At 45.9% G+C, this 118,447-nt stretch overlaps 3 protein-coding genes across 19 annotated transcripts; all 3 read left to right on the plus strand.

The window, feature by feature from the left end:
- The first annotated feature begins 273 nt into the window (after nucleotides 1-273).
- On the plus strand, nucleotides 274-73,943 carry MICAL2 (microtubule associated monooxygenase, calponin and LIM domain containing 2). Of its 17 annotated transcripts, none has more exons than XR_009277991.1 (28): nucleotides 276-663; nucleotides 23,898-24,258; nucleotides 40,849-41,056; nucleotides 41,678-41,794; nucleotides 42,782-42,883; nucleotides 44,705-44,860; nucleotides 45,819-45,919; nucleotides 47,513-47,770; nucleotides 48,578-48,693; nucleotides 49,736-49,862; nucleotides 50,053-50,143; nucleotides 50,231-50,378; nucleotides 52,674-52,873; nucleotides 53,307-53,419; nucleotides 56,280-56,351; nucleotides 56,933-57,082; nucleotides 58,209-58,313; nucleotides 59,536-59,754; nucleotides 59,960-60,061; nucleotides 60,654-60,782; nucleotides 65,935-66,033; nucleotides 66,416-66,496; nucleotides 67,817-68,003; nucleotides 69,094-69,182; nucleotides 69,504-69,603; nucleotides 70,865-71,022; nucleotides 72,422-72,479; nucleotides 73,721-73,943. XR_009277991.1 is itself a non-coding variant. In XM_058842751.1 (27 exons), the coding sequence occupies exons 2-26, from the start codon at nucleotides 23,995-23,997 to the stop codon at nucleotides 71,008-71,010; spliced, it is 3,480 nt and encodes a 1,159-aa protein (XP_058698734.1). In that variant the 5' UTR covers nucleotides 276-663; nucleotides 23,898-23,994; the 3' UTR covers nucleotides 71,011-71,022; nucleotides 72,422-73,943. The 17 variants fall into 17 exon arrangements, 13 of the variants coding, with proteins under 13 accessions (XP_058698702.1, XP_058698794.1, XP_058698746.1 ...); XR_009277995.1 differs by having other exon boundaries at nucleotides 279-663; nucleotides 70,941-71,022; XR_009277999.1 differs by having other exon boundaries at nucleotides 279-663; nucleotides 70,968-71,022.
- On the plus strand, nucleotides 5,558-10,007 carry LOC131580989 (uncharacterized). Its single transcript, XM_058842822.1, has 2 exons — nucleotides 5,558-8,125; nucleotides 8,207-10,007. Exons 1-2 carry the CDS (start codon nucleotides 7,217-7,219, stop codon nucleotides 8,684-8,686), a joined length of 1,389 nt encoding a protein of 462 aa, XP_058698805.1. The 5' UTR covers nucleotides 5,558-7,216; the 3' UTR covers nucleotides 8,687-10,007.
- A 9,131-nt stretch (nucleotides 73,944-83,074) lies between the features above and the next one.
- Nucleotides 83,075-112,762, plus strand: LOC131581264 (F-actin-monooxygenase MICAL2-like). Its single transcript, XM_058843380.1, has 13 exons — nucleotides 83,075-83,087; nucleotides 83,957-84,137; nucleotides 86,683-86,867; nucleotides 87,856-87,930; nucleotides 90,870-90,967; nucleotides 92,639-93,095; nucleotides 93,213-93,956; nucleotides 97,634-97,728; nucleotides 99,651-99,743; nucleotides 101,158-101,251; nucleotides 106,602-106,701; nucleotides 107,856-107,929; nucleotides 109,586-112,762. The coding sequence occupies exons 1-13, from the start codon at nucleotides 83,075-83,077 to the stop codon at nucleotides 109,768-109,770; spliced, it is 2,394 nt and encodes a 797-aa protein (XP_058699363.1). The 3' UTR covers nucleotides 109,771-112,762.
- The last annotated feature ends 5,685 nt before the right edge of the window (nucleotides 112,763-118,447 follow it).

Raw genomic sequence — 118,447 nt, forward strand, 5'->3', positions numbered from 1 at the left:
GAGGTATTTTCTACAACCAAATACTTGTCTTAAGATCAATATATTATTTTAGAGAGTTGGCTAAACCGCTTGTGTCACCAGAGATTATGTTACATTCAGCTGTGCATGGATGACAAGGGCCACACTTGTTTTCTCTCCACGTTATCCAAAAGCCGCTTCAAATTTGGCTCGAGTGTGCCAAGGGTCAGAGCTCATGTCACAGGGGCCAGGGTCCCGCTGCCTTGTCCTGTCCCAGCCTCCTGCAGCGTCATCTCGGTGTGGTGACTGTGTGGGACACCCCAAAGCATCCCCAGCTGCCTGAGGGTACCTACAAAGAAGGCCTGCTGGGGCTTTTGTCAAGCCTTTAGGTTAGCACACAGGGCTTTAGCTTTGCCCTTTCTGTTGCAGCGCTTCAAGCGACTCCTGATTGTTTTTGTTCCTTTTTCATACAACTTCCCATCAGCGAGATGTCACTGTCGATGGGAGCCGGGGAGTCACAGTGTTCGCTGTCAGCTGAACTTTCCCCCCAGTGCTTTTCTGCTGGCCTGCTGACCGAAACCTTCCTGAAGCTGCCGAAGATGTGACGACATTGACGCTTCCTCCAGACCAGAGCCCGGGCAGCGGAGAGGAAGCGCCCCGAGCTCCCCGCGCCGCGCTGTTCCCCGCGGGGCTCCCGCACGGCAGGTGGGGCCCGAACACACCCGGCGGCCGTGGGAAAACCCTGCAGCAGCTCCGAGCGGGGAACCAGCACCTTGCGAGGGGCTCAGTGAGCCTGGAGGGGCTGGGGCAGTGCCGGGGCTGTTCTGTACCAGGGCCGGGCTGTGCCGGGGCTGGGGCTGTTCTGTGCCGTGCTGGGGCCGGGCTGTGCCGGGGCTTTTCTGTGCCGTGCCGGGGCTTTTCTGTGCCGTGCCGGGGCCGGGCTGTGCTGGGGCCGGGCTGTGCCGGGGCCGGGCTGTGCCGGGGCTGTTCTGTGCCGTGCCGGGACTGGGGCTGTTCTGTGCCGGGGCTGTTCTGTGCCGTGCCGGGGCCGGGCTGTGCTGGGGCGGGCGGGCCGCGGGCCCCGCCCCGAGCCCGGCGAGCCGCGCCGAGGCAGCGCCGGCAGCATGAGGAGCGGAGCCGCCGCCACAGCCGCTGGGGCCGCGGGACGGGCGGAGCAGGTGCGGCGGGGCCGGGAGCGGGAGCCGCGGGCTGGCACCGGGCACAGGGTCCCTCCCTGGGCCGGCACCGGGCACGGGGTCCCTCCGCGGGCGGGAGGGAGCGAGGGAGGGAGCGCCCCGAGCCGGGCTCTGCTCCGCGGCCGGCGGCGCTCGGGACGGCTGGGTTGTGCCGAGCCGGGCAGTGAAGAACCGAGCCGGGCTGTGCCGAACCGAGCCGGGCAGTGCCGAGCCGGGCTGTGCCTAACCGAGCTGGGCTGTACCGGGCAGTGCCGAGCCCCACTGGCGGCTCCAGGCGCGGGACTCCCGGAGCTCTCCCGGGTCCCTCCCGGGTCCCTCCCGGATCTCTCCCGGGTCCCTCCCGGAGCTCTCCCGGAGCTCTCCCAGAGCTCTCCCGGGGCGCTCCCGGGCGGGGACGCCGCTCTGGCTCGGACGGCCACGCAGGAAAAGGCAAAATAATCTTTTCGCTCCGTGAGTACCCTGCCATTAAGGCAGCCGAGCGCTTTCCAAATGTGTTACGACATGGAGCGGGCTATTAGTTTGGACGCGTCCTAATGAGTGTGTTAACATCCTTCTCTGCTCACCTTTTGGGCTAATTGAGGATGGCATCTGCTGAGTTTCTCTTTGCGCTTTGAAGTGTTTGTTAACCTGTGATTGTGATTGTCTTGTCGTGTTCGCTCCGTTTTTCATGTGTAAATTCAGCATGTGACTTGAATTGAGATGGCTGGCTCGTGGACTGGTGATTGTGGAGTTATTTACTCCTACGCCTCTAAGGTTGAGCCAGTATCACAAAGGTCTCTCTCAAGCTTATTGAAAGAGATCTGGAGGTCTCTGTCGACTTTAAAAACTGTTTACAATTGGCATCCTTGTTGGTGCCTTCAGTCAAAATGAGCTCTGAGCGTGGAAATGGGACTACATTCTTGTATCTAAAGGTGGTCCCTTGCAGGTCAAAACGGAGGCATGTTGGCATGGCCAGGAAACTCTCTGGGAGCGTGGATTTGTTCTTTTTCCCTTTATTTTTTTTTTCTTTTTTTGTCTTTAGAGATTCTAAGGCTCGCAGTAAGGTGGAGCAGCGCAGTCCTCTGCTGCCAGTCCCGGCTGGGGTGTAGCTGCCCCTTCTCTGACTCTGCTTTTGGTTTTGAGGAAGTTCTTAATCTCTCTGTGACTCAGTGTCCTAATCTTTAAAATGACTTAATAAGACTTGTCACGCTTGCCTCCCAGGGACATTAACATCTAATTGATGCTCACGAAGTGCCTTGATCTGGGAGAAAAGAGGGCATCCTGCTTCCCTCATTTCGCCACTTTGTTTTGGGTGCTAATTATATTACTGGGGTGGAAAACAGATTATCTGACAGCCGAACTGGAATTCCTGTTCGTTCCCACTGATGCGGGCACTCTAAGTGAGTGTATGCTCACACTTAGGTCGAGGTGTCTGGGTGTTTCTCTAAAATCAGCGGGGTTTATCCTTCCTGGAGGATGCATCTGAGAAGTTGCACTGAAGCAGCAACAGACATTTGCTCCTAACTCTAGAGATACTACACACTTCGTGTATTATGAGGTCAGTAAAAGTTTTAAGAATTAAAACTGTGTTGACTCAACTGTCAGCATGTCCCTGATCTTCAGTCTTACTCTGCCTGAATCTTACGTCAGTCTCGGTAAAGCATACAAATTTATAGTTCCCTGCTTGAACACACAAGCTTTAGAATATAAAATTTGTCTTTTTAACCGTGTTACTTGCTGCTCAGAGGAGGAATTAGCCACTTGACTCCCCGAATCTTGCCCCAGCCCCTCCTGTTGGCTGCTGCCTCCCCCTGTGCAGACAGCAGAGCCTGCAGTGGCAGGGGCTGCGATGCTGGGGCCAACACACACCAGGAGACACCAGCATTCGTAAATCAGCTGTTGAGAGTGGACCCTGCCTCACAGCACCGGCAGCGTGGTGTTTTTCACCTAAACCTTGGGCTTGCTAAGTTCCCGGTCCTTTCCCTGCGCCTTGGCTCCGCTGTGGCTCTGTGTGCTGAGGCTGCTTTGGCACACGGCATCCGACTCACGCCTTCGCTTCTCCTTCCCAGCTGCACTGTCCTTCCTGTGCTGAGCACACGTGCAGCGTTGAGACCTGACAAACGCACCTTTTAAAACGCTGTTTGATGATTGGCAGTGCCGTTCTCTTCATGGTATAGGAAATAATGCTGCAGGTGCATCTTAGAGTGTGTGGTGGAGAAATGAAGTTCTGAAGGGAAAGCGAAGCATGTTTCATTCCACTTCCTCTTGCCGTGTGGTCTGCAGCAAGTGATGTGGCTATTCCTGCCCTGGCTGTAAAATCAGGTGAATTCTTAACAAATTAGTGTAAAGAAAAGCACGCAGAAAGGGGAAATTGTCTCTGTTTCGCTCTGAATTTCCTTTTTTGCTTGTTTCTAGTTAATTGCCTCAGTGTTGCTCTGAAGTTGTACAGCATTACCAGAACCCTGACATCAGGGTGCTGCTGTTTGTGGGGAGATCACATTTCCTTCAGTCTTTCCTAGAATCGAGATGTATGATCTGAAAACGTTTGGTTTTTACTCAGATCTGCTGAAGCAGGGTTTTCTAGTCTCCTGTCCCTATCCTGCTCCTCGTGGAGGTGAGAGAGCCGATGTTTTGGCTGGAGATGTTCTTTAAGTGTAAGAAACCAAGAAAGAGGAGAGGTGATTGCTCTCCAGTTTCTCCATGAGCGTGTGTTAATTCTCCCACCTCTTTCAGCACATACCTGGTGTCTGCTCGCTGGTATTTTATAACCAGTATCTTGGAAACTCAAGGGAAAACTTTGGAATGCTGTGTTTCCCACTGGAAATTCCCATCTTCCACGTGGCTGTGACATTTGCTGTGGGTGCTTGGTAACCTGTGTCTGTTCCTTCGGCTCACTCCGATTCCCCTGGCATCACCAGAAATCACTCTTTCCTAGTGGGAGAGGCTTTGCTCCTTAAGGGCATGGTGTGTTTTGATTCCTTTAAAATGAAGACACTTTCAGGTGTCTGAAACATCTGTCCCAAAGGTCCTTCTGATTCCTCAGCTTGCTCATATGCGGGATCCAGAGTCAAGGAGCTGCACGGAGGCTGAGGGGCTGCTTTCCATGGCTGTGCTGTGCTGGCCTGCATGCATCTGTGAATAGATGTGTACCTGTCCAGTAGGAATTCTGTGTGTGTGTGTGTGTTTGGGGTGTGAGCAAGCCCCTGGCTGCACCTTTCCTGTCCAAGCTCTTTCTGTGAACTCGGAGCCCGTGAACTCGGAGGTGCAGCTCCGCGCTGTGTCTGGCGGCTCAGCGCTGCAGGGAGGGCACACTGCTTGTTTCTCATCGCTGGGACAGGTTTGAGAGGTGTTTATACAGCAAACTCACTCTTTCACAAGTGCTGTTAGTAGTTCAGGGTACGTTAGACTGATTCTGGAAAATATAGATATTCTAAATTAAGGCCATTAAGTGTCCTCTGATTCAGTGACTGTGAAGATACGCAGTTAATATTGTATTGTGACACATTCTGGAAATTGCTGTGTTTATTTTTGACCTGGAGAGGATGACTAACTCTTTCATGTATGCATAGTTACATTTACAAGCAAGTAAAAACTTTCCCAAAATTATCTTTAGACTCCTAGTTCCATGAAAGGAGAAAAGTTCAGCTTGTTCCTAAATCTATGCTATCAAGCCCTCTTTCTGCTCTGGGTTGATAACCCCGTGTTCAGTGGGGATTATGTTTTTGGGGTTTTCTTATTTCCTCCAAATCTTTGTGGGCAATTTGCTGTGTGGGGAGAGGAACAAGAGCAAACCCATTCTGTGTTGGGAAAGGTAGGTGGTATCACAACACAAATTAGAAGATACTACTGCCATAGCTTATATTTAGTTAAATTCTGATTGTTCTTATTTCAGTGTCCCAGTAACACTGATGGCATTAGGAGGAAACTTGGGTTTGCTTCTTCTAGCTTTTGGCCCCCTAGAGCTGTGATGGCAAAACCTGGTGAGGCAGGTGGTTTATGGAATTGTGTGATGGAAATATGTGGACTAGATTTAAACTTTTGTTCTTGGCTCTGCTGAAATGATGGCAGCAGTTTATCCAGCTGCTGCATTCAGCCAGGGGAACATTACCAATTCAGTTTTTCAAAGGACTGTGCCTGGCATTGTGTGTTGTGGAGTTTTGGCTTCCTCAAAAGCAGTTTCTTTGGATCTGAGAGTCCACAATAAATCCTTCTCAGACCTTTTAAGCTCACAGCTTATTGCCTGTTTAGACTGCAGTAATGGCTGCAGTTCATCGTTCTCTACTGCTGCCATCAACGAGCATCAAAGTAGAATTTCCGAAACCGTGTGAAATTTTTGTTGGGAGTAGGCAGGGATGCTTTGTAATCACATTTAAGTAGTCTTATGGTAATTCAAGAGACTTTAAACCACCCTTCCAGTACCAAAAAAGGCTACAAGAGAGCTGGAGAGGGACCTTTTACAAGGGCAGGTAGTGATAGGACAAGGGGTAATGGCTTCAAACTGAAAGAGGGCAGGATTAGATTAGCTATCAGGAGGAAATTCTTTGCTGTGGGGGTGGTGAGACACTGGAGCCATGATATTTTTATTATACAGTTTTACTTTTAGAGACTAGGGACATTAAAATACCCGATTCTGATAACGTATTTGGTCATTTTCTTACCTGAATGTGATGCCTGTAGCTGACTGGAAGGCTTTTAAATCTTCCAGTTTTTTCCTAGCCTATGCTGTGCAAATCATCCATGATGGAATTCAGCAAAAAAAGTATGAACAATTTAGTAAGCAGCAAAGCAGAAGATGGAGCAGAAGAGATTTTCCCCTGTCTTTGAGAAGACTGGTGTGTGGCAGATAGTGGAATTCTTCTCTGTGTGTGATCGGATAAGAGTGTATTGCAAGACCATAATCTGTGTTGCTGGCTGAGGTGAGCCCCATCTGTTAGTGGTGTCAGGGATGTGCAATACCCTCACCCTCTGAGCTCATGCACGCAGGGAGCAGCACAGAAGGATTTACAGGAACAAATGCAGGCTCTGAAAGCAGTTGCTAAAAGCAAAGGGAGGAATTCAGAACGGAATGCAATGTTCTCTGCTGACACCCCTTCTAGCTGAGGAAACCCTCTGGTTAAACAGGAACTTTACAAGATACTGGGTACTTTTCAGTTTCTGCTTATTCATAGTTTGACCCCCTTTAATACAGGTTCACCTATTGTACGTGCTTGTTATCAGGCTGGTTTTTATTCATTGTCTTTATGGCACCTTGTGCTGACCTGGGGAATAATTTAAAGTAGCAATCTGAGCTGATTAGAGTTAAAAATGGGGCTTGTGTTGGGCTTGGCTTTGTGGTGGTAAATATGCAGTGGGTGCTAATCACCCCCATGTCATCCTTCACCCCAGCTGTGGGTCAGACACGGAATCTGCTTGTGCACTTGAACTGCCATTGCTTTTCTCCTCTCAGAGGCAGGGAAGGAGTGAGAGTCCTGACACAAGAGCTTACTGCTCCAGGTCTCATTTCCATCCTAGGTGAACTCAAAGAACTTCTGATGGAATGTGATATTTGGGCTTGGATAATTTATGTGAACGAGTTCTCGTTCAGATCTGATCTCCTGGCCTTCTGCTTGGTATTTGATTTTCCCCTTTCACTGAGTGCTACGAATTCCTATGGCTGCCACCTATGCAGCCAGCTGTTTCTGTCAGTTCAGAAGATTGTTTCAGTAATTACATGGCTGTAGGGACAGAAGAATATTGATGGCTGGAGCCATTTTTAAGATTTCAAAGTATGAATGCAGAGTGTAGGTTCCTCCCATTTCTATCTATGGATTTTTAAAAGTAACAGCTGACACCCCTGTGTACAATATTTGTGTTCAGAACATTAACGTGGCTGACTGAACGTCAGAAACATGCACACAAGGTTAAGGCTTGGACACAAGCTCCATAAAGATGAACTATTGGTGCATTCAAAAACGGAGTTTGTGGATGTAATCAAATACCTCTGGCTATACTTACTCTCTGAAACTCTGCCCTAGCACCAAGCCAACATTAGGTGTCCCAAAAATGCACTAGGGTTAGTGAAGCTTGTGTAAAGAGCTGAATACATGGCAGTGAACCTGTTCAGACAGAAGAAACCATCTTTCTGTAGTTCTGCTGGGGTGTGTGTGGGGGAAGAAGGGCTAGGGTGGTTACTTTATTTCCTGGCAGCGAATAGCACACATATTTCAGCACACAAAGCAGATATTAGTCTGTTTGTGACCTGCTTCCTGGTGCAAGTGTGCAGGAGCAGGGGCTGGTTTGTGTGTGCTGCACTGCTGCCACTCAGCCCCGTGTGCTGCTGCCCTCGGCACAGGCACGCCGTGTGCCTCAGTGGGCCAATAACCCTGTGTGCCAGAGGCAACCGGGGCCAGTGTGCACACACCACTGCTGTGCTGGGCCTTCTCCTGGCTACCTGGGACACCTCTGGGAGGAGGTGTGAGCTGCAGGGATCCCCAGATCCCCTGGGTCATGTAATGCTCCCCAGCACCTACTGCAGAACGGCATGGCACAGCCACCGAGGGCCACATCTCACCTGGCATGCTTGGGTAAGCACACAGGAGAACAGCTTCATGTGCACCAGGCCAGCTCTGTGCACATCATGGGGAAAAACTGCCTTTGGAATCCCCTGTGCAGTAATCCTGGTGACTACTTCACAGATCAGTTTTCAGGTTAAAGATGGAACAGAACAGAGGGGAGCAGTGTTATTCCTCCAGAACATTGGCTCTCCCCTGGATGGGGGACTCAGGGGGATGCTGACCTTGGGCAGAGCGGAGTTAGGGTGTCCTGGGGGCAGCCAGGAGGGAGAGGTGGCTCTGGGAGATGATGTGACTCTGGGAGATGATGTGACTCTGGGAGATGTGGCTCTGGGAGATGATGTGACTCTGGGAGATGTGGCTCTGGGAGATGATGTGACTCTGGGAGAGGTGGCTCTGGTAGATGATGTGACTCTGGGAGATGTGGCTCTGGGAGATGATGTGACTCTGGGAGATGTGGCTCTGGGAGATGATGTGACTCTGGGAGATGTGGCTCTGGGAGATGATGTGACTCTGGGAGAGGTGGCTCTGGGAGAGGTGGCTCTGGGAGATGAGATGTGGCTCTGGGAGAGGTGGCTCTGGAAGATGAGATGTAGCTCTGGGAGAGGTGGCTCTGGGAGAGGTGGCTCTGGCAGATGTGATGTGGCTCTGGCAGATGATGTGGCTCTGGGAGATGATGTGGCTCTGGGAGAGGTGGCTCTGGCAGATGATGTGGCTCTGGGAGATGTGGCTCTGGGAGATGTGGTGCAGCAGGTGCTGGCACAGGCTCCAGGAGCAGTGCCAGGCACCAGGAGCTTGGCAGAGCTGGGTGCTGGCCCCTCACCCAGACAGAAGGGTTTCCTCTGGGTTTCCTTCCCAGCTGGGAGTGAAAAGTCACAGTGGAGCGTTCAGCTCTGTGTGTTCATGTGGGAAAGGAGAGCCACGAGCTTTGTCTCACACTTACCTATGCAAAAATGCAAAGGGTGGTGCTGTTTTCTCTCTCTTTGTTTTCTTTGTGACTGAGGAAAGAGTTGTGATTGTTGGCTGAACACATTCACACAGAGGGCTTCAGCACTGCTGAATAAATGCACTTAGAGGGCTCCAGCAGAATTTCTGATGCTATTTCATGACAACTGCAGGAGTTTGACATCGTAAGGCCCTATTTATGTGTTTAGATCTAGACCACCACACCTGGCTGTAGCTATTTCCTCAGCTCCTGCCTGACTTACTGACTGATGGTATTAGTATCTCGTGTGTAGAAGCATCTTCAAACTCAGGTATGGAATCAGAGCATGTCTCCCAATTAGTTTAGCCATTAATAGAGAGCAAAAAGAGCTATATGGCTGTTCCAGAGTGAGAATATGGCTGTTTCAGAGCCAGGCAAGATGTTTTTGTGTGTTGCTCACAATACTCTTCCCTTACAGAGGTTAGTCTGAGGTTCCATCTGACACTCAGTAAAATACATGAATAACTTAATGCTGTGTTTGACAGAGTTCCTTGTCTCAGTTTTTTCAAAGGCAGCACCTGTATGCATCCTTCAGGTGGTTTCAATATGAAACTTCTGCTTTTTGTCACGAAGTTTTGTGGATTCTGACCCAGAACTTGATAGGATACATGTGAGGCAGTTTGGCTCGTTGGAAATCTCAAGCCAGTAGAACTACAAACACTGGCTTCTGAAAACCAGCTGTGAAATTATCTAAATATCTAAGATTTAATTTAGAGGTAAATATTAATGCAGATACATCACAGGGTTTTTTTTGCTTTAATGGTTCTAGTGAACAAAGAATGTGAAACACTAGTTTTCAGTTTTATTTGCTCTACTGAAGTAGCAAAGGAGGGCAGGGTTTTCCTTGCCTCATCAGCTGTTATCCAGCCAGTAGCCCAACCCACATGCAGAATTTATTGAAAGTGTGGGCAAGAGAGAGTTACTGGGACTCCTGCAAAGCCAGTTTGGCTCATGACTTTGTCCAACTTTCCTGCTAGGTTTCAAGAGGCATTGTAAGGTTGTGATCAGTGCTTCTGATGAGTTCATGAAGCCATCACTACATTTAGTTTTAATAACTGTTTCTCTAATGAAAAAGAAAATACACCTTTGTCATACTAAGAAGCATCTCATGTTTTGAATCCAAATTTTCTACATTTCTTTTGGGTTTTGTCTGTTGTATAATATTTAGCTGGGATATTTTGCCAGTCACATGGCTGAAATAAGTGTTTCTTTTAATTTTGGGGGAGGAGGTGAGGTCAAAACAGTGCTTTCTTCTTTTTGGCTGGTGATTCTATTATGATTATAATGATGATTCTGATTTCTTCAGGAAGAATATCCAGAGGAGTGAGAGTTTTTCTCTTTTCTGCCAGGTCTGGGGAATTTAAAATGAAAACTAATAGATTATTTTGAACTTCATCACTAGAAGCTAGTATTGGCAACGTAAATACCACCTCTCACAATTCGAATGACGTAAAAAAAGGTAACATTTACGTTAATTATTTAATTACCAAACAGATCTGTATTCACATGGAGAGTCTCCATTAAGTGTATCTGCATTCCCTTTCTATTTTTGGCAGTGGGATCCCCATTTCTGATATTTCTTACCTGATAAAGTTTAATCTTACAGAGAGTGTTTGCAGCCCCTGTCCTGTGGGAAGAGCTGCTTTGCATCTCTTCACATGTTGGGGTTTTTTTTAATTGGTGAGGCTTCTCCAACTTCATTTGCAGCGCTCTGCCCTTCCTGTATTCCCTGGCAGGTGGGAGGGGGAGGTAAGGAGAGGTGTTTTTATTTCCAGAATTTTGGCTGGGTACTGACATAGCCAATTTGTGTTTAGTCATGTGCTGTGCTGGGGTGAGTTTCACCTGGCACACCCCGGCAGGTGAGTCCTGCCCTGCTGTGCCCGTGCCATCCCACACGGCTGCGTTTGTTTGGTGGCACTGACGCTCTCATGGTAACCTTGCCAGTCTCAGGGCAGTTGGAGGCAGCCTGGCCTTGTGCTTGTGTAGCATGTTTCAAAATTGCACTCAAGGTGCTGTGATTGAAGCTTTTGCTCGGTGTCACTTACAAAGCTGTGGTCAGCTTCTGTCAGAAAGTGTTGGAGTGGCGGCAAGACTTGGGCCAAAGGTTCTTCTTCCTGCCACCAAAATTGTATTTTGCCTTTATCTGTTCCTTTTCTCCTCTAAGCCTGTATTCTAGATTATGTTCTTACTGCTTTTGGTTAAACTTCCAGCAGTGAAATTGTCAGCTTGGGGCTGAGAGGTTCCCCGGGGTGTGCAGCCTTACAGGGATCAGAAATACAGGGCGTAGGGTAGAAAGGGGAGAAAACCACCTGTAATTGTGTAGGTAGCTGTTGCTAAAGCCTGGGGTTTCTGTCTGGGAGTGCAGGGACATTGTGTGTGTTGTGTTTAACCCCAGAAGTGTCTGTGCCTGTGCAGGTACGCTGTTTGTCAGAGCTGGCTGCACTCTTCCCTCTGTTCCCAGCGTGTTTCCTCTCCAGCTCCAGCGCTTTGCAGATCTGGAGTGGAGAAGCCACACTGGCAGTGGCTGTGCTGGATGTCCTTGTTGTGATCCTTGCCCCTGCCTGCCGGGCTCTGCCTAAAGCAGATTTACTCAGCTGACCTCTTAACCCTCTGGGGATGATCGGAGCTGTGCCAAAGAGCTGCCAGACGAGATGAGGTGACTCTGGATGGCCCTGCCAGGAAAGGTGAAAGGAGCCAGCACCCAAGAGCAGCTGCTCCAGCAGCAAGATGGGCTGGAAGGGGCTTGTGCAAAGCTGTCAGCTTCTGTTTTTGGAAAGGAAAGGTGCTCTCTGCCTGGTGCTGCACTCACCTGAAAATACTGGGGTGAGCTGTTCGTGTGCTGCTGTACGCTGCCTGCCAAGGTGCCTCGGGGAAATGGGCTCTGCACAAGTTGATTCATAATTAGTTGATATGCTGGATATTAGGAATCCAATGAAGTGCTGCCTTCTGCACTTTTTTCCTAGCAATCTCCCTTAGACTGTTTATCTATTCATGGACAGCGTAAGGAGGGTTGTGGTGGCCAACTCAACATCTGTAACTTGTACCTCTCCACAACTTTTTTAGTCTTCTTTTATGCAAACCTATGGCATCTTTTGTCCAGTGAAGAAAACAGGATTCTAGCACTTTTAGCTTGTCCTGCCAATCACAGAGAGCTAGGAATAAACTATCCTGGATGTCTCTGACTTAGGCATTAGGGCACCTGGTAAGCAAGCCCTGGTTGCCAAGGCTTTTGAGGCTTTTCTCAGTTCTCTTGTGCTGCTCCCCCAGGCAGGGCCCTGGCTGTGTTCCCTGCCAGGACTGGTGGTCAGCAAAGCACAGGGGTGGAAGAGCCCCCAGCGTGTGTGCTGCAGGGAGGTGGAATTCTGACCGTGGAGCACAGATGAAGCATCCAATGAAACACAGCAGAAGTTTCTCCTCAAGGCTCCACATCAGTAGTGGCAGCAGGAGCTGGGATATGTGCTCACAAGGCAGATGCTGTACTGGTCCCTGGCTCTGTGTGTGTGTGGTTTTGAGCAGGGCAGTTGGAGGTGGCAGGTCCATCTGGCTGGAGAGGAGCCCATGTTCCCCAGACACAGACTGGTCTGTCCCGTGGAGAGCTGGAATGGAGGGAATTGCCTGAAATCCACAGCCTCAGTGGAGAATCGTGCTCAGTGTGGCTTTGGCAGGAACAGGAGGTGTGAGAGCCCCAAGGGGACAGTGATGTTCCCTCTGTGAGAGCCCCAAGGGGACAGGGATGTTCCCTCTGTGAGAGCCCCAAGGGGACAGGGATGTTCCCTCTGTGAGAGCCCCAAGGGGACAGGGATGTTCCCTCTGTGAGAGCCCCAAGGGGACAGGGATGTTCCCTCTGTGAGAGCCCCAAGGGGACAGGGATGTTCCCCCTGTGAGAGCCCCAAGGGGACAGGGATGTTCCCTCTGTGCTGCTCACAGGAGGGTTTGAGCCTGATCAATGCTCTGTGCTGGCAGGAACGAGGGCAGGGGTAAAACCTCTCGTGCTGTACGGTAAGGAAATGGACTGACTCAGTGACTGCTGCACTCACTTCCAGACTTCCCTTCACAAGGTTTCCTGATTTACAAATGCATTCTGGAAGTACCTGGCCTGACATATGAGGGGTTATTTTATGATGCTCTGCTGCCTTGTTTTCTTGTTTTTTGGTGGGGTTTTTGTAGTTTCTTTTTTAATTTTTTTTTCCTTTTGCTACTGGTGTGAGTTTTCTTTTAGGTATTATCTGGCTCTGCTATGACTTGCACACAAAAGAAAGCACTGTTTCTTGAAATTTTTGCTTCCAGAGTTGATATAAATACCCTCTAATCTTCACCTGAGATTTAGATTTTATGTTGACTCAATTCTTTTTTTCCCCTTGATGGGGGTGAGCTCATAACATGCAAATTGTATCCATTTGGACCTGGTGTGCTGACTGTCACAAACTTTTTTTATGCAGTGTATCGCTGGCTTGATCTCTTTGGTAATCCAAGTAGCAGTTCCAGACAATTGTTTGGGGGGGGGGGGGTTTGATAAAATATATTAAAAAAATTCCTGTCTGGGTAGAAAAGCTGAGTTTCTGTGCTGTTTCCATGGGTTTCTGACCTCTCAGAGCCTGTGTAGTGAGCTCCAAGGATGTCCTACTTTTGAAAGATGCTGCAACAAAGCCTGTTCTGTGCATATGACTTTTGGGCACCGGTTGTGTTGGTATTTAATCACAGTGCTAATACAGTATGAGGGCATTAGCCAACTCCTTATTCCTAGTAAAGTAAATCTTGATAACTGGAGCATAGATAAAGATCTGGTTACACATTTCAGTGAAATAAAAGCAATACTGTTTACCTGAGTGCAGAAAAGAGGGAGAAATATGTGCTAATATAGAAACAGAATGAAGTCCAAGCCAACATAAGGTCTCGGGCTCAGTAACAAAATGTTATAAAAAAAAATAAAATCACATTTGTAAAGTGAGGAATTAAACAGTATTTCTTTAGTGAACAGTTTAGATTCACACATTTTTGTCTTCATCCTTTTTCTGAAGGTCAGTTCTCTTTTTTTCCTTCTTGGTCTCTAAATTTTTTCCTCCTTGGTCTCTATAAATTGGGAAATACTAAAGCTGTTTGAAATATGTATTAAGGAACTGTAATAATGAAACCCATCTTCAGTGTCTTCAGTTGGTTTGCTTTGTGTAGGCACATGCGATGAAGGGATTCTGGGTTTCCTGAGCAGCAGCTGGATAAAAACTTCCAGTGTTCTGACAGTTCCCATTCCCCAGTCCCTGCTCTTGGAAGTGAGGGAGGAACGTGGTGCTCAGGGGATCAGCGCTGAGGGCTCAGCTAAAGCAAAACCAACTTGACCCAAGAGGTTTTCTGCAAACCACTTGCCTTCCTAAATTGTTGTTTTCTGTAACAAAGCCAGTTCTAATCAGCACCTTGGGGACCAGTCCCCTGTGAAGCCAGAAGCAGTTAATCCCTTCCCTTTCTGAAAATGACAGGCTGGCTGAGAGATGGGCACCAAAGCAGCTTTAGTTCCTGTAGCTGGAGGAAGAAACGTGATCTCTTATCTCCTGTGCCCTGGAAACACCACACACAAGTGAGCACGGTGCAGTCACACATGGCAGCGTTTCAGGATCCCCAGCAGCTGTGGCTGCTGCACCTAACCTCATGTCAATATATGGGAATGGAGAGGCAGCACTACCTTCAAACTTCTGGGTCTGGGTAGCATACCTGTGATGGTTTTACACTTACACAGGCTCAGCTCTCCAAATGCACCTCTCACGTTGCCTTTCAGGTATGTGTGTTGATGCTGCCCACAGGTGCATGCTTTCACCAAGAGATTTTGGCTCTTCTGTACAGTAAAGTGGATGTTAGGACTAGATGACAGTGAGAAAAGAAACCCTTTAGAAAAAATCCACGTTGTCCTTTGCCCTGGCACTTTAAAAGAGCTTGCATTCCTACTGCCTGCCCGCTTACATGCAGTGAAATACAGGTACGTGATAAAATAAGTTTTCCAAATGAATGGATGACTAATGAAGAGCATGATGATAACATCTACATATTACAGCACAGACCATTCAGTCTGGGACATGACTGGAAGCAAATGACCATTGTTGCATAAAAACTTAAATAGAGAAGGTGCAACCACCTCTGACCTTCAATACTGTTGACAGGACTTGTATAGAGAATTTAAACCTTAGGCTTCTGGAGCCAGGCTGTGTGATGAACAGTTACTATCAACAAGGGATTTTTTGGTATTTCACAGTTTCTAGTAAACTTTTCTGTGCTGGAGAAGATGAATCATAATTCAATCCTGACTATATCTCAGCTTGCCTTGTGAAAACAGTGATGCATTTGTCATCCCTCCTGTTGTTGGTTAATGATGTTCTGCCTTCAGAGTTGTTTTTTTTTAAGTTTCTTGATGGGACTGCTTCCTAGCATATTACTCCCATGGGGATTTTTTGTTGTTCTTTTTTTTCGGATGGATGTCCCAAAACTAATATTTCAGGATGTATTCCATAGCCTGAGGATTTTTCTGCAGCAGAAATGGATCATGTTTTTGTAACTCTCTTGGCATCTTTATTTGGGTTTTTCTTATACTTTGTTTTTCTTCATTTTTTTGGGAAGTCTGGGCAGAGGAAGGGTAGAAATTGTCCTGCACATTTTCTTCCAAAAATACTGTTTCTACTTTCAGAAACTATGTCTTTTCCAATCTCTTCTGGTAACTGTGGGTCCAGTTTACAAGGACAAAAAACATAAAACAGATACAAAGCTAACACTAGCTTTCTTTCTGTTTTTGTCTTTTTATGTAAATGCTCCTTGGAGCAGAGTTTGGTGTTTAATCTTCTGCTTTCCCATCACCCTCTGGCTGACTCGTCTGGGTGCGGCTTCTCAGCTCTCCCCTGCCGTTCCATGGCTGTTTTTTGGTGGTGAATTGGCATTGCTGCACCCAAGGAACCTATCATTTCCAACTCAAAACTGCTTTTGGCCTTCTTTGATTCTTTAACTTTGTGGTTCCCATGGATTTCAGTGTGACTGATAACACTGGTGCCCCAGTAGAACACAGGAAGAACTGAGTGCTACCTTGTGTTAAAAAAAAAATTAAAAAAATTACAGCGATGGAATGTGTTGATTCCTAAGAACGTGTGTGTATGCATCTGAAATACTGCCCAGAATGTTTCACTTCTTTGATCATTGGCAAAGCAATCCTGTCTGTGTTTTCAATGGATTAATCCTCGCTACTGATCTGGAAGTCTGATGTCTATGGATGAGGGCAGCTCTGCCAAAGGAATTATTGTGGGCTGGAGCCCTGAGGCTCTTGCAGCCCCAGTGCTGGCTGTTTGTTCCTCTCGGGTAATTGCCACAGCCCCAGGAACCAGAGGGACATGCTGGAGAGCAGGGATCTGCAGAGCCACGCTGGGAAAGATGATCTGAAACACACTCCTCACAGCTCTTGGTGCATCTCTACGAAAACTAACACTGGTGCTGTTCTTCTTCTCCCCCAAGACATCACCTGCAGTGTTTGCTTCAGCACAGCCATAATTTCACAGTTTAGCTTCAAAAAACCCTGAACAAATATTGATTTCCTTCCTCACAGGAATCCAGTGGAGAAACAAAAGGCAGCCTTGCTTTGGCATCCAGAGTGTTCTCTGAGGGCACTTGCTGGTGTCTCCAGCTGATGTTTTTGGGCAGCTCTCAGAGCAGCAGCATTGCTGCTCTTTGTTGCTTTCTGGCTTGGGAGAGATGGTAGTGAGGGGACAGACAGGCTGTGTCTGGGTGTCAGGTGGCTTCAGGGATTCAAGGATTCAAGACTGGTGGCATTCTTTGTCCCTTGCTCCTTGCTGGGGTCCACCAGAAATGAGAGGGCCCCTCCTGGGCACTGCTGAGGCACTGGCAGTGCCACGTTGGCCGTTCATGGCCTGTCTTGCTGCCCCATCCTTCTGCATTATTCCTATTCTCAAAGCGCCATAAACCAACATCATTTCTGTGACTGCTGACTCAGAGAGTCTGCTTTTTTACTGTTTCATGTGTTTGTTTTCTTTTATGGTGTATTTACATCCGTAATTATGTCCCCATGCATACAAAGGGCAAGCTGTACGAGAGGAGCCGCTGCCAAACGTGGCTCAGTTTTGTTGGTATGGCTGTATATGCACCAGGATTTTGCTGGCAGGGCTCTGTCAGCTACAGTTGTGCAATCTAAGTTCTGCCCACGACCTGAGGGTGAGGGATAGGGAGGAGGACACAGGGCTGTGAGAGAAGTGGGATGTTGAAGTTCCCAGTGGTGGCTGGGCAGGAGCGGTGCCAGAGTTCCTTCTCCATCATCCTCTCATGCCGCCCATCCCTGCTCAGTGTGTCTGGCCCTGCCATCTCCCTGCTGCTGTGATTTTGGGAATGGAAAATACAGTATTACTTGCTCTCCAAGCTAGTATGGCTCAGTGTTCCAAACACCCTATTGAAAGTAGAAAATCTTGGGCTGATCAAAAGACAGCCAGCATTGCCTGTTCTGTGATTAATATCAACACTGTTCCAGCTTGTGAGCTTGAAATTATAAGTGTCACTATAGGAAAAGAAAGGTAGGAGTTTCAAAGAGCTTAAAGATTGTCCTCTAAATTGTTTTCACTGAGACTACATCTGTGACATCTCTCTAGCTTAAATAACAGGTGCCTTTTCTTAAGAGGTGTGCTTTCTTGTAGGCTATGTTACCCTTCTGCTATACTGTCTTCTTTTGTGCTTGTGATCCTAACCTAGGGAAACATCAGCATAAACTTTCTACTGTTGTTTATATTGTGTTTCTGATCTACTACAACAGAGCTGAAAAATGTTCTTCCTCAAAACCAGTCTAAACAAGAGTCAGGTTTTAATATCTTGTTTATGCATAGCATTAACCCCAAATGACTGTGGTATAATCACCTACAGTTACCTTTGAAGATGCAGGCTATATGAAAACTTGGGACTTTGCAGCAGAGCTTTTAGCAGCCCTGTAAAAAATAATTTTGAACTACTTACTGTGACCTGCACAGAATAAAAATTGAACTAGAGATATTTCTTCTTAAAACCATTGGACTTGAAGGTTTAGTTATAATTTCCACTGGTGTAGCTACAACAACATTGCTTTAAAATAAAAAACAGAAAGTTTCTTTATCTGCAGGGCAGATAAAATCCCACAGACAGGTCATTTTATTTTACACTTCCCATGAACATATCTAAAATATCCAGTGCCAAGGCTTAGTGTAGTGGTGCTCGTGTTTGCAGCTGTATTTTCTCGTGGCAGTTTGCAGCTGCAGCAGGTTGAGCTGCACAGCAGCACTTGTTGGAAGGGCTGTGTTTGAAATGTCTCATGTAACCGCTGCAAAACAAGCTGCTAGCGTGTACAGTAACCTTGGGAGGGAGTTTATGGGCACACACTGATCAGTAGGAGCTGCTTTGAATTCCATACTTGGCCCGGAAAGTTATTTTGCAGGAGTTCTGGGGAAGTTGGCTTTTTATAAAAATGCAGCAGAGTAATCTGGCTGTTTACAGAGACAGTTTGTGAGGCTTTGTTCAGAGGCAGCTCCCCTGCATTGATGTTTCTGGTAGAAATGTGCACCTTAAGGAATGGGCTGCCTTTCTGTCACCAGCACAAAACTGGTGTGTCAGACCACCGTGCTTTTAATTAGGTTTACAAGCAAAGCAAATGAGAACTTCACTTGTTACCAGAATCCCATATTCTTATTTCCTTTTATGTCATTTTTAGGACAACATGCAAAGAAACCAAACCACCAAAAAGCTGTGTTTCCTCCAGATAGAAATGTTTACATTTAAAATGGTCTCCAACAAAAACAAAGTGCATCACGGTGGAAACTGATCAGAAAAACTCAGGAGGTCCTGTAACATGGCCAGTTTCACTTGCAAATTTCACTTTTTGTGATGGTATTGATCTGTTAGACAGTTCAGTCAGGGGGAGAGGCAGCAGAAATGTTGTACTTTGAACAGATGATGAGGAAGGGCTGGAGTCGATGACTGCTGTGATTACCAGACATTGCAGATCACAGTCTTGTTTCTGTTGTTGTTTGTAACCTTAAGCCAACAATAAATGTATTGTATCCTGCATGCCAAACATGGGGTCTTAATAAAAGAATTTTTTCTTGGTAAACATGGCAGAATTAGGGCTGTATTGAAAATGGAATCAGGATTAGTGCTATTGAAATGCTAGGAATTTAATCCTTTTCCAATCTGCCTGAGGAACATGTTCTCAAGTATTAGAAGCAGCGCATTAAGGGACTAAGGAAGAACTTAAGTGCTTCAAGTTTGAATTAAATTAGGGTTGTTCTCATTCCAGTGGGACAAATAAGCCAAAAGAGGCTTTTAATTTTTGCAGCTAGTACCTTGAGACCTTGCTGACAAGCAATTTGTATGGTGCTGCTGTCAAAAAGTTATTTCCCTGTAATGACTCCTGTGTGCCAGCTTCACTGCTTGCTCAGCTTGCTGCTCACAGGTGCCACGTGCAGATGTGAGCCAGCTCCCTACATCCATCCCACTAGAGATCCTTAGTGGAATTGCCCTGTCATTGGAGCTGCTTTTTTCAGTATTCTCAAGATTGTCTGGAGTAGCAGAGCTTGTTTTGCTGACAGGAAATATCAGCCAAGACTGGAGACATTAGCTTTGCTATGGATAAATAAATGTGTGCACGTGCCTTAACTTCTGCTTTCTCTCTGCCCCTTTTGCACTGCTTTTAGCTTTTACCTTTTAGCTGTAACCAGATCTTCACTTTCTTCTCGGGCAGCTAGCAGGCATGAGCAGCACTTCTCAGCTTTCCTTATCTGACATTCCTGCTGGGCTGGCTGGAGGCAAAAGGGAGGCAGGGATAACTTCTGAAGTGGAGGGGCCAGTGAAGCTTCTTCCCCACTTTGTGCCCTCCAGAGGCTCCTGCAGTGCCATGGGGAGCTGTGTGGAAGGCCAAGCTCTTGTGTGTGCTCAATACACCATGCAGGGGACCTAAAGTGGCAGTTCTTGTGTCTAACCCATGGACATTTCAGTTCTAACTTAAAAGAACTGTGTGTCCAGCCTATTTCTGGCTCCCTCCTTCTGTTCCTGTCACTGACCCAAAGTTTTACTGGGCTCTGTACCACATCAGTGAAGTTTCATATACAATGCATTTTATTTTTGGATTGTACTACTAGAAGGAAGTTCAAGAGTCATTGCAAAAAACATAGTTTGCAGTTTCAGCATCAATACTCACCTTGGCGAGATTTTTGGCTCTGTATTTCATCCCTAGAGTGATCTGTATGATGAAGGAAATAAAAGGATAAATGATAATATTCTAAGAACTCAAGTACTTTGCCAGACACTGTTAATTTTTCTGCTACAGGTAAGCTGTTAATGCATTGCCTCATAGCTCTTTGAGACAGTTACAGAACAGGAAACTTTAATTATAGGCAGGAATGACCTTGTTGAACTTCCTATCTGTATTGCATTGCTTCTAGTGAGTTATATACAGTACTGCAGTGAAATATCAGTGACTTCTCAGGAAGAAATGCATACTTTTCCATCAGCTGCATATACTTAGAGCACCATCTTCAGCTCTGTCATCTGTCAACACAGTGTTCATGCCAAAAAAAAAAAAAAAAAGAGAAAATAAGTGGTGTTTCCAGCAATCCAGAAACCGTAGTAACCAGAGTCTCCTGTCTCATCCTGCTTTTTTGACCACAAAATGTTACTTTTTTGGAGACTGTGACCTCTGACACAGCAAGGAGAAATGCTTCGCTGGTGAGCAAATGTCTCTGCTGAGCTGCCACTCCTCAGTTTTTCAGTGTGGGCAAGATGTGGGAGTGTGTTGGAAGCTCCTGAGGAGATTTCGTGTCCAGAAAAAAGAGTCTCCATCTCGGCTTGGTGGTGCTGGAGAAGGGAGGTTTTAAGGCTGGAGAAGGTGTCCTGCCTGCCCTCCCCAGTGGAGAGGCAGAGGAAGGCCAGGCCAGGCCTGTGTGTGTGCAGCACCTTCTTCCACTCCATGCTGGAGATGTTTCTGTCCCTTCCCTTGGCCTGCAGTGGGTCCTGCCTTGTCCTCACTGTTGTCAGCACTGCCACACGCTGCATTTCTTCTTTGGTCAGTTCAGACTCTGCTCTCCTCTCTGAGCTGTGCTCTAGCCCCACTTCCCTGCTGGACAGCAGCAGCTGGGGCCATGAACTCCTGTCTGTGTGAACAGAGAAGGGCCCTGAGTTCAGAGCTTGTGACCACGCTCGCTGTGCCAGGAGTTTCCTCTCGAGACAGCTGTGTTGTGTGGCACAGCAGCCTGGGGGGAGCTGAGGGGACAGCGGGGATGGAGCACTGCTGGACAGCCCTGCTGGGTCCCAGTGAGGGTGGGAGGTGATGGAGCTGGGTCCCTGTGAGGGTGGGAGGTGATGGTGCTGGGTCCCAGCAGGGATGGGGTGATGGTGCTGGGTCCCTGTGAGGGTGTGAGGTGATGGAGCTGGGTCCCAGCGAGGGTGGGAGGTGATGGAGCTGGGTCCCAGCGAGGGTGGGAGGTGATGGAGCTGGGTCCCAGCGAGGGTGGGAGGTGATGGAGCTGGGTCCCTGTGAGGGTGGGAGGTGATGGAGCTGGGTCCCTGTGAGGGTGGGAGGTGATGGAGCTGGGTCCCAGCGAGGGTGGGAGGTGATGGAGCTGGGTCCCGGAGAGGGTGGGAGGTGATGGAGCTGGGTCCCAGAGAGGCAGCAGGGGTGAGGTGATGGTGCTGGGTCCCAGCAGGGGTGAGGTGATGGTGCTGGGTCCCAGTGAAGCAGCAGGGGTGAGGTGATGGTGCTGGGTCCCAGCAGGGATGAGGTGATGGTGCTGGGTCCCGGAGAGGGTGGGAGGTGATGGAGCTGGGTCCCAGAGAGGCAGCAGGGGTGAGGTGATGGTGCTGGGTCCCAGCAGGGGTGAGGTGATGGTGCTGGGTCCCAGTGAAGCAGCAGGGGTGAGGTGATGGTGCTGGGTCCCAGCAGGGATGAGGTGATGGTGCTGGGTCCCAGAGAGGCAGCAGGGATGAGGTGATGATGCTCACTCCTGCCTGCCGCTCCCTCCCTCGGCCGACACAAGAGACCTGCGGGGAGACGCTTTGCTGACCCTGCCCTCCTCCCCCAGAAGCTGCTCCCCGTTATTTTGGGGCAAAAGGAAAACAAACACTTCCACTTCTCTGCTCCAGAAATATCTTGGGCAAGGATAAAAATTGAGTAAAGTGTTTACCCTTGATTTTTAAGTGCTTGTTTTTAAGTGGCCTCAAATCCCGAGGCGCACGCGTATCAAGCTGTTCGAGCCTCATCGGAGCATCTTGTGTTGTGTTGCAAGGCTGTCCCCTGCCTTTCCCGTGGAACTTCTGGATCTGTTAGTCCTTTTGGGACTGCCCTAAGCCCGTTGTGTCACTGTGCATGCCCAGAGCCAGCAGTGGCGAGGGTGGCAGAGTCACCCTCCTGTTGACACGTGGCTCTTGGGCTTTGCTCATTAATCACCCAGGGCTCCAGCCTGGGAAGGTGCACGATGTCCTGAACTCCCTCGGAGTCAACAGGAGTTCATGGCACTCAGCTGCTTGAAAAGTTAGATCTTCTGAAAGGCGGGGCATGAAAAACGTTTGTGCTTTTACCTCGCAAAGCTCTGCAGAAGAGGGCGTGAAACGTACTATAAATGAAATATTCAGAGGGGAAAACAAAAATTTCCTGACTTATTCTTGGCACCAGATATTTAATCATGACATTTGGTCTAAGAAAACGTACAAACTCTCAACGTTGCCAATTTATTTTACCCACAAACCCACAACAGACTGATGATGTGCATACAAAGGTTATTTATTTTGAGCACAGACAGGGAATGTGAGTATTCCAAATGCTTCCTTATATCTCCCAGTGGGATCTCTTTAATAAGTTGTGTAATATTTTTCTGTATTAGAGGATGGTAAGATAGACACGGTGGGTCTCTTCTTTATTTAAATACACTGGTTATGTTTTCTTTTTTCTTCTTTGAAGGAAATGCAAGCAGAGAATGAACAGTTTGTGAACAGTGTTAAACTGAGAAGCATGACTTCAAAGACATTTCTAACAATTTATTCTGAAACTATCAGGCAACAGATGATGTTCCAAGTAAAATAATTAATTATGTGGGAAGTTAGGCAAGCACTGATTGAGTTTTTGGTTTCTTGGACTGGAAGATAATTCTTTAATAGCAAGAAAAAGAATACATGACTTAAATTTCTGAAGTTGAGTCCAGGTAAACCTTCTTCTGAGGACAAGTTTATACATAACCTGTAACAATTTTCTTGGAAGATGTGAAAGCCACTTGGATACTTTCTGTGGACCTTGGCTGACTCTAAGATGCTAAGAGGTGGAGAACAAGGTTAAAGAAGGATAAGGGAGTGCCACAATGAAAGTATTTTAGTTCTTTGAAACTTGTGTTAATTTAGAATAGCATTGCTCTTGCAGAATGTAAGGGTATTTATCTGGAGTAGCAGGCACAGTTTGACAGTGATCATGTTACTGGGAAAAGCCAGTGGGGCTTAGCAGGCCAAACATCATTACTCTATATCATCAGCGCATGACAACGTAAGACTCCAAACACATAACTTCAGCATTGAACATGTGGAGACGTGGAGATAAAATTCCTTTCTATGCACCAAACCCTTTCTTGTTTTGGCAAGAGTGTTAGGAAAAAGGGGGGCTCTCTGTGACTGCTTGTTTTCTGGTTTCTTCAGTTCTAGTGTAACTTGTGAAGATGGTTCTGCTTAGCCTGTTTTCTGCATTTGCTTGTGGCAAGTGATTGTGCCAGTTCTAAATTGCTCTGGGTAAGCTGCACCCTTGGCCCTAACTTGTGCAACAGCATGAAAAAATCCATCAAACCGTGTTGACTTTTGGCTGCAGGTTTCCGTGGATTCTTAAGACCAAAATGTCACTTGCTGTTACATAAATTCTGTTTGGGGAAAGAATCTGGACATTTGGAGTTTGTTCATCAGTCATCTAGGACTGAACAAAAAAAATAAAAAATAAAGAAATCCTCAAGCTCTCAGTGAAGCTGGTTTTGTCGCAGTAGGCTTGAGTTAGCAGGGGTTTTATAGCAGTCTTTGTGAGTACAAGTCATGACAGCACGAGTCACCTGGACTCAGCTTGTAATTCTTGGGTATCTCTACTAGCTTTTTGTGCTTGCTTGTCTAGTCACTGTATGCTGGGGTTTTCTGTTCATGTTGTACGTGCAGTTTGTGGGTTTAATTTTTTCACGCAGAACCTGCTTTAATATGACTTGTGTTTGTCTTTTCCAGGAATAACATGTGTGGAAGTACTTGCTTTTGTTGATCACCTGTACCCTGACACAAGAGCTCCAGCTTAATCATTCTCTTCAAATTCTGCTCTCAGAACATGGGGGAAAACGACGATGAAAAATACAACCAAGCTGGCCAGGTATTTGAAAACTTTGTACAAGCATCAACATGCAAAGGAACCATTCAGGCCTTCAATATTCTCACTCGACAACTTGAATTAGATCCTTTGGACAATAGAAACTTTTACACCAAACTGAAATCGAGAGTGACCACGTGGAAGGCCAAAGCTTTGTGGAACAAGCTTGATAAAAGAGCAAGTCACAAAGAGTATAAACGTGGAAAGTCTTGTATGAACACTAAGGTAAGCGGAGTTCAGTTTTGGATTTCACAGCTCGGGAATTTTGAAACTTGTTTTTCTGCAGAAGGAAGGTTTCTACCATCACATTCAGTGTGTCTGTTCAATAACCCTTCCTTTAATATGCTGAAACTGATTTTCGACTGATTTGGACAAATTTTATGGTGTTTTTCTTCTGAAAGTTCTGTGGAAACTCACAATATGTAAGAGTGAGCCTTAAAGCATCATGTTTTCCAGTCTGTCTCAGACTTTCTGTCCTTTTTATACCTCATCACCAAAGAGGTGTATGATACAAACTCCTGAAGAAGCAGGCTGAATTCATTACAGGCTCTCAAGAAGTGCTTGCTTTGTTGAGCAGGGCTTTGCCAGGTACAGCTGTAACACATTCAGCAGGCTCCTCAGCTCTGTGCATGCTGTAAGAGACCAGGGCTGGCCACATGTGTGGCAGCAGTTCCTAAGCTGCTCTGAAAGCGCTGCTCGGAGGTCTGGGGATCTGTCTCTGTCACCTGGCATTGGCCCCAGTTGCTAAACAACAGCAAAAGATAATCCTGCTCTATTTATGGATGGAGAAGTCCTTTGCTGGGAGTGCTTTATCGCAAGCAGAGTGTGGATAATTGCTCTGTGGTAGTGACTGAGGGAATGCTCTGCTTGGTTGTGGAGAGGACATGAAATGATCTTTTCACAGGGCATGCAGTTTGTATTTTGACAGAGTGCACCACCGAGCACTGGTGTAAATCTTGCTGACAAGACTGTACAAAATACTCTAGTTCCTGCCAGTTGTTTCAGCTGGCTGTCACAGAATATTTCTACTAGCTTTGTCCCAAGAGCAATTCATTCATTTACTGCCAAGTGATGGCTAAATGTTACCCCAAGAAGGGTAACTTTTAAGAACCTGCTCAACTGTATAGAGGCAAAACAGAGAGGAGGGGCATACTGGAGGACAGCTAGACACCAAAATGTGGAGGGCTTTTTAATTAAAACTATCACTGAAATGTTCTTTCATGGACTCGGTAGATTGGCAGTGTTGAAAGTCCCTTCTGGTTTGTATCATTGACTGAAGCTCCTCAAAAGCATGAGGGAGAGGAGCACCAAGTTACCTTCAGAACACAGAGATTCCTCTGGTTTTATTCATTTTTCATAAGCTCCAAATGATTATGAATGTTTTTTAAGGTCATAAGGGTCCATAATATAGTTCTATTTATTAAAGGAGTGTCATTGCAGCTATTTGCACTGTGTTCCTGGCAGGCTCTGTTTTTCTCCTCTCCTTTTTCCCTTCATTTCCCTTTTTGACCTGTGCTTCCTTCCTCTCTTTTTGTTCTTTGGAAAAGTCCTTGAACATATGTCATGGAGCATCTTTGTGATGAAAACAGACAGGAAAGGGAAGGAATGAGAAAGTGTCTGATGATTAACAAATTATAGGAAATATTCCACGTGCACCTCATGATAGACAGCGCCAGGTCCAAATTTCCATGGTGGTGAGTTTGAGGAAGTATTTGCAGCACAAAAAAGCAGTTTTAAGACCCATGTGAAATGTAAAAATTAAGGCTTCTCTCAAACAGTGAAACGCCAAGGCTTTGTTCTGTAAACTTCCTAAGCAAAGTGATTAATTTTTATTTTGTGAGGAGACTTGTGGAAATGGGTTGGTACATAAAATATATAGGCTGTGTAATGCTTTCCAAGGTTGCCGAGGAGAAGGCTAATCAACACCTTCCACAGTGTTGAAAGGATGGTATTACTGCCCCTCCAGATTAAAGATTTATTTTTAGTGGCATGGTGTAAGTATTTGCAGAAATCACTGGACATTTCTGTGATGCACATACGACCAAGTTGCAAATGGCTACAGAACGTCTGTATGTGAGGAGTGTGGGTATAGATATTCTGTGAAATACTTGGAGATGTTCATCATGAGCCTGGCCCAGGCCCAGACCTGCACTTCAGCGTGTCATCAGCCCACAGGAAAAACCCTACTTGTCCCAGCAGATCGCGGCTCCAGCGAGGAGCTAAAGTGCATTTTTGCAGTTGCAGCTCTGTGCAAGGAGCCAAGGTTGCTAGTAGGCATAATTTAAAAAAAGAATATATGACTTCAAGGCTTTAAATGAGGTTGTGGCCTTGAATGCTGTAGCTGAGCCTGCAGCTCGTGGTTCTTAGATACGTCTTTGCAATCTTCCCAATCTTTGGGGGAGATAAAGAAGATGCAGTTGGGTTCTAAATGCCTCATGGAAGGTGTTTGTTTGGTTGGTTGTTATTTTTTGTTTCTTTAAACATAATGAAAATCTGCTGCCTCATCCCAAAACTCTTTGGGTGGTGGGTTGGTTTTTTGTTTTGTTTTGTTGTTTTGTGTGGTATTTACGAGCTGAATGCCGTACTTGTTGATTTTTGTGCTTGTAAACTCTTCAGCCACACTTAAGTCACTCATTGCAATATACACAAGTTTTATACATACAGAACGTTCCACTCCTGCTAAATAACAATAATCCTGTGTCTCAACTGCTCTTGAAGAGCATTGCCAAATACGGATTTCTAAGTTTCTACAATGATACAGTTTTAAGCTGGATGAATAAAACCAGTTGAGCAAATTTCAAGAAGCTCAAACCCACTGCTATTTGAGGGTTGCCTTACTAGGGGCATTATTTTTCCCTTGAATTCTTTGTAGAAGAAAAAGACCACAAATTTCCCAAAATAAAACCAGAGTGCTGTAGAAAGACATGCACAGAATTGGGGCAGAAATGAACTGTATATGTGTTAAATTTTTACAAAACATAAACTTCCTTCAATCTTGAACTTACAAGTTGGGAATAAGTCCTCTTCAAAATTTGTTTCTGGAGCTGGCCCCTGCCCACTTCCGCAGCATTAGACAGAAACACGAGTTTGTACTAACCAGGCAAAACTGTAGATATCACACTGTGGTTTTCGCAAATATGTTCAAAAAAACACACATTTTTTATGCTGACAAAATTTCTCTCTGGTTTTCACCTTGCACTAGTGAATGCAGAGGAGCATGGCTGGATTCTGAAGTGATTATTTGTTTCTTCAGGGAATGAAGCCGGACAGTTGAAGAACATTAAAGGTTTAATGCATGTTGTTCCCTATGCTAGCAGTTTGAATGTCAGTCTGAATTTTTGAATATGCAAAACATAATGTGATGACAAAGAATTCAGCCAGCTAGTGTTAGTATATTCATTAGCCTTTTTAAGACATCTGTGGGTGTTGCTTCTCTGGAGCAGATTCATTGCTCTCACTTGATTTACATTTACTTTCGGTTTACTTGTGGAAATGATATGAATATGTGCATGCACAGATAAATGAGGCTCCCACTGCTGTTTCAGATGGGTATGAATATGTATCAGGGGTAGGGCCTGGCTCACGCTGTGCACCCCAAATTCAGGCTCTCCCATGCTTCAGGAGAGCAGAGATTTCTGCACTTGGAAACATCCCAGGCTTACTCTGAGGGGAGGTGTTGGAGCTGCCTTCCCCTTCAAAGGTGCATGCTGTTTTTGCAAAACACATGCTTACACCTGAGAGCTAAGGAAACTTGGCTTAAAGTGCTACCATGTAATTGTCAGCTGCCTTGGTAGACTGGCATTTCTCTCTGGATGTACAAGTTGAGGGACAAAATTCCCCAGTGGAAGAGGGACAAATTTCTGGGCACAGCTTTGGCCTTCTGAGCATTGTCTGTATTTTAGACCCCACCTTGGGCACAGTTCCTGCTGGGAGACTTGTACAGTCTGAGCTGCTGTTTTGAGCCTGAACAATATTAGCATAAAGCAAGGAAATAAAATTAAGCTAAGAAGTTTTGAACACTGTGCATCTAAAAACATACCTATGTGCATTTTACGTGGAATAACAGAAAATCCTGAAAAACAAATTCAGTGATCTTGAAGTCTATCATAGAATCATTTAGGCTGGAAAAGGCTTCTAAGATTGAGTCCAGCAGCGCTGTGTTCACCACTAAACCCATTCCCCAGAAACCTCTCTTTTACTCATTTCTGAATTCAGCCTTTCAAATCCTGCTTTGCAGTAGATGAGGTTTCCTTCCAAAAACTCCTGTTGGGAGACTGATTGCAAGAGAGTGACTCCAGAATTGTTTTTAACTGTGTTTCCAGATGTACCTAAAGTTGGAGTGGCTCTTTTTGGTACGATTGTGGACTGACTGGGACGTGGCCACATCGGTTTCCCTGCTGCAGGGAGGGCTCCGTGGTGATGCTTGGGCCAGTGCAGCAGTGCAGAGCTGTGCTCTCAGGGGAGCTGGGACAGGCTGTGAGTGACAGAGGAGCAGCCCCAGGTCACAATTGGGGTTCCAGGGTTTCTGAGTGCACTGAGTTCTGACCACACTGGTGTACCCGTGAGCGATAAAGTGGGGGATGCTCTGTATCTGCAAACCCCTTCCGCTCCTTTTCACATTGTCTCCGTTTCCAGAGACTGTCAAATGAATCCCTTGGGAGTTGACAAACCTGCTTGGCTGCTGCTGCCCTTCCCACAGAGCGGAGAAGGGGAAAGGAGCTCCTGGTGTCGCTGGGTGCTGCCGTGTCCCGTATCCACAGGGAGATGGGCAGGACGAGCAGAGGTTCTCTGCTTGTGCTTGGGTACAAACTGGCTTCCCACCAGTCCTCAGCTGTTTGCAAACATCCCATCCTGCAGCCCTGCCCCTCGTGGTAAATCAGACAGCTTGGGTTCCACGTGTCCACCTTTCCCACCTTCCTCTGTCTGCTGAACAAAGGCTTGTCCCTTATTCTAGCAAATCATCCCGTGGGGATGAAGCTGCCCCTAAGGGGCCACATTTCCTCCCCTGGTGCTGACACTTGCTGGTCCTTCAGAGGCAGCTTTCTCCAGTGCTCTGCAGAACAGCACAGAAACCAGGCTGAGAGTTCAACTGCCCTGATTGCATCCCTCAAGACAAACATTTGGATTTTAATTGAGTAATTGAATCGTAAGATGAAAGAAGGGGAAGCCGGTGTGCCAATGGAAACTTGTGTGCCAGTGGAAAAAATATCCATATCATAATGAAAACTTTAACCTCTTTACTCTCTAAAGAGTAAATACCCATCCCTTCTGCTGGATTTACTAATTTCTTCAAAATAATTATTTAGATTTCCAAACCTGATAATCAGGGTTTATAATGAACACACCAAACTTGTTGCAGATCTATTAGATAGTGTTGCTAGCTTGCTTATTTTAATAAAAAGGCATTCCTGTGAAGTCAGGAAAACTCGAACTAGTCAGCCAGAAGATGACTGCCAAGTTAGGAAGCTGAATGAATGAAAGGTTGTGGCTTTTTACAAAGAGGCATTCAGCTGCTTTGTGTGTGTGTGTGTGTTTTGTTGGTTTTTTTTGAAACAAACAAACAGTGCTTGGATAGTAGAATCCAGAAAGTGTGAGCTTTTTGGGAATATTAGAGGCAACATGTTCCACTGACTTTTTAAGTGGCACCTAGGTGTGTTTGGTGTACTTGAGAGACAAGCTGTTTATCTTGATATTGGTGCTGCTTTGCTTTTGCCTTTTAGGACAGGGCTTCTAAAGCCTTGCACCTGATTGCCATTGTAGATTTGTTTTTAAGGATTTTAATGAGCAACTTGAATTTCAAAGCTGTAGAAAATATGGGATTAATGAGGATGAGTGGCAAGGACGATTCACTTGAGAGGAGTGGAGAAGCAGTAAATCACCTCTGAACATTCAGTGGAACCTCAGTTGTTGAGCACTGCCTTCCTTCATTTCTCTAAGGATTTTTAGAGGGGGGATAGGGAGAAGCTGGGGTGATGACAGGACACACAGCAGACAGTTATTTGAAAACATAACAAAGTATTTGACTCTTTGTGATGTGTTTTAAACTGAGATTGAGCCAAATTACGTCAGGAAAAGCAAATGTTTGGCATGTGATTTGGTAATGAAATCACTTTATTTTCATTGTCCTGGAGACACTTCCATAAACACAGTTTTTTCACCTTTATCAGTCTTGCAAAGCAGTGAAGCCTGGCCAAAGCAGAGCAATCAGACAGGCTAGATAAGGCCTTTTAGGCATGTGGAATTTAAATTTTTTTTGGCTTGGAAGGTAACAGTAGCTTTACATCTGTATTTTGACAGAGCTGCGCTGTTTCCCTGTCCCTCACTTGATGGCTTTGCAAGTAATGGGGAGAAGGGAACTGTCCCACCCTGACCTGATTTCCTAGATGTTTTACAGACATTCCCAGAGGGAGCCACACGCCGTTACTGTCACACAAACCACCGCTATTGTCACCACAAGTGGCTTAATGAGGTCGGAGTGGAAGCGAGGGTTATGGCAGGGCGTCCAGCCCTGAGCCTGCCTCTGGAGCCTTTGGGGTTTGCATCCTTGGAGCAGCTGGGCTGTGTCCATCCTCCAGGCAGGATGGCGTGGGGGCAAGGGCAGCTCCAGGGCAGGATGCTGGAGCCTTTCTGCTGCCTCCAGGAGACCCGTGGGGCTGGTGGGGGTCGCTGCCAGATGTGGTTGTTGTTAGCTGCGCTTCCAGCTTCGCTCTGGCCGTGTTTGTGTACTGATAAGCCAGGAAATACATCACTTTTGCCACCAAGAAGTGATTAAACACTTGGCTGCTGAACCCCAGATTTCAGACAATAAGGCAATTTCCTGTCTCCTGCAGCTGAGGTCCTTCCTGAGGTTCCCATGTCTACCCTGAGAACAGGGGCTTTGGGGATGTGCTTGCTCTCCTGCTGCTGGCAAACAAAACTCTGCATTATCTGCTGTGTGGGCCTCAGTGCGGATAGCTGTGAATGTGCTTCTCATAGAATGCAAAATACCACAGTTCTAAGATGCTGTAGAAGAAGAGAAAATGTAAAATATATTAGTAGATTATTTTTGTAAGCAAACAAGAAAATTTCTATTTGTGTTTTCTCTCTAAAATGCCGTAACATCAATGGCATTCTTGGTGAAAAAACAAGTTGAGCTGGTATCTGTTGAAAGGAAAAAGTAGAGATTCCCTTTTAATGCCCTTGAAACTGGTTTAATTTGCTTTACTTTCTCTGCTACACTGTTTTAAGTGGGATAATTTTTGTCAGACAGTTCTTGACATTTCCACAAACCCTAACAAGTCTGCACTTCCATAATTTGTTTCTACAAACTGCCTGGCTTCTGCAAACTGCCATCTCAGGTCTCTGGAATATTTGTGTCTTAACCTGAGTTCTACAGGGCAAAATTGCTAGAAGCTACTAGGAGATTATAAACCTTCCAGTAGAAGGAGAAAACTGGGAAAATGCTGCAGAAAATGATCTGGTGCTTGTAAGGACCCACACATCCAGCCACCTCCTTGGTGCAGGTGAAAGTCCAGTAAAATGTTCTGGCAGATAAGCTGGAGCAAGGTGAGCAGCAGGAATGGTCAGAGGAATGGGGAAAGCAGGAGAGGCTTCAGTGCCTTCACCTCATCCGTGTTAGGGAAGGCCCTGAGGGGAGCACCAGGAGCACAAGCAGAGCTGGCATTTCCCTTCTGTCTCCTGTCGTCCTGCTGACGCTGACAGATCAAGTTCAGATCAGCTTCTCAAGGTTTGTGTTTTGCCCTGGATGTTTGCTGCTCCTGAGGAACAGCTCGTGTTTTCCCAAGGGCACGCTGTGTCTGACTGACAAACCAGCCAAGAGACGCTGCCTGACTTGTCCTGCACCACTCTGTGCCTTTGTTCATGTGGCTGAGATCCTGTGTGAGCAGAAGCCATGTGGTTCTGCCACTCTGTGAGTTAGCCTTGTGTTCCTTCTCCTGCCCCTTGGAAGGATTGACGAGAGCAGCTCTGAAGGAGCTGAGCAGCAGCAAGTGTTCCTTCCTCCTGCTGCTGTCCTGCCTGCACTCTGCCTGCCATCCCTGCAGGATTTCCAGTGCCGATAAAACACCTGCTCCAGGGTAAACTGCAGCTCAGGTTAGAAACATTGCAGGAGATGGCAGAGCTTCCTGCCAAGGATTACACACCCAGAGCAGTAATAACAAGCTATGCAGATCAGCAAGTGCTCAGTAGAAGGCAAAGGCATTTCTCTCAAGTTTCTTCTCCCCCCTTTTTGTGTGACTTGTGCTTTAGCAAGGTGGGAGACACTGGGCCAGGGTAGGAAGCTGTTCCTGGCTGCTGGTCCCTGCTCGGGCAGCCCTGCCCGGGTAGCAGATCCCTGCCTGCCATCCCAGACACAGCTCTGCTAGTGGCAGAACGAGCGTGGCTGGTGCTGTTGGGGCAGGTGCCTCCATCTGCATTTCAGCCTGCCTGGAATGCAAAAACAGACTCATTAATACGTGTAAATAAACACCGCTCTTCTGTGTGTGATTATCTCCCTTCTCCTGTGTCGGATGTTGGTGTGAAGGAGACTATTACACCTCTTGATGTGCAGTTTATGTCTCCAGCTCTCCGCCCCTCTTCTTGAAGCATGCTTCTTTTTAGATTTTTTTAACCATTTTATATCTATTTTTGAGGATTTTCCCCTCGGTAATAAGGGTTATTATGTACCACCTTTGTTTTCAGCCAGAAAAGGTTTTGGAAATAAGAACTAGAGGTGCTGAAATTTAACTGTGTTAAATTTTCACTGTGTGATGTGCTGCCAGCAGCCTGGTTTGTGGGTTTTGTGAGTGCTCTTAGCTTTCCCCACTATCAGAAGCCTTCTTAAAAAATGTTGTGGTAAAGGTAAATATTTTTAATTCTGGTTGTTTGAACAATTCAAGTCCATCTTGCTTGCTGGCACTTTTGGATGCTGTGTTACTAAGAAGTGCTTAGTGTTACTTAGAAGTGGTTGGTAATTCATAGTGTTCTCAAATTGTAAGGAAAAGCGTAAAAAGCAAAGGCCTTGTCTACCTATGGTAAACTGGTTTGTGCAAGTGACCAGTTAAACTAGGAACAAAATCAGATTATCACTCCTTTTAGAGTTTAATTTAGATTTACAAGTTAAATGTCTGTGAGTGCTAGCAGTGGAAATGCAGTGACTTCAAAGGCTGCATGATGAGCTGGAAGAGAAAAGAATACTCCAGGAGCCCAGAACTGTTGCCTTCTGGTACAGTATTGCACTTGGAGCTCATCTATAGCTGATATGCACTGCTGTACAGTCATTCTGCTTAGGAGAGTTAGCAATGATGGGATTAAATGATTAAGATCTGTAAAAATAAATAAATAAAACCTGGATTCTGACTCAGACCTGATGTCTAGTTCTATATGAGCTCATTTACTCAGGACCGGCTTCTAAAAGCCACGTCTTAAATGGGTGTTGGCTAACGATACACCTAATCGAAAAATCAATTTTAGAAGGTATTTTACAACCTTCTGTGAGATACCCTCAAAGTAAGCTGACTGCCCACTTAGTTGAAAAAGCCACTTTCCAGGTGGAAGCTCAGCTCGTTTATCAGATTGTTGTGATGGTTTCTCTGTACAGGTTTCTCTGTACAAGGGCCTGACTGGAGCAACAGGGGTGGATTTTTAAAGCGTGTTTGTTACCCAGCTCTTGCTGTAATAAAGCTGAGCAGCCTGCCTGCATGCTCGAGATGCCATACAGCATGAGAAATCCTTTCCTCTGGGGAGCCACACGAGTCCTCTGCTGGTGCCCAGCAAAGCCCCTGCCCCTGGAAAGCGTGTAGAGGATGAAGCATTTCTCTCCATCCCTGCTCACAAAGCTCCCAAGGCTCACAGCTTGGTCTCTGCTGTGCTCAGAGGTGAGGCTCTTGATGCCTTTATTTATCTGTGTCCCCCAGTTGTGTTTCTCTGGAGGCTTTGCTGGGTTCTGGAGCGCAGCCTGGGAGTGCTATCTCGGTGTGACAGGCTGCAAGCCTACAGAAAACAGGCCAGGTACTCACATGCTGCCAACCGTGCTCATGGCTGGGACAGTCAGGCAACATTCTTTCTGCAAGGTTTATCTTGTTTTCCTTCTGATTGTTTAAGCAGCCGGCCAAAAAAAAGAAAAGAAAGCAATCTCTTCTGGGTTTTGGGTGTGGGCTTGTTTTTGTATTTTTTTCTTCCCGTGTTTTGGTTACAATGAAAGGCAGGTAAGAAAACAGCAAACACACTTAATTCCAAAGGATGTTGGAGGGCTTACTTTGTGCTTTATCTGGGGAGATTTTTGGATTAAAGCGCTTGCCTGGCTGCTGGTGGATATGTTTACTGAAATCAGTGTACCATTTTTGTGTTAGTAATGGCTAGGTGTTTTGGATAACTGTACCTGCTGCAGGGCAACAGAAATTTCCAGGCAGACTTTGCTGTATTCTCACTCTCAGCTGCAGTTTTTTGAAGAAGTATTTTTGCAAATTGATCTAAAAGATCTGAGATCAAATCACCAGATTTAAATACAACAAATGCCACCTGAGAGAGCTTTTCAGAAAAGCTCTGAAGTCCTGACAGCTCTGATGCATCATGGAAGGCACTCTTGACTTTCCAACACCCTGAGTGTACACAGCCCCTCTTTAATGTGTGGCACAGCAGAATGTTTCAGACGTCTTTCATACCACTGTTTTAATTTCAAACTATGCAAAAGGTTTTTTTTTTCAATACACAGGTCTAATATTAGTACATATATCCATGTGACAGAGAGGATGGATGGACAAGTGTGTCCAAATACATCCAGGAAAAATGAGGGCACATGCTTTTTTTCCATGCAGAAGCTCATCTTCCAAAAAAGAGAAAAAAATCCCAGTAAAGACGAGCCAGATGAATGCAATAAATGTACTAATGTTTCACTTCTGGCATTTTGACTCAATAAAACAGAAGGGCAGTAAAGCTAGATCCTCTGATCCTGGGTTGTGCTGTGTCCAGCTGCGAGTGCAGCAGCTGCAGGGCTGCGGAGAGAGCTCCGGCCAAAGGCACCCTGTGGAAATTGGCCTCACATCCATGGCACCGTGTTAGAGGGGGGAAAAGATAATGCCAGACACTGGGCTGGGAGAGAACAAACCCACACATTTGTGAGGTGCTCAGCTGGGGGTACAGAGGGTAATGTACTGGAGGGATTCAGAGCAGAAGTGGACTTTCAATTCACACATTACACGGGGTTTTGTTGCAATTAGGGCTGTGTGAGCCTCGCTGTTCCCAGGTGCCTCTGACCTTCCCCATCAGTGGTATTGATGTGGTGTTCCTCTCCAAAAATGCCCGTTCAGCAAGATCCAGCTAGTCTTAATAATATTTTAAGGTAGATTTTTAGACCTCTCTGTGGTGTATTTAAACAGTGTCCATGTAACCCTTTGGAGAGTTAGGATCTCCCATTAAAACACATCTAAATGAATATTACTTTTGTCAAATGACACATTTTTTAACCTTACTAATTCCAGAAGGAGCTCAAAAAATGGTACAACAGAGAAAAATACCCTTTTAAAGATTACATGATCTTTGTCAAGTTTAATTAGCTCCTAGGTGTTCTCCCCCCCGTCTTGGGAGGAAAGATGGAAGAATTAATTTTTATTTAAAAAATAGTTTCATCCTGTGACATTTTTAATGTTGTCTGAAGTGGCATATAGATTTTCATTTTTCAGTGTCTTCCACGATGATGTTTCAGGCTTTAAATTGATTATTCAGTGTGCTCAGGGTGCATTTGGCCGCAGTGTTGTATCCGGTGGCTGTCAGTGAATTGATGTGATAAAATCTGGGGCTGCAAGTGGGAGATGAACTCTAAGTCAGTGAGTCAGGAATGTCCCGCTGAGCAGTCCTATTTTTGCCAGAAGCATTTTCTCATCCAGGAAAGGGGATGGACTGGAAAGCATGGTGGTGGAGGAAGCTGCTGGTGGCCGTCTGCCGGGGCTGCTTACGCAGCTGTTTTTCTCTGGAGCCTTTCCAGGGGAACGGTCGCTGCTGTTCCAGAAACGGTGTTGTTCTGTGCTGCAGCGTGTGGAGCCCTGTCACCAGTGAACACTCCTCCAAATCCCTGCTGGGATTGTTGTGACCCTCTGCAATCAGCCAAACTGGCCCTGTGGCTTTGGGCGCTGCACAAGGGCCTGGGCGGCGTGAAAATTGTCTGATGGTGCCAGGGCTGCTGGCTGTGGAAATGAGTGTTTGCTGTGGGAAAGCAGAGCGTGTGTCCCTGTGTCCTGCAGACACCTCCTGTCCCTCCTTGGGGGGACCCACAGCTGCTGAGGGTCGTGAGGATCAGGGGGCTTTGAGGCTTCTGGGGAAAGGCACCCCTTGCTGCTCCTTTCTGGGAGCATGATCCATGCCTGCAGGGTGTCCTGCATGGATGCTGTGGCTCAGGGCAGGTCAGTAACTTGGCAGATGGGTTTTGCTGTGTTTTCACCAGTGTGTGTGTGCATTTCCACTGAAGAGTAGCACAGGGCTTCTGGCTTGGCATGCCATAGGACAGCAAAAAAGGGTGTGCCTCTGTCTGTCCTGCTGTTGTTGAGCTGGAGGCTAAAAATGATCTCTTCTTTTTCACCTCCAAAACAGCTGAAAGCAGAAATGAGGAAATCTTGGATTCCTGGAGTGATTGAAGCTTCTGTCCTCATCCCAAGGATGTACAGGGAGTGGATCATCATTTAACACCCCTTTATTTTCCAGGATTAATTTAACATCTGGGTACCTCGGGCAGGAGAGCAGGGAGGGGTTTAGAGGGGGATGACAGCAGTGGGATAATGCACTGGCCACAGCAGGATTTGTCTGCTCTTACCTATGCCAAGAGATGCTGTTTGCTGTATCCCCCAGCCCCATGCTACCACTGACTGGGGGATTCCTTGAGCATGCAAATGCTCACAGCTAATGCTTTTTTTACTTTTCTCAAGGACAATGAGTAGATTCAGCCTTTCAGTTATAGTGGATGAGGTTTTTGTGACCAGGTTGTTGTGGAGTGTTATTTTGAGGTGGGGTATTTTTGGTAGTTGTTGTTGTGGGGATTTCTTGTTTGTTGGTTTGGGGTCTTTTTAGTTTGTTTTTTGTTTGTTTATGGAGGTTTTTTGTTAAACAGAGTGGTGGTGTTCAGCTGTTAAACTGCATATGATTTTTCCAGAATGGGATGCAGGTGCCTGGATTCACAGGCTGCTGATTTAATAGTGGAGGAAAGGAGGGATTGCAAGAGGCCTCTGCACTGTATCCCCCTCCCTTTCCTGCCCTCCTGTTTGGAGTCCTGTATTTGTACATTATACACAGGATAATGTAATGTAATCATCTCAAAATCCTGTGCCTGGCACAGAAGCCACTGTGCTATCAGGGAGGTGACTTGTGCTGCCATTTAGCACGGCACTAGGAGTATTTCCTTGAGATTTTCAAGGCACTGCCATTCCTAAACATACTGAGAGAGAGAAAACAGCATCTCTTACAGTCAGACTGGCCCTTGAGTGGAGCCAAGCTTTTGGGACTTACCAAATGCTGTGTGTGCTCGTTTTAGTAAATGTAAGTGAAAATTTCTGATTCATCATTTTAATCGTAGAAGGAAGAAATCCATGAAGTTCTGCTCTATTTCAGTCTGAAGAGAAATAATGCATTGTGTACTGTGCTTGGTTATAGTGTGGGACAAGATTTATACAGAAGCAATTGTCTTTTAGGGAATAGTACAATACTTTTTAACAGTATCATAGAAACAGAGTATTTACTTAGCAGCTTGAATAAACAACTTTTATAAAATATGCATGGGCTTGTTAGTGTTTTATTGTGAAGTGCAGAAATGTCCATGCTTTACTTATTAAGTATGAATTTAAACTGAAATAGTGCTAAGTTTGTCACTAGGCAACTATTACTGGCCTGGCAACTTGCATTAGTCTGGTTCAGTGGGAATTTTGTAACCCATATTCTTTCTGTAAATTTGCCTTACCACAGGTGCTGTTCTTGGGGAATGTGTTAAATTCAATGAAGCTTCTCTTTTGACAGAAAATACTCACATACATCTGCAGGCAGATCAGCCATTTGTACTGAGAGGTTTTCACCAAGAAAAATGTCTTCTCTCAGCATTATTATCTTGCACTGACATGGTGTACTCTCAGTAGTAAAACAAGATGTAGCATCCAACATGATACTGATTCTTCAGGCAGGTCACAGAAGTCTGGTCGTGATCCTGTCCTTTCATAAGCTGCCCTGTAAAACTGTACAAGACTTTCTTCTGTCATTTCCAGCTTAAACAAGAAATATGGAAAAGCTCTTTGTTCTTTTCAGCAGCTGTTACTTGGAATAATTTGTAGGAGATGCTCTGAAAAGTCAGGTTGCCCTTTAGTTTTGTAGGGGATGATCTGGCACTGTTAAAAGGCAGTTGATGTGTGAATGGTGATGTGGATGTCAAGAAGCCCTCAGCATTTGTTCATTCAGGATTGATTGTTTGAGACTCCCTTATGTGATGCCAGCTGTCACGATCTGTGTTAAATTGCAAGAAATGAATTCCAAAAGCAGGCCCTGATGAGCCAGGAGACTGGGATTACAGGAGGGGAAAATAGGAAGCCATTCAGAGCTTGTTCTAGGCTGGCTGCAGGAAGGTTTCTTCTGGGCCTCTGCTGGCAGGCACACTGCCGGGGAGTGGCATGGGCCCTTCCCTTTCTTAATAAAGATAGGAACACAAATACAGTCAGAATTACTTTTGCAAGGGTTTTGTGCCGGTTTTGACCCCAGAAGTTTCAAAATTAGATGAAGAAGTGCCAAGAATAAGTTTTACACTGGCAGGAAGCGTCCTCAATAAATCAAAGAACAAACAGCTCTGGGATGTAGATAAATGTGTTTCTGGAGGTAACCATGGGTGGTGGCAAACACACAACCATTTTTCATGGGGTCTCTAGGCAATTATGAAGATAATTTGTCAGTGTGATAGGAGGAGGGGAGAGGGCAGAATCCTCCTTAAAATGCTAACATAGTGTGTTGTGAAGCACCAGGAGGAACGAAGGGTTTTCTGTGTGGGTTTTGTTACTTGGCAGGGTCTGCTATGACTAAATCTCCAAAGACTGCTGTTTCTTTTTATTTTTTATTTTCTTTAAAGTTGCATTCATTTATATATAATACAGTTGGTAAGTGCAAAAACCAACCTCACCTTATCAGACCATGTATGGGCTTTATTTGTAAAATGTTTCTAGCTGCCTGCTCAACGTGGCTGGAAACGCCTGTAGCTGTGCAGGCTCAATGGAGTAACTCACTTGTCAGAGCTCAGAGTTCCCGTGTTAATCAGAAGATTAATCTGACCCACATCCACCAGGGATCCCCTTCAGTTGGGCTGCATATGCCCTTTGTTTCGTTCCTTTATGTTGTTACATCTGTTGATTTGTTTTTGTTTTGTTTTTATATTCATCATGCAGTGAGAAATGTTCTTCTGAAATTCTGAATTAAATAATGTTCTTTTAAGAGGAACAATGCCAAGTGGCTACGGCAGCAGCCTAACTTTAATATCTCTGGTTAACAAAACACTTGCCTAAAGCGAAGCCAAAGCACCTCACAGGAGTTCTTTCAATGGGAATTTATTAGAATTATTTATTAAATTGAAGAAAGACATTTTTGCACTTCTATGATTTGGGTTGGACACAAGTCAGCACCAGATACTTCTTGCTTAAGCTGTTGAATCTGAAAACAAATGAGGAGCAAACCAAAATAAATCAATGCCTGTATTTTCTGGGATTGCAATGCCATGGGCAGCAGGCTGGAAGGCAGTGAGCCTGCAGCAGATGTGTGCTCGCTGCACTCAGTGCCTGGCTCTGCGCAGGAGCGCGCCTGGCCTCTGCCACCGGCACCTGGCGTTTACAGCACGGCTGTGCCGCGGCTCTCCATCCTCCCAGAGCCACCTCAGCTCTCCCTGCTCCAGCCTCAGCACTGCTGCAGCTCGGGACGTGGATTTGGGGGTTCTGGGGGGGTTTGGAGGGGGCTCCTGGCAGGTATGGAACAGCAGCATTGTCCAGCTGCAAGATGGTTTCTAATCGCTTTTTAGTAATCAGTCAGGGAAATGTAAGCATTGGATATGCTTGGGGTTTAATTAGCTTGCTTTCTGGAAATCCTTTGCCTGTTAGTCTGTGAAAAATTACAGCTGACAACTAAAATTTGGGCAGGAATCCTCTGTAGACCTTTTGGAAATGATTCTTCCGAGGATGCCCAAATTTAGATTGAAGCTCCTGAAGTGTGATTGTCCTGAAAGTGAGGATGTTTAGCACTGGGTGGAATGGACAGGATGAGTTCCCTGAGAGCAGGACAAGTCTGCTGAGTTCCCTTGGCACGTCCTCCTTTACCTCAGTAGGTGAACCAGGCTGTCACATCCACCCTTGCATGAAAGAGAGTAGCTAATACCTTAAGGCTCCTGGCTTATCGTAGGTTTGTCCAACAGATCCAGTAAATGTACACCCATTTCCTCTTTAAAACAAAAAAAGCCTACACTAAAACCACTTATTTCCTTTCCCCTCCCTTTTACACAACTGTGATGCTGTTTACTGCAAGCCCTTGCGAAACGGTAAATGGGAGTCAGGAATTCTGTGCAAGCAGATGCTCAAAAATGTTTGGCTTTTTGCTGTTTTTTCTCTTCCTTCGCTTCATCAGACACTTTTGTGTCTGCATTAAGCACAGTTTATCCTCTTTTTTAAACAGGCTGAACGCCACATGCAAAAAAAAATTGCTTTTCATTGATTTAAGTAAATGACTGATTTGTGCTCTCACTAGTGCAAGTTGTATTTCAAATCATGCCAACAGAGTAAGTTGGCAGCTGTGTGGAAGTAGCACAAAACCCTGTGTCACACTCCTGCTTTTCTCTGCCAGTGTTTAATTATTGGAGGTGGCCCGTGTGGGCTGCGGACTGCCATAGAGCTCGCCTTCCTGGGAGCCAAGGTGGTCGTGGTGGAGAAGAGGGACACCTTCTCCAGGAACAACGTGCTGCACCTCTGGCCCTTCACCATCCACGACCTCCGGGGACTGGGAGCAAAGAAGTTCTATGGGAAGTTCTGTGCGGGATCCATTGATCACATCAGTGAGTACCTGAGGGCACGGGCGCTGCTGGGGTGAGAGGTTTGCAGGATCAGAAGATTGCTGGGGACATTTCTTGCTCCGGCAGAAAGTTCAGCTGCCTTAACCATGTGCAAGTGTGCACCCAGAGGGGAACAAAAATGGTCTCGTTTAAGCAAAGTGGCAGAAGAACAAGTTACAGTCTTACAGAGCAGATTTTTTTGTTAGTCTGGTATGGTTAAACAACAGGCTTTGATTATGGGGTGTGAAGAATATTGATATTTATTCCAGTATGTTGAAGGTGGACACAAATAGCAGAGTGGACTATTTTACAGGGAAATAGGCTGCAAAATTTTGTATTCTAAAACATGCTGGTTAGCAGATCCTTTACAAATGACTAAGAGGCAAACCTCTACAAAAGCATTCTAAGAAACTGGACTGAAATGAGTTTTGCTGAGGAGGTTGTGCTGCGAGAGGAAAAGGAGGCGGAAGAGAAGAACATCCTGTGGTGGTTGCTATGTTTGTGTTCATCATGGTATGGGAAGCAGAAATGCCTGTGTTAACAGTGAACCTCAGCTCTCAGCAGGCTGGTGGCACCTGGCCTTGCACACCTATCCAACACATCTCTGTCACTTGCTCTCCACAGGTATTCGACAGCTTCAACTCATCCTCTTCAAAGTTGCACTTATCCTGGGAGTCGAAATCCACGTGAACCTGGAATTTGTGAAAGTCCTGGAGCCTCCTGAAGATCAAGAAAACCAAAGTATTGTTTATCAGAATGCAGTGCTGTTCCCAGCAGCTTCTTTTTGTGCTGGCTGTTCTGTGAAGCCATACAAGGCAGTCAAACTCTTTCAAGAAATAAGAGATTTTCTCCCTTTTTATTGGGCCAGCCTTGCTCTGTGCACTCACAGGCATGAGTGACCCCAGTGTGACAGAGGGCTGGGACATCTGAGAGCACAAGCCAGGCTGACAAGCGGAGGTTTTGCTCTGTGCCTCCTGGCATGTGTTTGAGGCTTTCTAGGCAGTCTGGTGTGGCTGCTCAGGATCTTCTTGCAAAAACAGATTTTGATTGATAATGTAAATGTTGAGGATGGATTAAGTGCCCTGGGCCTCGTTTTGCATTCATGTCTGATGTAGCTCCCACTGGCACACAGAGTCTTATCAGCATTCTTATGCAAGATTTTTAAACAGTAGAAAAGGATTTCTCATTTTCTGATTTTTTTTTTTTTTTTAATATTAGTGTTTAGGATGTAGTTTCACTAAAATATTTTAAAATTTTGCTTTAATTAAAACACTGTAGTATCTCTTCAAAGGGTCATATGGTGACGGTAGAACAGGTATATTGGTTTAAGTAGTTAAAGTATCTATAATTTTAAAATATGGACAATAGTAACACTTTCACATGATCAGCTTTGTAAAAAGATTAAGTTTAGCTTTGTGAGTATGCTTCCATTTAATCTCTGTTTAGAGGACAATTAAAAGCATTGATGATGGAATGCTATTTTTATTTAGTAGCCATCTCTTCCTTGGTGCAACCACATGTATGTACTGCCTGGTAAGGTGGCTGTGGGGTTATTTCTGTGAGAAATAACTTGACATCTTCTTGTGGTGTGGCTGAGAGGAAGTTACTGCATTAGGGAATCCAGAGAATGAGAAATGCACCCTTTATCTCAGTGCCCTTTCCTCAGAGTCTGAAATCACCTCTCTGTCATGATACTGAAGAATTAACAAATGTAATTTGTGTTTTCAGAGACAGGTTGGAGGGCTGAATTTCTCCCCATGGATCACCCTTTGTCAGAGTATGAATTTGATGTTATCATTGGTGCAGATGGCCGCAGGAACACGTTGGAAGGTGGGTGAATGTTTGTTTTTAACCTTATTAGTGATCCTTAGGGTACATTGAAAGATCTGAAAGTCGGAGGAGAACACAAAGCAGCAGAGTAGCTTTGAATCCATGGAAGTCTGTGTGAAAGCTGTTACTTTATGTGGTACCCTTTGGTTTTGTTGTGAAGTTGTAGCTCAAAATAAAAGACATTTAATGTCATTTCTGCTTCTGAGCTGTATCTGCACTGCCTACAGAACACATCGTGGTGCCATGGGGCTAGCTGCAAGGTTAGGTAATTATACAGTGATTTAACTCGAAGGAGGCTGACTGGATACATGTCAGGAATTGCACAGCTTCTGCTGTTGTGCTGGGAATCTGCCCTGGATGCTTGAGCTCATGACCAAAAGGTGACGGCCAGGTATTTAATGAAGGCAGCAGAGGCATTGCTTCTTTGTAAATGAGACTGAACTTGAGAAGCAGTTCCTTTAGAACCAACAGCAAAAGAGAATAAATAGCTCCAAGGTGTGTGGGAGGAGAGGGGGTAAATGTTTCCTGATCTGAGTCACTGCTGAGAATTCAGACCACCTGAGCTGTGTTTCTTAGAGAGACACTGGATGAGCTGCTCCTGCATCACAGGAACACACCTGATACTTAATGATGTATTTCTCTTTTAACTCTAATTATATCCATGCTAGTTTCCGTTCTCTAAGTACGCTTCTTGTTTTTATTAGCTTCAGAGTTTGTCTGCTTATTCTTTTATCTGCCAGCCACAATGTGCTTACAGTTAATTCCTCATAATGCTGTGCTGGAAATTTCCCTCCATTGTTGTCCAGCTGTCCCCCATAAAAGACTGGTTAAATATTCAGGTACCAGCAAAACCTAATTTTTCTTGTCTCAGCTGCAGAGTCTGTTGAGAGGTTAATGTTTATCATCATGCCAGGATCTAGGGAAATGATTGGTGCACTGAAGATATGTACAGAAGCTGGTGGTGCCATATCAGATCTATCCCAGTGAAATAATGACAGCATATCAAGAAGCACAGAGACAAAAATTCATAACCAATTTATGTCTTCTTGTAAAATAACATATTTTCTGAAGTCATCTGCAGTGGGCTAAAGATACTGTAAGGATCCTCTGTCTTATTTCATGATTTAATTACAGATAAGGGGAACATACAGATGGGAAAGCTTCAACGTGTGATTACAAGACTGTGGCTTAGGGGGCTGTTTTCTGTGAAAAGTGGGAGCAAAGATGAAGCAAGGAGCTTCTCAGTTGGTCTCCCCTTGGAAATACAACAGTTAAGCCACTGAATATTTTTCAATCCCGAATATCTGTTAAAAATCTCGTTAGCTGGTAGTGTGTGCACCTAAGCACTGCTACAGAGGATTCTGATTTTCACATTATTCTCTGCTGCTTTTCACTGCTGATCTCTTGTATCTTTTTTCTTGAGCTGTTTACCACCTATGTAACAAATAGCTAGCTTGCCATTTAGCATGTTAAAAATGTCTCCCTCCACTGAATATGACCTGTTCTATTTCCAGACATGTCCAAAAAGTTGTCCATGTTTTTCTTTAGTCATAATTTTTCCTTAACTTCTTCCCTTAGTTGCCCACCCAACCATTTTTCAATGAGACTTTACCTTGAATGCAGTGCAGCTCCAGTTTTGCTGCTGAAAATGGGGAGAAAAGTCTCTTTACATTCAGGGGAGTTTTGGAGGCCTGGTGGAATCTACTGATGGCATGTTGTTTGATGAGGTGTAGGAAAGATACCGAGCTGCCTCGAGCTGACCCTCCCTGAAAGTCCAGTCTGAGGTTTCCAGGGGTTTTAATTCCTCTCTTTGCTCACCAGGCTTCAGGAGGAAGGAATTTCGTGGAAAGCTGGCTATTGCCATCACTGCCAATTTTATAAACAGAAATACAACTGCAGAAGCCAAGGTAGAAGAAATTAGTGGGGTTGCTTTCATCTTCAACCAGAAGTTCTTCCAGGACCTGAAAGAGGAAACGGGTGAGTGCATCCTCATTTGTTCCACTACCAAATACAAGAGGCAGCAGGGGAGCTCTATGTGCCAGGCCACCCTCTTGTTACTGGTAACATCAGTTTTGAATAATGTGGATAAAAAATTTCCAAGTGATAAAATGCTGTTGATGTCAGAAGCTTGCAGATGGAGATGTCCATTTATGGTACAGTGGGATATTTTTTTAGCCTGGGTGTTGCCACATCATGGCTTGTTTTAGTGTTTAAATTTTTCTCAACTGCAAAAATGTCTGCTATGTTGAACAAATTTGGAAGAGCATTTTCAGGGCCCAGAGATTTTCCCTTAAGACATGATTTGTTTTGTTTCTATCCGTTCACATGCTGAACAGCTTAAACCCTTTGAAAAAGTCTCTGCCCTTCTGGGAGGAGTTTACTCTTGCTTTTTGATGTGTGGTGCTGATAAGCTGAGAAGAACTAGAATCCGCCATAAATACCAAAAATATAAATTGTGAAACACATCTTAATGGAAAGGGGTTTCAGAGTAGTTGCAGTCACTGTCAGTGACTGCAATCAATCTATTCTGTTCTATTCAATATAATCTATTCTATACAATCAATTCTATTCTTGATCTACAGCTGATTTAAAAAAAAAATATTATTGGAATTGAACCCAAGCCCCCTGGTTAGACCCAATGCCAGAGCCCCAAAAACCACTTTATTCCCTTGGCATCCAGTTGTACCTCAGGAGCTGTTAATGCTGTAGCTAACTGGCTGTTCCCTGAAAGAATAACTGCAAACTGCACTGAGGAAAACTCTGTAGGGTGAGCCCAATCTCCTCTCTTGTTTTGTTTCATAGCATTTTGCCCAGTGATCCTGGGAGAGTGGAGGCATCCCAAGAAGGGAAGGCACCTGCTGGGATCAATCCCAGGGGTTGGTGAGTGACACAGGCAGGGCACTGCTCTTGCTGACAAATGTCTATCTCTTTGCAGGGATTGACCTGGAGAATATTGTCTACTATAAAGACAGCACACATTATTTTGTGATGACAGCAAAAAAGCAGAGTCTTCTGGACAAAGGAGTGATTATTAATGTATGTAAAAGTGCTGGTTAAACCCTACTCTATTCACTTGGCACACTGTAAGCGTGAACATCTGTATAAATGTTGCGTGTTAGAGAGGGTGTTTATAGACTTAATCACTTCATTCAAGCTCAGGTCACTTGGATCTTACTCTGACATTTTTAGAACTTGCTTTTCCCTTCGGTCAGCTCAAAGTTTCTATAGAGAACTGAAAACAATGCTTCCTAAATTAATCAGTTTTGAAGCTGGCTGAAATGGGATCTTGACTCACCTTGGAAATACATGGTGGGATCATCACAGCAGAAAATAAAAACCTCAGTTATTTAAGGGTGAACTTAGCACAGCTATGACCAGTTTTATCAGGCAAATAAGGAAGCATGAAAACCTACCCTAGCCTAAATTGCAAATTCTCTCAAGTGGGTGAAACATGCTAGAAGAAGGGTATAAACATGGTGGCCTGAGCTTTCAGGGCTACTTGGGATTTTGAGGTATTTTTTTCCTTTTCTTTTTTCTTCTTCTGTAAAATACAGGGTTTATTTTCTTTTGTTTCTAAAAAGTGTTATGGCACCACTTAAATTTCCCTCCCTGGAAACTCAAGAGAGGTCAATTTTTCTTGCAAAGTAAGAGTGCCAAAACAGCCAAGTGTAATTTCCTGAAGGAAGTACTTGTGGGGAACTGTCAGAAGGACTCTTGCCTTCTTGGCAACTTGGGAACCTTGTCATCAGGGCTTTCTGATGGGACCACTTAGCTCAGTGCCATGGTTCCCTGCCCTTTTGGGGGCCAGGGTTCCCAGGGCAGAGCTGCTGTCCATGACCAGCCAGAGAGGGAGAGAGGAAGGGCGGAATCCCTTGGGGGAGTGGCTGGTGGGGCTGGTGTTTGAAGGTGGGGGCATTCCCAGGGGATGTGTGGGGAGTTTGGAGCAGAAGAGCAGCAGCTGTGGCTCATCAGAGCTGTTTTCCTGACCTACTCAGCTCTGAGTGGAAGAATAAAACCAGCCCGGTGTGTCTGGAACAACTGGGCTAATAGCGGTTCTGCGGTATCATCTGTGATTAGGGGTCTCATCCACGATTAGGCTGGAAATAGAACCTGCCTGATTAATGATCACTGCCTTTAAGTAGGGTGACCTGTAAAGGCAGGGTCCTTCTCCACTCTGGCCAAAAAAAAACCCAGCCCAAAAGCTAACAGCAGAAAAGCTGCTGTGATCCGTGTTTGACCGTGGTGTTGTTGCTGATCAAACCTGGGAGCTGAGCCCCACACCTTACAGCAGCAGCAGTGCTTCTGCTCTCCTGGGGCTGCAGATGTGGGCTGCACGTGTGCAGAAAAGCGTTGCAGTGATGTGGATAACATCTTTTGATGGGAGGGAAGTAATGTTCTGAAAACATTGCACAACCAAGGAACTGGGAGGAGCTGAAATCTTCTCTTGCAGACAGAGCTGCTTGTTCAGTGTGGGCAAGGAGAGCTCTGTTTGGGGCAGTAGCTGTGCTTGGGCACGGGCTTTTTGGAGAAGATGACAAGTGCCACTTGTTTCTTGTTGCTGTGAGCAGCAGAGTTCCAATCCAGAGAGGATGCTGGAGTCTCTCATCCCACACCCTTCTCTCCTTGCAGGACTCCATTGATACCGAGCTGCTGCTCTGTGGGGAAAATGTGAACCAGAACAATTTGCTGTCCTACGCCAGAGAAGCTGCTGACTTTGCAACCAACTACCAGCTGCCTTCCTTGGATTTTGCAATTAATCACTATGGCCAACCAGATGTAGCAATGTTTGATTTTACCTCCATGTATGCCTCTGAAAACGCTGCTCTGGTGAGAGAGAGGCACAGACACCAGCTCCTGGTGGCGCTTGTTGGAGATAGTTTGCTTGAGGTAAATCTTGGAATGCTTTCCAAGCAGCTTTTTCAGGTTTTTCAAATTTTATTTCCTTAATCCAACCATTCAATTTATGCTCCAGTATAAAATGTCCTCTTTCACATGTCCTGAAACAGTGGTACCTCATTTGGAATAGACTTTTTCCCCCATTTTTTCTTTTCTCCTTTTTTATGCCATAGTTTGTCCTAGCTAATGCTTGGCTGGCAGCCTCTGGCTGAGATCCCATTTTGCTTTATGCAAGTGGTGTTGCTGTCTGAAAACTGTGAGCTCCGTGTCCTCAGCTTGGGTGCATGGCATCATTTAACTGAATTCCATCATAGACAAACACTTGATCCAAATTATTATTGCAGTCTCTTTGCCTTAGTATGTTCCTTTTTTTTTTTTTCTTTCTGAAGTGAAAAGATGCACCTTTTTTTTTTATTTTAAACTCATGCTGACAGCCTGAGGCATTTGAAAAGAACAGTCCAAAGCAAATTTAGGAGGTGAGAAGGGTGTCTTTTTTTTTTCTTGAATAATTCTTGAGTCTTCTTTTTTATCTCAGCCTTTACCTTTTGAGGCTGAGAAATTTGGTTTTAAATATAGAAGTTTAAAAAAAATGAAAAAGTGAGAAAACTAATCTTTTTTCCCTACCCAAGGAGAGGCACATTTAAAACCTGTAAATGTTGCCTCTGTTGCATTTTGACTCTTTCTGGGCTATTTTTCCAAGACAGTATGAAACCCTAGACTCCAGATTGACACTGGAAGCTGGTTCAGTAGTGAGAAGCTGAGAAATGTGCAGAGCTAAGGTGTGAATGCTTCTTGCAGCCCTTCTGGCCGATGGGCACTGGCTGTGCACGAGGTTTCCTGGCTGCCTTTGACACGGCGTGGATGGTGAGGAGCTGGGCACAGGGCAAGCCCCCGCTGGAGATCCTGGCTGAACGGTGAGTGCTGCTCTGCTCCCCAGCCCTCCAGAGCTTCCAGCACTGCCAGAAGGCACTGGCTGTCAGAGTGCTGTCAGGAGAAGTATTATTAGGGCTTAAATCACTGATTTATGTCACTTAAGTGTTATCCTCAAAGAAGTAAACCAAAGAGACCTCATATCAAAAACTCCAGCTATCTCAACACCTGGTTTTTTTATCATCAAATTTTTTTAAAAAAATCCTGAAGGGAGTCTAAATAAATTCTTCAACACTAACAGCTTTCAGAGTTGATCTCTGCGATTTTAACTCTGCAGTTTGGCTTAGTGGTGCTCTCTTGAGGCTGATAAATATGTGGCCAAGGAGAATTGTTAAAATGCTGCAGCAGAAGCTTGTTTTTGACTGGAGCAAGAAAATGTGTTGTTAAGTACAGCAGCAGTCCTGTTGTCACCGTGCTCTGATGGTTGAGGCTGCTGACTCAGGTGCTGCTGGCAGCCACCCTGCTCTGCTGCAGCTCCCAGGCTGTTTTGGGGCAGATGTGTAATAGGAAGAGCCCTGCTGGTGGGAAGGCAAACAGGAGCTTTACTGACTACTGCACTTTGGGATAGAAGCTTGTGGGATGACTCAAACACGGCCTAGTCCCAAATGGAAAATTGAACAGCATAGTAAAAAAAGCTGTGGTGGTTATAGGAATTGCAGGATGACAGGATTTAGTGCTCTTATGTGGTAAAGAAGTTACTTCTTGAGTAGCTGTTAAAGCAAAACCAGATGACTGGATGATGTAACCTCCTTTTTTTTTCCTTTCCTTCTTTTTCTTGCTCACTTCCTGCCTCAGGAAAATATGGGCATGAGCTCTAAGTGTCTGTCTTGTTTGTCCTTTTTCTGTCTGGCATCCTTCTGTTGAGTGGGGATAAGAAATGGGATGGATGCATTATGCATTTAGTCCATAACACTTGTCCTGGCAGAACCAAAATAAGGTTCAGGCAGTTGAAAAAAAAACCCCAATCTCTTTATATAATAAATATTTATTTTAATGCATAACTCATGCATCTTTTTCCTCTGCAAGAGAGAGCATTTATCGACTCTTGCCTCAGACGACCCCTGAAAACATTAATAAGAACTTTGAGCAGTACACCATTGACCCGGGAACAAGATACCCCAACTTGAACTCGAGCTGTGTTCGACCTCACCAGGTCAGTACTTAAAAGGCTTGCTTGTGAAATCAGTTCTTTTTTTGTCAAGGGTAAATAGAGCTGCAAGGACTGTGTGTAAACAAAATCTTCAGGAGAGTCCTTAATTTAGAACTAGCTGCTGATAAAGTTAACCTGGGAACAAAGCTGGTTTTTTGTCTGAGGTTATGCTGGTAATCACTTTTCCTCGCAGGTGAGACAATTGTATGTTACCAATGAGCTGCAGCAGTGTCCTCTGGAAAGAGTGAGCTCCATCAGAAGATCAGTGAACCTCACAAGACAAGGTAAGTGATCTCCATCTGTGGCTTTACGTTTGTGGTCTTCTGAGCGCGCAAAAGCTGCCTGAAATGTTTGCTCTCCTGTTTCTGCAGAGTCAGATATTCGGCCTAACAAGCTTTTGACGTGGTGCCAGAAGCAGACAGAGGGATACCGAAATGTTCATGTCACTGACCTGAGCACCTCCTGGAAAAGTGGCCTTGCTCTGTGTGCCATCATCCATCGCTTCAGGCCTGACCTCATGTAGGTGGCAGCTGTGGAGCTCCTTGGGAGAGGCATTTGCCAAAGGCTGGTGTAAGAGCAGCCAGAACAAGCCTGGCACTCTGCAGTGCCCTTGTGTGGCTGCAAGGAGGTGCAAACCTGGCTGGCTTTGGGGGGTGGACAGGGTGGGGTTGGGTTAGCTTTGCTTCTTCTGTGTGTCCTTTCCCTTTAAAATGAAATAGATGTGCTTTCAAAGAGCCAGGAAGGCTTTGAACCCTGTGATTTACCATCTTTGTGGGAGTCATGTGTGTGTTTAAAATGAAGTTTGCAGTTTGGGGAGATGTGCAGAGATGTTCCTGGATCCCTGGAGACAGGTTTTAGTGTCTGTTTGAAAGCACAGCCATGAAGCACCGTCCTGAGTGACAGAAATGCTGGCTGAGCCTGGAGTGGGCCACCCTCCACGTGTTGTACTGGCTGCTGTGACACTCAGCCAGGGAAATGCTGGACTCTGGAGGTTTTGCACAGCTCTCTCCAGGACAGCACAGAGCCCTTTCACATAGGCACAGCAAGGGCTGGGCCTTGACAATTACCTGTCCTGGGGGTTGAGGGTAAGGCAGCATTCCCCTTTTGGCACAGTTTCTGGGGTCCTGGTGCTGCATGACACAGCTTCACCCATGGGAATATTTTGTAATGTCCCTTAGGTAGGTACAAGAGGGTCAGTGGGTAACAGGTGTCAGGAAATAGCAATTGCTGGCACTGCTGGGTGCAGTCAGTGGGGTGACTCTTCTCTTCTCACCAGTCTCCAAATTGCAGGGGATGCAGTCTCCTGTCTTCCTGCAGAGCCTTAGGAGTCACATATGAATTACTGTCAGCCTCCCTTTATTGTGGATAAATGAAAGGAATGGTTGAGCTTTTTTATGAGGTGTGATAAATTGGAAAAAATGGGAATGGGACCTAGGATGCTTGTTTGTACAGTTTGTACAGAGGAAGAGCTGAGATTTTAAGAATAGTTAAAATATTTTTTTTTTTTTTTGCTTTGGGCTACTTTAAAACAATTAGAATGGTGGATATTTTTGGGGGAGAGGGTACAGAAAGCAAAGTAATCTTTGCTGCCTGTGGAAAATGTTGTCTACACTGCTCTCAACAGAGTCGATAAATTTATCTTCCTGAGCTAACAGACCTCCTGCTGCTTAATTAACATTGTGTTTGGATCTTGCTGGCTTTCTGTATTCAGTGAGCCTGCAGAAGGACTTGGCCAGATGAAAGCCAGGCGAGAAAGGTGGCAGCCAGTGACAGCCCCCAGCTCCAGAAACGGGCAGTGGGTGGGAGAGAGAAGAGGAGAAATTCTTCAGGGCTTCAAAAACTCACATTCCACTGTGAGGAGAAAGGAACTGCCCTGCCTGGAGCTTTGTAATTTATTCACATGTTTATTTTAATCATGAATTTTGGAAGCCGTTCAAAAGATTAGAGTCTTAGAATAGATCCCATAGAAAATGGATTAGAGAGTGGATAACAGAGTTCCAGATGTGTGATGTATTTATTTAGTGCACTGCTAAATTCACTTATGGCCTGGACAGGAGGTCCCTGCTCAAACTGTGTGTGTGTAAAACCTTAAAAAAGGAAAGGCAGTGCCTGTGCATGTGTGCACACACATATAACGTGCTACTTCCACAGAATGCTGTCCTTAATTTATTCCTCCTGGCTTTGATGATTTATAGCACTAATTGAACCTAAGTAATCTGTTGCTAACAGATGAAGTCTGTAGTGGTTCAGCTGTGTTTGGAGAAGGAAAAAGTTCCTTAGCACTTCTGAGGAAGAATTGCATCTCTCCATAAATAAGAGGATCTTTTCTTACGGGACTACATCAAGGTCCAGTTCAGTGAAAAAGCTTTTAAAGTGCATTTCTGGCCAAGCCAGTAATTGTAATAATGGGATTTGTGTGCAGCTCTTGCCTTTGGCACTGTGTGGACTCTGTAGCTCTGACCCAGTGAGGTGCCCATGCCCTCATTCCTGGTGCTGCTCTGATGCCCAGAGAGGCTCCATGGAACAGGGGCTGGACACAGTTAAAGGAATAAAGTGGGGATTTAATCAAAACCCTTCAAAGGATGCAGCTTGGGCAGGGCAAGAGCCTGGCTGAGGATCCACCCAAGATGGACCCAAGATGGACCCTGTGTCCCCAGAGGGAGCAGGGGGTGCTGTGTGTCCCCAGAGGGAGCAGGGGGTGCTGTGTGTCCCCAAACAGAGCAGGGGGTGCTGTGTGTCCCCAAACAGAGCAGGGGGTGCTGTGTGTCCCCAGAGGGAGCAGGGGGCAGTGATGCCGCTGTGCTGTCCCCACAGAGACTTTGACTCCCTGAACGAGGAGGACGTGGTGAGGAACAACCAGCTGGCGTTCGACGTGGCCGAGCAGGAGTTCGGCATCCCCCCGGTGACCACGGGCAAGGAGCTGGGCTGGGCTGGGGAGCCCGACAAGCTGAGCATGGTGCTGTACCTGTCCAAGTTCTATGAGCTGTTCCGGGGCGCCCCGCTGCGTGCTGTGGGTGAGGCTCCATCACTCTGCTCCTCCTGGGCCGGGAACAACCTCCCAGCCCAGGAAAGGGGAAAAAATGGGATGGGAGACCAAGGTTGGGTGGGTTCTTGGTGGATTCAGGGAGTAGGAGCAGCTGGGCAACCACTGCTTGACATCACCAAGGTCATGTATCAGGTTGGTGTGATTCCCTGGCAGGGATGACTGCACACAGCACATTCGTGCTTGTGGTTTTCTCTTTTAAAAAGCCACCCTACACTGTGTGTATTTACTTATATATATATATATATTCACTTTTATAGATATATAGATATATTTATATTTATATATATGTGTGTATTTACTTCTTATATATAATTGCTACCAGAACTCAGCTTTAGGCAGAATAATTTAAAAACAAATCTAAGTAAATATCCTGAGCAGTTTTTTGTTTTTTTTTTCAACAGATGCTGATGAGAAGCAAAATGGAGAAAATAATGATCTTGGATCACCGAAATCATCGAATTTCATCTTTAATAATTATATCAATTTAACTTTACCAAGAAAACGAGTACCAAAGGTGAGTTGTGAAGCAAGACTTGCCCTATGAATCTTTTCTTTCCTGAAAAGATGAAAATAAACTTTCAGGCTCAGAAATAAGAGATTTATATATACCCTGCTCTAGTTTTGAGCTATTTCTGCTTGTAAGAGAAAGAGTCCTGTAGCTGTGTATTCCTGGAGTTGGATATCCAGCCATTCTACTATATACCAGCTCAGATAATCAGTGCTGTGCCAGACTGTTTATTGACTGGGAGGGAGTGCTGCTTTCTGAAAAAAGCAGTGATTTGCACAGTTTATGGATGCTGGCAGGGTTCTGAAGGGAACCTTTCCAGCTCTTGCAGAAGAAGCCTGCAATGGTGGCAAACAGTGGGCAGGTTGATCAGCAGCTCTGGGATAACAATCTCTCAGTCATGCCCATGTACTTTTCTCACTTGGTCACTTATTAATGACAACTTGCTGACAGGCCCTGTTATGTCCCTGTATTATAAAAACATCCATGCCCATACATGCTGTGATTAAGGACATGCAGAGCCTTGAAGCTTTGCAGAGGCCTGAGTTAGCACATGTACACATCTACTGCATTTCTCAGTATTTTAATACACTGCTTTTTAAATTTGTTGCTCTCTTATCTTGTAGAAGTGTGATTTCTGTTTATTTTTCACCTGAAGAATTACTCCAGAATTTCCAGATGCTTCCTACACTGACTTTTGTCTTGAATATTTTCCATCCACAAATGCTTTTTCAAAACCTGTGGACAGTCAACTGTTCAGTAACTTCAAATATCCTTGTTTGGAAATAGTTTTTTCGTGCCACCCACGTATCCACAAAACAAAGTGACATGGTTCCCAGATGGCCAAGCAGTGAGAAACCAAAAGGAAGAATAAACTTTGCTTTTTCTTGTGGGTGACTTCTTCAGAAGGAAAACCTCTATCATGACCACAACATTGTTTTTCAATGAGTTGTTTGCAGAAGCAAATAGACTTTTAGCAGTGGGGAGAGCTTTCCATTACTGAGCCATAGAGCCTCTGATTAACCTCCTGTCCTGAAACAAGCCTTCTGTCATAGCAGGAGCTGGAGCTCTTGGCAGTGCATGAGAGCACGAGGTGATTTGCCTGCAGGGCCCCTCTGGTTTCACACTGTAGGGGCTCGTTGGAAATGAGAACTGGAAGTGTTATTTCCCAAATCAGCTTGGGAAACGAGGCATTTTGTGCCAGGTTTTGCAGCCCTGTCATGGATGGGCTGTGGGTTAGGACAGGCTTGGCAGTGCCAAAACCAGCTGGGAAATGAAGCTCCTTGGAAAGCAGCTGCTTGGGTTCAGGGTTTGGCTGTGGCTTCAGTTTCAGGGTAGAAGGTGGTGCTGAGCATTATCCAGGTGTACAAACAGCAGATGTTCCATGCAGGCTGTAGGAGAGCAGAGTGCTGCCAGCTGAGCTTTCCTTGGCAGGTGCTTTGTGCTGGGACTGGGCTGCAGGAGGGGTCCCTGTCTGGGCACAGGCTGGACAGACCAGGCAGTGGGGCTGGAGCTGGGCTGGCTGTGGCTGTTCTGGCAGCCTGTGCTCAGCTGCATCATGTTTTCCATTCTGGCTGCAGAGGAACTGAGATTTCCTGTGCTCCAGACTAATAAATGAATGGAGGTATTTACACAATGCAGGGCCCAGCCCTTTCCGAGTCATTGCTTTGTCTTTAACCAGAATCCTTCATGTCAGGTTTCTCAGAGCTGGCATCTTGCTTGCTCCTTCACTCTGGCAAAATCTGCTTTCCTGTGGCCCAGGTGATTATGCAGAGTACATTGAGCTGTTCTGTGTTCACCCTCTCTGGGTACTGCAGAGCTGGGTTATACTCAGCTGCTGCTCCACAGACAGGCAAGCAAAGCAAAGTAATTGAAATATTGTCATCTGATTCTTTCTTTGCCCACAAGTTGTTTGGGATTACTCGTCCTTACTCATCCTCACTGCATAATGATTTATTACAAACAGTCTGTGTGTGAAAAGGAAGCCTGCATTCTTTGATCTTTCTGTCTTTATTCCTTTTTGGGGCTTTTTAAGTTGACTGAGCAGGCACTAAGTTACAGCATGGGAAAATGCAAGTAAGTGGAATGTAGTTTATTGTTCATAATTTATCACTGTATCAAACATTCAGGAATGATTGTTATAAGAAATGATAAAAATTTCCAAGCATTGACTGCTTTTCAACTTTGTGCAGACTGAGTATGAAGTATTACTGATTTGTGTAATCTCTAGTTGAGTAAAATAATGAAATATATGTGTGGCTCTTGCACAAAAGAAGCAATTTGGTTGCTTAAGTATTGTAATGTTGAGCCAGAGTCAGGGAGGTGAACCTTGTGAGGGAGCCTGACCTTTCAGGCAGCCAGTAATTGCTCAAAAAATGAACTATAACTGTGCCATGAATTCATGATCTGAACTCATGATCTGAATTCATGCAGACAGATGGGTTAAGAGAGATTTGGGGGTTATAGTGAAAGAGAGAGGGGTTTCTGGATTTTGTTACTTCTCTGGAAAATGGTGCAGTCTAGCTGCAAACTCACAGAACAACTGATGCTGTGAAACCTTTTTCTTCAAGGGTGTGTTTACGAATGATGAACTCCTCAGCAGTGGAGGAGGGCAAGGTGAAGTGCCAAGTTTAGGGTCTGTGTTCAGCACAGGGTGCAAGCATCTCTCTCCCTGGGGCTGCCCTGATACCTGCACCAGGAGCAATCCTGCTGGGCTGGGGGTCAGCCAGGCTCCTGGCACTGCTCACCTGTGTGAGCCCAGAGCTCACCTGCCTGGGGCTGGAACTTCTTATCCTGGGAGCAGCTGCTGGGGTGAACCTGGGAACTGCTTCAGTAACCCATGGAGCTTGTTCTGGCTTTGCCCTTTCAGGCTGAAGGGAAGACAGAAGAAAACGAGACGAACAAAAGGCGTCGGAAAGGACTCTTCGGTGTCTTTGAGCAGGTTGGTGTTGGGTGGTGCCCACCCGTGTCCAGCTCCTTGATGGGCACCAGAGCTGAGGAAGCAGTGGGAGTTGGGGGGACAAGCTTTGGCCTTTGGAGCTTGGCAGGAAAAAACCCTCTCCCCTAAAACCTTGAATTTACTGTGGCGTGCACTAAAGAAGAGCTAAATTAATTTATATTAATTTGACAGGGAGTAGAGCATGAATTAAATTGCACTAGTTTTTGTTCTGACACAAGAACATTTAAGATATTTGGGTTCTTTTCCTTTCCCTAACTCAGCTATTTGGACAGTTTTTTATTTGAGGAGTTTGCATTGCAGCTTTGTTTCTAGCCCTTCTCTAATTGGTCACCTTTGTGACTGCTTTATGAATAGCAGCACTGATTAATGTTCCCTTTTACTGTACTCTGGGACCCATGAAAATACTTCTTGGTGACTTTTGCATGCTAAACATGTCATTTTATTACACTGCAGACTGTATTTCCTTTCACCCTTTGCTGATAAGGATGTTATCTCTCTCCTGCTCTCCCTTCATGAGTGTTGTAGGAAACCTAAGAAAAACACTGTTTGTTGTTTCCTTGCAGACTTCAGGCTGTCCAAGCCAGGAGACAAACAATGGGAAGGAACAGAGTGATGGCAGAGAAGGAATGAACCAGAACAAAGTCAAATCAATGGCAACTCAGCTGCTGGCAAAGTTTGAGGAGAACACTTCAAATACAATTCTGCGGAGACAGGTAGGTCCTACATGAACGTGAATCATCTCTGAAATGAAACCATGGTCCCTCCTTGTGGAACTGATGTGGATTTCCAAGGGATGACAGGGGTCTGTTAGGTGTTTGAAGTGGGTTGTCTTCTTTAATACTTGATGCAAATGAAAATTATTTCCCTCAGTACTTGGTAAACAAATAACAGCTCATACAGATCGACTGATGTGTATAAATGTAACGTGTTGGTGTGTGTTATGGTGTCTAGAAATCTCACAGAAGTCAGCCTGTGGAGTTTGTGTTATTTGGAAGTCTAAGCTGGCTGCACACAGTATTGCAGAAGGCCTGTTGTCACCTTTATTTTTCAAATAAAGGACACTGCATGTCCTGTGGAGTCTGTCTTTATGGGAAATCTAGGAAGTGTTAAAAGAAACCTGATCTTTTGCAAGATATGTCTGGCTGCATTTCCATTCCAAAAGTAGGCAGAGTGGAACACATTTGTGCATGGCACATCTTTTCCATGATTTGTTGTTAGTGTGGCTAGAGGTGGTGTAAAAACAGTCCCATGCTGCCAGGGGAGGGGGGAGAAGCTCACAATCACACTTCAGCCAGGAATTGATGGAATCAGCAGAGTTTGGATCTGTCACCTGAAAGATCTGAAGGAAGGATGAGCAAGGTGTGGATGTTTTGACAAAGGTGGTGGCTTCCTTAATTCTTCATCCTTGTATCCATTTGTTTGTTTAAATATTGAGGTCCTCGAGTAGAGTAGGCTTTGTAGATGTCCGCTGGCTTTCTCTGTCCTTGAACCAAAGTTGTTTGCATGCTACCTGGCTACTTGTTAATGCTTTCTGTGTGTGGTAAGTGGCCAGAGGTTTCCTTGGCCACGCTGAAGGAAGTTATTTTGATCATAAAGTCTCTTAAAAAGAGAATGTGTTTGGCTTTAAGTATATCTTTGATTGTAGAAGTTGATCATATAATGGGTGGGTGGCAAAAATCTGCAAAATGTGTTGGTAATCTTCATAGTAACGCATCTTTAAAAGCAGCTTTTATTTCTTTTATTTCTTTCTGCCTCAAAAATTCTTTGAAGCCTATTTACTGTCTTCCTTTTCTTTCTCTCCTTCACTCTATCTCTGCAATTTTCCAAATGCTTTACAAGGAGCTGACAGATAGAGCAGCCCTGCTCTCCTCTGAGCCTCCTGTTAATCCTCGCTTCGCTAAGCCTGTGGATGCCAGCCTTCTTCCACCTCAAGCCAAAAGGCAGGTAGGAATCTGCTGTGGGTGACACCTGGCAAGCACAGCATCTCTCTTTCTGCAGGGAGCTGTCACTGCAGAGCTCCACAGCTTACAGAGCAGCCTTGGGGTGCAATCTGCAGAGTGCACACACACACACCTTTAGCTGAGAATTGTGAAAGCCACCTTAGAAGTTTTGAGGTTATTTTACACCTGCTTTGCCAGATGAGAGAGCTCTCTGAGAATGGGGAAATACCCTGAAAACACAAATGCTGATTTCTCTGTTACCACATCTAGGCTCCAAATTGTGTGAGTGCAATTACACAGCTACATTTAATATGTGAGAAAACTACAGCAGTACCCAAAAATTGTGCATGTACTCGATGCTTTGGGCTATTGTAATCATGAAGCTAAGAGAGGAACCTGGCAAAAATGTCTAAGATAAAAGCTTGAGCATTGAAAAGCTGATATTGATGCCCAGGTGTTTTATTTCTACAAGTAGAACTTGTGATAAGAATTTCTGCTGAAAGCTCTTTCGTAGCATCACATATATGGGGAAAAAATTTTGACAATGTCTAAATTCTTCTCTTAGTACTTTCACTAAAGGCAGTCTCGTCTCAAACAGTATTGATACTCACTTTACATCAGAGTTTTAGATTGAAGCAAACATCCTGTAGTGGCACTTCAAGAGCAGTCTGCAGGGTAATGAGATCTGTATTGTGTGTTGAAATCTGCAGGTTAGAAATTATTTAATATGAAAATTCAAATTCAGAGATGTGTTCTGAACTCCTCAGAAAATGCCTTAAATCTGAAATACATTATATACACTGATTTAGGTCAGAGTAGATCTAGAGCTAGGGCAAGAACTACTGTTGAAATCCTCATTAATATAATTTGATTATAAGCTTAGTTTCAGGCTGATGTGATGCTAAAAAAGCCCAACCCAGAACCTTTGCTGTGAACCCTAGGAGAAGGAGTTCTGCACTGCTGTCTGAAGTTACTCACAAAAGCTCCCAAACTCAGAGAAGGGTGTCCAGGCCTGCACAGGTTGTGTGGGACTGACTCATTCCAGTGCATGGTTCATTTCAGAAGCAGCAGAAGGGCAGTAGAAAGTGTGCAAGGAGTGATGTGAGAAGATTTTATTCCTCTCTATATGTGCATGACTGTGCCGCGCTTTCGGACGCCTCCTTAAAGCTGCATGTGCTGCATGCTAGTGCAGAAAGCAGAGTTTTGTTCACTTCAGTGTTTCCCAGTTTCAGGTGGTAGCTAGGAGTGAACACGAGGTCAGGGAACCCAAACAGTCTTTAAATGGTTCTGATCAAATGGCCAGGAGAGCAAAGACTGTGCACAGAACAGATCCCCAGCCCAGTCTGGCAGAAACCTCTGAAAATCTCGCATCTGCCTGTTCTGCTGCATTTGTACTTTCTGGAGTGCTTGAGCGTCTTCAGCACCTGGAGGAAAAAATGAAACAGGTGACAAGCAACTTCTTTTCCTTTCTGTCTCTTTACTGTGATAATCTGTGTGCTGTGGTTTTGCTGGCTTTGCTGGCTTGTTCTCTGTTGACTGTAGGTTGTATTAAGTCTTTCTACAAACTTCTATGTTCTGTTGATGGATGTGGTTTTAACTGAAATCTCTCTCTTTCTTTTCTTGGCTGTCCTTCCCTGGCTGTCCCTGCAGAAAAGAGCTCAGACCATAGCAAATAGGGAATTCCATAAAAAGAACATTAAAGAGAAAGCAGCACATCTCGCCTCAATGTTTGGATACGTGGAGTTTCCAAAGGTGAATTTTAAGTTTTGCACCTGAAGAACTGATGCACTGGAAGGTGTATAAGAATTCATGAAGGGAAAAAAATTGCAGTGGTTTTGGTTTTAACTTCCTTTGATTCTGTGTGGATCTGAAAAGTAACGTGGATTCCACTGAAACTAGTAAAAGTGTTGTTTGAATATTATTGCATAGTTCAATTGAGATAAAACAATCTGAATCCCAAAGCTAATCAGAATGCCTTAGCAGGAGAGAAATGTGCTCAAATAAGCTATGTCTTGTGCTTCAGCACACGCTGCTGGCTCACAGGCTGTAATCAGCTGCTGAGCAGTGCTGCTTGGTGCACTCTGGATTTCCCTGGGTTTCACTGTGCTTTCTCCCAGCACTGTCTTACCTTGCTGTGTGCCCACTGGGAACATTTCTATTAAAAACCCAGTACAGTAATACCATTTACCATGATGATTTCTGTGGGCCCTTACTGTGCAGAGGTAGTGAGAAGAGTAGAACTGTCATTGTTGAAACCTTTCTGGTTTTTTTGATGCATGACTGAACTTAACCTGTGTTGATGTCACTGTCTCTTGGATAACTCTCCTGTTTCTGCTCTACACAGAATAAGCTACCTACTAAAGGCTTACCCCATTCTCAGCCCCCAACTCCCTCTTGCCCTCCACCTCATCATTCAGCTGCTGCTGCTTCATCATCTGTTGGTTCTGCTTCCTCTGCTGTTTCTTCTCAACAGGTACTCTATTCAGAGATTTTTCATGTAAAACCCAAACTTGTACAAATGGCTTGGATGGAAGGTGCTGCCAGCAGACCTGTTGTATAGGTTGTAACTCACATTTAAATCAAAGTCTCCTTTTTTACTGCTGTTAGTTCTGCATGTTTGTAAGAGAAATGTCACCATCAGAAATGGCTCAGGTAAAAGCTGAAGAACAAAGCAAGGGGTTAACATTTTTTTAGCTCAATTCTGAAAATTCTGCATTGCTGCTTATTTTAAATGATCTGCTGTTGGATGATACCACAGGCATGCTGAAGAAAGCTTCATATTGTAAAGCAAACTGGATGTTGTGGGGTTGGTTGGTTTTCTTGGGTGGCATTTATGTTTCTTTTCATAAGAATATCTGTCTGGTCTGCAGGGGAAAACCTGCACAATGCCAGTTATTTTAACCTTGGTATGGGCATTCACCAATACAGACATTTTATTATTGTTTGTTTAATTATTTGTGCTTTAAACTTGCTTCTGCATGTGAATGGCTAGAGTAGAGTCCTTTGCAGCAGCAGCAGGCCCTGTGGAGAGGGAACATCCATACTCTGACTCTTGGGGCAGAGTCTCTCAGCTCTGGCTGGGGCTGCTGGTGATGGGCTGTGCTGCTCTGAGTGCCTGGCTCCCAGTCCCCAGGGAAACACAGGGGACACGGCCCTTCAAGGACACTGCAAGCTCAGCAGTAATCCCCTAATTCCCTTCAGCTTCACAGGAATGCCTTTGCCTGGATTTACCTCTTACTTTTTCTGACCTAAGAGGTATAGCATGTGCTGGGCTTTAAGCTAAGTCATGGTTTCCAGAAGATTGGGGGCTGATGTTCATTTGATTTGGAGGACTATTGTGACTCTGCAAAGAGAATAAAGAAATAAAACCCAAACCCAAGCTATCTGAAAAGCCCTTTAGAGTATGAAAACTGGACTTTTAATCATATGGAAACTCTGTGAGCAATAATTTAATTGGGATTTTAACATCTCTTCTTAGAGAACCTTTGTATTGAGCACTCTTTTCTTTTTGGATGTTTCAAAAACTGCATTTTGTTTAAATTGCACTGACAGCCTTTATTAGTTTGCCATTGTGTTTGAATGGTGTGGCAATAGTTTGTTGTGACTTGGTTTCACTCAGGCTGAGTTTACTTCAGTTGCAAAGTTCTCTCTACAGAGCTCCAGGCAGGATGAGGCTCAGCTGAAGCAAGAAAATCTCGTTCTGTCAGCAGCACAGTAAATACGTGTTCCTCTCACTGGGTGAATATTTGGCTGGTTAAGCAGGACTGCATTTACACTGGGGCAGATCTCGATGCCTGCACACACAGCCCCACGTGCTGTACAGGCTCAGGGCCTCTTGTGCACTGTGCAGTTCACAGGTGTAGATGTGGTGCATTTTAGAGCATTTTAAACAGCATCCTGGTGTTTCAAATTCAGGTGAACTTTTACTGTTCCTGTCAGGGGAAGATGTCGTAACAGAATCTGTCCCTGCCCTTTCATGGGCAGATTGTTGTCCCTGTCTTTTATCCTTACAGATGGCACATGTTTCAGAAAATGAAAATGTTACCCTGCTCTAAAACTCACTGACTAAATGTGCATTGCTGTGGAAATAAAAATTCAACCACATTTCAGAGGCACAGTGTGCATTTTCAAGTGCTGCTCAACAATATGTTTGGAGCTCTCTGCTGTGAATGTGTACCAGGAGCTGCCCGTGTCTGTGCTATCCTGGGGGGAGTTATGGGTCTCAGAATTTCTATTTCTAGTCTCTGTTCTGAGAATTACCATGAGCCAAGCCTAGAGTTCAGTACCAGAAAGTGGTTTGGGATTGATAAACCAGCAGGAAGAGCTGCTGTGTGTTGCTGCCAGTGTTCCTGCTCTTTCCCTGGCAGAAAGCCAGAAGGTAATAGAAGTGTTTGGAGTTCTGTAAGGCTTCGTGACATATGACCTGTAAATATCAGCACCCTGCCATGGTTTTAAATAGCTGCTGATGTCATTTTAATTTCAGGTGAGTTCTGAGGTTCTTACCAGACGTGACAATCCATTGCACCTGCTGAGTTTTCCTTGGAGCAGTACTAGTTATGGGGACAGAGATATTGAAAAGGGTGCCTATGAAATCATACTGTCTAATTACAGAAAGTTGTTATTAAGTCTGAGTCCTGCAGGGAACACTTGAAAAGAAGGCTGTGGGACTGTATTGTTTCTTTCAAGACACACAGTCATTACAACTTAATAAGAATTACCTTGTGTGTGCAATATGCCAATAATAATCAAAAGTACCTTCTAGCTTCAGTCAGCTGTCAAAATTCCCATGGCTAGAATTAGGAGTTAGCATGTGTTACATTACAGGCTGGGCTTTGCTTATTCCTGTTGTGTGCTCAAGGCTGGATTGACCTTCAGAAAGCTCTGTTCATCATCTGAGCTTTGCATGAGTGAACCCACACAGTGTGTGGTAAGAACTGGGAAGTTTTTCAAATCCATTTGCTCCCTGCAGAGCTTGGACCAAGGACTTCCCTTCAGTGACGTGACTCTAATTACCTGCAGTAAGCAGGGCTGGGGTGTTTCCTACACACAGTAACTTATTACTCAAGTGTTGTTTATCTCAGAGGGAAAATATACGCAGCAGCTTGTCCCAAAAGTAAATAAATCACCCTCCAAGCAAAATAAGACCAGGAAAATCATTAAGGATATGAAAGAACAAAGGGAAAGCATTGTATGCTTTTGGAGGCAGAGAGCATATTTCCTTTGTTTTATGAGAACGCTTCAGAGGCTTGCTTGGCCTGAATAACAACACAGGGAAATTCAGAAGGCAGCTTTCTCTTCCCATGCTAATAACCACCCTGGTGAACCTGCTGAAAAGCAGCGTGCCACTGACAGCTCAACAGGCTGAGGAAATCACAGACTCTGACACTGCTGTCTCTGAGGGTGGCAGGTGCTCTTGGGGCTGCCCTGGTGGATCCTCATCCTGCCCTGATGTTTCTGCTTGGTGACTGTGTGGCACTTGAACAGACCAGAATAGTTCTGGTGGAAGGGATGTACAGCAAACATCTCTTGCCTGACCAAGTCAGGCCTGACCAAAAGTTCAGGCATGGTTTTTAAGGGCATTGTTGCTGAATTAAATTGAAATCCCATTTGCTTTTATCTGGAATGTGAATTTGCATTCATTGCAGGAACATTTCCTTTTAATAACATTTTTTAAGTGTCTGTAAACATACAATTTTCTTGCTTTGACTGCTTTAATATTGACATAGATTGTCCCAATGGGTGGAGAACAGAAATCAGCCAACCTGATGAATTTCAAGGTGTAGTTCAGGCTCAAGGATACTTTTCCTGAAATTCAACTACTTGCACTTTAAGCACAGCCTTGTTATTTAACTGATTGCTCCAGTGTTTCTCCAGTTCAAGGAAAACTTTCTGCCTCAACTGACTTTGAACACTTTCTTTTGCCTTCGATCTTGTGGACAAGAACTTGTACATAGCCTAGAAATTGCTCAGAATATTCAGAGGTGCAGAATTTGGAGAGGAAAATTTTTTTGTTCCATGTTCTTAAAGAAATCAAAGGAAGGTAGTTTGGCTGTAGGAGCAAGTAGCACTTCTTGTGGTTTTTAATTTGCTGTGCCACTTGGGACAGCATTGTGGTATCTAATTAGCAGTTTAGTTTGCAGTTGTTACCCACAAGTTGTCCAGATATTGAATAATATTTTAAAGTCTTTTTTTTTAAACAAAACCAAACAGGACAGAAATTTGTGCCTTAAATGGGACAAAGTCCCTTTGTAGTCTTAATGTGAACATTTTGTACCTGTCTGGACATCAAGTGAATTATGAGATAACTCTCAAAAGATAAGGGGAGCTGTAAAGGGTTGGACATGTTCCCTTGAATTTTTTTATCCATAATAATTTTTGAAAACACACCCACAGTGCATTCTAAGTATAAACTTATGAATATATACTTGATAGAAGGTGCTTTAAAATTGTTATAAAGTCTTCCAAATACCATTGCATTTTTATATATATTTTTTTCTCCTTACTTTATGGTAACTTTCTGGTACTTTAAAGCCTTCAATTAGCAGGAATTGAAAATCATTTCACTGAGAAGAGGGGAGTTCCTTGAGATTTGTGCTCTGTGAGGGGCAGTGGAGTGTTAGATAGGATATCATGGGTCTGTTCCCATGGAAGAAGTGATGCCTGGCTTTGCAGAGTACCAGAACCAGGACAGCCCTTGCTGTGTTTGCTGCCAGAGGGGCTGTGGGACCTTACCCTGACTGGAAATCCCAGATCCCAATCACTGCAGGAAATGTGATTTAGGGTAGGAAATATTTCTGTAAATGTGTGAAGTTGTGGCTGTATTTCTCCTGGGGCACAGTTCCTGCTGCCTGCACTGGGACCTTGGTGCCCACTCCCCCTTCCCCTCTGCTGGTGTCCTGTCTCTGCTCTGTGGAGCCACAGCCCCAGCAGCTGCTGGCTCCTGGCAGCCCTGATGGATGCCTGTGCTCAAAATCAGCGTGGCTTCCATGGCTCAGCAGCCTGCTGAAGCAGATTGAAGGTGTTGCCCTCTCACGAGCGTGGTTTCTGCAGCTTTCCCTGGCGTTCCCGTGAGTCACTGGAGAGAGGGCGAATGGTTGCCCTGTGAGCACCAACAAAGCGTTTCTGTGTGGGCCTTGGCTTGCGCATTTTCATGGAATGTTCCCTGAAATGTCACAGTTTGGGGAGTGTTAATGTGGAGTTTGATCCCACCCCTGTTCTGAAATGTAACAACCGAGTCCCAGAGAAGGGGAAGGGAACAATAGGGGTTTTTAAATGCCAGAATGTCCAGCTCAGATAGCCAGGCACTGGCTCCCAGCTCAGCCTTTCATGGACACAGCAGAAAGCCTTGAGGAGAAGCATTGCTGCCATCAAGAACTTCTCAGTCATCCTCAGGGAAAAGTCTGTGGGCTGCACAGAAGCCTTCTGTGGCCCCAGCTGGACCACGCTGGTCACGCATGAACGTGCTTGTGCTCTGCTGGACTTGCCCTCTGCTCTTTCTCCTCCCTCCCTGGATCCATGTTTGCATGTGTCCAAATCATTCTTGTCCTTTTTTGTCTTTAAATTCTCTTTCAAGGGTAACTAAAGCTCTTCTTTCTATTCTTCATCTTCTCCCCTTTCCTGGTTAGACAACTGTAGGAAAGGTCTCCCGGGCAATTGGAGCTGTGGCTGAAGTTCTTGTAAATCTGTATGTGAATGATCACAGGCCCAAGCCACAGCTTGAACTGGTAAGACCAAACCCACAAAGAAGCAGTAAGTTAAGAGAGGTGTTCCCAAAATGCCATCCTGACTTAAGGCCCCAGTTGTGGAGAACTTGAAGCCTTTTGAAAGGTCTAACACTGACTAAAGAATCAAGTGCACATTGGCACAGCAATGTTGCTCACCACGTCTTCTGTGTATATTTCTGTTACTTGACTGTGTGAATTCAAACTTCAGGAGGCTTTTATTAAATGTAATTACTGTAGAATTAGTAACAGAAGACAATTACTCAGGGTGGCTTCTAAGGAAAGTTTTGTGCAGTTATTTTTAACACTGGGGTGCTGAATCACCTGAGCCTCCTTTTGGGGAGGGCTGTTTCTCCACTCTGACACTGTTCTGTGTTGAATTCAGAAGCGGTCTCTGGACAGAGCTGCAGGTTCTTGCCCCATTCCTCACTCTCCATCTGCTGCCTCCACTGCTCAGAGCTGTCAGGTACTGGGAAGCCAAATAAGGTGTTGTGTTGTGGTGATGACACTTCACTCACCAGCCAGCACTAAACTCAGCTTCACTCTAACTGTCTGATCTATTAACACCGTGCTTTTAAAAACACATCTGTGTGGTTTGCCATTTGCATGGTTGTTTGTTTGGGAAGATTCACACTCTAAAATGATCCATCAGAGCAAAATGGGTTTCTGATGGCAGATCTGGAACAGAATTCTCAACTTTTAAGCACAAGACTACGTGACGATGACAACTGTGAGTTCTACTTCACATTAAAAAATGTTTCCAGGGCTGCCTTTTGCTGGCAAGTGGAAGATGAGTTGTGTGGACTGTGTGCTTGGGCTTTTCCTCCTCCGTGCCACGTGTGGTACCTCTCCTGTGGCAGGAGGGATGGTGGAAGGGAGGGAGGTGGTGATGGATGTGGCAGGTACAGCACTCTTCACCTGTAACCAGCCCTAATACAGCCGTGCAAATAACGTCCTCATACCTGCCTCTGATGAGGAAAGGGAAGCCCAGGGGCATCTAATCAATTTCTAGTTCACTTTCCTGCACCTTTTGCATGTATATCTATAGGGGATGAGATCTGTGGCAATTAAAGAATGTTAATTACCAGCCTAAATTCAACAAACCTTCAAAATAGTTTCACGTTGTTAATAGGGGTTGTTTTGAATGCCTTAAAAATGTTCTGAACGTGTGTGGCGGGGAACAAAGTGAATTTTGAAGCTAAGCAAGCCCCAGGTTGGGCTGTGGTCTCGGGGGGACACGGCTGTGGCGATGGGAAGGGTGGTTCAGACAACAGTGTTGAAGACTGTCTGCTTCTCCTCCTGGACCTTAAAGCACAAGCCTGCATTTTTCTCCAGAGTGTGTCTGAACTGAGTCTTCAGGGTGTTTTTTTGCTTGGCTGCAGATGCAGGTCTGCTGTTTGAGGCTGGTGAGGGCTGCCTTCACCTCCTGAGAGAGACACGAGTCCCCGAGGCAGGGCGGTGCAGGGTGACGAGGGAGCACTCGGGGATGATGTGGCTCTCGGACCTGAGTAATCAAAATATTGCTGAACTCCCAGAGGGAAACTGGGTGCAAGTGCAGCATCAAAGTCACCTCTCTAAAGTCCTTGTGATGTCTGATTTATTCATTGCTGCATGAACCTACAGAACTGCAGTAATGAGTCATAAAAAGGCTGACTGTTGCTTGCTGGAGTTTTGCTTGGAGGGTGCTGTGTGACGCTTCAAGCAGCTGAAGCAGCTGCCCCCTTCATGAGGATTCCTATCTGGGTGTGGAGCCACAGCTTTGTGTTCTGTTTCTATCTTTGAACAGGGTTCTCTGCGGAAGGAATTCCCCAAGTCCATCGGGGGGAGTGACATCTGCTATTTCTGCAAGAAGCGGGTCTATGTGATGGAGCGGCTGAGTGCAGAAGGCCACTTCTTCCACAGGGAGTGCTTCAAGTGTGAAATATGTTCCACAACACTCCGCTTAGGAATTTATGCCTTTGATGTTGAAGAAGGTAATGTAGGAGCTGTTGAGGAGTATTTGGAAATGCCTGAGTACTGGTGCTTTCAGTGGAGCTGGGGAGGAGGAGCTGGCCCGGTAGCACGGTCAGGAGGAGGTTTGCCAAGCGTGCTGTTCGTGTCCCTGCTGATCTTTCAGTCCTTGTGCTTGCAGTCCTGGGCTTGCAAAAGAGTTGAGTTATGACAGACCTGAGCTTTAAATGAAGAAATCCACAGTGGAAAATAAGTTGAGTGACCAAAACACACTTAGTCCAGTCTCAGGTCAAAGTAAGGGCGGGGAGGGGGAGGGAAGGGATGAGGTTTCTCCAATAATACAGAGTTATTCTTATCTCCATTTGAAACTGGCCATTAAATAATGTGCTCTATAAGGACAAGCCGTAATAGTGGCAGATTTACATGGATGCAGGGAACGTGGGTTATTTCTTTTAAGATGGTATGGCCAGCAGTTGAAAGCAGTAGGACTGGCCCAGCACAGTGTGATTTATTCCAGGCTGCTGTAGAACAAGAGGTTCAGATCTTGGGTGCTTCATCCCACCTAAATCCTGGGATTTGCCTTCTTTTTTTTTTCTTTTTCTAGTTTGGAAAGGAGTTGTCAAAGTGAAATGAATTTCCTTTCCTCCTCCCAAAGTATTTGAGTAGATCAGAGTATTAACCTGATCTTCCTCTGCAAAAGGGTTAAACATTCAAGGTCAAAGTGGTTCTTTTTCAGTGTGGAGAATCTGAAAAGATGTATTTTTGAGCTGATTATTTGACCTTTTTTTTTTTCCCCTGCTTGATGTCTTGTGTTGGCTTGTGACTTCGTATTTATGGGATGCTGGTTTTTTTTGCTGTTTATTAATCTTATACCTGAGAGGTAGATAAATGACCTTGTGTTACTGAGCTGCAAATCTGTAAAAGAAACCTATTCAGAGCTGTTAATCAGAGTCAGTGCCAGGCTTCCCATTCTTCTGCTGCCCAACCATTCATGATCCTGGTTTTGGTTTTTTTTAATAGATGCAACAGTGATTTTTCAGTCCATATATGTGTAGATATGTGTGTATATATGTGTAGATAACATATCCTATAACTGATTTTTCCCTCTTGCAGGTAAATTTTACTGTAAACCTCATTTTACACACTGCAAAATCAGTACGAAACACAGAAAGAGAAGGGCAACAATCCAGATCCATGGGCAGGTACGGAGTGATTTTATTGCTAATGCAATGCTGAGGCAGCTTTATCTGGGGTGCAGCGCTCCTGTGTGTGTGTGTGTGTGTGTGTGTGTGTGTGTGTTTCCTACCTCATGTGCAGTAAAATCAGTGCTCAAATAGAAACCTGCTGGCTCTGTGAGGTTGTCTGGTTCTCAGGGGAATTCAGCTTTTCTGTGCACAAAGTGAAGTTGATCTTAGGAGCAGCTGGGAATGAGGATGTGCACAGAGCCTGGAGGCAGCGGCAGAATCCGGCGTGCCGTACGTCACAGCGTGTTTAACCCTTCTGTTTTTAATGTTTATCCCAAGGAGGCGATAGACACGTGGAAGAAGGTGGAAGCCAGGCCCACAGAGATCAGCACAGAAAGCACTTTGTCCACTGCTAGCAGCCCAGAGGACAGGTCCCCAGGTATCCTGACTTCCTTCTTACGGGGCGCGCTAAGCTGGCCCCTGCGGGTGACCAGGGATCTGCTTGACATTCCCAGGCGCCTGGCTGACTGGATGCATGGTGTCCTGCACGCTACCCAGCTCCATTTCAGGGACAATGCCTATAACTATACCTACCTGTACGAACTGCTGAGCCTGGGGGTGCCACTGCTCTGCGCTCTCCTAGAGGTGCTGGCTCACATGTACCGGGAAGCAGAGCTGTCCCTCGAGAGCGTGCTCGAGTGGCTGAAAAGATTCTCTAGGCTCTGAATCCTCCTGCCTGTCTTGCTCGGTTGTGCCTTTCAGGTTTTCAAAATTAGCAGCCTGGCTGTTTTCTCCAGGGGGGTTTTTAGTTTTGGAGGGGTTTGTATTGGTTTCTTGTGCAATTTCACGTGTGACTTCGTTGGATGGTGGATTCCTGCTGATGGAAGCGAGGTACAATCAAAATTTTCAACATAAAATGTACTGTATGTTAGAGCATGAAGGACAGTGTCCAAACACATTTCCAGAACATGGAGTCAGATGAAGGATATTTTCTAGATTATTCCCCACCCCCCAATTTTTGTGACCAGACCATTGGAGAGGATGGTACATTTTGAAACCATTTTTCTCCCTGCCTACTCTCCCCAGCTTTGTTTTTTTTTATTTTTTCAGTTAGACCAAGAAAGAATGTGTGTTCTTTCAGGAATATTTCTGACAAATGACTAGGTTTTGAAACCTGAGTATGGCACATAGCTTTTTTTTTAAATTTTTTTTTGCTTTTATGTTTGCTCTGGGTTATGAGGTTTATAACTCGCATGAATGTTTCAAAAAAATCATGTACATAATTCACATTGCTCCTAGCCATGCTTTTTACATTGCTTTATGTATGATGGGTACCTTTTGTTGATAGTGGGTATTCTGTTCTACTAATTTATTTGAAGTTTTTCAATAAATTTGAAGAACAAATGGTAGTTGAGTGAAGGCTTGATTGAAATTTTAAGTCAAAGGAACTTGTAGAAAGAAGTAGACCAGACACTCCTCAAGTCAAGGCTTCCTCATCTGGTGGCAGATATGAGGAATATCGATTTGTGGAGCACTCCTCTGTAACTGAGGTCGCTCCTGTTGTGCCTCTGGGCAGGCACTGCTCCCAGAAGCTTTTGGAATTTTTTTTAAAATACAGGTTTAGAACAAACATTAGAAGCCTATAAATGTATTCTTAGGCCATAACTTCTTACTTGGGTAATTCATTTCAACGTGTGCAGCGGGTGGCAGAAAGGTGAAATTCTATTATCTGGAGCAGCAGATGAGTAAATTTAATTTCTTCTGGGTGTCCCTCAGCAAGGTGTACCTTAATCTGTTCAACAGCAAGGACACAGTGACATCCCAGTGCTCATTGCTTTCAGCCTAGCTAGCCAGCCAGGTAAGCATGCTCCCTGCCTTCCAAGCACTTATTTATGTTCAGAAGTTTACCAGGAAGTAGGTAAATCCTTAGACATGGCAATATGTGTAGCCTAAAATGAAAAGCATTTCTTTGGAGCCAGAAGGATGTGGCATAAACAATAGGAAATACTGTTGTGTTCAGTTAGCACCAAAATCGAGATCACCTGCCAGTGCTCTCAAATGATTGCTGCTGCCTGTGGGATGGCAGCTCTTGGGCTTTGTTCTTTTGGTTTTTGTTTTAATATAATGTGGGAAAAAGATTATTTGAATTGTTTTGCCTCTTAGGTGTGAAAAGGAAATGTTTCTGCTGTTTAAAATAAATGACAAACTGGATCTTTCTTCTAGCTAGTTTGACTTTCTTTAAACTATGAGGATGAGCTTTTCACATTTTAGAGTGGTTATGTATTTTGGGGAAAATTTATTATTTTCTCTGCACAGAACTTGAAAAAGTGCTTGAAGAAAATTTCTAGATGTAAGGTAGCATTCCTAACTTGCCATTAATGCTCAACCACGTATTCAGCCAAACTTTGCTGCAAGATTGAGTGCACACAGCAATAATTCCAGTTCCATGGTGGCCATCTGTATATATGTCATGTATCTGTACCCTTCTTACAGCATTTAAAAAAACCCCACTTGGAAACACTGTATTATTTTGAATTATTTTCTAATGACAGTAACTGTTTCACCCTAAAAAGGAGACAGTCTGCAGTGCAACACAGCCAACTTCTGAGTGGTCAAGTTTCCAAATTTGGGCTGCCATCAATTTTGGTTTCAGATTTTGTGAGTAGGAGAGTCTTGGGGAACACTTCTAACTAAAGTTTTCTCCTGCTGTTTCCTACGGCAGAGTGAGCATAATGGTAAATGTAGAGAAAATGGTGATGTAGTAAAAAACTTGGAAATCTCTGGTCGATGAACTTAAACTAAATGAATCTTACTAGTAGAAATTGTAAAAATAAGATTAAAAAAAAAATAAAAATTAAAATATGGTAATTGGTTTTATATGGATTTGTATAATGGGGCATAAATCCCTACATTTCCACAACAAAATTCAGGAACTTGCATAATGAAAATGTTTTCTTGAGGAATCTTAATTACCATGCATTTTCCATTGGGATTTTGCAGGTGATTCTGTTGGGAGGGTTATTTTATTGGTATCCAATTGGTAGATTTTATTTTATTTCCTTGCCTTACTGTTCTGCTAGTAATACTCATACCTGCTTGTCCTCATTGATAATTGAATGAAAAAAAAAGGCAGTCTCATTTTGGCCAGTTATTCTTTGTACCAGTGTGATCTTCCTGATGCTTTCCTACATAACCAAGTGAAGTTCTGTGTTTTCTTCCCTGCTGTCTTCTCTGCCAACCTCCCTCATTGCTTTTAGTCCAATTCAACATTCCGGTGCTGCACCCGCTCACTGGCTGAAGTCTTTCTGCTCTCAGGTGATTTATTTTTTTTTCCAGTTCCAAAATTACGTGACTAACCCTTGTTGTTTGACAGCATTTCATTGTGTGTTTTGGGGGTTGTTTTTTAACTGTTGGAGCAATCTGTGTGTCTGGTATATTAATGGAGCTTTGGCATGATTATTTAACCTGTTGCTGAATTCACAGTTCTAGAAAAGGTGATGTCTGTGCTCTTTGTACGGAATGTTTTTCTCTCTCTCTGTGCATGTGCGCTTCCCTGTGCCTTTAAGGTAAGTTAGGCAAGCCAAGGGTCTCTGGAAAGAACTCGTTAAAGGTGTATTTCTTTCAAAGGAGGGAAGGAAAGCTTTTCAGTGAGGTGAGGGGTGATGGCCCAGCAGATTCTCTGGTTAGCAGGACAGCTGTCTGCATCGAGCTCCCCCAGTCTGTGAGCCAGCAGTGGCTGAGCTCCTCCCTGCCTTCCTCCTGGAAAGGTGTCTGAAGGGTTTCTGCAGAAAATCAGCCAAAGCCATGCAAATTCTGCTCTTCCCTCCAAGTGCCAGTGCAGGCAGCCCCAGAGGTGCCCGTGGTTCTCATGCTGAGCTGTCAGTGCCCCAGCTCCGGGGGCTCTGGTTGGGTGCCTTTATCACCTGCTGTGTGTGGCACTGGTGACCAGGTTCCTCTCACTGCTGAGCACTGCCAGCCCTCCCCAGGAGCAGCTCCCACCAGTGTTTTGTGTGCATGTTTTACACATTCCCATTGCTGCCATCACTGTGACAGTCTAGAAGGGGAAATGGATCCCAGCAAGAGCTCAGGATGAGCAGAAGTGCACTCAGGGTCTGGCTGGTGTGCTCATAGGCCAGCTGAGGATCCCTCTCACAGGGAAGGGCCTTGGGGAATTCATCCTAGGAGCAGTTCTAGGAGGGGCCAAGCCTCCTCTGCCGTCTGTCCCATTTCACACAGCTCAGGCAGGAACGTGGAGGGCAGCAGAGCCCCGTGCTCCTTGCCTTGCTGCTCTGTTTGCATGGCTCAGCCACTTGTGTTTATTTATTTGTGTGGCACTCCTGGAACGGCTCGATGGCTCTGACAGTCCCCACGCTGTGCCCACACAGAATCTCTGTCTTTCAAACGTCCCTTCCTGCACCGGGGTGAGGCTCCCAGTGGATTTCAGGGTGGCATTGTGTTATTACAAAGCTCAGCATGCTTTAATATGAAGGTCCTGACATAAAGGTCTGCCATTTCAAACCACTTCCTACTGCTGTGTTTTTTACTCTCTGTTGCAGAGTCTTCCTTGCTCTTCCTGCCCAGTGAGGATTCTGTCCTTCTCCTCCTAAATCTTCTGTCTTCATTTTACTTCATAATCTTAGCTGAATATTTTTATTAAATAGTTTTTAACTCTGTATTTAAATTTTCACATGGAAATTCTGTATTTTGCACACGATGAAAATTGTTTTAGCTTTATTTATGATATCTGCTGTAAACAAAAATAAATGTAGTTCTTTATAAGTCTCCTTGTTTCATCTCTTCCTTTTATAAAAGTTTCCTGGGTACAGAGACTTTGTAGTGACTTTATGCTGGTTTTGCACCTTCCTCTTGTGGTGGATGCTGTGGTGTTCCCCTGCTGGTGGCCTGAGCCCGAGGGGCACTGTGCTGCTGTCACTGCATGTGTGTCCCTGGTGCAGGGGATGCACATCAAGGTCCCTGAGGAGTTCCAGGGTGACTGGTGCTGGGATTTACCCTCCCTGGGGATGAGGAGCCGGTGTTGGTGGGCATGGGGCTTCTACAGACAGCATTGTCCTCCTCCCTGGCCTCTGCTGCCTTTCCTTGCACTGGTACTTCACCTGTTCACTGTGCTATAGAGGGAATGAGTTGATGTGTTTGGATTTTTTGTTGTGCTCAGGAGAAGCAGGTAATAACCCAGGATAAATCTTTCCCTGTGCTACTCCCAGTACCTTCTGGACCCCTGGAAGCTGCAGCCCCTGGTGACCCACTGCCTGTTAATTCAATTAAAACAAATTGCCTTGTTTTATTTAATTATTTAAAAAAGTTTAATATTTTAAACTGGTGATGGAATTCTTTTTAAACAACAGGTTCTCCAATAGAGCTTTCCCAAGTCTTCCTTCCCTTCATTTTCTTTCTTTTGCTTACTCTGCAATTCTTAAGCTATAACCTCTTCCTTTGCATTTTGAGAAGAAAACAAATCCCAGAAAGAAAAGTCCCAAGAGTTTAATGGAGAGATTGTGTGATTTTTTTTAAAAAAGAATTAAAACTGAGCCTCACAGGAGCTGTTTGAACGACAGAAATGATTTTTTTTTTAATTGTTGCTAAAGACAACATGGCCAAAGAAGAACAAATGTTATTCTCAATGAACTATTCCATCTTCCCTGCCAAAGGAAAAGCCATCAGGCACAGTAAATGTTTGCTGTCCAAGAGGGAGAGATACCCACTATGAAAACATGGGGCAACAAATACCACTGAGGACAATACTTGGCACTTAATTGTAACAGACACAGCAACTCGGGTAAAACTGGATTTACTCTTTGCTCAGTTCACAGTTTTAGGCAGAGGCAGTGGAAGGGAAACATCAGAAGAGGTTTTTTGCCTGCAGAAGGTGATGACTTGTTTGGCACTGAAGCGTTGAGAAGCATCAGATGTTCATGCTGTTCTCATAAAGTCTCACTCTTTCCTGCTAAAATCTCAGTACAATAACTTGGAACTGGGGTAGTGTTAGAGTCTGGATTTATTTCTCCCAGAGATGCAGAAGGCCCAGGCAGTCACAGCCGTAGCCAGTCCTGTCAGCAGAGGGATTTACCCTGCAGCAGACAGCCCATGGACGAGGCAGGACGCGGTGTCTGGGTCAGAAATCAAACAGAGCATATGATCAGCATGACAGGAGGACGTTGGTGTTGGTTCCCTCCCTCTTGGTCGAAGTTACCCCACAATAAAAGCCCGTGCTCCCTGTTTTGCAGCTGGTAGTGCTGCAGAGGGGGAGCCTGCTGGGTTAAGGTCAGTGTGGATCACAGGTGATACTGGCAAGCTCAGGAGCTGCTCTGTCTTTCCTCCTCTTCACGCTGCTTCAAACGGGTTCTGAACTTGTCTGTTGCCACAGGGGCCTTTTGGATTGAAAATAAGTACAGAGATGTGCCTGTTTTCTTGATTAAATTTCTTTTTTTGTAAAGCCAGGCTCACCTTTCATTCTCAAAGCCAGGCAGCATTAACTGCCTAGGTTAGTGAAAATCAAACATGTCAGCATTCACTAAAGGTAACCCACTTTTATTATAATTATGCTAAGCCTTTAAAATTAAAAAGGTCTTGCAGGTTCTAAACATATTTGATTTGAATAGAAGAATACAGACAAAACTTCTTAAAATTGCTCAAACACCAGCCTTTCATTAACTCTACCAAGAAGAGTAATTTCTGTTCCTCTGAGTTCCTTCTAAATTGCTACAGCTGTAAAATGCCAGTGAAAGTTGCTTCTGTGTGACTTCCAACCTCAAGCAAAGACTATGATCTGCATTTTTCCACAGCATTGTGGCAGTTAGTTACTGTAATTGGCTTTAATTCACTCCTGGCTCACTCATTCCTCACATTCCAATCAAAACATTGAGTTTTGAAATGCACTGTGTTCTGCACTAGTGTTTATGTTTTCGAAGACATGACATGTTTGCAGATAACTTGATTTATTTTTTGCCTGAAAGATCATGTCACTGAAGATGAGAAGGCATTATGTATTAATGTCTGATGCAAGCATACATATCGGTCATGTAAATATTTCCCCAAAGTCTCTTCATGAACTCTTTTCTTCATGAACCGTGCTCACAAAAAAAGAAGGGAGGTTTTCATCTCATCAGGTGGTGGGCTCCAAACTTGTTTGAAATGGATGGAATTTCTGAAATGTTTTCTTGAAATGTGAAATTATGACATTTCTGTGTTGCTATAGTATTGGATTTGCCCTTTCAGCATTTGTTCTGCAGGTATTCGTTCATTCATGTCTTTGTTTTAAGGTTTTTGGTGCCTTGAATCTGTGTCCAAAAATACTATTTTGACAGACACTGGAAACTGAAAGTGTTGGTGCTGCATTCCAAATTCATAATTAATACATGCCTTAATATACCAGACGAACACAGATTGCTCTGATTAAATATATAGTTACTCTACAATGATAGAAGTACTGTGCTATCATAGCAGGTTTTGTTTGAGGATCAGTTTTTCCTGCAGACACATACTCAGTATATCTAATAGGTTTCCTCCAAGGTTCTTTTTTTTCTCCTTTGTCTCTGTTAATTTTTGTTCAGCTTCTATTAGCATATAAATGTGCACTGTCCCCTCAGATGCATTAAACAAATCACGGGGTTCTCTGGCTTTGAGAGCTTCAAATTGCCTGGTTATATTCTGTGCCAGAATTCAGAAGGGTTTGCTTACAAAGCAAGCTATGGAGACTTGGGCAAAGTGTTTTGCTGCTGCAGAACTCGTGTAGGAGCTGGCCTGGGCTCACAGGAGAGGGGAGGAGATGGTCTCCTGGCAGGGGGACGGGAGGAGGGGGCTCATCCCTGCCCCAGGGATGGAGAAGAGAGCAGGAAAGCGGGCAGGGCTGCTGGGGAGCAGGCAGGGCCCCAGGAAGCTCAGTGCCACCCCAGGGGAAATGGGAGCAGCAGTTCCCTTTGCTCTCTGCCATGGCTTAGCCACGACAAAGTGGGAGTTGCTTCTGTTAGAGGCGTGAAGCGAGAGTGAGGAAAAAGAAGGGGAGATTTGGCAAGAACTGAAATCTGTGAAGTATCAGCCATCGTACCTTTTGTAGGAATCCTTTTCCAAGGGCAAGAACCTGCCTGGTGCTATCTGAGGTGAGATGGAAAGTTGAAGCTGGGACAGGACATCAGTTTGGGAATGCTGCTGGAAGCCTGAGAGGCTGCTAAGGCAGATATGTGGAATACCTGAGTGGGATGCCTTCGGTTCCCAGCTGTGCACAGGCAGTGCTCCCTGTGTGCTTTGAGCTCAGGCTGCAGGATGCAGCTGAAGCTCTGGCAGGTCTGAGCTTGGCTTTCACTCGTGTGGGCTGCTGAGCCCTGTATTTCAGCAACACCAAGGTCTAACCAAGCTGGAGGTGTTTCCTGTGCTTCCCTGGAGGGGCTTTTCAGTGGAACGTCTTTGACCTTTGTCCATGCTGGACCAGGCACGTGGGGAGCAGCAGCCACTCCTGAGAGTGATGCCTGACAAGGCTGACCTGGAGCAGAGGCTGGACAGAGCTAAGGATAAAGTAGGGATTTATTGAAAGGCCTCAAAGGACACACCTTGGGCAGTAAAGGAACCTGGGCTGCAGCCAGGATGGACCAAAAATGGTCACAAAATGCACAACTGCTCATAAGGTCTCACATTTTTATAAGTTTCGGTCCATCTGCATATCGGGGCTCATTGTCCAATTACAGCTTCAGGTTATGGAAGTTAATTAATTAAGGAATTAATTAAGGAAGTTAATTAAGGAATATGGAGCCCCATCCTTGTTTTCTCTCTCCAGCCCAGCGTTGTTTCTGCTTCTGGGCCTGAAACTTGTAAGGATTGTCCTTGGTACCAAGCTGGAGAAGGAATTGTTTTGTGTGCCTGCTGTGTGAAGAGAGCTCACTGACACTGAACATGAAGCTCAAAACTCCACAGCTGGGCAGCTCAGCATCTGAGAAATATGAAAGCTGAACATTGAGGCATCAGGAGGAGCTGATCAGAGGCAGCTGCCCGGAGCCAGCCATGCCTGAGCCACTTGGCAGGGGCTCCTGGTGGGGAGGGAAGGGTTTTGGGCAGAGCCCAGGATTTGTGCTGCTGTAGGCAGCACGTGCTGTGCCCGAGGTGGGGAGGAAGGGCCGTGCCCGCTGCAGCTGCCCCAGCAGGAGCTTGGCTCTGCCCGAAGCTGGCGGCTTCCCAAGGCTTTGTCACCTCCATGCCAGGTGGCAGCAGTGTGGTTTGGCTTGGCAGATGAGTCAGGAGCAGCAGCAGGCCGCAGTCAGGCTGCCCTGTGAGGCAGGACTCGGCACCAGCAGCATCTCCTGCTCGTGTCTGGGTCCAGCCCTGGCACTCAGATGCTGCAGTGAGCAGCCCATGCAGATGGTGATCAGAGAGGGTGCCAGAGCCTGTGCTGAGCCCTGGGTGGAGCTGAGCCTCTTTGGAAAGGGCTGCTCCTTTGTGCTCCTGGGCACCTCTCTGAAGGCGACCCTGCCAGGGACTCTAGGGGACTGGGGTGTTCCCAGCAGGGCAGCAAAGCCCACAGCCACCACCAGAGCACGGATTCATGGCCAGGGCTCAGGGCTGGCAGGATCCGTGCCTGGAACAGGCAGCAAGGGTCTCTCCACTGCTGTGCTGCACTGGCAGCTGGGGCCCTCGCACCCGAGGAAGAAAGGCAACCCAAAGGATTAGCAAAACCTCTTGAGATCCCAGACTCCCTGATCCCACATCCCGGGAGATTTCTCCATTCCCATTTCTGGGGGTTGGGATGGCTTTGGCTCTCCCTGCTGTGGGGACCTCATGTTTCACTGCTGTGCTCCTGCCTTGGGCACGGTGCTGGTTTTGCAGCTGGTTTTTGGAGCTGTTGCAGGACAGGGATGCTGCCTGAAGGCCCTGCCAGATGCTGGAATGCTTCCACACTGAGGCTGCCATTACAAAAAAATTATTTAAAAAAAAAAAATGAAAAATGCTTTTTAGATAATGGATTATCACTCAATGTGAATTTTACAAGCCTGGCTTTGAGAGAATCAGGGCTGCACTGAACTTTGAGTGAGTAGAATCTGCCTGCTTCTGGTTAGCAAGACAATGCCTTGAGCCCGTGAGCTTCCTGAAGGGCTCAGCCAGGAGAGCATCTCCACAGAGATGGAGGAAAAGGGCTTTTATAATGTCTCTGTCCCTCCCTGCTGCATTTCTGACTCACTCGAGGCCTGGTGCAGACATTGCTGTCTCAAATGCAAAGGTGAGCTGGCACAACATTGAATTAAAACACTTGGCATGACACCTAACAGAGGGTAAAACTATGTTTTACTGGAAAGGGGTTTGTGTCTCTATCTGCCCTTGGGGTCTGCAGGGGCTCTTTGGCCAAGCCCATGGGTTGGAATGAATTTTGATCAGCCCTGGTCTCTGGGTGAGAGCCAACCCAGGTACAAGCCCTGCAAACTGAAGCCTTAGGAATACTTCTCAGTCACCACAGGGCTTAGCTAAATCTTGGCCCTGTAAGGAAAACAGTCCCTGCCCATGTGAGGAGGATGAGGTGAGTTTTGAAATTAGGACAAAGGAGAAATTGTTTTTATCCACATTTTTCATTGTGTTTGAGTGGGAAGGCTAGATGAATACGTGATTGTTCTGTTCAAATCGCTGGCTGTGTTGCTGCTGTGTGTAAGTAGCTGAAGGCAGCTAAGCTTCACTGCTTGCATAAAAAAAAATTAAAAACCAAACCAACACGCAAAAAAACCACCACAAATCCTAAAGCCATGTTCTTTGCTCTAAATGCAAGTCAGTCAAAGACTGGGGCAGGGTTATGGATGAGAAGGACCATCGTGTGTGGGGGACAGTGGAGCAAGGAGGAAGGTAACAGCTGAAGGAATGGGAAACATCAATTCCTTTGCTGCTGTCAGCAAGCTGGAGCTGTGCAGAGCCAGAGCAGCAGGAACAGCCCAAGCTGTGCTGGCTGCAGAACCCACAGCTCCCGGGCCAGCAGAGCCCTCAGCCCTGCACAGCCCACAGCACAGGCAGGGTTTGGGGGCTGCAGCACCCACCCAGGGCACAGCTGGCTGTCAGCAGTCTCCACTTCACCCACTGCTGGCGTGTGCTGGTGTGACACAGTGCTCTGACAGGGACACAGCGCTGACCCCTTCCCACACCAGCTCCTCCAGCCTCTTCCAGGGGTAAACTCTGTGTTTGGTGAGGATTAGCAGGGACTCCCTCCAAGGAGTGCTGTGGGACAGGCAAATTCCTGCTGGAAGGCTTCAGCGTGCTGAGGCACAGGGAGCAGGAAATGTGCAGTGAGGAGGATGGAAATGCAGCCAGACCTTGCACAAATGCTGGTTTTGGGGACTGCTCCCTGAGGACTGGGGTTTCCTCTGAGAACATCCGTGCTGCCACGCAGGGCTCAGTGGCATGGCACACCTGGCACAGGCTGCATTGGGGCTGTGCCTTTTCCATCCTGCATGGGCATCTCTGCAGCTGTCACTTGTTACCAGGCTCAGTTCCTGTGACTCAGTCTCTTGGCTTCTAATAGGAAATCTGCTGTCCTGGGGAGGAAATGATTAGGGTGCTCTCTTCTGAGAGATCTGGGCCTTGAGAACAAGAGGGGACCTCATCAAAGTCTGTCAGTACCTGAAGGGAGGGTGGAAAGAGGGCAAAGCCAGGCTCTGCTCAGTGGTGCTGAGCACTAGGACAAGAGGCAATGGACAGAAACTGAGGCACAGGAGGTTCACCTGCACATGAGGAAGAGCTTCTTCACTGTGCAGTGGCTGTGCAGAGGAGCAGAGAGGTGTCCCTCACTGGAGATGCTCAAGAGCCAGGCGCAGACTGAGGAAAGGACTCAAGCAGCAGCAGCCTGAGGTCCTTTGCTGCCATTCTGAGGTCCTGGCAGCCTCAGCCTGCACTGTGATGGGAATCGGGGCACTGAGGTTTGCAGCCTGGTTTCCACCCTGAAGTCAGAATTCTGGAAGAGCAGGGTCCTCCTGCCCAGCCTTGCTGTGCTGCTGTCCCACTGAGGACCTTGCTGGTGCTGGCTGTTTGGGATTCAGGGAGAGCTGCGGGGCTGGAACTTTCTGAACAACCTGCTTCTAATTGAGCCTAACATCTACGTGTGCCTCACCTTTGGTAAGGCTCAGCCTGTGGGCTGATTGAGCAGAAATTAGTTCACATAGCCCTTCTTCTCTAACTGTGCAAAACGAGGAGCTTTAGAGAAGCCCCAGGTGTCTTTTTGAGAGCTTTGTTGGTGTCAGAAGGAGCCTTTTCCTGCTGAGGTGTGCGCGTGGCGCTGGCCCGCTGGCCGTGTTCACACTGTCCTGGGCCAGCAGGTGATGATGGCCAGGGGCACCCCGTCCCCTGCAGTCCAGCCTGTGTCTGCACTGGCCACTCTGTCCCCCAGGAGCTCAGGGGAGGCTGGCAGCAGCACATCCCCACTGCCTTGCTCGCTCCTCGTGTCCTCGCGGCCTGGAAACTCCGCTGCTTTCGGGAGGGACTGGCTGGGGGGTGTAACATCCTCAGGGCCCACAAATAGCCCCGATGATGGGGGCATCTGGGACATCTCTGCTTTCCCTTTGAGCCTGTTATCCAGGGCACAGTCCTGGGGTGAGGGACAGAGGTTCTGGTGTGAAACTTCCACGTGCCCTGCAGAATGTGTAAGCCAGGGTTAAAGTGCACGTGAGGGTGTCCCGTGCACTGAAACACCAAGGTGCTCCAGTCTCTGCTTTTGTGGAGCTGACTGCAACATCATTTATTCAATTTATAAGCTACACTACAAGTACTGATAAAATATGTTAGTAAGGAGTGGGTTTGCTTTCAAATCCTGGAGTGCTTTGGGTGGGAAGGGACCCACAGAGGACTGGTGCCATGGGCAGGGGTGCTGCTGCAGGATGCTGCTCTTGAACCTGGCTGGCATCGCTGTGGATGGAAACTTGACTTGTTCAGAAAGTTAAAACTTCACTGCTGTAACAGCTTCCTGAGACAGTCAGCTCCTGGGTGCAGAGTTCAAGAAGGGGAGAGATTGTGATGCCAGAAAGAAATTTACAACAACAACAACAACAACAACAACAAAAAAAAAAAAAAAAATAGAAGAATGCAATAGAAAGAAAAGCACTGAAATTTACCTCTTTGTAGAGGTAATGGTGCCATCATTGCTGTCATCTGGTGTCCTGGATGGCACCCTGAGGTCCTTCACCAGCTCTGACCATTCCATGTCCCTAATGGTTGGAAATGATGTGCAGCAAGCTATTGCAGAGGGACGTGGTTACTGGAAGTGTGTTCTCGTTCAGGAACCGGGCTGGGAGTCACTGTAGGTTGTCTGTCTGTCTGTCTGTGGGTTTTGATGGTCTCCAGCTGTGTGTCTGTTAGTCATAAACATGTTTTCTCCTCTCTCCTGTTAGCGTGGCAGGGAAAGCACAGTGCCTGGGGTGGGAAGGAACACACAATTAACACAAGGAACATTGGAATGGCAAAACTGACTTTCTTTAGCAGCCTCTTGGAGTGACCTTGGGCAGGGTTTATTGCCAGCATGGCTACAGAATTGAAGGAAAGAGCCGGCAAACTGTTACTGTGTTTGCTTGCTCTGATTTTCATGTAAAATGCTCCATCTTTTAAGGAGGAAGTTGAGTCGAAGGATTTGGGGTTTACAAATTGGCTCAAAACAGTGATTTCCACTCAGCTGCTGGAGCCCACAGCATCCTTGGGTGGGTGGCCAAACTAGAAGTCAGACATAAAAGTCAGAGAGGCATGAGTTTGTCCCCATCTCCCAGAGGAAATGAAACCTCTGCAGTCAAGAACCCCGTGGCTGCTGTGGTGCTGTTGAGCTGGGTGTAGGGCCCAAGACCTACATGTTATAGGTGGAAACTCTTGCAAGGAGAAGGATGGGGTGAGTGCACTCCTGCAATAACTGGAGGCACTGCAAGTTAAATAGGAGTTTAATTGATGTTAACTAGATGGTTTGCTGCAGTAGGTGAGAAAATAAGCCATGTCCCAAGTGTGGTATTTCCCCCCTCTTATAGAGGTGTAATTTAGAAGCACTGATGTTGAACTGGATGCAGTAAAAGCACCACACATGGGCAGTGAACCAAGCACAGCCACTCTCCTGGAGCTTTGTCCCTTCTGCACCACCCCCCAGGGAACTTTACAGCTGATATGTTTGTATCTGCTTGGGTGGGAGCTTGTGGATGGAAAAGGTTGCTCAGAAATTCAGGATTTCACAGGGAGAGATGATCTCCTGTCTTAATCACTTGGAGTGAGCGAGGGAAACATGGCTTTATTCTTATTGCCCCTGCCTGAATGTGAAGTTCAGGGATAGCACTGTTCAGCTGCTGGCAGGCTGCTGCTTTTCACAAGTCAGGGTTTGTGTTTGCTGTATGCAATCAAATATAGCCTGAAGGGTCTGTGTTTATTTTGCTCACTGCCGCTGTCCTGAGCTGAGCTAAACTTGCAGTGTGAGGCTGAAGGTTCAGCCACCCAAGCAAGGTTGCTTCATCTGCCTCCTGCCACACGGGCAGGTGCACAAGGGGGTGGGAAAGAGCCCAGAAATCCCTGCTGGTGTGGCTGGCGCTGCTGCCACCAGGCTGATGTCCATCCTGCCGGGCAGCGCCAGCACCCGCAGCTGCAGGAGCTGAGGCTGCCCCTGAAGGTTCCTTCTCTCTGGATCCCAGCTGAGGAGCCCTGGCAGGGCAGGGCTGGGCTGGAGGGGTGTTTTTGCCATGCCAGGCTCTCGGTGCACACGCCTTGCCTCTGGGGACAGCGCAGGGCCCTGGGCCCAGGGCCACCCGCTGGACTGCCCCCTCCCCTAACAGCCTGCTGTCACCTTTGTGCCTCCCCAGGCTGCTGCCTGCCCGTGGCTGACGAGCCCAGCTCCCCCAAGAAGGCGAAGAGCAGCGAGCTGGAGCGCTGGCTGCCACCGCCGTCCCCCGAGTGGGCCATCGTGAGGGTCATCCCCGAGGAGGAGATGGCTGAGCACAACCTCCTCGCCGTCAGAGTCATGGTCACCAGCGATGCCAGCAGGTACCTCCCAACACCAGAACACCTGCAACAGCAGTGTGCTTTTCTCTGCAATGTTGAAGAGAATCATAACCAAATGTACTACTGGATGTATGTACAGCTGCTGGGGGTAAGAAACGAACAGAAAGCTCACCACAGGTGCTCAGAGTAACTTGACCACAGCCTTAAATCCCCAGATGGCACGTGAATCACTTCTCAGGAAATCTCCAAACGTTCCCACCCCACACAGGGGCCTGAACCAGAGGGATAAACATTGCTGTGATCAGCTTGGGTTTGGCTCTGGGAACAGACAGGTTTTGGTGCACAGGGATTTGGGCAGTGGGTGCGTTGTGGCAAAAGTGCAGCCTGTAACGTGGCCACCTCCCACCTTGGGCCCATCCTACAGCTCCACACCCTGGGCTTGGAGAGCCCATCCCTGAGAAATCTGAAATTTGATGAACCTTGGAGAGCTGTCAGAGGAAGCCAAATTTCTGCACTCTCATTAGAATACATTTGCTTTTGGGCAGGGTTCTGTGGCAGTTCATTCCAGCTAAAGATTAGATTGGTATCCCCTGAGTAAAGCACTTTTCCTTACTGAGAACTAAAAAGTAAGAGGGGGAGTGAAAAACAAAAAGACAAAAAGGCAACCCCAAGTGTTGCCAACACTGCTGCTCTGCAGGGAAGCTCATTCTGATTCCTGTTCTGATTCTCTGCACACCTGCCTGTGGTGCTGTGTGCAGCTTCTGGAGAGCAGCCTGCCTCTGAGAAACGCCACTTTCCGCTGTCCCCGAGGTGGCTGGAAATGGGGTTTGTGCTGTGAGCTCTGGCTGCTCTTACAGGGAGGGCTGAATGTGTCCATGAGGAAATGGAGAGCACAGGGAAGGGTTTCCCACCTGTTTGCCAGCTGCCCTGCAGGGCTGCTCCCATCCCCTGCAGCAGCGAGGAGAGCCAGCTAATCCCCCTGATCAGCTGGGGGATCAGCTCCTTTCCCTGGGAGAGCTGCAGGGGCCTCGCTGGGACTGGGAAAACGACCCAGCTCAGTGGCACAGCTTTGAGTAGTGATCCCTATTCCAGCAGAGATGAGAGGAGAAACCTCGTGCTAGAGCGCTTACCTCCTTGCTGGCCAAGGAAAATACACGTTCTGCTCTTTAAAACAGAAAGATATCAATCAATGTTAATGGCAGGGCTTTTTCTTTTTCTTTGGTGTGGCATTCCGCCCGATCTCAGTGTGGTATCTCTCCATGCACACAGGGTGTCGGCTATCAAAGCCTTCATATATTTATATTTTAATGTATATATGCCTATATCTATCTGTATGGTTGACACTGCTTGAAATCCAGCTTAGAAAGTGTGTTTTAGCATGAAATTCAAGGCCACTCTCTGCTGAGAGAGCAGTGCACCTGGAGAGGTGCTCCCTTCCCTGCTGTCCTGCCTGCCCTGGCCTCCCAGCTTTGGTCTGGGTGAAGCTGGGGGCCAGGACTGGTGGGTGCTACCCAAATGTGTGGGTCTATTCAGCCTGCAGCCTCTCCTTTACCTCTTCTTCCTCCTGGGTTTCCAGAACCAAGCTGCTTTCTGCTGGATAAACACGGAGCAGCGTTCTCCTGCCACGCCAGCAGGACTGGGCACGGTGTGAGCTCCCCTGTTTTTGAGGCACAGCCATGAATCATCACAGTAAAGCTAAGAATTAGGTCAGCAGTATTGTTTGTGTTCAGAAGAAGATGAGTGGGATCCTGCTGCACAATTTATGGCAGTGGGAGCGTGGTCACATCAGAAGGGCTGACGGTGTCTGCTCCCTACAGTCTGGGCTTCAGAGATGAAAGAAATGGCCTGGCTATTAGAGAAAGGGCAAATAATCACCTCAAACAGCTGTTGTGCCCTGAGGCAAGGTCAGATGTGCACGTCATCCACAGGTGTGTGTCTGTGTGGTGTGTTTTAAACTGCATTTACACAAGGGGATGCCAAAATGTGCTGCTGTGACCAGGTCAGGTGCCTCCCTGTGCTGTCAGTGCTACCTGGGCTGGCCCAGCAGCTCCTAGGAGCGAGGAGAGTTTGTTTCCTCCTCTCCCACAGACACTTTTTGCACGTTTGAAGGCTGCTCAGGTAGCTGCTGAAGGTGCCCCACTCAATCCTCTCTCTCTGAACTTATGCCTACAATTTTCTCCAGCTTCTGGACTCAGCCTTGCTTGCTGGGCCCGTGCCTGTCCTCAGGCCTCTCCTGTGGGCTTCCTTCTCCTCTTATTTTCAAAAATCTGCAGGGAAAAATGTGCAAAGTGTGGAGTTTTGACCCTTGAGCGTGGTTTGCAGGCCCATCACGCTGCCAGTGCTGTTCCCCTCAGCTGTCCCTGCTCACAGGCTGTGTGAGGGGTTCAGCCCCGGCCCCTCACAGCAGCGCCTCAATTCCAGCCTCTGCAGATCCTGACGGGAGCAGGGCTGGCAGCACCACTCACAGTCCTGGCACAATGGGGAGGAAAGGGGGAAATGAGGACACCTTTTCCTCTGAAAGCCCTGCAGTGCTGGTGTTGCTGCAGCCCTGCCATGCCCCGCTCCCAGCTCGCCCTTTTCCCCGCAGCTCGGAGCTGGACTCTGACCTCAGCGGGGACTCCTCCAGCTCGGAGCCGAGCGAAGGCCTGCCCTCACCGCCGGAGCCCCGCGCCCATCCAGAGCTGGGCCCCGCGCCCATCCAGAGCTGGGCACCGCTCATCAGGAGCCCCGAGCGGCCCAAGGAAAGCTCCAGAACATCCAAAGTCGCTGATGGTAAGCAGCATCCTGGGCCTGCTCTAGCAGCTCCTCCCGGGGGTGCAGGCAGGACTGGGGGAGGCTTTTGGAGCGGAGGGTGCTCCCTGCAGTGGGGCCAGGTTGTCTTTTTGGGGGGTTCTGCCTTTTTGGTGCCATTTCCATGGTGCAGGGTGACGTGGGGGAGCTGGGCCTGGCTGGCAGGGCTGGGATGAATGTTTTCCCACCCCTAGAATGTACCTGCAGCAGTGCCCAGCCAAGGGTGAGGCTGGGAACCAGCAGAGAGCTCTGCCTGCCGCAGTTTGGGTTTCTGCAGGTGGCTGCTGAAGGGTTCTGTAGCCACTGAAAGCACAGGGAGGAAAGGATACAGCTAGCAGGGAGGTGGGGAGACGTTTGGGAACAATCTGCCTTCAAATGGAAGGAAACTCTTTCCTGGAGCTGGTCAGAACTGAGAGATGTGCTAAAAACAGCCAAAGACATTGTTCTGCAGAAAATAAAAGGCCACCAGCATTCGTTTCTTCCCATCTCCCACCACCCCCACATCCATATATGTATTTTTAATCCAAGCAGAAAAGAGGGGATTTTATACAGCAATTTAAATCTACTCTAGAATAAAGGAGTCATTGTTTTGTTTAGGGCAAAAGGACAGCAGAGGACCCCAAACGTGCCCTGCAGCATGTGGCTCCATGTAGCCACTGAAGGATTTTATCCTTTTCCTTCCCCAGTTTCACACTGCCCCCCATCCCTGGCTGCTGAGGTGGTTTTCCTGCCAGCACCCCGTGTGTGGGTTTGGGATGAGTGAGATGTTCCCGAGCTCCCTGCCGGGGAAAAGCAGAAATTCTGCTGCATCCCGTGGTGGGCGCTGCCCTCTCCCGGCTGCAGAGAGCTCACCCCTGCCACCGGGAAATTGGGATTTTGCTCCTCCACTCTTCTTTTCTCCCCAGCTCTGCTCTTGCTCTCTGGCTTCTGCTGCATTAGCTGACCCTGTGTCCCTTCTGTTTCTGCTCAGCACTCCAGAGAGCCAACAGTTTTCAGTCCACGGCGTTAAATAAGTATCAGAATTGGAGGAGAAAGATCCAAACGAGTGAGTAGAGCCCGAGAAGCAATTTTATCTTCTATTCATGCTTTTTTCCTGTCTTTTAGTTGTCTGCTTTCCCTCCTTTCCTTTAGAATTGTTGTATTTCTGAGTCACTAGTTGAGAAAACAGAGATCTAAAATACCCGAAATGTTTCTTTCCATTTTCCTACCCTGAAAAGATCAAACTCCCTTTCTGTGTGACTGTTCCCCGTGTAACTGTGCCCATCAGCAGTGGTGCCCACTTTAATTCTGCAGATGGGACACACACTCCTGTCCCAGAGCTGCACATTTTGTCTCTGCCCTTTTGATGGGGTGGGACACTGGGTCTGTAGAAATGTTCCTGGGGGTGCTATGGACACACTCCCACAGGTGCTCTGTCCCCTCTTTTCTGTTAGAAACAACCCCCAGGTGATGTTTCTGCTCAGTGAAAGGGAGAAAGCCAATCCCAAGGGGTGAGCTGGTTAGTGCTCCCTGTCCTCTAGCAGCTTCCCTTGATGTGGGCTGACCCGTCTTTCCCCGTGGGAATGCCAGAGGAAGGCAGTGATTTGGGCCGAGACTGTGCTCTGTTCACCTCTGAAACAGAGTGTGTTTCAACAGCCCCTGTAACCTTTCTCCTGGGCTGGGGTGCCCAGGCAGGACCCCCACCCTGGTGGTGCATGGAAACTTGCTCAGTGCTGCTTGGCACCAGCTCACCCTCCTGTCTCAGCACAGCCCCAGCAAGGGCTGGGGGAGCTTCCCCCATCCCAGAACCCCTCTAGAGCTGTGCCTGTGCCTGGGAGCCCGCATGGGACCAGTGCTCAAACAGGCATTTCAGCTTGCCTGCTCTGAGTGCACAAGAAAGCTTCGGGATCATCTGCGAGTACCCACCGTGGGATGAGTTTTTGTATCTCAAACGATGAGATAAGATGCATTTCCTCTTCCTGGCATCACCTTGCCTTCGAGCCAGGTGCACAAGAGCACTGTCAGTCCCCAGGCACAGTCCCCAGGTGTGGGATAGCTCAGTGAATCCCAGCAGAGCACACCTGGGGCTGTTCCGTGGGCCTGAGAGCACCAAGCTCTGTGAATTCTGTCCCTGGAGAGCAGCTGTGGCACACAGGCAGGCAGGACAGGGCTGCAGCCCTGCCATTCCCTGAGCCATGAGGCTCTGCCATGCTCCCACAGGCTGCGTGGGGTGTCCCCCCAGGGATGAGAAGGTGGAACAGGGTGTCCCCAAAGTCTGCTGGTGTCCCTGCCAGCCTCGGCTCTGCCTCCTGAGTGCTGCAAAGCACGTGGGAATCGGCACAGACACCAGAGTTTGGTTCCTCCAAAGGCTTGCATTTAAAGCCTTGCCTTAATTGGTCTCAGTTTTTAAGAGATCAGTCAATAATGATTCTCGACCCAGGTTTGTGTATGGGGTAAGAAGATTGTTAGGGAGGAAAGCAGAGGAGACTGGAGGGGGTGTCACTCTCAGCTTTGACTGGTTTTTCAGCTTGTTCTCAGCAAGGGCATTACTTAATGGTTTTCCAATTAATTTTTCCATAATTTTGTTAAAATCTTCCGTGTGCCTCAAGGGCTCTAGAGGGAGCTAGAAGCCTTTGAGAGGGAAGCAATGTGCTGCATGAGTCTGCCTGAACCTCAAGTATGCTGTTAAAATGAGGTGTAAAGCACAGCCAGCATACACTGGGAGCAGCATAAAGGCTTTTTTTACTCTCCGGAGGAAGACTGTAAGTCATAGTTTCTATATTTAATCCAATTTGATTACAGGAATTCATATGATCATCAGTCACATGGAAAAGAACAACTCTGTCTCCTTTTCAGACGTATTTCCCCAAACACATATGTTTCATAAACAGCACAGGGTAGGCAGCCAAGGAGAGGAAATCAGTGTCGTGGCTATATTGGCTGAAAGGCTCAGAGCAGGATATTACCTCTCAAAACCTTTAATCCCCATCGCGTGGCCACAGGGAACGCCGTGCTCTTCATTTATCTTGGGATTTTGGGCCAGGCAGATCATGATAGTGCCCTAGGGAACTCTTTTTTTCTTTTTTTTCTTTTTTTTTTTTAAATCCTGTTTTGAGAGCAAAGCTGAAAATACAGGTTCAGCATCTTGGTGGGAATGAAATCGTTTTCCCTGTGACAGATGAGGCCAGATGCTGAAGTCCTCATGCAAGAGCTGTCCTCTCTGTCTCTGGAATGCTGCTTTTGTCCTTATGCACCTTTTCATCCCCACGCAGAAGAACCAAAGTTTGCATGGATTTCAGAACTAATGGTTGGGTTTGGGAGTTAATAATTGAGCTGTAAATAAAGTTGTCATGTTGTAGCTGGACACGATAATATCTTGGGTCAGGGATACTTTCATTTGTCCCAAGATTATTTATTATGTAAAATTCCCACAGGCACAAATAATGGAAAGTTCTCCTGCCTCCCTCCAGGTGCAAGTTGCCTCCTTTAGTAATTAATTCCCTTGCCTGATCCTAGGAGAGCCCTCACAGTGCCTTGTTCTAGCTTAGGAGACTTTCTTCTGTCCTTGCTGCCTGCAGGTGGATGCATTTCCCATTTTCTCCCTGTTCTGATGGACAGCACCCTCAGAAGCCATCCATTTTCTTCATTTCTTGGAATTCCCCAAAGTTCCAAAGCCACAGGTTGTTTTGACTGCCTCTGCTTCTGAGGCCTGAAGGCCCTCTAAAGAGGAGTGGTTTTCCAGAAAGTTTCCTGGAACTCACAAGCTGCTTCGCTACACCCAGCCAAGAAGTGGAAGCAGTTTGGGTCCAGCACTGAAAATGTCAGCATGTGTTTGGCACAGCGCTCACACATGTGTGTGAGCCAGGCCCTGATGCTGTAGGGCAGTTCTCCGTGTTTAACTCCGTCCAGGAGGCTCTTCAATCTTCTGCTCTTCCTCTTCAGTTGCAGGCTGCCTTTAAGACAAAGCCAGTGGCAATGGGAAGGTAAAAGCTGTGTTTTTTGCAGGCCTTCCCCTACTGTCAAGCAGGAAGCCTGGGCCCCACGGGAAGGAGAGCTCAGCCGTTTGCCAGGGCACTGCTGCCGAGGAGCACCGCCAAGCACAGGTACCAGAGAGCTGTGCAGAGCTGGGTGTCACTGGCTGGGCAGGACAGGGCTGCTCTCTGCTCTTCTCAACAGCTCTGCTCCTCTCAGCAAGCACCGAGGCTGGAGTCACACCTGTGCTGTAGGGAAGGGACTGGGATTTGGTGTCATCATTCCCAAATCTGTGAGACTCGGGCCCCGATCACATGAGGAGTTAGCCACTGGTCTGTTGCACCATCAGTCATACAATCACATTACTTTAGGCTGGAAAAGGGCTTCACGCCTCCCACTGCTCAGGAGCAGCTTCTGTGTCCTTCAGGAGCTGGGATTTCCCTGGAATTTCCTGGGGTTTTGTATTTTTAGGTTTTTTAAGGCTGCAGCACTTCAGGAGGAGTCCTGGCTGACCACCCCGAGCAAAGGGCAGCACGTCCCTGGGCTCCTGGGGCCAGTGGGACCTGCCCACATCCTCCATGCCCTGGACACTTGTCCTCACCCTTGGCTTAAACATGGCTGGAATTGCTTGACCTCAGGGCCTGTGCCAGGAAAAAATCAACTCTTCCACATCCACGGTGGAGGCTGAAATCCAGTGCAGGACAATGGGGCCAGGAAGGGAAGGTCCCAGGGGAGCAGAGCTGCACAACACAGCGTGGCCATGAGGAGAGGTGACTCCACTCACCTCCTGCTCTAGTGACTGCTTAGTGGCCTTTTTCTCACTCTAAAAAGTGAGGATTAAGAGGGTGTTTGTTTGTTTATTGTGTTTCTTACACTTTTTTTCAATCCGAGATCCTGGCCAGTAACAATTGTAGTCATCGAGCTAAATGGAGAATCCAACACAAGTGGAATCATTATTACCTTGCTTCTGATGCTTCTGGGAAATGAAAAGTCAGACAGATTAATGGCTTCACCCATGTGAATTTGGGTATCTGGCACATAAGTGGAAGCAGGAATTCAATCTTCACACCATCCATTATCACATAGCACTGATGATAAAATGCCTCCCTTTTAAGAAGGAAGGAAGAACTCTTACTCCTGTTCTGCTGGCTACATAAAGGGGGGATTTATCCCTGTTGCTCTCTTCAGCAGAAGATTTTGGTGGCTGGGGTAATGAATTTAAACCTTTTCCAAAGGAAAAATAATCACGAGAGGGAACTAACTGAATTGTTTAAAACTACCATCTTACATTTTATAATCTTTTCTGGGTCACTTCTTCCATTCCTACCTGTGCTACATAAACCTGTGCAATGTTAGAAAAACATTTGGAGAGGATGGATCATGGTCTCTTCTGCTTGCTCAAAACTCTAAGGTGATGCAACTGGAACACACACAGGAGAATAGAGCAGATCTGCTCTTGTCTGTTTTCCTGGAGATAGGACTGTTTCTTTCTAAAGAAAATATTAAAGGTAATTCATAAAGATATGACAGACTCTTAGCATAAATAACATTATTTTTAGACTATTAAAATTTCCTGTAGTATTAGATCCCTACTCCTAGAGAAATATTAGCCCTTTAGGAAGAAAAGCTTTTCTCACTTTATCATCTACATGTGTATTTATGTAGAAATTAAATACTATGTTCATTACTATTACGTTAAGATTAAAATGGATTAAAATATTTTATGAAATAGAAGCTACACAAAACAGTGGTTTTATTATCCCTAAAAGGATTATTTTTTTTTTTTTTAATGCACTTCACAGTTGGCTTCTTACAAGAAGCCACCAGAAATTCCAAGAGGACATTCTGAACCCTGCAGCTCAGCGTTTCAAAGGAAAGAAGAAGCCAGGGAGGTGGCTGAAGACACAGATTGCTACGTGCCTCACTGTCCTGTTCAGAGCAGCAGCACAGCTCCTCCACAGAGCCCTCTTGGGAATGGGACACTGGCTGCTGCTTTTTGTGAGCCTGAAAACACAGACAGGGACACTGGGACACGCTCAGCCCAGGACTGGAAGGAGAAAGCACAGAAATTCACCTCTGAGCCAGAGCACTTCAGCGGGAAGACAGAAGCGCTGTCACCTCTGGATTTGAAAGAGCAAGATGGCAAAAATACCAGGCAGCCAGAGGAAAAGCTTGAGCAAGAATTAAAGGAGGCCAAAGAGGGGCTGGGGCCTGGTACTCAGCAGCAGGCGTGGTATGGCTCACCCAGGGCACACCCAGGTGGGAGCAGTCCAGGGGATGGGAGCAGCACACCCTGGGCTCCAGGGAAAAGGGATTCTGCCTGGGGAAAAGGAAAGTTCAAACGCTCTGCTTGCCCTGGGCCTCTCTTGTTTGCAGATGGTGCTGCAGCAGCTCCAGCAGCGGACACAAAGGATGCTCTGAGGGTTCCAGACGTGGTTTCCCGGGAACATGTGGCCAGCCAGCCAAAATCCCCCCTGAGGCTCATAGCCAATGCCATCAAAAGGTCCATTTGGGAGCCTCTAACCTCAGCTCCAGAAGGGTTAAAGCAGGACTCGGACAGCAAAGCCAAAGCCTCTTCAGAACAAGCCTTCTTCAGCTTCCCCAGCACTTCTGGGTATTCCCTGAGGCAAAGGAACAGGAACAACAATAACACTCAGTCACAGGATCCTAAAGTAAGGGAGGGGGCAGGAAAAGAAGGAGGAGATGGGAGCCCTTACTCGAGTCAGCCTCATTCTCCTGTGGGCTCTGAAGAGACAGCTCTAAGGGATTACAGGGGAGGGGTATTCTTCACACCTTACAGGCCTGCACCCCATGTACCTCTGAAAGCAGCTTGCACTAGGATGGAGGAAGTCCCAGGACTCCTAGAAAAGTTCACCTTTGAAGACAGTCCTGTAGGAGCTCCCCTGGATGAAATATGTATCCGTAAGAAAAAGGCCACTCTTCTTTCATCTCCAGAGCCCAAGAACTCCTTTAAGGACACTCTGGATGACTCTGCACAAAAAGGGTCACTCTTCAACAGACTGAGAAGCAAAACTCGTGAAAGGGAACGGAATTCCATGGTGTCATCTCTGCCCCTCAATAAGGACCATTCTCCAGAAAGGTCATGTTATCCTTTCACAGGTGAGGACCCCAGTTGAATTACTTTGTGGTTATTATTACTGTTATCATTATTATTATTACTATTATTACTGTGTAATAGCACTTGACCTTTAAAAGTCCCATGCCTTACCATGCAGGCACACATCTGTGGTGTGATAGGTTTAATTTCTACTTACTTCCTACATAAGGAGACTTAATAAGTACATTTTATGGCTAAAGTTGAGGAATTGCTACAGATTTAAAGGAGCAGAGTGGGTTTGCAGGTAGAACCAGCTGGCTGGATGCAGGTCTGGTTTGCTGTTGGGACATGTTTGGGTCAGGGAATTGTCCTCGAGAGGTGGAAGGAAGGGGTGGCAGGGCAGAGTGGGATGCTGGGCAGAGCAGCCTGTGCAGTGACACCGAGCTGTGGAAAGGGGACTAGAGCAGGCAAGCAGAAGGACAAGCACCAAAAGCTCCAGTTCTTGCAGTGCAGAGTACATTTGTTTCCCCTCCCATGAGGAACCAGGGACTGAAGCAATGTGGTTACAGCAGCAAGAAGCTTTGCTCTGTGTCTGTGCTTCCTCAGCAGGTGTCTCCTCAGCTCTGCTGTCACTGAGCTGTGGACATGCTTTTGGGGGCTCTGCACTGTCATTAATACCCCCTTGTTGTTCAATTTGAGAGGAGACAGCACCTTATTGACCTCCTCTGACCTGCTTGTGAGTCCATCTGGGTGGTTAAAAGTGGTGAAAAGGCATCAATGTTCTTGTTTGCTTGCAAGAGCAAGGTTAGTATTAAAACTGCAGACAAGCTCAAGAAATATTGATGCCAGACCAAGGAAAACCTGAGGGATCTGAGCACAGGCTCAGGACAGAATGAAGTAGCACCAGATTCAGGTGTGACATATGAGGCATGAGAGCTGCACCCACCTGTCTTTCTCTGTGATCCATCCTCCCACTGCAGAAAGCCTCAGTTATTTAACTAAACAACTTTGTTTCTCGCTTTGTGAAGCTGCCACCCAAACTGTGACTCCAAACCCGCTGCTGTGCCCAGCAGGAACACCTGGATGTAGAGAGCAAAGCCACTGAAATTTCCCCAGTGAGCTGCCAGCTCCTTCTGCACCCCTTCTGCTTCAGAGCTGCCACCCTCTGTGGGAAGGCAGAGATACAGGAGTGTGTGTTCTGGAGCTCATTAAAATTGAAGGAATAGCTCCTGCTCTCTGTGCTGAATTTTTGGATTGGACCCTTGGAGCATCCTTTATCCAACAACTCACAGAACCTGGCATTCCCATTGAGCCAGAAGGTGTTGAGGACAGCACTGAAGCCACAGAGAGTTGTTAGCTCACACTTCTCACTGTGTTCTTAAATGGGAGGCCCTTTCAGGGTCTGTACCTCATCAACTAAGCCAAACCTGACTTGCTCTTAACTAAAGGTGTTACAATAATTGGTATGTTGTGCTCGTCCTGAAATGGGAGAAGTTCTTGCAAGGTTTGAATAATGGTATACTTTATTTATGCTGAAAATATTTTGAGAAAACATGCTGGTGTAACGTGTTGCATTCCTCTACTGTGCAAACCAAAAGAGAAATTATTCAATTATTACAATTATTGAATGTAGGCAATGCAAAGTCTGTTTAGGAAAAAAAAGAAGAAAATGAAGCTGTTATCTAGCTGTTTGCCCAGTAATCTGTTACCTTCAATGTTTCAACATTGTAGCTCTCTGAAGTTTTTAAAACATTCATATTTGAGTAAATCTACATATAGTAAAATTAGTAAAGAGCTGAGTCCTGCTTGGCTCTCAAAAATGGCATTTTTATCCCATACAGGCACTTGTCAGAGGCTTGGCAAACTTTAGTCACAACGTGATGACAACCTTTAGCCCACACTTCTTGTTATTATTTTCCTCTCTTGAAATTTACCACAAATTTCAGAAAAATTTCTTTAAGGAAAAGAAAAAAAAATAAAATACCTCCCTCATTTTTCAGAGGACCTCATGTTTCCTGGGAAATTGAGAACCTTGATGTTCATGGCAAGGGAGAGGTTCCCAAAAGCACTGCACTTTCATCCCAGGTCTTGTTCCGTGGGCAGGGAAAGCTCAGGTATAACATAGGCTAATTTGGATATCAGGGAGGTGCTGGAGTACTTAGGAAATAAGAAATACAGAATAAATAACTCCCAATCTGAAGGAATGAGATGCCTGGAAAGTGAAAGCCCAAGTCTAGAGACTTGAGTTAGTATTTGGAAAAGAAGCTACGTCTTTGAGATCAGTTCTGTAGCAGTCTGAGTTTTAAGGCTTGGTATATTTGGATGAAAATTATTATCATCTAACTTTAGTATTGCAGTTCTAAATGCCAGATTTTAATGACGGTGAAAGTCCCTAAGTTTGAACATTTTTGTGTTAGTTTTGTCCTGCACCCCAAAAAGGATGGCAGGACCCAAGCCTGCTCCACTGAGCCCTCTGAGCTTGCAGCTTCACTGAGCACAAGGACTGGCTGCTTCTAAAACTGGGATTGCTGGAAAAAAAAAAATTAAAATCAGAATTTCTGCCTCAAATTACTTGGATTTACTTTTATTGCTTTACTGTCTGGGATGAACACATTTCCTGGATCCTGAGTTTAAATTAGGGCTGGAGGCAAAAGTCCTACTTCAGCCTGGGACCCAGAGCAAGGCAAAGAAGAAACATCCACACTGGGAGAAGGGGAGGTGATTTTAATCTGAATACACCTAGAAAGCCAACTGTTGCCTTGTAGATACAAAGAGAAACTAACACTGTTAGCTTTAAATAATGTACATTTCCAAGATGCCCAGCTGTTAATCATTAACCCTGTAGCAGGTTGAAGCATAGAGACAGATGTTCCAAAAGAGGTTTTATTTTCTGAAATAAAGAGAATGAAGCTATGCATTAGACAAATTAAGAAGAAATTCAAATATTTACACCCAGTTGAAACAAGATGCTGGAAAAACAGGCATGATAAAATTGCTGCAATTAAATGTAATTTAATTTATAATTCTGAAAGCATGCTCCTTCCAAAGGCTGACTTTGAGTTTTCCTTATGGAGTGTATTGTTGTGATGTATGGATTTTCCTGACTTCTTATGGCATTTTAATCAACAGCCCAATGATGTGATAATATTCCTAAAGCAGAAAAATAAGTGACGTTTGTTTAGACATAATTAATGAAATATTTATGTTGCATGAGGCTGTGTGATAAAGCCCTGTTCTCTTAGTCCATTTGCTTCTGATTACATTTGTGATTTTTTTATATGACCAGACATTCTGACGCCAACTATTTTACACTGAGCAGATGTCATGTAGTAAAAATGGGTGCCAGATGCTACAAGCCACATAAGGGTAATTTGTTTAAGAGCTGGCTCAGACTTTGTGCATTCAATTACACTGTATAGTGAGCCTTATACAATCATTTGGGTAATATGCCTAACTTTAGATATACATTTTAATGAATGTTGAGTGCATTCAGAACAGCGTGCTACATGCAGGGTGCTCAGGGAATTAATTGGTTTGTTTGTAGTACCTAAAAAAAATAAAATAAAATGTATAGGCAGACAGTTTTTGACAGGGATCAGAAATGTAATTGGTGCTGTCAGCTGAATTTCCAAAGTGCTCGAGGTGCTGCTGATTGGAGCTCAGGGCAGGTGCAAGGTGTCTGTTAAAGTTAAAGAATAGTGTTTTTTTCCTCACTGGCCATTGTGTTACTGTGTTTCAGGAGAGGAACACCTACCTGTCAGAAAACAAGCTACTGAGTATCCCACTTCATCCTCCGACGAGGACTTGGAATCCAAGTCTTTGTTGATGCACAAGGTAATCCCGAGCTGGAAGCAGAACGTTTGTTTTCCTTGAACAGAAGTCCCTTAGCTGGGCTGTATCTAAAATTCATCAGGTGATTTTGATCTCAACCACGCAGCGATTCCTCGAGGCAGGGATTGGAGGGAAAGTTCACTGAGACAGATGAACATCAACATTTCTGTTACCTCTTTGATCTGTAATTCCCCCAGGTTCTGATCTCTAATTCCCTCAGGTTCTAATCTGTAATTCCCCCAGGTTCTGATCTGTAATTCCCCCAGGTTCTGATCTCTAACTCCCCCAGGTTCTGATCTCTAATTCCCCCAGGTTCTGATCTCTAATTCCCCCAGGTTCTGATCTTTAATTCCCCCAGGTTCTGATCTCTAATTCCCTCAGGTTCTAATCTGTAATTCCCCCAGGTTCTGATCTCTAATTCCCCCAGGTTCTGATCTCTAATTCCCCCAGGTTATGCTAGCGCTGATGGAGGAGGGAGGTCTTAATTTGACAAACAGACAGGTTTCACTGAAACCACTCTGAAGCTGATTCTTAAGTGGCCTTAATATGTAGCCCAACAAGCAAACTGTTGGAAAAAATCAACCAAACAGATGCAGATTTCCTTTGGGGAAATACAGATTCATTTGAGAAGTGCTGCAGGAGCAGGAGCTGGGGGTCTACAAGCCTCCATAGCCAGCTCTGACGTGAGGAAACACAGCTTTTACTGTCTGAACAGCTCATCAGAAATGTGTTTCTCTCTTTCCTGCGCAGAATATCAGTAAATGTAATTAATTGTATGAGGTGCTGCCTTTGGGGCCAGGGGGAAGAGGAATGAAAACGAAGTACTGAAAACCACTGAGAAATATGAAAGCTGAGTGGGACTGTGAGTGGAAAGAGAGGAAGCAAAGCACAGCAATGTGTGGCAGCACTTGTCCCCAGCAGCTGTGTCAGGATGTGCTGAGGTGGCAGGGCTCTTCACTCATCTTTCCTGTTACAGGAAAGACAATCTGTGGTACAATAAGGTGAATTTAAAAAGGTTTAAATAAAACAGAGAAAAGAAGGAAGGCATGGGAGGAAACTGGATGGAAGCAACCCCCAGCAGTTCAGGCAGCCACAGGGAGGGCAGGACCAGGCAGGGACAAGGCAGAGCTCCAGGGAAGCTGCCAGAAGTGGGAGGAAGGATCAGCTGTTGCACATGGGCATTAGCAGTGATTCAGTTTGGATGCACATTCCCCACTCGGTGTGCTTCTTTCAGCTGCCTCCTACCATCCCTTCTCATGTCAGTTCTGACTGGTCTTTTGCCACTGCCACTGTTTGTCTCTGGGAAAGCTCAGTGGGAAAAATTTTGGTGACTTCCTGGCTGGTTCATGTTTTAATTATCAGGCCTGTGGTGCTCATGGATCCTGCCTCCTCAAAAATGGGAGCAGCACAGCCTTGAAGCACTTGGGTGCAAGGCAAGGTCCCAATCTCCCAACAGCAGCAACCTGTGCCCTGGGGAAGAGCAAAAACCTCTGCCATGGAGCACAGAAATGGCATTAGGGAAGGTTTCCCAGGCCTTCAGGTAGTGCCCCATGATGTGAATTAGCTCTTTCTAGCTATAGCAATGGCAGTGGGTTGAATTTCCTTCAACTGGTGCTTTCCCCAGCCCGGGTACGGCCACATATGGTGGGATGCTGTGTCCAGTCAGCTTTGTGATTTGGGAACATTTTATTGGCACTCAGGATTGCCTTAGGAGTTTGTGATGCTTTACAGCCAGCAGAGCAAACACATGTAAATGCTCCCACATGATGTTTCCCTTTTGCCCACCCTGCTCTGGGCAGGGCATGGGCTCACACCGTCCCCAGGGGTCAGTCCCAACCTCAGTGGCTCCGTGATCCTGGGGGAGCTTTGAGGGCATACTGGTGCTTTGATTGCCTTTTTCTTTCATATTTCTGTGTCTTTTGTAGGCAGAAAGGGCTCTCAGAAAGAGAAGGAGGCTGGAGAAGGAGACGAAGCAGTTGATGAAACAAGAGGAACTGAAAAGGCTTCACAAAGCACAGGTGACAATGTAGCCCACAGGTGTCCCCTTGGTCTCCAGGAGTGACTGGTGAGGATGGGGGTGCCCAAAACGGGCTCTGACCTCCCTTCACTCCTCAGGGTGGCTCAGTGCCCTCTGCTGAAATCCCCCAGCCAGCAGCAGCAGCAGCAGGGTGCGTGTGGCAGGGCCCTGTAGCCCTCTGGGGCACAAATCCATGTCAGACCCTGGAGATCATCACAATTGCCATCATAATTTTGCAAATGCACATGAAGAACAGGAGGGAAGAGTGACTGGGCAATAAGAGAAGGGAGCTGAAGAGGGAAAGAGACAGAAAGGAGAAATAACATCAGCCCTGTAGAGTGTAACTCAGCCATTACCTCTGTGCATTACAGGAGGATACAAAAATACAGTGATGGCTTTTGTTCTCTCCCTGCTACAACAACGAAAGTGGATAATTTTTTTTCCTTAATGATGGAAAGTCACTTCATTTTATACAGGCCCTTCTCTTCAGAAAATGCTAGGAAAGCTCTGGACTCTACTGATGTGTTATTATTTCCAATTACAGTTTAAGATTTGTAAATGCACTTCTGCACAATTTGATCTCGGCTGTATCCTATTTAATGCAAGGGAAGAGAGGCCATGTTTTAGTTTTTGAATGAGAACTGTAAATTATCTCCAGGTAACATGAGATGCATACGTGACTACTCTTATTTTAATACTTTGTGGAGACAATCAAGTCCAAACTTTTTGAATGATCTTTTGTATTTGTTAGGCTGTTGCTGAGGGCTTGGCTTGGAATGCCCTAACACAGCCTGAAATGGGAACTGCTGAGCATCTGTCTTTGACATTTCAACCTTTTTAAAGGTGTTTCATGCTTTTTATCCCCACCACACCTCTCAAAATCTTATTTCAAAGGGAATGGACAATGGGTGTGGAAATCCTTCCTTAAGTGCCACTGAATTGTCACATCTTAGCTATTAGACCTTTTTCTTCTGGTCAAAAGCTGGTGAAATATGAAAGCAAACCAAACAAAACCCCATGGACAATAGCATAGCAGAGCTTTCCAGCTGCAAACCTTCCCTATTTCTATGAGCTTTACTTATGTAATATCTCAGAATACACGTCTCTGAATATGGAAGTGTTGACTTTTTACACCTTGTGAGACACAGAAACATTATGATCTCTTTTTTACAATGGGAGAGCTACAACTCAGGGAAAACAGAGTTTTGGGTGCCTGTGATCCTGTGATAATAAAACTGTGAATGACACCTAGTGGCATATTTAAATTGCTGAGGTGCCTGGTACACTCAATGAGTTGGCAAGAGCCACAACTCCTCCGAGACCTTTCCAAGCTGTTTCTCTGAGCACTGAGACCATCTTTTGTCTCAGAATTTTGAAGCTGTGTCTGTAACTTTTCCATCATTGCATTTTTGCAGGCAGTGCAGCGCCAGCTGGAAGAACTGGAGGAAAGACAAAGAGCTCTGGAGATTTTTGGTGTCGAGCTGGAGAGAGAACTAAGAGGAGAAGCAGGTACACAAAGTGGTGGGATTTTTAACCTGTTCCAAAGCAGAGGGTTTTCATGGTTGTCATGGAAATAGTTTGGTGCAAAAGCTGAAAAGGAACAATAACTGGCAGGACAAAAATTATTGATAAACCCTTTTCTCAAACTCTGTGTTAGCTCAAGCACCTTTACATTGAATGCTTTAAATTTTCTGTTGGTTTTCACAGATTTGGAATTATTGACAATGCTATTGAACCTGAATTTTCATTTCCCCCAACGTCGCCCCACCCCCCTATATTTTTATTTATTTAAATCCCATCCAGAGCTTAATTTCATCTTGTGGAGGGAACCAGTGAGGTTTCCAGGAGCTGTATCTCAGTTACCAAGCCAGCAGCAGCCCGTGCCTAGTAACGGAGTCCTTAATGACTTTCCTGAGTGTGAAATGCCATTAATATGATTAGAGCAGTGGCCATGCTATAGCAACAGCAGCCTGCAGGCATAAACACACACACCCCCCAAGAGCCCAGCTTTTCCCCAGGGGGCAGAGGATGACAGGGGTGTCACCCAGGCCCCAGCCAGAGAGAAGGTCTCCCCTCCCTGAGCCACACTGCCAAGCAGCCAGGGTTTGGGATGCTGTCCTGGCCAGCCTGGCACTGCTCCCCAGCACAGGGGGGAAGCAGGGGGACAGGACCCCCGGGCTCCTGCCAGGCTCAGAATGGGGCTGGCAGTGTGAACCGTGCCCATAAGGGACTTCAGAGGGGGCTGTGGGTCCGTGCTGAAGGGACTGACAGCCTGCATGTAAATGTGTCTTTATTTACCTCCACCCCAGAAAGCTGAGCCTCCTGTTTTCCTGACAGCCAGTTGCTCAACACAGAAAACCCAGATATGTTTTGGCACCTGATCTTGTTGTTGTCTTAACCAGGCAATCCAGTCCAACCCCTCCATGCTGGCCTTTTTAATGCCATATTTCACACTCACCCCTATTCTGACACTGCACTGATCTGTTCAGCAAGACAGCATTCACCCAACCCTTTACATTTATTACTGATTTCCTAGAATGGACCATGTCAGTTCTAGGAAACTAGTTAATAAATATAAACGTCTATTCCAAATTTTATTTAAAAATTTATCATCTATTTTTCTTAAATGAAATCATAACCCTTTATCAAACAGCATCTCCCTCTTACTGCCCATGAGACAGTCTGCCAAAAAGGCTGTGAGAATTTGGAGAGTTAGATTTTTACTTCCGATTTGTAAAAAAGTGGGTGATTTTTGGAAACCACAAGAATACAGAGGGGCAAGAAGCTTCTAGCTCTTGGGATAGACACAGGATAAATGGCCTAGAGCCACTTCTTGTTGTTGCTGTTTTGACAACCGCATTTCCTGGAGAAGGCTGTCTGCCAAGAGATCGATGCTTCTCATTCTCTTACCATCCCTGGTAATTGGATTGCCCTCATTAAGGTGAAAGTACTGGTTTTTTCTCCCCGTTGATTGTTTGTGTGTAGGTGGCCAGTTACAAATAGGGCAGATACTGAAACACAGGATGTTACTGCCTCTCAATAACTCTTCTGGTGCACGAGCACGAAGCCATGAGCTTCCCAGATGAAATGTGAGTGCTTTGTTGCTCGTAGTAACATATGTGTCATGATGCAGGAATCGGTGAGTTTAATATTCTGTTCAAGCTCCCTAAAAATAACAAGCCTTATTGTTTAATGAATGACCAGTGTTTATTAGGTTAAGTTGCATTTAAGCAGGTCTGCGCTTATGCAATTCAAGTGATTTAATAGGTATTATTAAGGTAATTAGAAAACGATCACAGTTAAGCAATAATATTGAGCTGCAAAGGTTGTGAATAACCAAATTTAGAGGCAGGCCTGCAAACACCAGTCTTCAGTGACATTTACGCAACTCTCCTCTAATAATTCTGTGAGCCTGGGATGAATGGCCTCTTTGTTAGGGGGAGTTATTCATTAGCTCCTCAACTGAATTAGAAGAGAACATGCGTGGGTGCGAAACAACTGCCATGAAGACTGATGAGCAAAATGAGGTTTTGATGATCTTCTAATTGTAGTGACAACAATTCATGCATTAGAGGGAAAAAAACCAGCAACAAACCCCCTAAAAATCACCCCCCAAAAATGAGAAGAAATAATATCAGTCCCAGGAATAATTTTTCATGCTCGTTATTTCCTTTATTCTGCTTCAAAATACCAAATAATAAATCACTGATGTACCGTTGCTTTGTTTTCCACTGACATTTGTGAAGGCTTATGGAGAGCTCCTGCCTACAACAAAACACAGAAATAAAAATTTCAAAACACGTTTTGCACCAAAATTAGCATAAGGGCTCAGTTGAGCGAACAAGTCATGAGTGATGACGGTAAAGAAGAAAACCTGTGTTGAGAGAACGTTAAGAAATGCTTTGGAAGGTGAACAAGTATCTGCACATGTTGTGGCTAGTTTCTGATTTCACAAAAAACACATCCGAGGTGTCTTGGAATTTTCAACAGAGTCAAAAGAAATCAGTTGCAAGCTGCAGAAATAAGGAATATGAGGTTTAACTGTACCTAAAATGGTGCAAACTGGCCAAGATCCCTTTACTGGGTGGTGACTGTAAGGAGGAACAGTGAAGCGTCAATCTGGAGAGCAGAAGGTTCAGGTTTTGAGAGGAGTGTTCAGTAAATACTCCTCCACAGCCTATACAATTCCCTAAAAGGTGATGAAAATAGAAATACCTATGATGTCATTAGAAGAATGTCAAAAGGAAGATCCTTTCAAAAGGATCTCAGTCAGAGGAGACTTGGGCAAACCAGGAGGAAAGGTTTGCTGTAGCAATGCTGTAGGGAAAAGCCAACGTGGCTCACAAAACAAACTCACAAACTGTTTTCCCTCTAACCTGTAAATAACATCTGTTGAACTGCATTGTCCAAAAATGCTTCTTTGGTTTGTTCTGCCCTCAGAAGGCAACAAGCACTCCATCATACTTAAATAAGTATTAACATGGGTGGTGACAAACATTTGAAAAGCATAGGAAGAAGATGCCCCTGGGGACACTCGGGGGGAATTCTGTGGGATGGAAGAGAAGGCAAGAGAAGAGCTACTTTTATTTCATCTTGCACTGAGGATTGTGCAAAAATTAATGTTTTTTTTGAAAAGTGCATTAGCTCTGCTTGCCTCAATCAACCTACAATACACAACCTTTTGTTAGAGTTACAGAGCTTTCAAAGTGTAAAGAGGAAAAGTTAAAAGAAGGAATATTTTAGCCTAAACCAGGAAGCAGCAAGAATGGAACAATAAGCTTTTGTGTCTGTGCCACACTTACGCACAATAGCAATTGCAGTGTTTTTACTGACAATAAAAATAGATCAAATTTTGATGGTGCCACTGTTTCTTATGGTGGCACACGAAGGCCTGAGGCTCTGAGTGCTGCATCCCTGAGCTGGATGGGTGAGAACTTGGCATGTCCCAGCAGGGACAGCTCCTGCAGTCACTCTGAGAAGATGCTCTTTATCAGCACTTGCTGAGCTGGCAGATCCCACAGCAGCACACCCATTACTGCCAGGTTCTAATGGAGGCAGGAGTGGGAGAGAGATTGCTCTGCCTTCTCCCACTGTTTTATCCTCCAGTTTACTGGGGATTTCCAGTCGGGGTGGAGTCCTGGTGACAAGCCTGCAGCCCTGCCAGCCCCACTGTGTCCTGGCTGTGGGGGCCCAGGTGGCTCCTCCCTGCTGGCAGGAGCTGGCCTGGGCTCCTGGGATGATGGTGATGGCATGCAGAGGGGCTGCTGATCCCAAACACCCAGCAGCTCCCCTGCCTCAGGAAGGTGGAACAAAGGGCTTCATGGGGTGGCACCCCAAGGAGATGGGCTTTAAACTGCTGATTCTCAGTGGAGTCAAGGCCTGGCTCTCACCTTGGAGCGAGGGGCAGCTGAAGCTGTAGAGACAAGAGGGTAACCCCTGGGGCAAAAAATGGCACGTTTCAAAATGACAACGGAAAGGCATCAGAAACACTGCTGAACTGCCCAGGACTCTGGCTGTGCTTGGTAATCTAGTTTAATGGTTCTCTTGTAATTGGTGTCTCTGGAGCTTTAACCTGAGACCTTTTGGGTTGAGTTCCAGTGCTCTCAGTGGTGTGAAATAAAGCAGGAGAAATCATACAAGCTTCCATCCACAGAAAACAGCCAGGCTGGTTTGTGGGGATGTTATTCTCAGTTATCTAGCATTGTGATGCAAGGACTGAGGAAGAGAGAGCGTGTTCCCCTGCCTGCTGGCAGTACTCCCTTTGCTTCATCCTAAATCTGGCCATGTCTGCTCCCATGTGTGGTGGGGAGTGCAGATACCATGGGTTGGGGCAGGGCCACGGGCTGGCTGCTGGCTCTGTGCTTCTGAAGGTGCCAGAGTGTCACTTGGACTGCAGCCTCAGCCTGGAGCAGTGTGGGGTATTGGCTTCCTGCAAGTGATCCCCACTTTGTGCAGCAGGCAGGAACGGGCAGCACAGATGTGGGAGGAGTGCTGGCAGTGCCACCACTGTCCCTGTCATCCTGCACTGGAGGCACGGGGGGAGGCTTTGTTTCATTAAAAAATGAATGGAAAATGTGAAGTCACGAGGATGTTAAAAGGGACAGCAAGGAAAAGAAATGCATATGTGCTCTGACTTGCCATTTGAAAACACCCAGGGGCTCTTCATTGCCAAAGAGTTTTGTACAGATGGTATTTCAGGGGAGTGAAGGTCCCTACCGATGAAAGAGATCCACCCTTTTCTTCAGCAAGGCAGAATCAAGCTGTGAGCTCTTTGGGAGGAAGGCTGTCTGTCAGTGATGCCCAAAGCGTTATAAAACCACGCAGTAACCACGGATTTGTCACCCAAAGCAGATGCAGATTTAGAGGCCGCTTGACAAGTGAAGGGAAATTTGCAGAGGGTTTGGTGGTGTGCCTGGTGTCCACTGGAAGCAGGGATTGAGTTGCTGCTGGCCATGTGTGCATCCTGATGGTGTTAATGGAATATCCACTGAGACACAGCTCAGCTCTGAAGCCCAGTTTCACCAGAGGCAGTGTCTCATCAAAGGCAGAGCTAAGAGACACAAACAGAGCCTGCTAAAGTCTGTGTGATTATCTGAAAGGAAAAGCTTTAGGACAAAAGTGTTCTAAAATCCAATGCACCTTTAGCTGCAAGAAGCCACAATTGTCAGCCAAAACCAGAGAAAAATGTCATACCTGTTGTACTCAGCCATTACTGGGGCAGGTTGCACACAGCAAAACCATCTCCATTTGAAGTCATGTAGGCTTACACAGGAGGACTATTGAAAGAGAGCTTAGCTGGCAAAAGCAGTGGAAAGAAAGCTGGTGAAGCACACACACTGAAGTCTCCTCTTTCACACAGATTCAGGCACAAAGGATGAAAATCAGATGCTGCATGAATGGTTTGAGCTGGTCATGGAGAAGAATAAATTAATGCGCTATGAGTCTGAGCTCCTGATTATGTAAGTAAGGACAAGCATTGCTATTAAAGATGGGAGGGGAGAGGGAAAAAACATACTCCCAACTCCCTGTACACCTGAACACCTTCCTGCTGCGTTTGAGACAGCTGAGGAATAACATCCAGAGCAGCTACAACCTGTTCTGAACACAGATCTGCAGCTGAGGCCTCCTCACCCTTCCCTCTCACAGTGGTTCAGACATTTCAGTTCTGTACAATGCTCTGAACCAGTGTGGCACAGAGAGGCCTTCACATAATGTGGGTCTGATGAACACCAGGGCACCTTCCCTGGGGAGAAAAACAGTCTGACAAATTCATCTGGTTTTGTTGGACATAGGAGAAAAAGGATCTAGAAATTCACTACAGCCATGGAACAAGCAGATACACCAACACAAGTCAATAAAATGCCCCTCTAGAAATTTTCTACAGCCATGGAACAAGCAGATACACCAGCACAAGAAGTTAATAAAACCCCACCTCAGGTGCCACTGCTGAGGCTGATGGAAGCAATGTTTGCTCCCTCACCTTGCCTCCCTGCAAACCCCCTCGAGACAGCTGGGGATGCTCAGCTGTTTTCTCCACTCTTGGTGGGCAGTGTGGGAAGGCGATGGGAGCCTCAGCAGTCCTCACTCAGCCCTGGGTTTCCCACTTGTGCAGGCTTTGCCATTGCCATTTATCATTTCCAGGTCCCTGAGCTCCAGCCGCACCCCAGTTTCTCAGACAGTTTCTCCCCAGCTGTGCTGGTGCTGCTGCTGTGGTAGCAATGCTTTCTTCTCACTCTGTGAGTTAAAAAGGCAACAGTGGGCTGCTTTTAGCACTGCAGGACACAAAATGTTGTTGTTTGGAGGTGTTCACGTGTCAGTTCCTCAGGCCCTTCATGTGTGGGTTCAGCCCTATGCAGAATTGCACTGTGCCACCAGCAAAGCCCAGATGGTTCAGAGCTTTAAGCACTGCTGTGTGGGGGAGTGTAACCCCAGAGCTACTGTGAAAGGTGGCAGTGCTACTTCTGGAGCTGCTCTGGAGATGCTGGCACAGGCAAAGCTTTTAGTGTTGGCAGCCCATGAGGAGCAAACACAGAATCTCCTAACTGAAATGATAATAACATGTGTGTCTTCACTGAAAAAAAGCTGCTTCTTTAACTCTTTTTGCTACACCCAGAGCCCAAGAGCTAGAACTGGAGGACCAGCAAAGCAGGCTGGAGCAACAGCTGAGAGAGAAGATGGCCATTGATGGTAAGTGAAAGGGGACAGTGTGCTCCAGCCCACAGGGACCAACCGTGCCAACCCTGTTTGCTCTGAAAAGAGCTGGCTGAGGCTCCTGTGCTCCTCTGGCTGCAGCTCAGCCAGCAGAACGTGAGATGTTCTCTTGTGAGTGCTCAGGACAGCCCAGCTGGCCTGACCAGCTGTGCACTGAGCTGCAGCAGAAGCACTGCATGAGCAATTGCAGCCGTGCTCTGCAGCCAGCAGTGTCCAGCTGGTGATGGACACTGGTGGTGATGGACACTGGGGATGGACACTGGTGATGGACACTGGTGATGGGCACTGGGGATGGAGACACTGGTGATGGGCACTGGGGATGGGCACTGGGGATGGGCACTGGGGATGGACACTGGTGGTGATGGACACTGGGGATGGACACTGGGGATGGGCACTGGGGATGGACACTGGGGATGGAGACACTGGTGATGGGCACTGGGGATGGGCACTGGGGATGGACACTGGGGATGTACACTGGTGGTGATGGACACAGGGGATGGACACTGGGGATGGGCACTGGGGATGGAGACACTGGTGATGGGCACTGGTGATGGGCACTGGGGATGGACACTGGGGATGGACACTGGGGATGGAGACACTGGGGATGGAGACACTGGTGATGGACACTGGTGATGGACACTGGGGATGGAGACACTGGGGATGGACACTGGGGATGGACACTGGTGATGGACACTGGTGATGATGGACACTGGGGATGATGGACACTGGTGATGGACACTGGTGATGATGGACACTGGGGATGGGCACTGGTGATGGACACTGGTGATGAACACTGGTGATGGAGACACAGGGGATGGACACTGGTGATGGACACTGGTGGTGATGGACACTGGTGATGGAGACACAGGGGATGGACACTGGTGATGATGGACACTGATGATGGGCACTGGTGATGATGGACACTGGTGATGGACACTGGTGATGGACACTGGTGGTGATGGACACTGGTGATGGGCACTGGTGATGGTGGACAGTGGTGATGGACACTGACCAGCTGGCCAGCCAGCAATGGGGAGTAACCTCCTCAGCCCCCTGAGCAGAGGAGGGTATCTGCTCTTACCAGCACTGCTGGATAATATTTTGGAACTGCTTTGAGGTGCTTGGGATTACAGCTTGGGCTCCTCCTTTCATTTGGGACTTGAAAAGGAGCACGGGGAGGAGCAATGCAGGCACAGAGTGGTTCCAGAGCACTGAGTACCCCCAAATATCCTGTTGTGTTCTAGGTATGTGGATTGCAAGAGACGGCAGTTTTCAGTACATTTTCTGAAAAATGCTTTCCATTTTCTTACAGGTACTACATTTCATGTTGGGATTTTTACCTTATAAGCTAAATTTAATCTACAGCTTAATTGCTTCTGCAATTAGGTAGTGCTTTTCCTATCCCTTCCAGTCTAAATTTTGCTAAAAGATTTATTCTAGACCCTAGGAAGCCTAATGGTCAACTTCAGATGGCCCAAATTCAGGAGAAAATTTCCCTGAACTGTAACTTTAACAATGCTAACTGCTCTGGACTACATTTGGCATTGAATATAATGCTAATTCAAGCTGTGCGCTAACAGTTAAAATGCAAACACTGATCTGGTTCTCAAGCTCTTTTTTGTGACCTTGCAGATAGCCTTAAAGATGAGCTGGATCTGAACGAGGAGGATGAAATTTTTACTGAGATGATGAAGGTGGTTGAAGAAAGGGACAGACTCGTGTGTGCCTTAGAAGAGCAGAGAGTGAAAGAAAGAGCAGAAGACCAGCACTTGGAAAGCTTTATATTATCTACAGGCTATCAGCTGAGCAGGATTTAAACAGCCACATGCAAATAAACATCCTTGCAGCAGTATTCCCTGCCATGGAGATACAGTCTGCTGGAAAATGAAGGAATTCAAATTGAAAATCTGCTTATTTGGGAAACATGTTTTGTTATCGAGCGGTTCTTTTGCTTATGGCAGAGACAGTCATTTCACTGTCAGCTCAGAGCATCACTGGGATACAGATTTGGGCTGAATTTGTCTGTCTGGTGGGCACCAGGGTCTGTGAAAGGGAAATCAGAGCTCCATTATCCTACTGGAATTTTATTTTAATGCTGAGAGTGGAGTTTCTGAGGAACACGATGACATCATTTAGTATTTCTGAGAGAGCCTTACTTTCCGTCTGTTTGTCTGAATCTCTGTGTGCCTTTGTTAATATTTTGGCACAGCCAAGCCATGGTCAACTATAGAAAAGTCAGAAAACAAGCACCTCATAAAAACAGGGTTAGTCTTTATTTCTGGTGGAGGAAGAGTCATTTGACTAATGACTACATATAAGCACTTACTAAAACTACTGTAAATGCAATGTCAGAAATTAATTTTTCAGGTATTTATAAGTTTATTGCACTGTGTATTTTTGAACAAGAAGTTCAAGCAATATTAAATCCCTGCATTTGGTAAAATGGTAAGGGATTATCATAGGGGTGACTATCCTTACAGCTGTTACATGCTCAAAAAAGTTTCTGTATATCAGAGATGAAGGTCTTTAAAACAAGATAAAAGATAACTTAAAAATAGTAATTCAGACCCAATTGATATTTATAGGGCAGACTTTACTATGACAGACTTTACAATTTCTTCATAAAATAGATCACAGATGGTATTGTTGGGTGTGATAAATGCTATAGCAGTTAATTCTCCCCGAGAATGACCCCATGAAAGGACTGCAAAAAATGTTGAGTTTTTAATATCAACATTTGGCAGAAAATATTGTGAGTGTATTTAAATTGCATTTATCTTGCTGCTTGAGAATATATGCATATTTTTTGCTTAAAGGGACCATCTCCTATCTTTTTTGTACATGCATTTGTAGATATTGGCAAAAGAGCATGCAGAAATTCTCCTGATTTAAGTAACCTCTTAAATCTGAGATAATTCTGCAATTTGAGATTGGTAATATTCCCAACTGTATGTGTGATGCACTAGATTTTCAAACTGGAAAAAACAAGGGGAAACTGAAAGACTGGGGTTTTTTTTTTGGTGTTTTTTTGATATCATTTTACCTCGTGCTCTGAGAAGATTTGATGTTCTCATTATGTTGTGAATGGTGCTAATTTGCAGCATCTGCCTATGGTACAGCCAAAGAGAGAAGAATTCCTGTTAAAAAAGCTTTAAACTGAAAAATCTCTTGGTGGTACTGGTAAAGTAACAGACACTGGATCCTGTCACAATAATTTATGAGTTATCTTCAGGGATTTGTTGGGTTTGTTGTTGTTTTTTGGTTTTTTTCTCTATTGCAAGAAATTTGAAATGCCCTTTCTAAATGTAGAAGCAAGTTTTTGCTGTTGGCCACAGATAAATAATATACCTCTGCTGGTGCAAGCTTTATGGTATTGCTCTGCAATGTTTATTTATATTTATTTATTACACTGTTTAAAGAGGGCAAGAGTGTCTGGTTACATTTTACAGTTTGGATGTTGTCTCCAATTTTGATTGAAAAATGTGTATTTCTAAGAGCTGTGTACAGCAAAGCTGTGCATTGCAGAGTACACAGATTTATAAATTTGGTAAACAGTTAGCAATAAAATATGAATTAAGATTTTAAACAATGTTCTCAGACCATAACTTGAAGGGATACCCTTAAAACACAGCATTCAGGGCTTTAACATATAATTTGTCTTTCGTCACAGTGAAAAGACATGGAAGAAGGGAAGAACCCTTAAATGTGTTCCAAAATAAGCACCAGACTTTTTTCTTCCCCCTCTCATTCATAGTCTAAGCTCTACCTGATCTTCAGATGACATTTTTACTGAGATGGATTGCAGTGACTGATTTTTTAAACTAACTCTATTACTTAAGACTGACACAAAGTAGGAGAGGCAGGGCAGCAATAAATATATTCATTTTCTCTGTTGAGATCTGCTGGTATTTCCAGTCTTGCAGAGGAGATTTCTGGGTTTTATCACTGTCCCCAGTCCTGCCTCATGCAGTCCTGTAGACACAAGACAGTCTAGGAAATGTCACCATTTTCTGTCAGAGTCATCCTGATTTCAAGGTATTTTAAAAAAGTTTGAAAGAGCTTTGCCCAGGAGGAGAGTTCTGCAGGAATCTCCAGTTATATCAGAGATTGTTTTTTTCACCTCACTTTCACAATTAAGAAGTGCACTCCCATTAGTGCTGCTGTTGCAGATAAACCCTGGGATTTCAGTTTACAGCAGATACCTGCTCAGCTATGAAACCAAACTCCAAAGGCTGCTATCCCTTTAGCTCCAAAGATTTGCATTCTTGAGAGTATCAGAGTCCACAGAAGATGAGGGCCACCAGAACTTTATGGGCATCAAAAATATTCTTTGCTAAAGAAACGCTTTTCTGGATGCTCTGTGGTTGTTACACATCTCCACCCAAAACTGCCTGCTCTTGGGTGGGAAAACCTGTCAGGCTGCTGCTGCCCTGCCTGATCTTGAGTACCTCACAGGATTACATCCAAAAATAAACTGCGCAAGTGATTTAGAAAATTTAAATCTCCTAAAGCAGGTCTTTGTGTACTGTGAGAGTAGAGAAGGGGTTAAAGAGAAAGAGAAGCCATGTGCACTGTTCACAGGTCAACTTCACATGGTTGGCTTGTATTAGAAATGCATTTAACCACTGGTTTGGTTATCAGTTTTCTTGCTGCTCAATCTTTTCTGTAACTTGGCTATTTATAATAGAGTTGTTAATTTCTGAGTTCATGGCACTGTTATTTCGGGGTATAATGTGTTGTGCTGGAATGTACCGAGTGTGTCTAAATGGGCTGCTGGTGAGAAATTTTCTATTTGAAAGAATAAAATTCTGTCTCACTCTTTGAAGTCCCTGAATCATTTCCACAGAAGTTCCTCTCCACTGACACAGCACCATAATGTGTGATGAGGACAGATCTACAGGTCAGAAATGAAATCACCCTCAGAACTCCTGTACTGGTAAGGAAATCACAGCATCTTGCACTGCACAGATTCCCTTTGTGGTTCACAAATAATGGCACTCTGAGGTTAGGGGGCATCTTTAGCAGAAGAGATTACAAACCCCAACTTCCACACAGGGGAATTCCCCAGCTGGTTTCCTTGTGCTTGATGCATAAATTATAACATTTCAACATTATAACAGCTCCTTGAAGACTTGAAAAAGGAAAAGCATCCATCAAATGGTGATCAACATCATAAGTGTCAACAAATTGTCAATTTTCAAATGCCACTGAGTTTATCTCTCAGGTCATCTTGTTTTGCTGCTTTCTAGCAGTGGAAGAGCCTTCCAGCCCAAGACAGTGTGCTGCCCAGAGGAGAGAAGAGGATGAGCAAGACTGGGGTCAGCACGATTATCCCCTGCTCAGTGATTCTGGACTGACTGAGAGGTCTCTCCTCCTCTCAGGACAGACAGACAGCTGCTTCTCTTCAGAGGTCAAAGTCATTTCTGGCATCTCTGAACTGAGATTTTCCTTTCAATGTCCTTTCCCTGCCATCTTGTGGATTTTTCTGGCCCAGGAGCAGGGTAGAAATGCCACCACAGGAATTTACTGAGGCTCACAGTACGTGCACACACCTTCCTTGTCCCCTGTTCAAAGGTCACAGCTCGAAAGAAGCTCAGGTGGTGCTTAGGGACATGGTTTGGTGGTGGATTTGGCAGTACTGGGTTAATGGCTGGACCTGATCCTAAAGGTCTGTTCAAACTGAAACAATTCTGTGATTCTGTAAAAAGCTCGGGAAAACAATTTTGTAAATCATTGTTTGAATCAAGACCAATCCATTTGCCACCAAGGTAAAGGGACACCTCACTGATTTTTACTGTGTTTGACAATAGGACACAAATTTAGGGGTCTTGTGCCTTGAAACTTGCGCTTTGCAGCCCAATGCATGTCTGATTTCAGCTGAGATTTTCACACTGCTTTAGCAGCCCTTTTCCAGAAAGATACACCATTTTCTTCCTTGCCTGGGCAAGTGACAGGACGTGGCATAGCAGACTGGAGACTCTGCATATCGTTTAAGGCTTTGCTTCTGTTAAGATCTAGAGCTGCAGATGTTAAAATCCTGCTGGCTTTGGCACACTCTGGCATGGTTTGGCACACTGAGTTTGCCAAACGTGCTCCTTCAGTTTTCATGGCAGCCACATCCCACCGGCCTGGCTCCTGGCAAATACTTCATGAAGGGCAAGAGATTTGCTGGATTTCACCCAGGTCTCTTTGCCTGGTATTTATGAAAGAAATTGTGGTTCCTTCTGTTGCTTCTAATGAGCTACACAGAGACCTGCTGGCCCTGTGTGCTTGCTGGAATATTCATGTGACACACCTGTACATAAATGCAGGCCCAGATGAAGGGTACAACTGGCACTTGTTAGGAAAAATAACCAAACCATAATACTGATTTTTTTTTTCCTAAAACTGTCTCAAGAAGGGCAGTTGTAAATGCAAGTAAAGTTGGCCCAGTTTTTGTAAATAATTAATTGATGTAACATGTTACCAAAAGTAGTGAATTACAGGACAGCATTCCCATTTTACCAAAAAGTTTTAAACCCACTTTTTTTCCTCTGAAGCTTTTGAATTATTAACTTCTGTGGCTGTATACAACACGTTATCTTTTATCTTTTGTGTATATTTTCCTCATCACATCTTAGCCTATCTATTCTGCTCCTTGGTGTACAACAAAAATTCATCATATGTTTTAAGAATCTGTTTGGAAATCCTCTGTTACTTTTATAAAACTATATTATTTTGTTAAATAATTTACACAGAATATTCTTATACCAAAGAAGTTAGAGTAGAAAGCATAGCTGTGCTTCAAATTCCAGCATATGAATATGCCCAATCTTAATCTCACTTTGTGAGCTGGAAAGAAATTTTTCCTCAAGCGTGAGTTTTAGGTGATGCTGGCAATGTGAGTTTTAGGTGATGCTGGCAATGAAAATTTGGACCCCTTTCATGCCTGCTGTGAGGCTTTGTGCTGTTCCAAAGCAGCCACACTGAGGGGGTGTGGAAACACCTTCTCTGCTCTGCAGGCTCCTCTGCTGTGCTCTTAACTCAGGGAGGGGTGGGCACGTTCAGAAATTCACCACACAGGGCTGGCAGGCCAGGGGCTGACTGCAAGTGCTCAGGAAAATAAAATGTGTAGGCTTTGGTCTAGTTCTCCTCTTCTTGAAGTCAGCAAAGGGTGTTCCTGCAGGCAAGCACAGCAGCAGCAAGTTGATAAATCGCTTTTAAAAATTCCGCTTCCGTTCTTTAAATGACCAAATGGTCAAAAGGCTGGAGCAGGGCTACACCTAGGAGAAAAATGTTAGGGGAGGACTGTAAGGCAAGTGAATGATTTATTGCACAGTCTTAAGCAGCTTAGCTGCTCTTTCTTGCTAGCCTAGCCCGTGGTTGGGATATTACATACCTTGCCTCTTCCGTTTCCTTGGGAAAGTAAAACTCTGCTCCTGTGCATTCTGAGTCTCATATTAAAAGAAATAAAAACCAGCTGTGCATGGACAGATATGCATGTGAATAAGAATTATTTGAAGGGTGGGGACTTAGCCACCTTTTATTGCCTGCAAAAGTACGTCTGTGAGCAGGATGCAATTAATTTGATGTAATGTTTGGCTCATGTGTCCGAACAAGGCGCTGACAGGCAGCGTGGTGAGAGCTGCCACGGTCTGCTCCGCATTTCTCTGTGCCAGCTGCAGCAGGGCCAGCCTGAACAGCAGCCTGCTGCCTGCCCTGGCCTGTGCTGGGATCAGGGGGCATGATCCTGCAAGAATTCCATTGTCAAATACAGAGCACAGCAGGCTCCATCCCCATAGCTGCCATGACTTCGACCTTGTGCCCACCTATAAAGCCTTTAGTGATGAATGCAATATTAATTTAAGGCCAGAACTTAGACCTTGTGTATATCTACAAAGCCTTTTGTGATGAATGCAGTATTAATTTAAGGCTATATGTTCATATATATTCCTACATAAAAAGAAAAAAAAAAAAGGCAACATGTGTAATTCTAAATTTAAGATACGGGGGGGGAAATGTTGTAAGTATTCTCAAAGAGAAACTGGAAAAATACTGCAGTAATGTTACAGACAATGAACTGCACAGAAATCCCAAGAGAAATCCCAAAATCATAACTACTGTAAACTCTGGATCTGGCTGCTGCTTTAGCATCATTTCTTAAAGCACACAGTATTTGAGTTTCCAGATCTGCTAAAGTTCATTTAAACACATTGTTTCATTTAATCTTTTTCCCCTTGTGATGTCCAACTCCCACAGCTCACGAGGCTATTAAATAAGCAATGCTGTGTTTATCATTAATTTACATATACCGAGTGTTGAGAAATAGGAAAGATTCTGGGTCTTTTCAAGAGTTTTTTGAGGGACTTGGCAAATTCATGTTGAATTCTGACCGCCCTGCAGTGCACAGCCCAGAACCTGCTGCTCTTTGTGAGGTATCTGCCTTGTTCCTTCTGTATTTACCACAAACACAGGGGTACAGGAGAGCTTGCCAAAATGCTCTCTCTTCTACTGTGCCCACAGCATCCTCTCCTGACATCCATGTATAGTCATTTGGCTCCCAATGGAGATTCAGCTGGGTCACTGCTCTGCTTGTATATGCCACAGATTTACAGGAGTGTTTTAAAAATAGCTTGATGTGTGCACTTCTCCATTTGAAACTGCATTATGTTCTTAAAAATGATTCAAAACTGTTCATCTCCTAATGCACACACTGTATCAGCAAAAAGAGAATAATGTGTGAAATTCAGGCTGAAATTCGTAGGCAAGAGGCCCGAGAGATAACTGGTGCTATGAACCAGAGCCAGCGTAAGGAAAGGCTTGTGCTAAGGCTTGGGCTCATTCCTGCCTAGAACTGATGGCAGGAGGGATGAAGAGAGTTTTTCTCCAGGGCACATACTAACTGCATGCAAGAAACAGGCATTGATGTGTACCCCTCATCAGCTAACCAACATTACCAGCTTGTAAAAACACAACAATTACTGGCTGATTTAGAAATATCCTCATGGTAATTTCATTTCACTTATTATGCCTAATGGATAGCTAGATATTTGCATGAAGTGTGTGTGGCTTTTTGCCTGAATTGTTAATCAGGTGATTAAGTGGTAAGTGAAAGTAGTGCATCCAGATGACATTAATGCTGTTCCAGTCCTGGATGCCTCCTGAACCAGTCACAGCAAATTATCTGTTTGAAACGTACTTCTCCCTTAAGCTGCTCATCTGCAAATCAAAGCAGGGCTGGTATAGGCATTCTACTGTGCTAAGCCACCTTTCCACAGGCTTTTTATAGTGCTCTGACTACAACAGTTGTTTTGTTTTGTGTGTATGACTGTGCCTGCTGCTTCTCACCACAGACACAGCTGGAAACTGCAGGCAGAAGAGCTTTGCAAAATGTCATCCAGACTGAAATGTATGCAGTAAGCTTGAGCTTTAACTTGCAGGAAACCATTTCATGACACTTTATTACTTCAGGAGTTCTTCTGTGTGTCCAGATCTGGGGCCTCCAACACAAGAGAGATGAACTTGATGGAGCATGTCCAGAGGAGGCCACCAAGGTGCTCAGAGGGCTGGAGCACCTCTGCCATGAATTCAGGCTGGGAAAGTTGGGGTTGTTCAGCCTGGGGACTGCTCCAGGGAGACCTGGCAGCCTTCCAGTCCCTAAAGGGGGGTTACAAGACACCTGGAGAGGGACTTCTTACATGGGTAGGTAGTGACAGAAGGAGGGGAAATAGCCTTAGGCTGAAGAATGTAGCTTTAGACAAGATATTAGCAAGAAATTCTTTACTGGGAGGGTGGGGAGGCTCCGATGAAGCTCTCCAGAGAAGCTCTGGACACTCCATCCCTGGCAGTGCTCAAGGCCAGGTTAAATGAGGCTTTGAACAGCCAAATTTAATTGAAGGTGCCCCTGCCCATGGCAGAGTGTTGCAAACTGGTTTATCTCTAAGACCCTTCCAAGCACAGCCATGGTTCTGTTTCTCTGTGGGTGCTGGCACAGGATGTAGGAACATCTGCTGGCAGCTGTGACACTGCCGTCCTTCAGCCCCTTCACCCTGGGGATGAGCTGAACGGCCTGAGCCCTGACACTGTCCGCATGCACCTTTCGGCTCCTGGCACCCTCCTGCGTGTCACCCAGCCAGGGTGCTCACCCGCCCGGCCGGGGATGGAGCAGGGATGGAGCAGGGGATGGGGCAGGGCCCAGGGATGGAGCAGGGGATGGGGCAGGGGATGGAACAGGGGATGGGGCAGAGGATGGAGCAAGGGATGGAGCAGGGATGGGGCAGGGGATGGGGCAGGGATGGAGCAGGGGATGGAGCAGGGCCCGGGGACGAAGCAGGGGATGGAGCAGGGCCCGGGGATGGAGCAGGGGATGGAGCAGGGCCCGGGGATGGAGCAGGGGATGGGGCAGGGGATGGGGCAGGGGATGGGGCAGGGGATGGGGCAGGGGATGGGGCAGGGCCGGGGATGAAGCAGGGGATGGAGCAGGGCCCGGGATGGAGCAGGGGATGGGGCAGGGGA

The sequence above is a fragment of the Poecile atricapillus genome, chromosome 1, assembly GCF_030490865.1.
Source record: "Poecile atricapillus isolate bPoeAtr1 chromosome 1, bPoeAtr1.hap1, whole genome shotgun sequence".
In the NCBI taxonomy this organism is placed as follows: Eukaryota; Metazoa; Chordata; class Aves; order Passeriformes; family Paridae; genus Poecile; species Poecile atricapillus.

Coding starts and splice junctions, on each gene's coding strand:
- LOC131581264 (XM_058843380.1), top strand. Junction 86,868..87,855: donor AACATCCAAAGTCGCTGATG/GTAAGCAGCATC, acceptor GTTTCTGCTCAG/CACTCCAGAGAGCCAACAGT. Junction 107,930..109,585: donor AGAGAAGATGGCCATTGATG/GTAAGTGAAAGG, acceptor GTGACCTTGCAG/ATAGCCTTAAAGATGAGCTG.
- MICAL2 (XM_058842695.1), top strand. CDS start 23,995: ATGGGGGAAAACGACGATGAAAAATACAACCAAGCTGGCCAGGTATTT. Junction 60,783..65,934: donor CTGCTGTTTCTTCTCAACAG/GTACTCTATTCA, acceptor TTTCCTGGTTAG/ACAACTGTAGGAAAGGTCTC. Junction 66,497..67,816: donor CCACTGCTCAGAGCTGTCAG/GTACTGGGAAGC, acceptor ATCTTTGAACAG/GGTTCTCTGCGGAAGGAATT.
- LOC131580989 (XM_058842822.1), top strand. CDS start 7,217: ATGGCAGTGAACCTGTTCAGACAGAAGAAACCATCTTTCTGTAGTTCT. Junction 8,126..8,206: donor ATGTGGCTCTGGGAGATGAT/GTGACTCTGGGA, acceptor ACTCTGGGAGAG/GTGGCTCTGGGAGAGGTGGC.